The 130,340-nt window shown below is 43.4% G+C and overlaps 2 protein-coding genes and 1 non-coding gene across 5 annotated transcripts; 1 reads left to right on the forward strand and 2 right to left on the reverse strand.

The window, feature by feature from the left end:
• Window positions 1-15,114: 15,114 nt before the first annotated feature.
• Window positions 15,115-20,153, forward strand: PRND (prion like protein doppel). Its single transcript, NM_174158.2, is given in 2 exon segments — window positions 15,115-15,203; window positions 16,935-20,153. A coding segment is annotated over 1 exon segment (537 nt). The 5' UTR covers window positions 15,115-15,203; window positions 16,935-16,945; the 3' UTR covers window positions 17,483-20,153.
• Window positions 20,154-60,235: 40,082 nt separating this feature from the next.
• RASSF2 (Ras association domain family member 2) lies at window positions 60,236-119,225 on the reverse strand. Of its 3 annotated transcripts, none has more exons than NM_001435126.1 (11): window positions 118,916-119,225; window positions 86,398-86,488; window positions 84,887-84,962; window positions 82,723-82,874; window positions 79,116-79,204; window positions 73,484-73,644; window positions 69,857-69,958; window positions 68,012-68,063; window positions 67,399-67,520; window positions 65,892-65,989; window positions 60,236-64,730 (listed from the first exon to the last, which is right to left on the reverse strand). In NM_001435126.1, exons 2-11 carry the CDS (start codon window positions 86,454-86,456, stop codon window positions 64,661-64,663), a joined length of 981 nt encoding a protein of 326 aa, NP_001422055.1. In that variant the 5' UTR covers window positions 86,457-86,488; window positions 118,916-119,225; the 3' UTR covers window positions 60,236-64,660. The 3 variants fall into 3 exon arrangements, with proteins under 3 accessions (NP_001422055.1, XP_005214493.1, XP_015329565.1); XM_005214436.4 differs by lacking the exon at window positions 118,916-119,225 and adding an exon at window positions 110,612-110,816; XM_015474079.3 differs by lacking the exon at window positions 118,916-119,225 and adding an exon at window positions 110,761-110,780.
• A 5,519-nt stretch (window positions 119,226-124,744) lies between these two features.
• On the reverse strand, window positions 124,745-124,851 carry LOC112449419 (U6 spliceosomal RNA). The gene has a single exon (XR_003037988.1). It is a non-coding gene; the product is annotated as a U6 spliceosomal RNA (small nuclear RNA).
• Window positions 124,852-130,340: the final 5,489 nt, after the last annotated feature.

Below are 130,340 nucleotides of genomic sequence, written 5' to 3' on the forward strand. Positions count from 1 at the left end.
CTTTCTCCAGGGGATCTTCCTGATCTATGGATCAAAACTGTGTCTCCGGCATTGGCAGGCAGATTCTTTATTGCTGAGCCATCAGGAAAGTCCAAAGGAAAGGTTTCCCACCTCCAATTAAAACCATCAGGCAGGGCTAATGTTTCCTCAAGAAACATCTCTGGAGCTTTGATGAATGAGGATATACTCAGACAAGCCCAGATCCCTCCCGGGTTAATGTACCAGAATTCTCAGCTTTGAGAACTTTAGGAGAATGATTTTTCACTGCCACCAATGGAGGATGCCCACTCTGGCTCTGCTGCACATCTGACTCCCACAGCTAGGGCAGCCACATTCCTCAGAACCTGCCAGAAGATGAGCTTAATAAATAAACCAGGTTGGGTTGTTTGGCTCTGTCCCGCCAAGTTATGGAAAATGCCCTGTGAAAGCTACAACCTTGCTTTTGACAAAATCACCTGAAGGGTACTTGAACAACAGAGACATTATCTTATTCAGTGTCTCCTAGTTTGCAATTATCAAACCATAACATCGGATTGAGGAGCATTTATGCCCTCCACAGTGACAAGTGTAAACCACAAAAAACTGAATGAAGTTCTGATCTGTGCTATAATATAAACGGACTTTGAAAACGTGATGCTAAAGTGAAAAAAAGTCAGACACGAAAGGGTAAATATTGTATGATTCCATTCATATGAAATATCCAGAGTAGTCAAATCCATAGAGACAGAAAGTAGATTATTCATTGCCAGCAATTGGAAAGAAGGGGTAATGAGAAGTGATTTTGAATGAATGTGAGCTTTTCTTCTGGTATGACACAAATATTCTGGAATAAGAGATAGTGAACAACTTTGTGAGTAGACTACATGTCACTGAATTGTACAGTGTGAAACGGGGAATTTCATGGTATTTGAATTATATTTAAATGAAAAAAATTTTAAACATAGAATTACCTACCTAAGAATAGAAGTGATGAATGGGTAGAGGGAGATTTGAGCATTTGTTTGAAATTTAATCTGTTATAAGAATATTTCAGCCCACTTGTTTTTCTCCTAAAAGCCTTGAGTCCAAAGCCTTTTCTAGCCATAGAATCAAAGCCTATTCAATGAAAGTTGAAAAATGTTATACAAAATTCTCTCCCTCTAAAAAGGCGAGCACCACAATATTTAACCACAGAGTGGTTGAATTTAAAACCTGCTTGCCTCTCCTGCAATATGTTATATTAGAGGACATGCTGGTGTCAAGAGGTGACAGAATTGTTACCAGGTAAAATAAACCTGTTACCAGGTAAATAATGTGCCAAAAGCTCAACCCCCTTTACTCAACATTAAATACTAAAATTTCCTCAAGAAAAACTATGATCTTTGATAAACAATTGGAGGACCTGGAAGTTGTTTCATGCACCAGTTTTCTGATGACTGCCTTTTCTATTAGATTACAAGTCACTCCTCCAGCAAACTATTGCAACAACTTTCATCCACCTGGTGGAAACTTTACCCTTTTCCCCAAAGATGGCATTTCTCTGGACTTCTCAATCTGCCCAGCAGAGGTAGCCCTGTTGTTTCTTTTCCACCTAGTAGAGAAGTTACACAGATGATTAAGGACCCACCCTTCTGTACCTCCATGTTTTATTTACTTTGACCTGCTTTCCTTGTTCAGGGGCCTTGCTATACCATTTAAGAACCCATCTGAGTAAAGCATGTGATGTTTTGGCTTTTCCTCTATTGGTGCTCATTTCATTTGGTTTTCCCTCCCAAGTTTATATCTGATTCTCCTTCCCTGTGTGTCATTTCATATCTACATGTCACTTCCACTTGAGGTCAGTTCAGTTCAGTTAGTCGCTCAATCGTGTCCAACTCTCTGTGACCCCATGGACTACAGCTCGCCAGGCTTCCCTGTCCATCACCAACTCCTGGAGCTTATTCAAACTCACGTCCATCGAGTTGGTGATGCCATCCAACCATCTTATCCTCTGTTGTCCCCTTCTCCTTCTGCCTTCAATCTTTCCCAGCACCAGGGTCTTTTCCAAGGAGTCAGTTCTTTGCATCAGGTGGCCAAGGTATTGAAATTTCAGCTTCAGCATCAGTCCTTCCAATGAATATTCAGGACTGATTTCCTTTAGGATGGACTGGTTGGATCTCCTTGCAGTTCAGGGGACTCTCAAGAGTCTTCTCCAACACCACAGTTCAAAAGCGTCAGTTCTTTGGTTCTTCAATTCTCCTGACCACTTGAGGTCAGGAGATCAGAAAAGATGGAAGAGGGGCACTGGTTCATGTAGTTGAAAAGTTTTAAATGTTTCCATATGGCAGCTAAAGTGAATGGCTGAGAAGATCTTTTCCAACCCTTGAAATCAAGGACATCTATGGTAGAGGTGGATGTGGTCTGTGAACTGCTAGTAGAGACATATCTGCAGGATGAATCATTCCCCTTACAATGACCACCATTCAGGGCTAGAAAGGAGAATGCACTGTTCAGTGTTAGCCTTTCCTACAGACCACAAAACTCAGTCATATGGAAAAATTTGCAGCACAGAAACAATTGTGAAAGAAATCCAGCAGAACACTAAAGATGTCAATTATCCCTCTCTGTGCCTTCCTCCCTACAGCCCTCTCAGTGGCTATCTGGCCTGCCATTCAGTTCAGTTCAGTCGCTCAGTCGTGCCCGACTCTTTGTGACCCCATGAATCACAGCACGCCAGGCCTCCCTGTCCATCAGCAACTCCTGGAGTTCACTCAGACTCACGTCCACTGAGTCGGTGATGCCATCCAGCCATCTCATCCTCTGTCATCCCCTTTTCCTCCTGCCCCCAATCCCTCCCAGCATGAGTCTTTTCCAATGAGTCAACTCTTCGCATGAGGTGGCCAAAATACTGGAGTTTCAGCTTTAGCATCATTCCTTCCAAAGAACACCCAGGGCTGCTCTCCTTTAGAACGGACTGGTTGGATCTCCATGCAGTCCAAGGGACTCTCAAGAGTCTTCTCCAACACCACAGTTCAAAGGCATCAATTCTTTGGCGCTCAGCATTCTTCACAGTCCAACTCTCTCATCCATACATGGCCACTGGAAAAACCATAGCCTTGACTAGACGGACCTTAGTTGGCAAAGTAATGTCTCTGCTTTTGAATATGTTATCTAGGTTGGTCATAACTTTCCTTCCAAGGAGTAAGCGTCTTTTAATTTCATGGCTGCAGTCACCATCTGCAGTGATTTTGGAGCCCAGAAAAATAAAGTCTGACACTTTCCACTGTTTCCCCATCTATTTCCCATGAAGTGATGGGACCAGATGCCATGATCTTTGTTTTCTTTTTTTTTTTTTTTGGTGCCATGACTCGGATCTTTGTTTTCTGAATGTTGAGCTTTAAGCCAACTTTTTCACTCTCCTCTTTCACTTTCATCAAGAGGCTTTTTAGTTCCTCTTCACTTTCTGCCATAAGGGTGATGTCATAAGCACACCTAAAATAAGACACTGTCTTGCCCATCCTCACTTCCTTCCCAAAACTAGTCTCATTGTTTTCCTTCTAAGCCGTTATCTCTGCAGACCTCCACCAAAATGATCACCACTTCCTCTACACTCTGATAACCTTTGCCTGGTACCTAGCATCGTATAAACTGAGCCAAGGGACTGTTTTGTGTATTACAAATATTACCAATCACAACCAACTACCGTCACTTCCCCAAGCCTAATTTTAAAAACTGTATTCAAACACATCATGAATTCTTACCTTATTGTACCTTAGAGGCACTCCTAAGATGCTTCCCTTCCTTTTCCTTTAAAAATTTTTTATTTTAATTTATGTTGACTGTACAGGCTTTTCTCTACAATTGTGGAGAGCAGGAGGAGACTCTCTAGTTGTAGTGCATGGGCTTCTCCTTGCAGTGGCTTCTCCTGTTGCAGAGCACAAGTTCTAGGGCTCAGCAGGCTTCAGTAGTTGAGGCACATGGTCTCAGTAGTTGCAGCTCCGAGGCTTTAGAGCACAGGCCCAGTAGTTGTGGCACATGGGCTTAAGTGCTCCACAGCATGTAGGATCCTCCGGATCAGGGATTGACCACTGAGCCACCAGGGAAGCCTTCTGTTTCTTTTCTTATGTTGTTCCCTCCACCTGGCCCCCTCTCCATCTGACAAACTCCTGTTTATACATCAAGACCCAGCTGCCAGACCTCTTTGTGAGTCTGATGAAGCCTATGGACCTTACTCAGAATAATGTTTTTAAATTCATAAAATATAGAGGTTACACAGGAAACCAATTATGCTGAAATAGAGTTATCAAAACATTTTTACACTGATTAAACGTAAATATCTATAAAGTCACTAAATAAGATCTACTAGCAGGCCTAATGACCTCAAGTGATAAGTGTAAGTAGAGACGATATTTTGAGATTTGCTAAACCTGGAATCAGGGTCATCAACTTGTTCTGGTGTGCCTCATACTTCTCGTTTCAGCACTGAAAAATCCCATGTCCCAGGAGCCTCCTCACTCCCTAGCAAACTAGGACAGTTGGTCACCCTTCCTGTAATGTGACCTGAAAACATCTGTGATTCTAGCCAGTTATGGTCACAGGTATAGCTAATGATACTGTGTCTGCTACCTGCATTTTTCAGGGAGGAAAATCTGCATTTCAGGTAGCTGCTGCTGCTGTTGCTGCTAAGTCGCTTCAGTCATGTCCGACTCTGTGTGACCCCATAGACGGCAGCCCACCAGGCTCCCCCGTCCCTGGGATTCTCCAGGCAAGAACACTGGAGTGGGTTGCCTTTTCCTTCTCCAATGCATGGAAGTGAAAAGTCAAAGTGAAGTTGCTCAGTCGTGTCCGACTCTTAGTGACCCCATGGACTGCAGCCCACCAGGCTCCTCCGTCCATGGGATTTTCCAGGCAAGAGTACTAGAGTGGGGTGCCTTCACCTTCAGGTAGAAGTTAGTGGAAATAAAGATGTGATGGTTTTCCTAAGTTCATGTATCTTCCAAATTCTATCCATGGACTGCCCCTTGCCAGTTTAAGAACCCCTGCAACTAGCAGGACAAAGTTAGGCCTAATCTCCCCTAACCTTTATACTTTGTTAACTCTGCTACAACTTACCAAGCTGTTGTTACTGTTTATTTAAACAATGCAGCAAAACTTCTCCATTGAGCATCATTCCCACAATGGTGGGAAGAATTAAAAGAAGTCTTCTGTACAGTGGGGCCAGAATGCAGCAGACGCATGAGGAACCTTGGAGACCTCTCATGCAGATGTATCTAAATTTGTTGAACAACTTTGGAAAACTGCTTAGCTGCAGTTTTAGTAAAAACTAAAGCTGGAAAGACACGTATCTGATGACCAAGCCTCTCTGCCCCTGAGGGTTTTACCCAACAAGAATGAGAGCTATGTTCACCAAGAGATGTACATAAGAATTTTCAAAGCACCTGCATTTATAATAGGTCCAAGTGAGAATCAACCCAAATATCCATCAAGAGGTGAAGAGATAAACTGTGATTTACTCATATAATCATATATCATGCAGGAATGAGAACTGAAAAATAACACTTCTAGGCAACAACACTGATGAATCTCACAAACATAATGATGAGCAAAAAAGCCAGCAACAAAAGAGCACTTATTGCATGATTCCATTTGTGCAAAATACAAAAGCAGGTGAAACTAGCTTGAGCATCAGAAATCAGGACAGCATACCGTTGGATGGGTGGGTGGGTGTGGGTGTAAGGGTTTAGAATATTCTGCAGGCTACATAAGGTTCTTTACTTTGTGAAGATTTATTGAACCCTGCACTTATGGAATGTACATTTTGTCATATGCATGTTGTGCTTCAATAAAAGCGTTTGTTTACAATGTTGGAAAAGCATTCCCACCTACTGGTGAATCTCATCCCAATAAAGCCACTGACATCAAGTGACCTCTCCCTGCATGGTTAATTTGTTTGGCTCTGCAGCTTGACCACCAATTTTCCCACCGAATATTAATTGTCCTGATGGTGCTTCAATTTTCTCCTGGCTGAAGGCCATCACAGACCCAGCCTCTGGAACCCACCTCTTCAGCCTTTGTTCAGTTCAGTTCAGTCACTCAGTTATGTCTGGCTCTTTGCGACGCCATGAATTGCAGCAAGCCAGGGCTCTAACTCCCGGAGTTTACCCAAACTCACATCCATCAAGTCAGTGATGTCATCCAGCCATCTCATTCTCTGTCATCCCCTTCTTCCCCTTCCCCAATCCTTCCCAGCATCAGAGTCTTTTCCAATGAGTCAGCTCTTTGCAGGAGGTGGCCAAAGTACTGGAGTTTCAGCTTTAGCATCAGTCCTGCCAATGAACATCCAGGACTGATCTCCTTTAGGATGGACTGGTTGGATCTCCATGCAGTCCAAGGGACTCTCAAGAGTCTTCTCCAACACCACAGTTCAAAAGCATCAATTTTCAGTGCTCAGCTTTCTTCACAGTCCAACTCTCACATCCATACATGACCACTAGAAAAACCATAGCCTTGACCAGACGGACCTTGGTTGGCAAAGTAATGTCTCTGCTTTTCAATATGCTACCTAGGTTGGTCATAACTTTCCTTCCAAGGAGTAAGCGTCTTTTAATTTCATGGCTGCAGTCACCATCTGCAGTGATTTTGGAGCCCCCAAAAATAAAGTCTGACACTGTTTCCACTGTTTCCCCATCTATTTCCCATGAAGTGATGGGACCAGATGCCATGATCTTCGTTTTCTGAATGTTGAGCTTTAAGCCAACTTTTTCACTCTCCTCTTTCACTTTCATCAAGAGGCTTTTTAGTTCCTCTTCACTTTCTGTCATAAGGGTGATGTCATCTGCATATCTGAGGTTATTGATATTTCTCCTGGCAATCTTAATTCCTGCTTGTGCTTCTTCCAGCCCAGAGTTTCTCATGATGTATTCTGCATATCAGTTAAATAAGCAGGGTGACAATATACAGCCTTGACATACTCCTTTTCCTATTTGGAAATGTTCTGTCGTTCAGCCTTTGTTAGATATCTTCATATTAGTAAATTCTTCATTAGTATTTCTAACAGACCAGTAATTAACAGGCTAACACATGCCCATGCACTCAAAGCTGCATTTAGAGCTTAGCTTGTTTTGTTATTTAGTAGCTAAGTCATATCTGACCCTTTTGTGGCCTCATGGACATGTGGCCCCATGGACATTGCTTGACACTGTTGGAATCATAGAACTGAATACAAATCTTTTTGTATTTCAGATGAGAGATTTGTAAGATTTGTATTGAACTCTGTGATTCCAACAGCACCAAGCAATGTTTGATAAGCCCCAGCAAATATGGAAAACTCAGCAGTGGCCACAGGACTGGAAAGGTCAGTTTTCATTCCAATCCCAAAGAAAGGCAATGCCAAAGAATGCTCAAACTACCGCACAATTGCACTCATCTCACACGCTAGTAAAGTAATGCTCAAAATTCTCCAAGCCAGGCTTCAGCAATATGTGAACTGTGAACTTCCTGATGTTCAAGCTGGTTTTAGAAAAGGCAGAGGAACCAGAGATCAAATTACCAACATCCGCTGGATCATGGAAAAAGCAAGAGAGTTCCAGAAAAACATCTATTTCTGCCTTATTGACTATGCCAAAGCCTTTGACTGTGTGGATCACAATAAACTGTGGAAAATTCTGAAAGGATGGGAATACCAAGCACCTGATCTGCCTCTTGAGAAATCTGTATGCAGGTCAGGAAGCAACAGTTAGAACTGGACATGGAACAACAGACTGGTTCCAAATAGGAAAAGGAGTACGTCAAGGCTGTATATTGTCACCCTGCTTATTTAACTTATATGCAGAGTACATCATGAGAAACGCTGGGCTGAAAGAAACACAAGCTGGAATCAAGATTGCCGGGAGAAATATCAATAACCTCAGATATGCAGATGACACCACCCTTATGACAGAAAGTGAAGAGGAACTAAAAAGCCTCTTGATGAAAGTGAAAGAGGAGAGTGAAAAAGTTGGCTTAAAGCTCAACATTCAGAAAACGAAGATCATGGCATCTGGTCCCATCACTTCATGGGAAATAGATGGGGAAACAGTGGAAACAGTGTCAGACTTTATTTTTTGGGGCTCCAAAATCACTGCAGATGGTGACTGCAGCCATGAAATTAAAAGACGCTTACTCCTTGGAAGGAAAGTTATGACCAACCTAGGTAGCATATTGAAAAGCAGAGACATTACTTTGCCAACCAAGGTCCGTCTGGTCAAGGCTATGGTTTTTCTAGTGGTCATGTATGGATGTGAGAGTTGGACTGTGAAGAAAGCTGAGCACTGAAAAATTGATGTTTTTGAACTGTGGTGTTGGAGAAGACTCTTGAGAGTCCCTTGGACTGCAAGGAGATCCAGCCAGTCCATTTTAAAGGAGAGCAGCCCTAGGTATTCTTTGGAAGGAATGATGCTAAAGCTGAAACTCCAGTACTTTGGCCACCTCATGCGAAGAGCTGACTCATTGGAAAAGACTCTGATGCTGGGAGGGATTGGGGGCAGGAGGACAAGGGGATGACAGAGGATGAGATGGCTGGATGGCATCACCGACTCGATGGACGTGAGTTTGAGTGAACTCTGGGAGTTGGTGATGGACAGGGAGGCCTGGCATGCTGCGATTCATGGGGTCGCAAAGAGTCTGACACAACTGAGTGACTGAACTGACTGACTGACTGGTGGGGGGCAATAAGTGATACCTCTTACACAGTTGTGAAAGGTGACTCTCAGGGTGAACTTCCACCTGCCCCATGGATGCTCAGTAAATATATTGTCTGTTTTCTGAGACAAAAAAGCTACTTACATGACAAAGAAGGCTAAGCTCTCCTCTGATGATAACTGAAGTCACTAAAGGCAGAGAATGGCACAGTGGAATTAAAACCCAGGTCTTGAGTTCACACTAGCTGTCTTGGCAGCATTCCTAAGGCTTCCCCTGAAAATGAGGGGCACTGTGGATAAATGAAATTTTCATTACCCTGACACAGTGATGGTCCCTCTCACCTGTTCCAGGTAAAAGTATGAAAGAAATCCAGGGGAAGTGAAGGGCTGGATTTCTGGGGAAGACTTTCTCTTTTTGGACATTTCCCTGCATATTAGGGAGAGAAGAAAACCACAGATCAAATTATGCTTTAAATATTATGCTTTACAAAAACATAAGAGACATTAGAAAAGTGGTGGGAAACTAAATGAGGAACTTCAACATGGTATCCTCTTCCAGCATTCTCTGCCCTTCTTTGAATCTTCGGTTAGAAGTTTCAGCTGTTTCCCACTCCAGTATTTTCTGTTGCTGTTGTTTGTTAATCACAAAACCATATCCGATTCTTTGTGACCCCATAGACTGTAGCATGCCATGCTTCCCTGTCTTTCACTATCTCCCAGCGTTTGCTCAGGTTCACGTCCCTTGAGTCAATGATGCCATCCAACCATCTCCTCCTCTGTCACCCCCTTCTCCTTTTGCCTCCAATCTTTCCTAGCATCAGAGTATTTTCCAATGAATCAGTTCTTCACATAGGGTAATCAATGTATTGGAGCTTCAGCATCAGTCCTTCCAATGAATATTCAGGGTTGATTTCCTTTAGGATTGACAGGTTTGATCTCCTCGCTGTCCAAGGGACTCTCAAGAGTCTTCTCCAGCACCACAATTCAAAAGCATCAATTCTTCAGTACTCAACCTTCTTTATGGTCAAACTCTCACATCTATACATGACTACTGAAAAAACCATAGCTTTGACTATACAGACCTTTGTCGGTAAAGTGATGTCTCTGGTTTTTACTATGCTGTCTAGGTTTGTCACAGCTTTTCTTCCAAGGGGCAAGTGTTTTTTAATTTCATGTCTGCAGTCACTAAAAATCACTGCAGTGATTTTTGGAAGCCAAGAAAATAAAATATGTCATTTCTTCCACATTTTCCCCTTCTATTTGCCGTGAAGTGATGGGACCGGATGCCGTGATCTTAGTTTTTTGAATGTTGAGTTTCAAGCCAGCTTTTTCACTCTCTTCTTCCTCATCAAGAGGCTCTTCACTTTCTCCCATTAGAGTGGTATCATCAGCGTATCTGGGGTTGTTGATATTTCTCCTGGCAATCTTGATTCTAGCTTGTGCTTCATCCAGCCTGGCATTTCGCATGATGTACTCTGCATAGAAGTTAAATAAGCAGGGTGACAATATATAGCCTTGTCGTACTCCTTTCCCAGTTTGGAACCAGTCAGTTGTTCCATGTCCAGTTCTAACTGTTGCTTATACAGGTTTATCAGAAGACAGGTAAGGTAATCTAGTACTCCTATCTCTTTAAGAATTGTCCACAGTTTGTTGTGACCCACACAGTCAAAGGCTTTACTGTGGTCAATGAATCAGAAGTAGATGTTTTTCTGGAATTCTCTTGCTTTCTCTATGATCCAATGAATGTCCACAATTTGATCTCTGATTCCTCTGCCTTTTCTAAGCCCAGCTTGTACATCTTGAAGTTCTCGGTTCACGTACTACTGAAGCCTAGCTTGAAGGTTTTTGAGCATAACCTTCCTAGCATGTGAAATGAATGCAGCTGTAAGGTAGTTTGAACATTCTTTATCATATCCCTTCTTTGGCTTTGGGATGAAAACTGACCTTTTCCGGTCCTGTGGCCTGCTGAACTTGCCAAATTTGCTGACATGTTGAGTGCAGCACTTGGACAGCATCTTGAAATAGCTCAGCTGGAATTCCATCGCCTCCACTAGCTTTGTTTGTAGCAATGCTTCCTAAAGCCCATCTGCCTTCACACTCCAGTCCTTTCTGGATCAACTTAAAACACAGAGTTCATGCTGTTACCCCTGTTCTAAATCTTCAATAGTTCCCTATTTTCTTACTTATGAGCATGTTTTTCACACTCGTGTGTGCTCAGTCATGTCCAACTCTTTGCAATAATTCTACTTATATGAAGTACAAAAGCAGGCAAAAGCAATTTGTGGTATAAGGAGTCAGCACAGTGGTCAGTATAGGGACGGGGCAGTGACCGGATGGGAAGATAAAAGGCTTTGGACTTTGTCATATTCATCTCATTAATCTTGGTGCTCATTACATGGGTGTATTCAGTTTGTAAGATTACACAATGCTGTATACTTAGGATATGTTTAGCTTTCTATGTGTATTAAACTGAAAGTGAAAGTTGCTCAGATGTGTCTGACTCTTTGCTACCCCATGGACTGTATAATCCATGGAATTCTCCAGGCCAGAATACTGGAGTGGGTAGCCGTTCCCTTCTCCAGGAGATCATCCCAACCCAGGGAACAAACCCAGGTCTCCCGTATTGCAGGTGGATTCTTTACCAGCTGAGTCACCAGGGAAGCCCAAGAATACTGGAATGGGTAGCCTATCCCTTCTCCAGTGGATCTTCCCGACCCAGGAATCGAACCAGGGTCTCCTGCACTGCACGTGGATTCTTTACCAGCTGAGATACCAGGGAAGCCCCCTGTGTGTAGACTTCAATAAAAAGAAAAAATTGAGTATGGTTGTTTAGACAACTACACAGCTATCTAATAAGTATTTTTTTCCAAAACACATTTCAATTCTTTATCATTAGGTCATGAGCTACTTTAGCTGCCTTATTCATCTCTATGCTCTCCCACATAACAGACACTTGATAAATTTCAAGAAGCCAAGATATGGTCAGTAATCTTCCCACACACCAACCTTTCTGTATACAGTGATTTTGCCGTGGCATCTTCTATCTTAATGATCACTTTATTTATTTCTAAATGTTTTCAAAAAGGTCCAAGATCTAACAAACATAGAATTGATCTAATAATGATCCCTTCATGCATTCTAAAACTCAGTCTTTCCCTGTTTTGCTTTTTTTTTTAATCCACATAATTTTTAATTATTCATATTGTTTCAGTGAAAAGGAAAAAGAGGAAAGAGTTTTTTCTTTCCCTTTCCTGAGAACAACACAAACAGAACAGTGAGCAGGCCTGAACATTCCTAGTTTCTTTTTAATTTTAACTGCTCCTAACTCTGCATGTCTGCAACTAAGTTTGCTTTTCAGCCCCCTAATTCTGCAGGAATTACATTTCGCACCTATTATCCTTTGCTTACCCTTATAACACTCCTTTCCCCGTGTAGTTACATATGAGAAGGAAGGCCACAGAGCCACAGAGCTGCCGGACTCAATTACTGGGTTACTGCTGCCAGCCTATGACTATTTTTGGCAAGATCCTAACACCTTTGTTCCTCATCGTTGACTCCTAACTGCAATCCCTCATCTTATGTAAACCCCTAGACTCCTCATAGAGTGGGGAGCAAAGTCTTGAGGCATGAGCCTACTGCGTACCTCTCGCCACTGGCTGAGAATTAAAGTCAACTTTATATTACCTTCAAACTCTGTCTCCGCATTTTTTATTCAGCTTTGGTGGGCAGAGAAAGCCCAGATTTTGGCTGACAACAATGTTGCAGAGAAATACATCACAGTCTTTGTGTCGTGGAGCACCCAACTCGGTGGAATCAGTCTCATTCTCCAAGGTCTCTCAAAAATGATCAAAATTCTATTATTGTCTTAATATAATTTTCAAGGCTGGAAGACACAATTCACCCAGCCCTGGCCTTTCAGCTCATTTGAAGAAACTAATGTTCTCTCACTAATTCCTTGTCTGTTTGTTCATCTGCTGGGTGTGGGGCAGGATCAGAGCAGTTCTGCACTCTCTGCATCTGGTAAACAGTTTTCTTGCTTCATTTGCAGCTTCCAGGGCTCCTCCAATCTTCTCAAACGTTTCACAGCCCTCTACACTCCTCTGTGCCTCCAAGAACAGCCTTTTGTTCGCTGACAAGAGGAATCTGCAGCCTCATCATCTCTAAACCAACCTCCCACAACCCTCTGGGCAAAGTCCTCCCCAAGGGAAAAGAAAGAAGCGGAAGGCCTGGAGGGGAGGGGCCCTGGAGGTGGTTGCGCCAGATGGGGACAGGCAGGGTGGACAGAACACAGAGTTCAGAACAGGGCAATGGGCCCGGAGGGGCAACACAGCCTCCTGGGTGGGTGACCTTGGGACTTTCTGGGCCCCATGACATTATAGTGTGAAGGAGCTGGACTAGAGGAGTTTGAGTCCTTTCCAGCTGTAAACATCCCAAACCTAATTATTACCCTAAGCATCTATTATGTTGAACAAACGTGTACTGACATTTGTCTCTGGATAGTGAAATATTAAGTCTTTTTCTTCCTCTCTTCTGCATTTCACAAATAGTTTATGCTAATTTTCCACTACTGATAATGTGTGTGTGTGCATATGTCCACAAAACCAAAATATCTATGATTCTAGAAAGAAAATGAAAAAGATTCTTTTCTAAGAGAGGAAAAATGAATAAAATTTAAAGGCAGAAGCAGAGAAGAAAGAAAAGTCCATGTGGAAGCCAAAAATCCACCTAGCGTAGAAGCCCTGCAGGGACAGCATTTGATTTGGGGTTTTCCACCTCCAGGGTGAAATGTCTTTGTAAACTCTTCTGGCATCATCTGCTGGTCATTCCAGAAGAAACTACTTAACATGGTTCAAAAAAGGGCTTTGAAGTGAATTTGGGGGACCATTGATAGGGTCATATTCAGGGTGAAAATGGTATTCTATTCACAGGTAAATCTCATTCTGGTCTCACCTCCAGAAGTCACTTTTGATTTGGTGTTGCAGTAATGATTGTAACAGGAACACTTAAGTCCCTTCTGTGTGTTCACCTGATAACCATGCACAACCCCTTGTACCACATGAGGCAGATCTCCCAGGTCTCTCCCCGCTAGGCTTGGGCACAACTAGAGAGAGGCACTCTGAGGAAACCCACTCTCAACCCACACCATCTTTGAACCGTGTGGGTTTCATCTTCCTTTGTCTCTGTCCCTTGGGTTTCTATAAATATTCAACTCATTGGCCTTTGGAATAATTGATTGGTTTAACCATTCCTAGCAACCCAAAGTTCTGGCAAGTGCTCTCATTTGTCTTCCACCCAACATTAGCCCTGCTTTCCAAGGAAGCTACTCTGAAGAAGCTCCCCCATTCCCTGTAGGTCCAGGCTGTGGGTCACGAGGTTCAATGGGTATCTCACCCACTTCCCAACCTGATCCTTCCTACAGAGGCTGCCTAGCAAAGGCCCCTTGGCTTCTGAAACTGGTCTTTAGGTGAAGGACAGTATGCATAACCAACAAGGCTTGTTTAAAGCGCCCTCTTATAGACTCACAGACTTAGAAGCTTATGGTTGCTGGGGGGAAGGGATAGGTAGGGACTTTGGGAAGGTCATGTACACACTGCTATATTTAAAATAGATAAACAACCAAGGCCTATTGTATAGCACATGGAACTCTGCTCAAAGTTACAGAACATTGTTAATAACACAACTAATAATTATAGAACATATGGTAATAACATAATTAATACCCCAATACAAAATGTTTTTGGTGTTAAAAAAGAAAATAAATAACATTAAAAATTAAATAAATAAAACACCTTCTTATAAATGTTGAAGGAAAAGCATTTTCCTTCTAACATTTTTTCTTTTCAATCTAAAAGTCACCTCTCCAAATATCAGTCTTAAAATAGCCCTAACCAGACTCCTTGAACAGATACAGCCACTTATCTGTACAGCTGTGACATTCTGATATAGTAAGAAATATATGTTTGATCTTCATCCCCAGTTCCTGGCTCAGAGCTTCTAAAACCCTATAACTTCCTGAGTGATAGGGGTGAGAGGAACATCTTTCATTATAGTATTTGGTTTGTCACCTGATTCTGGCATGGGTTTCAGAGTTTCAACCTGGAAAGGTTGGTGAATTCATATTCAGGAAGAGTGATGTAACCCCACACTCACGGGAACTCTTGTGCTTGGAAACCTTCCAGACATGCCCTGTATACCTCTTCATCTAACTGTTCATTTATATCCTCCTTAATCAAACAGAAATAGTAAGTTTAAAATATTTTTAATAAATAAGATAAATAAAAGGCACCTCTCATGTCTTTCTGGACTTCACCAACTTCTTCACATGGTGTTTATTGGTGTTTATTAGTAAAGAGTAATGAAAGGGCCCATCCGTCTCAAGGCAAAGAAGTACTTGGGAACCCCTGATTGGTCCTGCCAGGAGAGAAAGGCTCCCATATTTGGAAAGCAGCAGGAATGCACCTCCCCCTGCAGCTCCTACATAGCTGGGCAGGTCCAGGAGTATGTGCAGAAGGTGCACAAGAGGACAGGGTGCCCGTGGCTCCAGAGGTGCATCAGAGAGACCCTAAGGTATGTGGGGAGCAGAGTTTATGTGTGATAACCATTTCTGTGGCCAGGGCTGTTTATTTTTAATACCACTACAAACCATGCAGTGATTTCTTGACTCTCACCTCCTGGGATGGGTCCCAAGTCTGGGGACACTTGAGAGAAGATTCAAACATCACTGGGGTTCCTGTCTATGTTTTGGTGCTATAATAAAATGCTAGCTTAAGGGTTGGCTGGTTAGGATTTTCTTTTGTTTTTAAGCCCTTGCCTCTGAAGACTCATTTATTTCTCAAGGTCTCTATGCTTTTATTTTTTAATTTGATGCATGCATAATTTATGCCATTATTCTTATTTAAGGCTTCTCCTACCAAGGGGTATGGGCTGATGAAATAGGTTTAGGAGATTAATGAATGTTTTCTTCACACTTGGATCCCTTTGGAGAAAGCTTGTCTGAGCTCACTGTGATTGGTGGGCAATGATGAGTGGGATGCTGGAAGGCTGGGTGCTCAGGCTGCTGCCTGGCACACTCATGCCCACCCTGGGACAGTGACTAGGTGATGTCTGCATGTAAAGAGAGGTCAGCAAAGGCCTCTTTGCAGGAGTCCAGAGAAGCGTGGATGTGCATGCAGTTAGGTTGCATCTTGCCTATTTTTCTGCATAAGAACCTGTGTCACACTAGAGTTGAACATTTCAAACAAAGAAGTACTAATCATTTTAAGGAATACTGCAGGGAGGGTATATTAGGGCCTAAGCAAGATAAACTTTTCAACCTCCTTCAGCTCTGGCACTGGTGAACTCAGGAAATCTTCTAGAAGACGGTCTAAGCAGGCTCTGCTATTGTAACTCTCTGTGTATTCCTGATCCACATGGACAAAGGTCCAGGTGCTGAATGCCCTGAATATTTGACCTTAAGAGATGGAGTTCCACAATAGCTATTGTAGTTTCAGGAACTAGTTGTGACTAACTACCAGACTGGGGGCCTTAAGGGGGAGGGATATTTCCTGAGGTCATCAGCAGTCTTTCAGATGTCCTGGGGCCAGCCTGACTCTTGGAGCTTCCCCAAGCCCTCTTGTCCTTCCTCTTATTTCATTTCCTCTGAAATTCTTCATAGGCCCTGCTGTTCACTTAACTGAGGGGCCATCGGAGCTGCTATTCACTTAACCTCATGCCCAGTAACTCAAAAGCACCATCCCCTTCAGCAGCTCAAAAGGGTAATGGGACATGGCCCTTGGGTACCTGGGAAAAGCATCACAGGGCTGGATTCAAATCCGCCCTCCATTCCCTGCTGTTGTGTGGCCTTGGGCAAATTACTTAACTTCTGAAACCCAATACAACTTTTATAAAGTGAGGATAATAACATACCTACCCCATGTGAGAATTAAGTTAGGCAATGTCAGCAGCTGGCATGGTACATGCAATAAGAAGCTGGTTGAGGGAAGAGGGTGGGACCCCACTCTCCCCAGGGTGTGATTAGAAAAGATATCCACGAATAATCAAATTGCCTGTTGCAACTTCTGATCTGTCTGAGAAAACCAAGATCACTATCCTGAATGGTGTAATTCCAGGCCAGAGCAAGAAACTTGGTTTTGACTTAACCCTATGCAGACCAAGACTGGGAAAACAGTTATGTTTCAGGAAAAATGTAAAGGGTGCAAGAATGACATTCCTCCCAAAGAATCTCCTACACACAGGAGGGGACATGGAGACTCAGAACTCCACTGAGGAAGTTAACTGCTCCAGCCTTTTCTGTTGCAGATCCCGACACAATGAGGAAACATCTGGGTGGATGCTGGTTGGCCATTGTATGTATCCTGCTCTTTAGCCAACTCTGCTCAGTCAAGGCGAGAGGCATAAAGCACAGAATCAAGTGGAACCGGAAGGTCTTGCCAAGTACCTCCCAGGTCACGGAGGCCCGCACTGCGGAAATCCGCCCAGGGGCCTTCATCAAGCAAGGCCGAAAGCTGGATATCGACTTTGGAGTGGAGGGCAATAGGTACTATGAGGCCAACTATTGGCAGTTTCCTGACGGCATCCATTACAACGGCTGCTCCAAGGCCAATGTCACCAAGGAAAAGTTTATCACCAGCTGCATTAATGCCACCCAGGCGGCGAATCAAGAGGAACTGTCCCGTGAGAAACAAGACAACAAGCTTTACCAGCAGGTCCTGTGGCAGCTGATCAGGGAGCTCTGCTCCACCAAGCACTGTGACTTTTGGTTGGAAAGGGGAGCAGGACTTAGGGTCACTCTGGACCAGCCCATGATGCTCTGCCTGCTGGTTTTCATTTGGTTTATTGTGAAATAAGCTTGCAGGCAGGTTGGCAGCCACAGAGATCAATAGGCAAGCAAACCATAAGCAAGTTATTTCAGTTCTTCTCCTCTAACCCCAAACCCCACGTGTTCTGAAGGTACCAAAGAGCAGTGATTGATTCTTCAGTGCTTTAAATAGCACTCCCAAGTATTCACTCAGGTGCTTGATTATATTTGATAAATGTGTGGGTATCAATCCTCTCCAGGCTCTACCTAAAGTTGGCTTGTTCATCATTGCATTCTCAACTCTGGTGTAGCATCTGGCCCACCATATTATGCAATAAATGTTTGGTAAGCAGATAAAAGAATGTGCCAGGGACCATACCAAGCACTTCATAATGCTTCCTGACAACTCTCTAAGGTAGGTGTAATAGGTGTTATTCTCTTGGTATAGATGAGAAAATTGAGGCTCCAAGAAGTAAAACAGAAAGTATCAGCCATAATTCAACCCTGGCTTATCTAACCCAGATTTCCTGCTCTGTACGGTTATACTTTTGGAAATACGAAATTACTGATGCTGATGGCCATGTTTTTGATAATTTATTACATGGAAGTTAATTAATTAGTTTAATTAAAGTAAGGTATAATAAAGGAAATTAAGCTAAAATATAAATAAAATCTAGACAAATGTCCATATTGCCTAGTAAGGAAGTATTACCATCTTGATTCCTGGAGTAGTCTAGATCTATGGCACAAAGATGTTTTTTCACAAGAAGTATAAGTATTTGCTACTTGCATCTCTGAAGCAGTTAATGTATTTAAGAAACTATTTCTAAATGATGAATTTCCTTTCTAATGTTCCTCCAACCCTGTGTGCATGTTTTTAGGTATACATGCATCTTTAAATATATCCCCTTTATACAGGTGCTCCATACAATCTCCGGTCATTCTCTTACTGCCACTTTGGTGAGGGGCCATCATTTCCACGAACCACTTACAGCTTCAAAAACACAATTCCTCAGTAGAAAGGTTAAAAATGAAGTATATCTTTAAGAAGATCAAGTAATGAATTCATACATGCCATAATTAGGAATTATCATTAGTTAAACTACATTTATATTACAAAATATCAATACAGTTTAAATAAAAATAATGAATCTAATACTCTAAAAGATGCCCCCAGAGGCTCTCTGAGGATATGCTCAGAGTACCCAGCCCCCACCCTCAGGAGTTGTTGAAACATATTTGGTGATAAAAGTTGCTGAATATTATCAATTGGTGAAAAAATGTGCATTGTCAGGCAATTTTATCCAAAGTATTCTAAAATGTGACTGTTGATAATGGTACCTTTTGTTCTGATCTCCACTGCTAATCAGTGTTCTTCTCAAGGATACAGTTGGAAGGTTTTTACATAGAAAGTCAGTGGAGGACTTGGAGGCCAGACAGCCCAGCACCTTCCCCTGGGTGTGAGGGATACCTGCCTCCCTGCCCTGACAGCTCAGGGAGCTCCTATGCAGGAGTTCCTGAGGAACTCCCACCTCTGTGGCTTTCACGCTGATGGCACTATGCTCATCTTCCACAGTCCTGGTGAGTTCTAGATCAGAAACTAAGACTAAAGTCCAGAACACATACAGGTTATTTCCTACATGTCACTATTTTAATAATAACAATAGCAATAACAACAAAGTACCTATAGGCTGATGTTAAAATTTCAAGTCCCGGCTCTCCTGAGTTTAATTATAAGGGCACACACAGCCTCGTAAGTAAAATGACTTCACTTCTTATGTGAAAACACTCAGCCGTGATGTAGTACGTTTTCTATAATTCCTGTCTTTCTTCATTTCATTAATAGTTCCAGAAACCAGATTTAAGTGGGTGTGTAGTAGATTGGTATATAGTGATTTAAATGTCAAATTTATTATTGGAACTTTAAATTGATTCCATATGTATTTGAACATCCTTGCTCATGTTTATGAATTATGAGATAAAGTCAAGGCTTTGTGAGTCTAGTTTTTCACTTTAGCAAAGGTCGGTCAAGTGCCTACTATGTATAAGACATTGTGAAGGATTTCTGAATTATTCTTGATGGAGTCATTTTAAAAGTGAATAATTTCACCAACCATTGATTTCTTGTCCCTTCTAAGCATTCATTTTAAAAATATGTTTATTGTAAAAATGACACTAAAATTACAACAGAAATCCAAAACCAAACATTGCCCACAGTTCCAGGATCTGATTGTCAGTGTTCTCATTTTGCCCTATAACCTCCTAGTCCTTACCATTTGCATATACAAATGTACATATTTGCAATGATAATTTAAGTGATCATTTATATTCTAAATTTTTGCTCAACTTTGTTCTATGCTTTTTTCATTTTTCTATGATTTAGGGGTTTTTGCCTCCTGCTGCCTTCCCCAACCCACTCTCCTTCCTGCCTGAGATGTAGCCTCCATGCTTTCATTGTACTCATATAGAGAGTTATTTGTTTGATCACTTTTTAAAAATACTGTAATCATAGAACTCGCATTTATTCTTCTGCAATTTGTCTCACTGTGTTATCACCTTCACCCTAGTGCAACAGCCACCTAGTTAGTTAACTTGTCCTTTAGGATGTGGCATGATATTCTATACCATGGACCAGACCCTGATTGATTTAATCGTTTCCTTGTTGATGGACCTTCATTCGGTTTTTTGCCACTGCAAACAATAAACATCAATGTACAGACAACTTTGCAATCTGTTACTTTTATTTCTGTGGAGTAGATTTATACATGCAACATTTCCAGAACAAAGCTACGTATAATTTAAGTTTTTCTAGACATGACTAGATTATGTTCCTAAATAGCTGGAGCAATTCTCATGCTACCCCCTGCAGTATACTGTGCTAACTTTAAAAGTCTCTATGTCATTTAAGTTACAGCAACTGCCTTTTCTCCAAATGGTGCTTGAGCATCTTTTCTACTTTGCACACAATGCACCTAAATCTTCCCAACTAATTTCTGAGCATAAAGACTATTTGAAAATTGTAAAACTGTTAGCAGTTTCCATCCTACACCTAGTCCGCGGCCCAAAACATCTGGAAAGCCAGAGTGTGTGGGGGCTTCTGCTCAGAGGGTGGTTTGTTTGCACAACTCCACACTCCCTAACTGGCAGAAGAAGCACAGTGTGATGTTTGGTCTTGGCCTTTTTATTGATCTTCAGTAAAATAGGAAATAAAAGTATCTGCATCCCAGCAAGAATGCTCTCCAGGTCGTAAAAATCAAAAGAAGCAGAAATCAAACATGCAGTGTAAACAGCCCATGCTTCTCCTTTCCTCTGAGCTGTCTGGGCAGACAATCAGCATCTTCCCAGAGCCCTCACACCCCACCTGGCTTAGGATATGACTGGCAATGTTGAGAAACCCCACCCTGTGGTCCTAACGAGGTGTGTCCCAGGTAGTGGCCATGAGTTTGTCTTGAGTTGCCCCTACTCTCTACCTCAAGCTTTCTGATAACAAGCGACTGACTTTGGGAAGTGGACCCCTGGCCTTAACTTTGCACTTCCAGTTTGGTCACATCTTTCATCTCTATCTTTTCTGCATGTGCTGTATATGGCTGGACAAGGATGCCCTAAGATATTAATACCCACATGTTGCTATGTGGCACACTCTGGAGTCTGCCAGGGTCTCCACTTGAAATGCTGACAGTGGGGCCCACGTGCCTATATGCGGGTAGTGATAACACATGGGCAGACTACATATGCCAGGCAAGTAATCAAGAAAACTTACACAGATGTGGCATGATGGCTTTTTTGTTTCCCCAACTGAAAGCTCAGGTGCTGCTCAATTGAAGAGCAGACCTCTGATAATCCTAGCTCAGGTCAGTGGCTGCATGTCCACTTTTTCTGCCAGAAGGCCATGCAGTCAGGCACAGCAGAGGGCTTGTCCTTATCTTATCCTCACTGTCCATAGAAGTCCCTGTTTCAGTTGGGCACCCAGCCTCACAGGTAGAAGAGAAGGGAGCCAGACTCCTATACTACTGGGAAAAACAGACACCTGCAACATGTAAATAAGATGATATATCTTTGACATCTCTTAGCCAATCCCATCAAAAACCTGCTCCAGAAAAACAGACTCAGCTGTTTCCCTTGGCCAATGGGAGCCTTCACCTGTACCCATGAGAGGCCTCAGACTGATCACCCTACTCCCAAAAGGATCTTCCTGGCAGCTGCATCCAGGCCAAAGCTGACCACCCAGAAAAAGGTTATCCTCCAATACCTGAATGTTCCTGAATCCCCAAGATGCTTCCATCTGAATTTCTTATCTTCATTCATCCACTCAACCCCCACCCACCCCTCCCTGATCTTCCCTTGGAATTTCCACATCTTTTTGTAGGAAAGCATTGCCTTCTTAAACAATACAAATTGTTTTAACTCCCATAGGCTTGGCCTTAAGTTGTACAGGGAAGTTGGCAGAAGGCCAGAAAGGAACTCGAGGAAGCTGGAAACAAATCAGGACCAGAGGACCTAACACAGCTGGTGTCCCTGAATAGATGGAGGTGTGAGGGTGAAAGATTTGGGGCGGGGGCAGGGGAACTGCTGTTAGCTAAAAATTGTGACTTGCCATCTGCCTCTACAAGGATTAACTCTCTAGCGGCTGCAGTCGTTGATCTTCAACACACACTGAAAGGAGTTCAGGAGGGAGACCAGGAATGAGGCACTCTACGCTCTGGGAGAAACTGGCAGAACAGGCCTTCAAATAGTTAGATATTTTTGGAAGATTTTATGAGCCCCAATTCTTCCATCTCCTCATATCTAGAAAAGCTCTAAAATCATTAATGGTGACATCTGTTCCTCATGACTAGCAGCAAACTTCTGCCAAGACATGTGCTTGACGGCATACATTCACCAGTTCACCTATATACCGGCCTCCCCCACTGTGTCTTTGGAGCAGTTCCTCAGAGCTCTCTGCGATGCTGTCTCCTGGGCTGTAGTCCTCATTTTGCCCTAAATAAAACTTAACTCACAACTTTCATGTTAAACATTTTTTTTTCAGTCGATACTATCCACAGGAAGAATTACTCGCTTAAGGCTCATCAGAGGTGACATCAGCATCCAACAAGGCTCTAGGCTCAATCAACAAGGTTCAACATCAAGGAAAGAGATGTTCAAGGACTAAGCAGAGGGAAGGGATCCAGGGAAGGGTCCTGGTTAGGCAGGACCTGTAGTTGTGTTCTCCTTGAACATTTGAATTTCTCCTTGAATTTCTAAATCCATAATTCGGGTTTCTAATTTTTTTAACTGGCTGTTTTGACTCAAGTTTACTTGCCACTCAAGAACAAAATGATAGAGCTTTATAACATCTGCAGTGCTGTGATTTATAAGAAATATGTTATTAAAAGATAAACTGAAGTATGTTTAAAATTTTGAGTTTATTTGAGCAAAAATCAATTTGAATCAGGCAGTATCCAAGCTAGCAGATAGAAAGGAGCTCCAAAGACCGGTACAAAATGGAAGACTTTTATATTTTTTTATTTTTTAATATACAAAATTTTTATACAGTGACTTGTTTAGTCGCTAGGTTGTGTCCAACTGTTTGCGACCGTATGGACTGTAGCCTATCAGGCTCCTCGGTCCATAGGATTTCCCAAGCAAGAATACTGGAGTCGGTTGCCATTTCCTTCTCCATGGAAGGCTTCTATAGACAGAAGTGGGGTGGAAAAAGGAAGTAACCAGCAAAGAATGGATTGTTTGTGGCAAGGCTGCCTTTCTTTAAGGGACAGCAGGGGCCTAACAGGCAGATTATATTACTAGTGATTACTAGGTAATTCGTGGTGCTTCCCTGATAGCTCAGTTGGTGAAGAAACCACCTGCAATGCTGGAGACCCTGGTTCAATTCCTGGGCCAGGAAGATCTTCTGGAGAAGGGATAGGCTACCCACTCCAGTATTCTTGGGCTTCCCTGGTTACTCAGCTGGTGAAGAATCCACCTGCAATGTGGGAGACCTAGGTTCGATCTCTGGGGTGGGAAGATACCCTGGAGAAGGGAAAAGCTATCCACTCCAGAATTCCGGCCTGGAGAATTCCATGGACTGTATAGTCCATGGGGTCGCAAAAAGTCAGACGTGACTGAGCGACTTTCACTTCATTTCACCAAGTAATTCCAGATTGACTGGCTTAAGATTCCACTCTGGGGAGAGGTTGAAATTGTAATCAATTTAGGTATTAAATCTCAATTTAGTGACACATGCTTAGTACATTTGGGGCCTGTTGCCTCTTTTGTATCAATATATTTAGTCATTTTCTGGTCATTCAGATGACCAAATACATTTCTCATATATATTTGGTCTTCATCCATGGTTACTCGTTCACAGATCCCTAAAACATTGGAACTTCCTAAGTGACTAGAAAAATTTCCAATGGGATTAAAACAATTTTGTCATAATACTTGGTCCTTTCCCCTAGTTCCTAAAATCACTTGAGAGCCACAAAGGTGTCTTGATATTAATGACAAGTGCCTTTCTACAACTACTGGATTTATATTAATGTAGTGACTTTTGGAGAGCACCCAAGGATGGGGACTGGTTGCCAGGGGGAACAACCATGAATTAAGGTTTGGAGGTTTCAGTCCCAACCCCTAATTTCTGGGGAGAGGAGGGCGCTGGAGGTTGAATTAATGACCAAATGCCAGTGATTTAATCAACATACCCTATGTAATGAATCCTCCATAAAAACCCCCAAGGATGGGTTTGGAGCTTCCCAGTAGTGAGCATGTGGAGATGTAAAGACTGTGATGCACTTAGAGGGGCACGAACACTCCATACCCTTCCCCATCCCTTGTCCTACACATCTCTTCCATCTGGCTGTTTTTGAGTCATATTGTTTTGTAATAAACTGTTAATCTAGCAAGTAAAATGTTTTTCTGAGTTCTGTGAGCCATTTTGTTGTTTTTCAGTTGCTAAGACATGTCTAACTCTGCAACCCCATGGACTGCAGCACACCAGTTTTCCCTGTACTTCACTATCTCCTGGAGTTTGTTCGAATTCATGTCCATTGAGTCGGTGATGCTAACTATCTCATCCTCTGCTGCCCATCCTCCTCTGCCCTCAGTCTTTCCCAGCATCAGGGTCTTTTCCAATGGGCTGGCTCTTCGCATCAGGTGGCCAAAGTATTGGAGCTTTAGCTTCAGCGTTAGTCCTTCCAATGAATATTCAGGGTTGATTTCTTTTAAGATTGACTTATTTGATCTCCTTGCTGTCCAAGAGACTCTCAGAGTCTTCTCCAGCACCACAATTCAAAAGCATCAGTTCTTCAGCGCTCAGCCTTTATGGTCCAACGCTCACATCCATACATGACTACTGGAAAAGCCATAGCTTTGACTATACAGACCTTTGTTGGCAAAGTGATGTATTTGCTTTTTAATATCATGAGCCACTTAGGTAAATAAGTTGAGTTCAAGGAGTAGGTCTTTGGAAACTCAGATCTATTGTTGGTCAGTCAGAAGCACAGATGACATCCTGGACTTGGGACTTGTATCTGAAATGGGGGTGGAGAGCAGACAGTCTTATAGGATGAACCCTTAATCTGTGGGATCTGACATGATATCCAGGCAGATACTGTCAAAATTCAGCTGAATTATGTCCAAAACACCCAGTTGGTGTTGGAGAATTGCTCAGATGTGTGGGGATATCCAACCCATGCCCCAGCACACACACATTGGAACTGGTTCCAGAACTCTTTTAGCATCTTGTAAAACTCATTTTATCTATCCTTCTTTGTGCCTAAACCAAACATCATCATCACTTCTGCTCCCCTGAAGAAAAATAAAATAGAGATGAGCAAGAGGCAAAGAGTTGGTGGGTTTCCCTCAGATTTTGGCCTACATAGCACAGCCAAAGTGGAGAGAGCACCCCCCACCCCACTCACACTTAATGGGCTTTTCTGGGCTTATTGTCATCAGAGCAGGTTCTAAAATGTCCCATCCGGAATTTCAATCTTAGTGTGGTCAGTGAACTGCTTGCTCTCAGCTAAGAGACTGACCTGTGCAGATGGAGTCTCCATAAGCCCAGCGGCCAGACTCTCTCTCAGGACAGGACCTGACCCTGTCTGTGGAGTTTCCCACATCTATATTTCAAGGCCGTTGGCCCTCTGCCTTAGCAGATGGCTTTTACTTAGAATTACAGGTAATTTTCCTCTGGGCACTAGCTCAGCTCCTAAATTATATTAGCCATTTTAGCTAATGTCCTTTCATGCCTTATCTTGGGCATGCCTTCCTTCAACAAACATTTGTTGAGTTACTACTATGTGTCGGTCCACTCTGTGCTGGAGCTATAATGGTGGGCAAGTAAGGCAATATCCCTGCTATTGCGTCTTTACTTTCTGGTGGCACAAGCACATACATGTACAACCACAGATAAACTGCTAGGCCAGCTCTCTGGGAGTTGGGTAAATGGGTTGTACCATTTACCAATAGTGACCTGGTGTTCTGTGCCCTGGTCTTAATTTATGAAGATGACTGAGTGACAACAGCAAGAAGTCAATGTCATGGATCACAATTCCCCTAGAAATGAGAGACACACCTTGCCAGCACCAAAGGGTCACAGAACGAACACCAGACTGGTTAGGAAACAGAAGCAAGAGCAAAGGGAGAGCCCAAGTCAGAAACTTTGATTGGGGTTTCCTCAGGAAGGGCAAAACAGGATACAGTAAACATCTTAGGATTGGCTAGCCTGAATAATTTCAGGGGACTTTGAGCTTATATTGCTGCTCTCTAGTTTTCTGGTTCCCAACTCTTTAAAGTAGGAATGCGCAGGTCTGAGAGAGAGAAGGCTCCACTTCTCTCAGCTAAGTCTTTGCTATCTTTAAAAATTGGCTGGTCCTGAGAGGGCAGTCTTTCCCCAGCCAGAAAAGTATTTTTAGGATATCAAAACATCAAAATATGCAGAATTTTTCAAAAACATGATTAGTATACCTGGCTAGTCTCAAACTAGCAGTTGACTGTGGAGGGAGAAGAGATGTCATAGTCATTTGTGACTGGTTCCAGGACAACTAATTTAAATTTATAAACTTTACATTATAAATTAATGAAATATTAATTCATTCCATAGGCAATTTTGTAACCCTCTCAAGTCAGAGATGAAGTCATTTCAAGTTGAGGGCTGTAGATGATTGAGGATTGCCTTCTAGATCTCTCTCCTCACATGCAGATGGACCCCCAGTGGCACGTGGGCTTGGGAAGAGCTGGTCCAGAGCAGAAGAGAGATGGCACCTGGGCCTCCACTGGAGTTTAGGATCAGTTAGCAATAGATCTTTACTGACTCTCTATCACATGCCTGACCATCCCCAGGGCTCTGCAGATACCACAGTGAAATAATTGCCACTGCTGCCTTCCAGGTCTCAGTCTGTTGAGGAAGTGGGTAATGACTGAGCAGTATGGGAAAGTTCTGTCTACCCATGGGCACTAGCAAGAAAGGTTTCCAGAGAGGGCAAGTCTGAAAAGATGAATGGGTATACCTAGGTGAAGAAGATAGGGAAGTGCAGTGTTATCACAAAAAACAAATCAAAACCACCAAGGTACATTCAAGGAGTTGCAAAGTTGTTCAGTTCAATAGAGATGTGGAGGCATGTGGTGAACAGTGATGCCATAAGGCTAGAAAACGAGAAGGGCAAGACCGACAATGTTCCTTCATTCTGTTGGTCCTACAGGGCAGCACTTTCTTAAGCTTTACTGGGAATTTTGGTAAAATGCAGGCTCTGCTTCAGCAGGTTTGGGTGGGTGGGCTCAAAATTCTGCAGCTCTAGCAGATCCCAGTGAGGCAACACCACTGGTCCATGGACTATGCTTTGAGAAGAGTGTAGGTAAGGGCAAACAGTGAAGAGTATTAGGAATACTGTATCAAGCTTGAATACTGCCTCAGGCTTCCATTTAGAAATATGACTCTAGTTGCTGAGCAGGGAATGGGCTGCAGGCAACCAGAACTGCAAAGGGAAAAGATTAAGTCTGGCACATGGTGAGTCTGGGGTGTTCCATCTTGAACCTGCCTGTCCTCCCCTGTCTCATTCCCTTGTCCTCACCACCTGCCTTGCATGTCTCTCCTCCCAGGGTAAATGCTGGAACCCCCAGAAATGTTCTCACTCTAGTACATCTTCTCATGTATCTGGATGCCAGTCTAAACAAGATTCAGGCAACTTTATGCCTTCTGTCACAGTCTTATTATACTACAGAGTCATTTCATTTAGGGGTAGAGTTTATTTCACTAGTTTTAAAAATAGCTGTCCCCAGAGGGTGGTCATTTATTCTTTCTAATTAATCTTTACTGAATTCTATGGGGGAAACCTGTGCTATAATGAGATTCCCAAAATCTTAGGATATATTGCTTTGAAATGTTCACAGTCACAGTGATGGGGAAACTTCATAGGCTCAAAGGGGCTAGGGAGGCTGCTATGGAGGCTTAAAGTAGAGCAGATTAGCTGCTCCTGGGGAGATTAGAGATGAGATTTAGGTAGAGGTCATGAGAAAGTAAGACAATGGAGCACGGAAGGGTGCTCCTACTAAGAAGAAAGAGCATGCCCAATGACTTAAAGGGCTAGAAAGCGGTGACAAGGGCACCACAGACAGCTTGGTATAACTCTAAGAGGGGAGTGGCTAGAAATGAAAGAGGATGATCACTAGAAAACAGGACATAACCTATGTGCAGACCAAAAGAAGAGCAGCTAAGCTGCCAGACAACTGGACTCCACCCACTGGCCAATCTGTTAGGAAACAAACATTTACTGAGCTACTCCTGTGTGCTTGGCCTTGGGGCTACAGTGATAGAGACCACAGTTAGCTTAGCATAGGTCAATATTGGAGACAGATTTAAACAATGAATATGGCTAATCAATTTCACATGAGTAAAGGGGAACTGGGTATTAAAATTGAGGGTTAATATTTTTGCTGAGATCTGAAGGATTTTTTTAAAAATATATTTTTATTCATTTATTTGGCTATGTCAGGTCTTCATTGTGACACATGGGATTTTTTTTAGTTGCGGCACTCAAACCCTTAGCTGTAGCATGAGGAATCTAGTTCCCTGACCAGGGATCAAACTTGTGCCCCGCTGGCATTAGGAGTGCAGGGTCCTAGCCACTGGACCACCAGGGAAGTTCTGAGACCCAAGATTAAGTGGGAGTATGTGTGTGCTAAGTTGCTTCAGTTGTGTCTGATTCTTTGTGACCCTATGAACTGCAGCCTGCCAGGTTTCTCTGCCCATGGAGTTCACCAGGTAAGAATACTAGAGTAGGTTAACATGCCCTCCTCCAGGGGATCTTCCTAACCCAGAGATTGAACCTGATCTGATCTCTTACATCTCCTGCATTGGCATGTGGGTTCTTTACCACTAGCACCACCTGGGAAGCACATGAAAACCCACTCCCAGCTTTCTTACCCTGCTGCTGAGAGTGAAAAATTGTTCAACCACTTTGATAAACTGCTGGGAAGTTTCTAATAGTTCAACATATTGACCCAGCAATTCCACTCCTAGGTATATATATACAAGAGAAATGAAAACATATGTCCTCAAAAAACACTTGCATATTTCAAATGTCAATAGCAGCTCTCTTCAGAATAGCCCATAGCCCAAACCTGGAGGAAACTTAAATGTCCATCAACAAGTGAGTGGACAATCACATAAAAACTAGGGCAGATGTCTGAGGGGGAAGATACTTTTGTTTAGCAAAAGAATATACATCTATCTAAGCACTTTTATGCACCGGAGAAGGAAATGGCAACCCACTCCAGTGTTCTTGCCTGGAGAATCCCAGGGACGGGGGAGCCTGGTGGGCTGCCGTCTATGGGGTCGCACAGAGTCGGACACGACTGAACTGACTTAGCAGCAAGCACTGAAAAATATAAGAGTAGCTTCAACTTCTAATTATGGAGATCCTTCAGGAAAGAGGTGATTTATCACCTCATCTTGAGTGGGTGTTAAAGGTAATGAAGATACAGCTATTAGTTCCAGAGTCTACTGTCTCATTTGGCCCAAATTTGCAAGGCCCAAGTGCTTGGAGGTGGGGAATGAGATGTGCAATAGACTGAATGCGTGTGTCTCCCCAAACTTCATATGTCAAAATCCTACCCTCCCTAATGTGATAATATTAGGAAGTGGAGACTTCGAGAGATGAATGGGTTATAAAGGCTTCACCCTAACAAAGGAATGAGTGAGTGAGTGAGGGAGTAAGTGAAAGTCGCTCAGTCATGTCCAACTCTTGCAACCCCATGGACTTATACAGTCCATGGAATTCTCCAGGCCAGAATACTGGAGTGGGTAGCCTTTCCCTTCTCCAGGGGATCTTCCCAACCCAGGGATCAAATCCAGGTCTCTTGCATTGCAGGTGGATTCTTTACCAACTGAGCTGTCAGGAAAGGGAGTGAATGGAGGGGAAGGGAGAGGGCTTCCCTTACAAAGGAGGCCTCTGAGAACTCCTTCCTTCCTCCTCTGTGTGAGATACAGAGGGAAGACAGCTGTCTAAAAACCAGGAATTGCCTCTGACACCAGCAGACACCAAATCTCCCAATGCCTTTATCCTGGATTTCTCAGACTCAGAACTCTGAGAAGTAAAGTTGTGTTGTTTATAAACCGCCTAGTCTATGACACTTTGCTTTAGCTGCACAAACCAAGACAAGAAGCAGTAGGATCTCTGGGCGTGTGTGGGAGTGTTGGTCTGCTGGGCAATTCCTATGTATGCCAGCAAAGATTCTGTTTATGGCCTCAGGTTCCTGGATTGGGGTGCTTATCCTGAGGGCTTCCAACATGAGATCATCCATGTGTACATGGCCCTACCTCAAGCATGGAATTCTCCCTGGTTGCACTCCCCCCATTTGTGTCTATCACTTCAAAACTAGCAACACTGTGAATCCACAAAGATTTCCTGTATCTCACTGAAATGTCTTTGACACATCTCTACAGATCAGACCTCACTGTCTTATTTTACTGACAATTCCTTCTTCTTCCATGTATTCCCAAGTCAAATATGGATTCCTCAGGGATAAGAGTTGACGTTTCTGCTCCTTTTGTATCCCACACAGCACCTAGCACAGAACTGAGTGCATCAGTTGAATGAGTGAATGAGTGAATTATTCTGTCTTGCCCCTGGAAACCCAGTTTCCTACTTCCTACTACTCCCACACCCACTTAGGAGAGTCTGTCATGTCTTAAAAGAACTTTGTATATCTCTGTCAGCGTCATAGCAACAGTATATGTAAGTGGCTCAAAGATATACAGGATGAATTTCTTTGCTTTCCCACTCACACAAAAGTTCAGGTACTCAAGAGTTTACCTGCACCACACACACACAAAAGACAAAGTACAAAATTGTTGAAAAAGGATATGGCAGGTTTTTAAGAACATTCTTCAGGTGTATCAGAAACAATCCATGTTGTAAACACTTCAGATTCTTTAAGGAAAGCAGGATGAAGTGATATCTACAATCTATTTTGGATCTAACAAAGAATGGTAGATTCTTTGTTTTTAAAGGTCCTTCAAATCTATTCAAATCCCTTTAAGAGCATTCTGCCTTGCACAGAAGAAGGTCATGGTACCTCAACAAAGTGCACAAGGTCCTTCACGACATGGTCCTTTTTTGTTCTCTAAGCTCACCTTCTGTAACCCATGCTTTACAACACAACCATATTGCCCAGCCCTCTTAAGCCCTCTACTACCCTCTGCAGAATTCCTACTCACATCTCAGAACCACCTCAGATAAGACCTGTCTTAAGATTCTGGGTAAGATAACCAAACTCCTTGTGGTTTTGTCAATTATTTATTGACATGTGTATCTCTAATAGCAGAGTGTGAGTGTCTCCAAATCCAATGATAAGTTTTGATAACCTTGCGTTCCTCTACACAACTGCTGACCCAGTCTTGTCAGATATCTGCAGGGACTAGAACCCTCACAGTGGGGTCCTAAATGCCTCTCTACATGTCTGTCTCAGGAATTTCACCTCCCCTGAATCTCTTTCCTTCCACCATCCCTCTGTCTTGAAAGCACCAGAATTTTTGTTGTTGTTCAGTCACTCAGTTGTGTCTGACTCTTTGTGACCCCGTGAACTGCAGAATGCCATGCTTCCTATCCTTCACTATCTCCTGGAATTTGCTCAAATTCATGTCCATTGAGTCACTGATGCCATCCAACCATTTAATTCTCTATCATCCTCTTCTCCTGCCTTCAATCTTTCCCAGCTTCAGGGTCTTTTCCAGTAAGTCGGCTCTTTGCATCAGGTGGCCAAAGTATTGGAGATTCACCTTCAGTATCAGTCCTTCCAATGAACATTCAGGACTGATTTCCTTTAGTATTGACTGATTTGATCTCTTTGTTGTCCAAAGGACTCTCAAGAGTCTTCTCCAGCACCAGAATTTGAAAGCGTCAATTCTTCAGTGCTTAGCCTTCTTTATGGTCCAACTCTCACATGCATACATGATTACTGGAAAAACCATAGCTTTGACTATACAAACCTTTGATGGCAATTGATGTCTCTGCTTTTTAATAGTCTGTCTAGGCCTGTCATAGCTTTCCTTCCAAGGAGCAAGTGCCTTTTAATTTCATGGCTGCAGTCACCATCTGCAGTGATTTTGGAGCCCAAGAAAATAAAGTCTGTCAGTGTTGCACTGTTCTCCCCACCTATTTGCCATGAAGTGATTGGATCAGATTCCATGATCTTTGTTTTTTGAATATTGAGTTTTAAGCCAGCTTTTTCACTCTCCTCTTTCACCTTCATCAAGAGATTCTTTAGTTTCTCTTTACTTTATGCCTTTAAGGTGGTATTATCTGCATAACTGAGGTTATTGATATTTCTCCCAGAAATCTTGGTTCCATCTTGTGATTCATCCAGCCCAGCATTTTGCATGATCTACTCTGCATAGAAGTTGAATAAGCAGGTTGATGATATACAGCCTTGACATACTCCTTTCCCAAATGTGATCCAGCCCACTGTTCCATGTCTGGTTCTAACTGTTGCTTCTTTACCTACATACAGGATTCTCAGGAGGCAGGTAAGGTAGTCTGATATTCCCACCTCTTTAAGAATTTTCCATAGTTTCTTGTGATCCACACAGTCAAAGGCTTTAGTGTAGTCAGTGAAGCAGAAGCAGATGTTTCTATGGGATTCCCTTGCTTTCTCAACAATCCAACAGATGTTGGCAGTTTGACCTCTGGTTCCTCTGCCTTTTCTAAATCCAGCATGTACATCTGGAAGTTCTTGGTTCATGTACTGTTGATATCTAGCTTGAAGGATTTTGAGAATTACCTTGCTAGTGAGTGAAATGAGAGCAATTGTGTCACAGTTGGAACCTTTGTTGGCATCGTCCTTCTTTGGGAGTGAAATGAAAACTGACCTTTTCAAGTCCTATGGCCACTGCCGAGTTTTCCAAGTTTGCTGGCATATTGAATGCAGCACTTTCACAGCATCATCTTTTAGGATTTGAAAAAACTCAGCTGGAATTCCATCACTTCCACCTCCTTAGTAATGCTTCCTAAGGCCCACTTTACTTCACATTCCAGGATGTCTGGCTCTAGGTGACTGACAACACTATAGTGGCTATCCAGGTCATTAAAACTTTTTTTGTATAGTTCTTCTGTGTATTCTTCCCACCTCTTTTTAATATCTTCTGCTTCTGTTAGGTCCTTACCATTTCTGTCCTTTATTGTGCCCATCTTTGCATGATATGCTCCCTTGTATCTCTAATTTTCTTGAAGAGATCTCTAGTCTTTCCCATTCTATTGTTTTCCTCTATTTCTTTGCAGTGTTCACTAAAGAAGGCTTTCTTATCTCTCCTTTCTATTCTTTGGAACTCTGCATTCAGTTGGCTATATTTTTTCCTTCCTCCTATGACTTTCACTTCTCTTCTTTTCTCAGCTATTTGTAAGGCCTCCTCCAACAACTATTTTGCCTTGTTTCATTTCTTTTTCTTGGGGATGGTTTTGGTCACCACCTCCTGTACAATGTTACAAGCCTCCATCCATAGTTCTTTAGGCACTCTGACTATCATATCTAATCCATTGACTCTATTTGTCACTTCTACTGTAGAATCATAAGGGATTTAATTTAGATCATATCTCAATGGCCTAATGGTTTTCCCTACTTTCTTCAATTTAAGTCTGAATTTTGCAATAAGGAGCTGATGATCTGAACCACAGTCAGCTCCCGGTCTTGTTTATGCTGACTATATAGAGCTTCTCCATCTTTGGCTGCAAAGAATATCATCAATCTGATTTCGGTGTTGACCATCTGGTGATGTCCATGTGTAGAGCTGTCTCTTGCGTTGTTGGAAAAGGGTGTTTGCTAAGACCAGTGCATTCTCTTGGCAAAACTCTGTTAGCCTTTGCCCTGCTTCATTTTGTACTCCAAGGCCAAACTTGCCTGTTATTCCAGGTATTTCTTGACTTCCTACTTTTGGATTTCAGTCCCCCATGATGAAAAAGACATCTTTTTTGAGTGTTAGTTCTAGAAGGTTTTGTAGGTCTTCATAGAACTGGTCAACTTCAGCTTACTTGGCATTAGTGGTTGGGGCATAGACTGGGATTACTGTGATGCTGAATGGTTTGCCTTGGAAACAAACCGAGATCATTCTGTTGTTTTTGATATTGCACCCAAGTACTGCATTTCGGATTCTGTTTGACTATGAGGGCTACTCCATTTCTTCTAAGGGATTCTTGCCCACACTAGTAGATAGAGTGGTCATCTGAATTAAATTTTGCCCATTTCCATCCATTTTAGTTCCCTGATTCCTAAAATGTTGATGTTCACTCTTGCCATCTCCTGTCTGACCACTTCCAATTTACCTTGATTCATGAACCTAGAATTCCAGGTTCCTATGCAATATTGCTCTTTACAGAATTGGACTTTACTTTCACCATCAGACACATCCATGACTGGGCATCATTTCCACTTTGGCTCAGCCTCTTCATTCAATCTGGAGGTATTTCTCTGACTTTCCGCAGCAGCATATTGGGCGCCTACCATCCTGGGGAGTCGGGGGGGGGTGGGGTGTCATCCTTCGGTGTCATATCTTTTTGCCTTTTCATACTGCTCATGGGATTCTCAAGGCAAGAATGCTGAAGCAGTCTGCCATACCCTTCTTCAGTGGACCACATCCTCTGTCTTCTACTATCTCCCGAAGTTTGCTCAGATTCATATCCATTGAGTCAGTGATGCTATCTAACCATCTCATTCTCTGAGGCCCCCTTCTCCTTTTGCCTTCAGTCTTTCCCAGCATCAAGGTCTTTTCCAGTGAATCGGCTCTTCACATCAGATGGCCAAAGTATTGGAGCTTCAGCTTTAACATCGGTCCTTCCAATGAATATTCAGAGTTGATTTCATTTAGAATTGACAAGTTTGATTTCCTTGCAGTCCAAGGATCTCTCAAGAGTCTTCTCCAACACCACAATTTGAAAGCATCAATTCTTTGGCACTCAGCCTTCTTTACGGTCCAACTCTCACATCTGTACACGACTACTGGACAAACCGTAGCTTTGACTATATGGACCTTTGTTGGCAAAGTGATGTCTCTGCTTTTAATACACGGTCTAGGTTTGTTGCAGCTTTCCTTCCAAGGAGCAAATTTCTTTTAATTTCATGTTTGCAGTTACCATCCACAGTGATTTTTGGAGCCCAAGAAAATAAAGTCTGTCACTGCTTCCACCCTTTCCCCCTTCTATCTGCCATGAAGTTAGGGCTTCCCTGGTGACTCAGATAGTAAAGAATCTGCTGGTAATGCAGGGGACCTGGGTTGGATCCTTGGGTCGGAAAGATTCCCTGGAGAAGAAAATGGCTACCCACTCCAGGATTCTTGACTGGAGAATTCCATAGATAGAGGAGCCTGGTGGGCAACAGTCCATGGGGTCACAAAGAGTTGAACACAAATGAGCAACTAACACTTTCAACACTACGGGACAAGATGCCATGATCTTAGTTTTTTTTTGTTTTTTTTTTTTAATATTGAGTTTCAAGCCAGCTTTTTCACTCTCTTCTTTAACCTTAACCAAGAGGTTCTTTAGTACCTCATCACTTTCTGCCATTAGAATGGTATCATCATCATATCTGAGGTTGTTGATATTTCTCCCAGCAATCTTGATTCCAGCTTGTTATTCATCCAATCTGGCATTTCACCTGATGTACTCTGCATAGAAGTTAAATAAGCACAGTGATAATATACAGATTTGTCTGATACAGGAGCACTGAAAGAGCTCCCAGGGGCCAAGGTTAAGACAACTTGAGCAACAACAAAAAAATAATATTGGATTATAATGTGAACAAAATAAATGCCCATGAATCTATACTAATATAAATGATTGAATACATAATATATAGTGGGGAAGAGACAGATCTCCTAGGTAGAAGAATTTCAAATAATTTATGCAGATACTCTGCCCTCAAGAGACTGGAGCATAACCTTCACTCCTTAAGTGTGAGTTGCATTAGTGATATCTTTCCAAAGATGACAGTATGGAAAGATGGGAAATGTAACTTCATAGGGAGAAACCTGATAAATGTCACCTCAGCCAGGTGATTACAGTCAACATCAACAATGATAAATCATGTTGATAGTATGTACTACTGACATGATGTGAAGGAAACGGCATTTTGCCTCTGTGGTCTTCCTCTCCAAAATTCATAACTCAAGTCTAATTATGAGAGAAACATAAAGACAAACTCAATAGAGGTACATTCTACAAAATATCTGACCAGTACTCTTCAAAGCCATCAAGATGGTTAAAAACAAGAAAATTCTGAGAAACTGTCACAGCCAAGAGAAGCCTAAAAAAACAGACAACTAAATAATGCTTCAATATTGGCTCATTAGTTGTAATAAAAGTACCACATTAATGTAAGATGTTAATAATAGAGGACATTGGGTATGCGTTAGATGGCAACTGTCTTCTCAACTTTTCTGTAAATGTAAAACTTTTCTAAACAATCAAGTCTTGAAAAAATACAAGCAGCAAAAAAAGTATTTGCAATATATGACAGATAACAGATTTTACAGATTATTATGGATTATATGGATTATAGAAACAACTTCCATAATCAATGAGGAAAAGATAGACAGGATGATAGGAAAATTGATGAAGGATATGAAAAGGCAAACAAAAGAAATACAAGTGGCCAATAAACACAAGAAAAAATGCTTAATTCATAACAATCACAGAAATGCGCATTACATTAAACTATTGATAAGATAGTTTTTCCCTCATCAATTTAGAGGACTGATGATCGACACTCTTAGCAAGGCTGTGAGGAAACAATGAAAATGCATTCATATAAACTTGTGTAATTAAATTTGAATTAACATGAGTGAATTTTTAAGAAAACTCAGAGGAAATAAAGGCACTATCCCTGACTTCCCTGGTGGCACAGCAGATAAAAATCCACCTGCCAATGCAAGGGATATTCTGTCTCTGGTCTGGGAAGATTCCACACGCCATGGAGCAACTAAGCCCATGCACCACATGCTGGGCCCACATGCTGCAAATACTGAAACCCATGCGCCTAGAGACTGTGCACAACAGGAAAAGCCACCGCAATGAGAAGCCCGCTCACTACTGCGAAGCGTAGCCCCTGCTTGCCGCAGCTGGAGAAAACCTGTGAAAAGCAGCAAAGACCCAGTGCAGCCAAAAGTAAATAAATAAGCACACACAGAGGAAAAAAAAGGCATTATCTCTTTGCCATCCTTTTGTCAGACTCTAAGGAAAAATATGATTCAAAAGTGTTAAATGAAAAAAAAGTGATGGGTGGCTATCCCATGGCCAACAAGGACATAAGAAGGCATTCGATCTCATTCGTCATCAGGAAAATGCAAATTAAAACTACGATGAGATACTATCACGTACTAGAATGACTGACATTATTGAATGTCAATGACGAGAAAGAGCAACTAGACTGTCAGTGGAACTGGCACGATCCACGCTGGAAAACTCTTGGACAGAATCTATTCAAGCTGAACATGCACCTGTTTTAAGGCCTAACAGTTTCACTTCTTGGAAAATACACAACAGAAGTGAGGCTTTCTGGTCACCAAATGACAAAAGTGGTCATGGCAGTTTTATCAGAGTAGTTACAAATTGGAAACAACCCGAATGTCCATGGATAGTATTGCTAAATGGAATAGTTAAATGGTACAGCAACCAAGAAGAACTATTGCCACATATAATGTGAACGAATCTCACTGACTTCTTGCTGAGCAAAAGAAGTCAGATGCAAAAAAATACTTAACGTACGGTTCCATGTCTATGAAGTTCAAGGATAGGCAAAATTAAGATGGTAGAAATTGGCATGGCCGCTTTGTAGGTGGGGGAGGTCCCTTGGAGGAGGCTTGAAACAGCCTAATGGGAGGAAGAGATGCCCTATATCTGTATCTGGATGGTGGTTACTCAGGTATAGACACAGGTAAAAACTAATCAAGTGCACACTTAAGATGCTTGAATTTTAATTTTAAGTTCATGGTTTTTCCAATGGTCATGTATAGATGTGAGAGTTGGACTATAAAGAAAGCTGAGCACTGAAGAATTGATGCTTTTCAACTGTGGTGTTGGAGAAGACTCTTGAGAGTCCCTTGGACTGCAAGGAGATCCAACCAGTCCATTCTAAAGGAGATCAGTCCTGGGTGTACATTGGAAGGACTGATGTTGAAGCTGAAACTCCAATACTTTGGCCACCTGATGCAAAGAGCTGACTCCTTTGAAAAGACCCTGATGCTGGGAAAGATTGAGGGCAGGAGGAGAAGGAAACGACAGAGGATGAAATGGTTGGATGGCATCACCGACTCAATGGACATGGATTTGGGTGGACTCCAAGAGTCAGTGATGGACAGGAAGGCCTGGCATGCTGTGGTTCATGGGGTCAAAGAGTAGGACATGACTGAGCAACTGAACTGAACTGAAAAAGGAGGAAGTATGTGAATCTTTGACTATGGGATAATTATTTGTACTCACTGCATCATGCAGAGATCAATTTTCAAAAAGAAATATTAAAACAAATGAATGATACATAAGTCCTTATAATGGAATATTATTCAGCCATTAAAGGGAATAAAAATGAATGAATCTTTAAAATATTATGCTAAATGAAAGAAATCAGACACAAAAGTCCAGCTAACTATATGATTCCATTTATATGAAATGTCCAGACTATGGGAATCCATAAAGGCAGAAAGTGTATTGATGATATCCAGGTGCTGTGGGAAGGAAGAATGGGGAGTGACTGTTAGTAGGCATGGGGTTTCCTTTCAAGGTGATGAAAATGTTCTGGAATTAGATAGTGGTGATGGTTGCATAGCTTCACAAATACACTGTAAATCACTGAACTATGTGTACACTTTGAAGGAATGAATTTTAGACTATGTGGATTATATCTCCAAGGAAAAGCAAAACAGAGATAAATAGCTTCAGAAATCCCAGGAAAATGCAATAAGCAGAGCACACCTCTGTCACCAGGGTCAGCTTCATGGGCATGTGGACTGTGCAGCCGTCAGAAGGGCCCTATGCTTGATTCAACGCTCTGCTATCACTGCTTTGAAATTCTTTTTTTTTAACGTGAGATATAAAAGTCAATTATATTGTTTTCAGGAGTATAATACAATGATTTGATATTTGTATATATTGTAAAATGATCCCCACAATAAGTCTAGTTAACGTCCATCACCCCACATAGCTACACTTTTTTGGGGGGATGAGAATGTCTAAGATCTTCACTCTTAGTGTTCATTCATAAAAATGAATTAAATCTTGCTATTTGAGATAACATGGACGGACCTTGAGGACATTATGCTAAGTGAAACAGGCAGAGAAAGACAAATACCTTATGATCGCACTTACATGTGGAATTAAAAAATAAAAAACAAGGGACTCCCTGATGGCCCATTGGTTAAGAATCCACCTGCCAATGCAGGAGACACAGGTTCAATCCCTGGTCCAGGAAGATCCCACATGTCAAGAGACAACTAAGCTCATGCACCACAACCACTGAGCCCGCACGCTGCAACAAGACAAGTCACCACAACGAGACCCTGTGCACAGAAACGAAGAGCAGCCCCACTTGCTGCAACCAGAGAAAGCCGTGTGCAGCAATGAAGACTCAGCACAGCCAAAGGTAAATAAGTAAAATTTAAAAATTTTAAACTTAAAAAAAAAGGACAAGCTCACCGATCAGAGAACAGATTGGTCGTTATCAGAGGAAGGGGGAATGGATGTAAAATGTGTGAAGGGGATCAAAAGGTACAAACCTCCAATTATAAAATAAATAAACCATGAGGGGAATTTCATTCTTAGCAACTTTCAAATGTACAGTACAGTATTATTAGCTAGTCACATCACATTGCTAGGACTAATTTTATAATTGGAAGTTTATACATTAGAAAATTTCAATAATTTTTAACAAGGGCCCATATCATCATTTTACACTGGGCCCTGGCAAAGTAAGTGGCTGGTCCTCTGTGTTAAGGGGCTGAGGCTGGTGCCTGCCTTTGGAGGTGGGGGCTGGGGAGGGGGAAACACACACAGGAAGTGTAGGACCACTTTTCCTTCCTCAGTTTGGGCCTGAGAACTTGGATGCCTGGACCCTGGCTCCAAGGGCTACCTTTCCATCCCCAGGGAAGCCTGAGAATAAGACTAAGGATCCGGAGGAACTATCTGGGCCCTCAGCAGCCCAGAGGGCACAGCTGGGATCTGATGGGTACAGGAAAGAGGTTGCATGGGAGGCAGAGAAGGGGCTCTAGTGAAGGGGGAGGGCCAGGACAGTGGTGGGGAGTCATCCCCAAACCTGGGGCTCCCATTGCAGCTCTCCTGCCTCCCTGAGGGACACACCAGATGAGCCCCTGATGCTGCTGCTGCTGCTAAGTCGCTTCAGTCGTGTCCAACTCTGTGCGACCCCATAGATGGCAGCCCATCAGGCTCCACCGTCCCTGGGATTCTCCAGGCAAGAACACTGGAGTGGGTTGCCATTTCCTTCTCCAGTGCATGAAAGTGAAAAGTGAAAGTGAAGTCGCTCAGTCATGTCCGGACTCTTAGCGACCCCATGGACTGCAGCCCACTAGGCTCCTCCATCCATGGGATTTTCCAGGCAGGAGTACTGGAGTGGGGTGCCATTGCCCCCTCCAATTCCAGATTCTATAAGGATGAAAATACTGAAGGACCAAGATTGAGGCATTGATTGATTTCTTCTAGAGAGTTTAAAGCTAGCAACCCAACACTGAGGAGGCTACCCAAGGAGAGGGCCTGAAAGGCTTCAAGCAGTTCCTCTGCAATTAGTGTCTCCTTGTAGGGTGGTGCTATTGATGCTGATGAGGGTAAAGCCCTGGAATGGAGAAGAAGGGAAAACCCCAAAAGAACCCTTGACTGGAAATTCCCTGGCAGTCCAGTGGTTAGGACTCTGTCTTTCACTGCCGAGGGCCAGGGTTCAATCCCTGTTTGGTGTACTAAGATCTCAAGAGGTGAGGCAAAAAAACAAAACAAAACAAAACAAAAACCCTGGACGTCTGCTGTTTCTCCAGGGAAAGCACAGGGCCTGGGGCAAGTGGCTACTGCCTTCTCCACTTGGGAGCTTAAGGAGTAGATATATGGAAAACTGATTTTGGTTGTTTATTTTAGGTCTTAATTAAATTACACAGTTTCTCTTGTATCCACCCATCCTCTTATGCATTTTACTTGCTTCTACTGCTGCTGCTGCTGCTGCTGAGTCGCTTCAGTCATGTCCGACTCTGTGCGACCCCATAGACGGCAGCGCACCAGGCTCCCCCATCCCTGGGATTCTCCAGGCAAGAACACTGGAGTGGGTTGCCATTTCCTTCTCCAATGCATGAAAGGGAAAAGTCAAAGTGAAGTCACTCAGTCGTGTCCAACTCTTAGTGACCCCATGGACTGCAGCCTACCAGGCTCCTCCATCCATGGGATTTTCCAGGCAAGAGTACTGGAGTAGAGTGCCATTGCCTTCTCCATTGCTTCTACTAATCCATGACAATTTGAATATTTCCTTCTCCAATGCATGAAAGGGAAAAGTCAAAGTGAAGTCACTCAGTTGTGTCTGACTCTTAGTGACCCTATGGACTACAGCCTACCAGGCTCCTCCATCCATGGGATTTTCCAGGTGAGAGTACTGGAGTGGAGTGCCATTGCCTCCTCCGTTGCTTCTACTAATCCATGACAATTTGAATAAAAAGCTTTAACATGTAAAATGAAGACATACAAATCAAATTATGGTTAGTATGCACCAAGCTCTATTCCTATGGCTTGTTTAACCGTCACAGCCATATTAGACAGGCTCTATAATTACCGCCATTTTACAGAAGGGGAGACTGAAGCTTAGCGATTAGGCATGACTGATAGTGAGCCAGGGACCTACTTCATCAGTCTAGGTTCAAAGGTCATACTTTAACCTCCATGTCTCTTTGCTTCCTTTATTTATTTGGCTGCTCTGGGTCTTAGCTGCAGCACACGGGACCTTTAGTTTGAGTATGCTCTTCGTTGCGGCATGCGGGATCCCTGAACAGGCATCAGACCTGGGCCCCTGCATTGGGAGCATGGAGTCTTTGTCACCGGACCACCAGGGAAGTCCCCCTGTTGCCTCCTTTTAATACATTTTAGGGGCTTCCCTGGTTGCCCAGTGGTTAAGCATCTACCTTGCAATGCGAGTGACAGCAGCTCCATCCCTGGTCCAGGAAGACCCCACATGCCATCAGGCAACTAAGTCTGTTGGCCACAACCACTGAAGCCTGTGCACCTAGAGCTCATGCTCCGGAACAAGAGAAGCCCCTGCAACGAGAAGCCCGAGCACCACACCTGGAGAGCAGCCCCCGCCTCTGAAACTAGAGAAAAGCCATATACAGCAACGAAGACACAGCACAGCCAGAAAGAAATAAAGTAAATATTCACATTTAAAAATTTTCATCAACAAGGTTGGAGAATCATCTCTTGCTGCTGGAGTCTTCAAGTGAAGGTCATGGCCCTGGTGTGCGGGCAGGAGACTCCACCTGGCTCCACACTGACAGTCTCCACCCAAAGCAGAACCAGGTGCAGACGGCCTTTCTGGTCCCAGGTGCCCTGCCAAGAGGTTTGGAGAGCCTGGTGTCAACAATCTTTTGTTCAGCTTATAGGTCATAGAACCAATCCCTGTAACCACTCCCTGCTTGGTCCCCTGGCTTCCTCTCTATTTCCATTTATCAAATCCTCTCAGAGAAGAGAACAATGTTCAAGGCACATTCTTCCCCTAAGTTAGGCATTTCCAGTTCACATGGGTCCTCGATCAGGCTTGGCTGAGAGGTAGATTGGGCTCTTTTACTGAGAACGGCTTGCAGTTACTTTGAAGGAGTTTCCTGCCTCATCGGGGCATCTTCTTAAGATACTGAATGAACTGGTGGGGCTGGAGCTGCTGGGAGTCCAGGAGGATCAGCTCAACCAGATTTGCATCCAACATGTCTCCCTCTGCCCACTACAGAATGGCTAATCAATCCTGAAAACCCTGCAGACTTTACCAGTCTTCAAAGACCAGGTGTCAGCTCTAGTCTTAGGTATAGACCTAAGAAGACAAAAGAGCTTTTCACCACATGGGGGACATTGCTTAGATCTGAATGAGGGATCTCTGAAAGACTTGCAAAGGCAAAGTCCAACACCTTTTTCCTGGGATCCTCCCCTGGAGTGTAGCCAAAAGAGAGGTTGTGCCAAACCCCAGATCGCTGTGCTCCTCTTACCAGCTATGTGTGCCCTTGAACAAGTCACTGACCCTCATGGTATCTCTGTTTCATTTGTAAAGTGGAGATAAAGACCTACCTCATAGGTTGGTGTAAGATGTCAAAAGCTTAGGGAAGTATATAGAAAATAGTAAATGCCCAACAGATATTAGTTACTACACTGCTTCTATTACTTCTACACTCTTACTCAAATGCCATGGACATACCCATCATCTATCTTCTTTTTTTTCCCTCTGGATTTCCAGGAATAGTTTTTTAGGGGTGGGGAATTAGTCACTGATGATAGTTCTCCATCATACCCCAAACCAGAAGGCTTGGTCCTATGAAATCTATTCTAAAACGCAGTATTAACCCACTCATTTCTCAGTACTGCCAATGTCACCACCTGGCCCAGGCTCTGCCATTATTTCACCTGGATATCTTCAACAGTCCCCCAACTGGCATTCTTGCTTCTGTTTGCACAAGGACAAAGATGGACAATTAAAACCATAAAAAGCAACTCTCTCTCCTCTCTTCTCATCTCCTCCCCTCCTTCCTCTTCTCCCTTCCTCTTTTCTTCTTCTTCTTCTCTCTCCCTCTCCTCCTTAAAACCTTTTCAAATCTTCCCACTGTACTGAGAATAAAATTTAAACACTTTATACTGGCCTGCAAAGCTCTGTACCTCCCTCTAGCTTCATTTGCCCCTTTTCCTGGAATAACTCTGCTTCAGCCACCCAGGTCTTCTGCTAAAACACAAGTTATTTCCAGCCTCAGGAACTTTGTTTCCTCATACTCCTCTCTCGTTATCATGTGGGGAGCTTCTTCTCAACCTTCAGGTCTCAGCCTAAGTATTAGCTCCATTCCAGAATTTTCCATACCATCCTGCCTAAGTATGTTCCTTCGGGTGCTTCTTCATCTCAGCTTCTTTTTCCCTTCAGAGCACCTGTATCAGTCAGCTATTGCGGTGTAACAAACCATCTCAAAACTCCATGGCTTAAAATCACAATCCTATATTATCACTCACATCTGCAGGTTGGCTGGGCTCAGCTGGGCACAGCTCTGTTTCTCAGGGCAGGGCTATAGGTTGCTTGGGGGAGCATCTCAGCTCCACATGTCTCTCATCATCCTGCTAGAACCAGACACGTATGTTTTTTTCACAGCAATGGTAGAGGAGCAGTAGAGTAAGCAGAAATGTGTAAGATCTCCTAAGACCTATGCTCAGAATTGACACACCATCTCTATCATCAGAAACAGAGATTTAGAATAATATCCTATGAATTGAGAAGGAACTTTGAGACAGCAAAACAAAGCAGGCAAATTCATAAAGTGAAATTATGAAGTTTATTTTTGGTAACTTATCTACAGGCAGGATTGGGCAGATGATCCAGAGACATTTGCTGCTGCACTCCAATATGCCAAAAAGGCTGTGTTGCTGTTCAGTTGCTAAGTTGTCTGACTCTTTGTGACCCCATGGACTGCAACACACAGGGCTTCCCTGTCCTTCACTGTCTCCTGGAGTTTACTCAAATTCATGTCCACTGTATCAATAATGCTATATAACCATCTCATCTTCTGCTGCCCTTTTCTCCTTTTGCCTTCAATCTTTCCCAGCATCATGGTCTTTTCCAATGAGTTGACTCTTTGCATCAGGTGGCCAAAGTATTGGACCTTCAGCTTCAGAATCAGTCCTTCCAATGAATATTCAGAGTTGATTTCCTTTGGATTGACTGGTTTGATCGCCTTGCTGTCCAGGGGACTCTCAAAAGTCTTCTCCAGCCCCACAATTCAAAAGCATCAATTCTTCAGCACTCAATCTTCTTTATGGTTAAACTCTCACATCCATACATGATTACTGGAAAAACTATAGCTTTGACTATCAGACTTTTGATGTCAATTGATGTCTCTGCTTTTTAATATGCTGTCTAGGTTTGTCATAGCTTTCCTTCAGCAAGCGTCTTTTAATTTCATGGCTGCAGTTACCATCTGCAGTGATTTTGGAAATCAAGAAAGCAAAGTCTGTCACTATTTCCACCTTTTCACCTACTATTTGCCATGAAGTGATGGGACCAGATGCCATGGCCTTAGTTTTTTGAAACCTGAGTTTCAAGCCAGCTTTTTCACGCTCGTCTTTCACCCTCATCACTTTCTGCCGTTAGAGCGATATCATCTGCATATCTGAGGTTATTGATATTTCTCTCAGTAACCTTGATTCCAGCTTGTAATTCATCCAGTCCAGCATTTAGCATGATGTACTTTGTTGCTGCTGCTAAGTCGCTTCAGTCGTGTCCGACTCTGTGTGACCCCATAGATGGCAGCCCACCCGGCTCCGCCATCCCTGGGCTTCTCTAGGCAAGAACACTGGAGTGGGTTGCCATTTCCTCCTCCAATGCATGAAAGTGAAAAGTGAAAGTGAAGTTGCTCAGTTGTGTCCAAATCTTTGCAACCCCATGGACTGCAGCCTACCAGGCTCCTCCATCCATGGGATTTTCCAGGCAAGAGTACTGGAGTGGGTTGCCATTGCCTTCTCTGATGTACTCTGCATAGAAGTTAAATAAACAGGGTGACAATATACAACCTTGTGGTACTCTTTTCCCAATTTTGAACTACTCCATTGTTCTGTGTCTGGTTCTAATGGCTGCTTCTTGACCTGCATACAGGTTTCTCAGGAGACAGGTAAGTGGTCTGGTACTTCCATCTTTTTAAGAATTTTCCAGTTTGTTGTGATCCACAGAGTCAAAGGTTTTAGTGTAGTCAGTGAAGCAGAAACAGATGTCTTTCTGGAACTCCCTTGCTTTCTCTAATATCCAACTAATATTGGCAATTTGATCTCTGGTTCCTCTGCCTTTTCTAAATCCTGCTTGTATATCTGAAAGTTCTTGGTTCAGGGACTGCTAGTTTAAAGGATTTTGAGCATAATCTTGCTAGCATGTGAAATGAGCGCAATTGTACGGTGGTGTGAACCTGACAAAATGGCACTGCCCTTCTTTGGAACTGGAATGAAAACTGACTGTCCTCTGGCAACTGCTGAGCTTTCCAAATTTCCTGGCATTTGAGTGCAGCATTTTAACAGCATCATATTTTAGGATGAAATAGCTCAGCTGGAATCCCATCATCTCCACTAGCTTTGTTCATAGTAATGCTTCCTAAGGCCCACTTTACTTCACATTCCAGGATGTCTGGCTCTCAGTAAATGACCACACCAATATGGTTTCCAGACTTTTTCTGTATAGCTCTGTATATTCTTGCCACCTCTTCTTAATCTCTTCTGCTTCTGTTAAGTTCTTATCCCTTCCGTCCTTTACTGTGCCCATCCTTACATGAAATGTTCCCTTTTTATCTCCAATTTTCCTGAAGAGATCTCTAGTCTTTCCCATTCTATTGTTTTCCTCTATTTCTTTGCACTGTTCATTGAAGAAGGCTTATCTCTCCTTGCTATTCTCTGGAACTCTGCATTCAGTTGGGTATACCTTTCCCTGTCTCCCTTGCTTTTTGCATATCTTCTTTCCTCAGCTATTTGTAAGGCCTCCTCAGACAACCACTTTATCTTGAATTTCTTTTTCTTTGGGATGGTTTTGGTCACTGACTCCTGTACAGTGTTACAAACTGCTTCTTGAATCACAGCCTTGTCATAGTGAAGGGGCTTGCATAACTCAATTAAGTAATGAATGCCGTGTAGGGCTACCCAAGACAGATGGCTCATAGTGGACAGTTCTAACATAACATGGTCCATGGGAGGAGGGAATGGCAAACTGCTCCAGTATTCTTGGGAGAACCCCATGAAAAGTATGAAAGGCAAAAAGATATGACACAGGAAGATGAGTCCCCCAAGTCAGAAAGTGTCCAGTATGCTTACTGGGGAAGACCAGAGGGCAAATACTAATAACTTCAGAAAGAATGACATAGCTGGGCTGAAGTGGGAATGATGCTCAGTTGTGGACATGTCTGGTGGTGAAAGTAAAGTCTGATGCTGTAAAGAACAATATTGCATAGGAAGCTGGGATGTTAGGTCCGTGAATCAAGGTAATTTGGACATGGTCAAGCAGGAGATGGCAAGAGTGAAAATAGGTATCTTAGGAATCAGTGAAGTAAAATGGACTGGAATGGGCGAATATAATTCAGATGACCATTATATCTACTACTGTGGGTAAGAATCCTTTAGAATAAATGGAGTAGCCTTCATAGTCAACAAAAGAGTCCAAAATTCAATACCTAGGTGCAATCTCAAAAACAACAAAAAGATCTCTGTTATTTCCAAGGCAAACCATTCAACATCCAAGTCTATGCCCCAAACACTAATGCTGAAGAAGCTGAAGTTACCAGTTCTATGAAGACTTACAAGACCTTCTAGAACTAACACCCAAAAAAGATGTCCTTTTCATCATAGGGGATTGGAATGCAAAAGTAGGAAGTCAAGAGATACCTGGAATAACAGGCAAGTTTCGCCTTGGAGTACAAAATGAAGCAGGACAAAGGCTAATAAAGTTTTGTTAAGAGAACACACTGGTCATAGCAAACACCCTTTGCCAACAACACAAGAGAAACTCTACACGTGGACATCACTAATGGTCAATACCGAAATCAGACTGATGATATTTTTTGCAGCTGAAGATGGAGAAGCTCTATATAGTCAGCATAAACAAGAGAGGGAGCTGACCATAGCTCAAATCATGAGCTCCTTATTGCAAAGTGTAAGTCACTCAGTAGTGTCCGACTCTTTGCGACCCCATGGTCTGTCCATGGAATCCTTTGGGCAAGAATACTGGAGTGGGTTGCCATTTCCTCCTCCAGGGGATCTTCCCCACCCAGGGTTGGAACTCTCATCTCCTGAGGCTCCTGCATTTGCAGGCAGATTCTTTTTTTTTAACTACTGAGCCACCCGGGAAGCCCTTACCTCAAAATACAGCTTAAATTAAAGAAAGCAGGGAAAACCACTTGGCCATTGAGGTACAATCTAAATCAAATCCCTTATGATTATACAGTGGAGGTGATGAAAAGATTCAAGGAATTAGGTCTGGTAGACAGAGTGCCTAAAGAACTATGTGAACTATGGAGGTTTGTAACATTACAGGAATCATTGACCAAAACCAAAATGGGTATATAGGGATGTAAAGAGCCTGAATCTATACCTGTATACCTGTGGTGGATTCATTTTGATATTTGGCAAAACTAATACAATTATGTAAAGTTTAAAAATAAAATAAAATTAAAAAATAAAAATAAAAAAAAGAGCCTGAATCTAAAAACAGAATCTGACTACCAAGCAAGAAGCAAGTCAGCAATGACAGGAATTGGGACTTTTTCTTCTCCCTGGGGGTCTTATGACCATTTACCATCTGCATCAGCAAAACGCATTCTTCCAGTTTTCATACCAGATGAACGCAAGGTTGAAAGATGATAGGCAACTTATTTGGCTTGGGCACATTCCTTGAGAGTAGGGCTGAAGCTCAGTCACACAGAAAGGGGTGGGGGTTATGATGTGGGCCTAAGATGGGACTGACAAAATAGAGTCAGCGTGGTTCAACCACACATACATTCCATTGGCCAAAGCAAGTCTCATGTTTAAGCCCAAAGTCATGTTTTTGTTTCTCCCTTCTCTGCTAGAACATAAGCTCTGAGGAAGCAAGGCCTTTATCTGTCTTATGTATCTTCACCCAGAACAGTGTCACGCATGTGACAGATGTTCAACCAGTCCTTTATACATGTGAATGAACTCCTGAACCAGAAATGTATGCTGAAATCCAAACAATATCCTATAAAATCATCATGATTTTCGGCTTTTCAGAAATACCTCTGGCTGGAGATGGCCTTGGACACAAGCTTTTCTTATGATGGAGTTCTTTATTACTCATGTACAACTACACACTACTTGTCAGCAGCTCTGGACATGGCCTGAAAACCACAAGAGCCACCTCGTGGTCCAAATGGCAGAGAAAGCCCGTGAAAGTGGCCCTGACCAGGACAAAGACCATGCAAGGTATTTTCCACCCCGGACATGGCAGAACCAATAAAGTTCAGAGCAGAGCCCAGCCCCAGACTCTTCTGGTCTCAAACTTAATTATTCTTCAGAGAAGTAAGTGGGAGCGGGCAGAGGTAGAGAGTGAGTTGCAGAGGTTGATGGGCTTCCCTTTGCACCTCTTGTGAAGAATGAGGTCCACAAGAGGTTAAAAGTCATGAAGAGCATCTAGGCATGTGTGAACACCAGCTCCTTGGAGTGAAGAGGCTTAGCTCAGCTGGTGATCACACCAAGCAACTCGGGATAAGGTCGCTGACCTCTCTGTGCTTCAGTATCTTCATATGAAACATGACACTAAAGCCTTTGCCACCCCAAAGGGCAAAATTGAGGAAGATACATTGGGTGAAGCCAACATTTCCACTGGAATCATGTGTTTCCACCCAGGCTCAGAACCAGTGGATTCTAAAATTTTTCTGATTAGATATACACTCAGTGAGCGTTCTTAATATATGCTAACTCTTATTTGTAAATTACATAAATGTACTTTTGAATATTGTTAGTGGCCTCTCGCACTTTCATTATTCATATTATCTTAGATCTATGCTTTTTGGCAGTAATTTTAAGCCTTTTAGGGTTTTTGTGCTCTTAAATACTTTAAAAATACCTTTAAATACTAATGTTAGTGACCTCTTGCACTTGCATTATTCATACTATCTGATTTATTTATTTATTTATTGCAGTGATTTTTTTTTTTAAGCTTTTTAGATTTTTTTGGTGAGGGCTTCAGTAAAACTAGAGGAGGGCATCAGCAACCCACTCCAGTATTCTTACCTGAAGAATCCCATGGAAAGAGGAGCATGGCAGGCTACAGTCCATAGCGTCACAGAGTCAGACATGACTAAAGTGACTTAGCAAGCACATGTGCTCAGTAAAACAAATAGTAATATATCATCCTTACCAAGGCACTTTTCTAAATGTTCTAAAGATGTTGAATTCCCGTAGTATCACCATGAGATGGGCCTTAATATTATTCCCATTCAAATGATGAAGAAAGTAGAAGTGAGTAAGCCAGGGCTCAAAATAGCAGAGTGAGGATTCGAACCAGAGCAGTCTGGCTCAGAAAGCATCAAAACACACCAGGATGTGTCAAAAGCTTTGATGTCCCAAACACTGAGCCCAGGGAGGGTGTCACCAGCAGCCTCTTCAAGGCATGAAGCTCTCACGTACTCTCAGGGTGTCCCTTCTGCTTTACTTGTGCAGCAAGCTACGGAGCTGACATACAAACCAAGAAACGGCACAAAGTGTCACTATTTTAAGAATTTTAAAAATTCAATTATTTCAATTAAAATGGAGGTTATAGGCTTGTCCTACCTCACTTTGGAAGCCTCTACTCAGGTGTGGAAGTAGATGTAACACGGCGTCTGGACCACCAAGGGGCGCCATAAACCATAAACATAAAACATAAACCGGCCCTGATCAGCAAGCGCCAGACCTGTTGACGGCACTCACGACCTGAACGCCTTTCTGCCGAGTTTGCTTTGCTCCTTAGCCATCAGACTCATCCAGTTTGAAAGATGGGCCTGTCTTAATTCCAAATCCTTCTCAGCGCTAGGCCTGGGAGGACGAAAAGCCTGGGTGTTAATCTCTGTTAATACCCGGATGGGGCAATGACCATGCAATTCTCAGGGAGTTCCAAAGCTAGAAGGTAAAACAAGGGGGCATTGCCCTCACCTGCTGCCTCCACATCTACCACCTCCTGGAGATAGATTTTTAAAAGATCTTTTTTAATGATTTCAGGGGCTTCCCTGGTGGCTTAGACAGTAAAGAATCTACCGGCAATGGGGGAAACCTGAGTTTGACGCCAAGGGTGGGGAAGATCCCCAGAGAAGGAAATAGTTACCCACTCCAGAAAATGTTCAAACTACCATACAACTGCACTCATTTCACATGTTAGCAAGGTAATGCCCAAAATCCTTCAAGCTAGGCTTCAGTAGTACATGAACCAAGAACTTCCACATGTACAAGCTGGGTTTAGAAAAGGCAGAGAACCAGATATCAAATTGCCAACATCCACTGGATAGTAGAAAAAGCAAGAGAATTCCAGAAAAGCATCTGCTTCATTAATTACACTGAAGTCTTTGACTGTGTTCAGTTCAAACTCAGTTGTGTCCAACTCTTTGTGATCCTATGGACTGCAGTATGTCAGGCTTCAAGAGATGGGAGTACCAGACCACCCTACTTGGCTCCTGAGAAACCTGTATGCAGGAGAAGAAGCAACAGTCAGAACCGGATATGAAACAGTGGACAGGCTTAAAATTGGGAAAAGACTCTGACAAGGCTGTATATTGTCACCCTGCTTATTTAACTTCTGGGCAGGGTACATCATGCTAAATACAGGGCTGGGTGACTCACAAGCTGAAATCAAGATTCCCGGAAGATATAACAACTTCAGATATGCAGATGATATCACCCTAAGGGCCGAAAGCAAAGAAGAACTAAAGAGCTTCTTGATGAAGGTGAAAGACAAGAGTGAAATAGCTGGCTTAAAACTCAACATTCAAAAAATGAACATGATGGCATCCAGTCCCATCCCTTCATGGCAAATAGATGGGGAAAAAATGGAAACTGTGACAAACTTTATTTTCTTGGGCTCCAAAATCACTACACATGGTGACTACAGCCATAAAATTAAAAGACACTTGCTCCTTGGAAGAAAAGCTATGACAAACCTAGGCAGCATATTAAAAAGCAGAAATGTCATTTTGCCAGCGAAGGTCTGTATAGTCAAAGCCTATGGTTTTTTCAGTAGTCATGTATGGATGTAACAGTTGAACCATAAAGAAGGCTGAGTGCTGAAGAATTGATGCTTTTGAACTGTGGTGTGGGAGAAGACTCTTGAGAGTCCCTTAGACAGCAAGGAGATCAAACCAGTCAATGCTAAAGGCAATGAACCCTGAGGTTCATTGGAAGGACTGATGCTAAAGCTCCAATACTTTGGCCACCTGATGCAAAGAGCCAACTCATTGGGAAGGACCCTGATTCTGGGAAAGATTGAGAGCAGGAGGAGAAGGGAACAACAGAGGAGGAGATGGTCGAATGGCATCATCAACTCAATGGACATGAGTTTGAGCAAACTCCAGGAGACAGTGAAGGGGAAGCCTGGTGTTCTGCAGTCCATGGGGTTGCAAAGAGTAGGACATGACTGAGTGACTGAACAAACAACTCACTTCAGTATTCTTGCCTGGAGAATTCCACAGACAGAGGAACCTGGCCTGGGAAACACCTGTTAGGATATTCTGCTTAAAAAAAAAAAAGAAAAGAAATCCTCTAACCCACACACTCAGGCATCATCCAAACTTCTGAGGTTAACACGAATGACTTTTGGCTTTGGGACTGCATGTGGGACCCTAACCTTGACTCTCCAAGGTGGCCTCTGAGGCTGGGCAGATGCAGAATGTGACAGCGCTGAAGCAGAGTGCGAGTTAGAGGAAAGAGCTCTGAGGGTCACTCTGGCAAAGACAGAGACTAAGAGTGTTAGTCACTCCAGCAGTGCCTGCACCTTTTTTTTTTTTTTGGTACCAGCATCTTATATTCCTTTCCACCAAAGAAAGGGCAATGCCAAATCCCACAGAATACCGTGGGTGAGTTTGCAGCATTAGAAGGCGGGACTCCATGCTCATATCAATTGAAAACATCATTGATTAATTCCATTCTGTGCCACAGAGAAGAATGTTTTGATCATTAGGAATACAGCAGCGAAGGCAACAGAGGAGATCTCTGGTTTCCAGGAGCTTCCATTTTAGAGGCGGAGGCAGACAACAAACAAGTAAGAAATGTCCTACAGAGTGAAGCTGACGAAACAGTATGATAACAAAGCACGGGGGAAAGGTTGTGTCCTGATTGGAGTTGTTGTTCAGTTGCCAATTCGTGGCCGACTCTTTGCAACCCCATGGACTGCAGCACCCATCTTCACCATCTTTCCCTATCTCCCAGAGTTTGCTCAAACTCATTTCCATTGACTTGGATCTTGATTGGGGTATTGCTACCCTCAAATGGATGTATACCTTTGTCAAAATTCTTTATGCTGTACTTTTAAGATAGGAACATTTTATCTTTAATAAGTAGAATTTATCTTAATAAAAAACCTTCTTAAATAATGAAAAGAGTGACTGGAGAAGGAAGACATTACTAGGGTGATCAGGATGGCCTCTTTGCAGAGGGGACATCTGAGTTGAGACTTGAAAAATGAGAATGAGCTAGAATAAGAATGAACTAGTTAGCCATGGTAACCATGCCGCTGAGATACTTCAGGAGGAGAAACCTGTGTGTTAAACAGCCCAAGTTGAGAATGTGTTTGGTGGCACGAGGAGGAAAGCATGAGCAAAGGGAGCAGAAGAGCAGGTGTGTGAGATGAGGTTGAGGACATAGCCAGGGGCTGCTGAGGAGGCCTTGAAGGTCTGTGTAGGAGTTCATTCTAAGTGCAGTTGGAAGTCTCTGGGAGGAATGAGAGGAAATGGAGGAAAGAGAGCTCCTGAGCCTGGTAAGCCCCAGGCCGTCTCCAGGCAGAGTCTACAGAAGAGGGAGGAGGAAGCAGTGAAGTCAAGAAACACCTGAGAACTAACATTAGTGGCCTGGACAGCAGACAAGCAACAGGGGTCCAAGCTGTCCAGGGTAGGCATTATGCCCACAGATGGAAAGTACAGCAGGGGATGGGCAGGACGTAGAGGAGTCAGAAAGATCCAGGTTCACCTGGAGGGCTCCAAGGCCTGGAGTATTCCACAAGTGGGCACCAATATATGCCTCCTGAAATGAGCCCCAGGAACACAGTTGAAAAGTGAGTCAGAAGAATAGGGACAAGGTCGAATGCCATCAGCAGGAAGGGCACTGCCTAACCACTGACCTGAGCTCCCTGTATGCCCACTCCTAGGAGTCCGGCAGCCATCTTGTAGACACAGCCTGGGAAGTCCAGTGTTCCAGGATACAGGTGCCTGGTTGGTCCATATGGTGCATAAATTAATCCACAAGTCTGTAAGGCAAAGGGTTTCTCTCATATGGTCACGTGACTGAAATATCAGCAGTGTGTCCCCAAAATGCCTGCACTCCTCATTGTTTCTGTCTGGTAGATACCTTTGGGTTGTCAGCTGTGCACTCTCAGAATGAAGAAAACCAACTGAAAGCTGCCACCCCAAACATCTAAATGACTTGGAGAAAGAAAAGCTAAGCTGGATATCTGAGATGGGGCCATCTGTTGTCATCTGAGAATGGAAGCGATCTCACCAAAGTGAAATAAGTTGGAACTAACTTCTGGGCAGGAGCAAGAAAATAGAGGGGCAATTTCAGCATGTCATTCAGGCTTACACAGAGAAGGGCTCCTCCCCTGAGACACACCGTCTTTCCAAAAAACACCCTCTTTCTCATCTTTCTCTGTCTGGGATCTTAATTGATTCCAGTGTTAAATGAATGACAAAGCAAAAGAACCAAAGCTTCCTTAGGTCACTAATTGCTTTTACTGACAATTATATGGTAGCTTTGGGATGGCCTAGAAGAAGGGAACGAGCTTCAAGAAGTATGGATCCTAGGAGTTGGAGGTCTGGGGTCAGCCCTGCTTTGGCCTTGTTTCTCTTTGACTTTGTTTCTCGTGACTGGGCGTTATTCCAGGCTTCAATGTTATACATTTTCTAATCTGCTAAACAGGATCATGCAACCAACTACGGGCAACATTTGTGTCTAACTTCACTGTTTCCAAAGTAGCTCAGGCTTTCCATAGTTCTGTAGATTGAAAAATGATGCCCAAAATATAAGGTCCTGATCCCTGGAACCTATAAATGTTATCTTATATGGAAAAAAGATCCTTGCAAATGTGCTTAAAGATTTTGAAAGGAAGAAATTATGGTGGAATATGGACCCTAGATAAATTCCTGGAGTGAAGGAGAAAAGCCTTTCTTTTTAGGACATCCAGGAAATTGTAAGATGGAGAATGAAGAAACAAGTTTACAAACCTGTGCTGTGGAATAGCTTTAATATTTACATCGAACAAATTGTTGCTTTTAACATATACAGATACAATGACTTCATGTAGGAGATAGTGTTCATGTCACTTGTTTCTGTGTACACACACCTGATCATTAACAGCCAGCACCTGCGTTCTTTGGCCACCACAGTCTGTGCTCCCTGTGTACACTGCAAGCTGATGTGCTTAGGGAATGAATGGTTCCCTCCTCCCCCAAGAGCAATGAATGGTTCCCTCCTCCCCCAAGAGCAGCCCTCTACCATTGCCTGATGAAGGTTGGTATTTAAATACCCCGGCTGTCTCGCCCTGCAGTGGAGGAACTCTGAGGTGCACTCTACAGTGTTGCCAAAGGTCTTCAGTAGGATTGAGCTGCAGTTGCCCAAGTGGTAACTTAATAACAAACCGTATATTGGCTTCCTTCCTTTCCTTCCCTTTCCTATCACACTTTCCTATTCCACCTCGTCTGCGGAATCAACTCCCAAACTAAGTTTGAATCCAAACTAAAACACAATTGTGTGTCATCTAGTGATAATGTCAAAAGCAGACATTTAAGGCACTTCATTAATTTGAACCTGAGCAAAATGACCTTGCTGGTCCTAACAGAAGCTCCAAATGGGCAAGAGATAGAGCATTAGCTCTTGACAGGACCTGTCAAAGCTGACCAAGTCATTGGTTTGAAGATGCCAGAATGTGTAGCCAGTATGGAGTCACTGATGTGAAAAGGACCACTTGGGCCTTTGGTCGGCCATGCAACCAGACGCCTACAAGACTTTCCTTGTAGAGAAGAGGCACTCCCCTGCTCAGGAGAGAGGGATGTTCTGCAGCCTCCCCACCTTTTAGGGCCCTGGGGCATCCAGGTTCCTAGATGAGGAGGATGGGTTGTATCCTATCAGCAAGCACTTACAAAGGGGCTTCCCTGGTAGCTCAGTGGTAAAGAATCCACCTGCAATGCAGGAGACACAGGAGACACAGGTTTGATCCCTGGGTCGGGAAGATACCCTGGAGGAGGGCATGGCAACCCACCTCGGTATTACCTGGAAAATCCCATGGACAGAGGAGCCTGCCAGGCTATAGTACTATGGACTCACTAAGAGTCAGACATGACTGAAGTGACTTAGCAAGCACAGGATAATTTTGGATCAATTAGAATTGTTTAGGGAATCTAGAATATAAGCATATTTAGGATTTCTTGGGGTTTTTTTAATGGCCTTTTGGACTGAAAGGGTTTGGATCTATTAAAATAGATTTAAATTCATTAAAATAGATTTAAAGCAAATGTGAATTTTTTAAGGAGCTTTAGGGAGGTATGAAGCTTAAGATTTTTTAGAGTCTATTATGATCCTTAGGTCATGTAGAGTTGTTTGAGTTAGTTTAGGTAATTTGGGGCTTAAGATTTTAAGCATCATTTAAGAAACTTGAGGATGTTTTGTGTTGTTTAGGATTTAGGGTTTAGTTTTGTTTAGGATCTTTGAGGGTATTTTAGAATGTAGGGTAGTTTTAGTTTTCTTAGGATCCTTTGGGTTTATGTGGCTTCTCACCTTGTTCAGAGTGTGATTTGTGAACCAAGCACAGGGGCTCAGTTGCCTTGTGTAATCTTTGTAGACTGAGGATAGAAGCCATGTCCCCTGCATTGGGCCACCAGAGAAGTCCTATTATGATCATTTTAAATTCAGCTTCTACTTGTTTTCTTTCAGTGGGTCATGGATGTTGTAGTTTGTTCTTTCTGCTGAGTTAACTAAGGGGCTTCCCTGGTGGCTCAGATGGTAAAGAATCTGCCTGCAATTTAGGAGACCCAGGTTGGATCCCTGGATTGGGAAGATCCCCTGGAGAAAGGAAAGGCTACACACTCTAGTATTCTTGCCTGGAGAATTCCATGAAAAGAGGAGCCTGGCAGGCTGCAGTCCATGGGATCACAAAGTGTTGGATGTGACTGAGGTGAGTTAACTAAAAGATTCTGGTGAGACTACTAATATTAATTTTTTGTGATGACTCTTGCTATTGCCAAAATTTGGAAAAGGAACTTTAACAATTTAACTCATTACATTTCTGTAAATATGTCCCTTGCCTTTAAAAATCTTTCCTTGGGGTCATTTTGGATTCCAGGCTTTTTACAGTCCAGACATTCAATATGTGTGGGAGTTCTCATCAGCAGTTTGTTCCTGAAATTACACTTCAGACATCTCTAAGACATAATTATTTACATTAATAAGACAACCCATGCTTGTCCTGTTCCTTTGATCCAAACTTTGGTACCAACTACACTCTGGGGGGGGCTTCCCAGGTGGCCTTAGTGGTAAAGAATCCACCTGCCAGTGCAGGAGACATAAGAAACACAGGCTCAATCCCTGGGTCAGGAAGATCCCCTTCAGGAGGGCATGGCAACCCTCTCCAGTATTCTTGCCTGGAGAATCCCATGGACAGAGAAACCTGGAGGGCTACAGTCCATAAGGTCACACGCCTGAAGTGACTTGGCATGCACACTCTGGGAGCCCAGGTTTCTCTCAGTAGCGTTCCTGATCCCTTAAATGGTTCTGCAGACACAGTTAGGGTGACATTGAAAGTCACGAGTTTGAATTTGAATTGTGTTCAATTTTACAACTTAACATTTAAATCAGCATTATCAAAATAGTGATAAATAAAATATCCATGTTATAGTCTGCCTTCCACCAAAACATGGGTTTAGATTTCAGCACTACTCTAAAGTTTAAATTTAACATTTAGACTCTAATTTATGACTTTTCTTAAACATCTTACGTATTAAAATTGTGATAAGCTGCTTTTTGGCCAATGCACACAGTGACCATATTTATCACCCACACTGGGACATTTTGAGAAAAAAAGGGGGTGCTATTGATGATTACACTAGAGTAACAGACGTAAGCTGGAGTTGTCCTGAGCAACCAGGACTTACAGCCCCTACCAATGAACCCATAGTTTTAAAACTGCTAAACTTATGTATTTATAAAATATACATTTATAAGTTACTATTATGATAAAGTTAACTTACATAGTTGTACAACTACTGCTGCTGCTGCTGCTGCTAAGTCGCTTCAGTCGTGTCCGACTCTGTGTGACCCTGTAGATGGCAGCCCACCAGGCTCCCCTGTCCCTGGGATTCTCCAGGCAAGAACACTGGAGTGGGTTGCCATTTCCTTCTCCAATGCATGAAAGTGAAAGGTGAAAGTGAAGTCGCTCGGTCGTGCCGGACTCTTAGCGACCCCATGGACTGCAGCCTACCAGGCTCCTCCATCCATGGGATTTTCCAGGCAAGAGTACTAGAGTGGGGTGCCATTGCCTTCTCCAATACAACTACATACTTAAATAATAAGTAAAAAATTTTACTTTGTTTGGTTGCCTTTTTTCCCGCTGCATTCCCTCCACCTCCTATTTTGTTTGGTTTTAAAACAAAAAGAGCACTGCCAGTTTTTACCCATGTTCAATTTTCAGTAGGGTTGCTTGCATCTAAGTGTTCCAGGAAAACCTACTTAAATTTATTCAGAACTTTACAGTAAAGTCTTGCTCTCATAGCAAACTCCAGTTAGTAATAGCTTCATTACATAAAATAGATACCAACAAATTATTTCATAAAATCTGTTTTCATAAAGCAAGACAGAAACTACCAACTCCTTTGGCAGCAGCTATTAGTATTTGTTGGGTGACTTCGGGCACTCTAACTTCTATAAATTTTACTGCCTGACTTGAGGTCTTAGTAGGACCCCCAAAAAGACCATTTATCTTTTGTTTATGTTGCCTACATCCACATACTGTACAGTACAAAAACCTCACTGCTTTATATGTGTTAGCTGTCTGCTCATCTATTTCACTCAGTTTAATTAATTCAGCACCTAAAAAGCTGCTGCTTGGAGTGAAAACTAAATATACAAGCATTGATCGGTGGCACTGATAAAAATATAGTCTTGGTTGTTATCTTTTTCTAGAGGCCAAATTATGCTGTTCATTCTTTATGCTCCATGACCAGATATTCTAGGACAACTGTCAGTCTTATATTTAAATGTTGTAAACCAACTACACAACCTCTCTCTGTGTTAGAGTTCTGCAGAGAAACAGAACCAGCAGGATGAAGATATATATATAGATAGATACATATATAGATATATGCATATACATATATATATAGAGAGAGAGAGAGAGAGTGTTACTTTAAAGAATTGACTCATGCAATTGTGGGAGACGAGGAATCCAAAATCTCAAGGGTAGGCTGGCAGTCTGGAGGTCAGGGAAGAGCCAGTGTCGCAGCTGTAGTCCAAAGGCAGACTGGAGGCAGAATTCCCTCTCCCTCTCCCTCTCCCTCAGTGTTTTTCTGTTAAGGCCTTCAGTTGATTGGATGAGGCCTACTCACATTATAGACAGTGATCTGCTTTACTCAAAGTCTATTGATTTCAATGTTGTGTGCATGCCAAGTCACTTCTGTCATGTCTGACTCTTTGTGACCGTATGGACTGTAGCCCGCCAGGCTCCTCTGTCCACGGGATTTTCCAGACAAGAATACTGGGGTGGGTTGCTGTGCCCTCCTCCAGGGGATCTTGCCAACCCAGGATCAAAGCTGCTTCTCTTATGGCTCCTGCATTGGCAGTTGGGTTCTTTACCATTTGTGCCACCTGGTTGATCCCATCTAAAAATATCACAGCAGTACCCAGACTAGTGTTTGACCAATATCTGGGTGCCATGATCTAGCCAAGTTGTGCATAAAATTAACCATATCCCTTCCCCCATATCACCTGACGGAACTTGGGCCCTAATTGGTAGGTCTTAGGTTTGGCAACCTCTGGGGGGCTGCCACCAACAGAGATAAACCCAGGTCCCCAACCCGAGACAGTGGTTTGACCATTTACAGATGAGGAAACAAGTCCTAGAAGAAGGTTCAATGAATTGGCCCCCCAAAACCCAGGGTAGAGTTAGGACAAAAATCCAGCCTCATTGAACAGCTGTCCCCAGCTATTCCTATCATTCTTGGTTCCACCAGGGGCCTGAACTCAAGATTCCTAAGGAATATTCTAATTTTACTTTCTATTTGGAAAACTGGAACCAAGTCTGAACACATTCAAACCATAAACTCTGAAGGAAGAAAATCAAAGCCTCTCCCAGATGCACCTTCACATTCCCATCCCCAACCCTCCTATAATGCAGCAGACACACATACTCGTCCACCAGAAAATTCTTTTTGAGAGTGCTTTATTCAACAAGATCTAGGTCAGGTGCTTTAAAACATATCAAAATGTTACAGAAATTCACAGCTCCCTACTGAGGACTTGTCAAGTTACATTAAGATATCTAAACACATCAGTTTATAAATTCAGAACCAAACATTGAACCAGGTCATGTACCATTGTTTGAAAAGCAAGTTATGATTAAGATAAAAGATACTTCACAAAGCTAAATCAAATGGGGAAACCCTTAAGAAACACTAGCAGTTATACACCAGAAACCAGCAGCTTGGAAAACAGGTCTGCAATCTGCTGGGGAGGCTCCACAGGTAAACTGAGCTTCTCCCTTTACAGCTTGTCCATGTCTAGTGCTTGGCTACAACACCGGGGGAGCCGTAACCTCCCGTGACAGGGTAAATGCTGTCAATTCCCTCAGAAAGAAAGGGTGCCACATTTGTCTATTTTTACCTCTCTAGATCATTTCTCATCTCATCTGCCTCCAACAAGAAGACTTTGTGTAAAACAATTTAAGTAGAGACTTGACTAGAGAATCTGTACTGCTGCATCGGTGCTCAAGGAGATCTCTGCCTCCTACCTAGACCTTCACATCTTGGTTTGGGTGCTATGCTGGTGTGTTAAGTTGCTTCAGTCCTATCCGACTCTGTGCGACCCTTATGAACCATAGCCTGCCAGGCTGCTCTGTCCATGATTCTCCAGGCAACAATATTGGAGTGGGTTGCCATGCCTTTCTCCAGGGGATCTTCCTGACCTAGGGATTGAATCCGTGTCTCTGAGATCTCCTGCACCGGCAGGCAGGTTCATTACTAGTAGGGCCACCTGTGGAATTCCTTTGTTCATACAGAAATTTCTCTTGGAGATGTACCTATGGCACCGTGTTCTCTGTCCTACAGAGCTTTGAAACAGTTTTGTTTTTTAAAGAGAGCATCTCTTTTCTTTGAGAGCTTCTTCCCCTTCTGTATCCATCTCTCCTTCCAATCTCCTAACCCTGAAATAACTGCCCAAACTCCAAAGAATTCTGGCCAAGACATTTTTGCATCAGAGAACAAGGTTTGTGTTTTGAGTGACTTTTTTATTTTTTGGTCTTTATGTCCTAAAGTCTTATCTACATAGATGACAAAATATCATTATCTGGAGGTCTCTAGGACAGTGTCTTGTTTTGTTTCTGGTAGAAAGGAGAGAAAGGTGAATTATATTATTCCTTGAAGTCTCAGGCCAAAACCTCAACCTCAGGGCTCAGCATTTGTCACAGGGATGGTTAATCTCAGATTCTCCCACCTCAGCCTCAACTCAGAGTTAAAATCCAAAAGCCCGGAGGTCAGTATGCATTCCTCACCAGTTTGCACAGTCAAGCCTATTTTGTGCTTTTCAGTTCTTCCTGAAGGTAACCCCTCCCCCTCCCCCTCCAATTTAACTCCTCACATTCTCACTAATGTGATTACTAAGAATGTTACCTTGTGCTTAATTCCAACATCACCTGGGGGACTGGATCCCCTTATTACCAATCAGATAAACTCAAGTTTTTCCTTCATTTGATCACCTTATAACATAAGCTCCAGGAAACAGATTAAGTCGGATGAGGCTATGTCGCTTTTCACAAGTGAGGGAAAAAACCTATAAATTGGCCTTTTGTTCATCACACGGTTTCAGGTTCATTGCACACACTTACATAAATGCACACAAATCTGCCCAGGAGTTCAAAGCTGCAAGGCCATGTGATACCAGTGAGAAAATACAGCTCTGCATCACAGCAGTGCCTCTGTTTCAAAGAATCTTTCCAAAATTCCTGACTGGGTTATTAGTACATGAGAAATGATTTCTAAACAGGGCGAGCCAAAATGGAAAAGTGGGGTCTGCATTAAGTGGAATGTTATCATGTAAGAGATTTCCCTTAATTCCACCCAATCCCCAATCTTTAAAAAAAATCAAGCCTACCCCAGAATCACTTTCTCAGAAAGTGACCTGGCAAACTGACATTTGGCAACATTTCCATGTTTAACACTATCATAATGTTAGTGCAAATTAAAGAGAACTTTGATAAACCAAAACAGCTGTCCAATAAAAGTTAGTCATTAGTAATTTACGTTGTGGAAAAATTTTTCCCAAGCCATTCAAAGAAGATTATTGGGGCCAACAAAGGCTTTGAACGTTCAAAATAAAAATAACCAGAAAAAAAGTTTTCCAAGTCATTTCTCAAATGCAAAATTCAGGAAGTATGTTTACATTCACAAAACTGTTCTTTCCCATCTATAACAGAGGAAGCCTCTCCCTGGGCCCCTATTATTTTCTGTGCATTTTGCAGAAGCCCACTGAGGAGGCTAAGGCCCTCCTGAATTCCAGTCCACCCTGCACAAGGCTGGTGGATATCCCCACAGAGGCAGTAAGCTTGCTAAGAGACCCCTAGCAAAATGACAGGTGGCAGCATACCATCTTCTTGAAAGTCAACAATGAAACCACAGCTGTAAGCCATCTAAAGAGGTCTTTCTTGGAAGCCACAGTGGCAGATGGGGGCAAGGGTGCCCAGGGCAGGAAGAACTCTGCTGCAAAGGTCCACTTTCCTTGCAGGCACAGATCAGTGGCTCTTCTTTCCTCAACTGCCCAGCTCTCCAAATCTTCAGAGAGGAGGTAGAGGAGAGATGGAGAGTTCTACCCCAACAAGGCTCAGACTCCTGCTGTTAGGAGCTTCTGGCCCTGCTTGGTTGACCTCCACAGCCAGCACCCTGTTCCAACCATCCATCTAACCCTCTTCAAACAGTATCAGCTGTACTGGGGCTGAGCTACTTGTCAATCTTCCCAATGGGGGCTCCAAGGGACAGACTCTTCTTGCCCTTTCCCCTCCACTGGAGTCTCTAAAGATCACCCAGGTAGCTGCTCAGAGAAGCTGAGAGAGAAGCTCCATCCTAACTATGCACCATCACAGGGCAGTCCAAAAGGCATCTCTGAACCCCATACTTGGTAAATAGCAGAAGTCTTCATTCCTAAGAGTCCATTTCCACATACAAGGTGAGAGCAACTTGCAAGAATATAGTGGCTGGAAAGTTTAAAGGCTTGACTTCAAACATAGGACTTCAGCTCCAAGTGCAGGAAGACTCCTCGATTATGTGCAAATGGACTGAACTTACAGGCACCTGTCATTCTACAAGAAGTCTTCACATTTCCCTAAGGAGGGGAAATTTCCCAGCCACCCAAGACTAGGCGCTAGCCTCGCCAGCCAGTCAGCACCTTATACAAATGAGTGAGACCTGTTTCATAAGACATTTCTTTCAACTCAGGAGGCACCAAAGAATTGGGGTCAACAGCTTGGCATGCTGAGAGAAACATCAGGCTCCCCCTATCTCTGAGAGGTAGCCAGGGTGGCAAGGGCCAAGGCAGAGTCCATTCTTTACTGGTATCCAGACAGACACGTCCTTGTTACTTAGAACAATCAAAGTTTCCAGTGTAAAAACCTGTGGGCTTATTGCATCTACCCCACTGATAGTTTTTCTTTTCATCAGACCTGCCTTGAGGGCATGGTTTGTTAATTAATTTATTTCCAAGGATCTCAGACTCACAGATCCTTCTAGGTATACAGAGGGACTATCTATTAACACAGTGAAAGTGAAAGTCGCTCAGTCTTGTCCGACTCTTTGCAACTCCATGGACTGTAGCCCACCAGGCTCCTCTGTCCATGGAATTCTCCAGGCAGGAATAATGGAGTGGGTAGCCATTCCCTTCTCCAAGAATCTTCCCAACCCAGGGAACAAACCCCAGTCTCCTGTATTGCAGGTGGATTCTTTATCATCTGAGCCACCAGGGAAGCCCAAGAATACTGAAGTGGGTAGCCTGTCCCTTTGCCAGGAGATCTTCCCAACCCAGAAATCGATTCAGGGTCTCCGGCATTGCAGGTGGATTCTTTACCAGCTGAGCTACCAGGGAAGCTCCTATTAACACATAAATGCCCCAGACGGTGAGTTTGCTAGGCCTTCTTTTCCTTCTAAAGTTGAGCAGACATGTATAGTTGCTCCTTGGCACTTGAGAGGAGAAATCTTTTCTTCAGTCTAAAACCCCTCAGATTGGCGGTGACTCCTCTGGTTTTCCTGCCTACAAGCAGCATATCTGCCAGCCTCAAGCCCTAGTGCTGGTTGCTTGGAACTGAACTGCATGTGAATTTATCATGTAGGCATGTGGATGTGTACCATCTGAGCACACACATGTGCACGCACATTTTGGGTCCTCCTTATAATAAAAATTGAAAGTCCTCGTGAGTGAAGGAAAGGAGCAGGAAAAGAAAGGACAGGGAGTTGCTGGCTTCTCCATTGTGGTTTGAAAGCTGGCAAGATTTGCTTTTAAATGTTTCCGTGGAAGGCATCCAGCTTCCTGTGAGTCTTCTCTGGGCCACAATGGCCTCTGCAGCATCTGGATCCCCTTCTTCTAGTGGCTCAGATTGTTGCTGGGGTCTCAGCTATCTCCTCCAGCCTCTGCCGAATCATCAAGCGGAGCACAGTGTACCTGGGGAAAGAAGAGCTGTGGTGGAGAGCGGAAAGCAACACGCTCCCTCTCGGGACCCTCCCCCACCACCTGGGTCACAGTGGGGCCAAATGTGTCAACCCTTTGCTTCTCTTACTGGCCCACTCTTGAACCACTTCATTACTTGTGTTCATTACAACAGGATGAAAGAGCTGAAGAGGCTCACTCCAAACTATTATAATTATTAGAAAATCTGACAAAGAATGAGAAGGTGAAATAACATGAACAGTAATAAGGTTCCCTTCACTGAGTGCTTAATATGCTTAAGGCACTATACACAGAGGATCATCTAATCCTCAACTAGGCTGGACCACAGGAAATTGCCATTATTTTTACCATTTGGAGGAGCCTACAAAAATGGCAACTTCATATGGTTCAACCTAATATCAGTATCTGCATTTTGCCAAAGAGGATATAGTAACTACCAGGCATGGAGGTCCATGGCTTATTGATAAGTACTGTTTTTTATACCTTTCCTGAATTATGGCAATTCAGATACTGGAGTGGACACTGTTATACAGAGTGAACATGGCTTTGCACTACACAGCAAAAACTATATTTAAAGTTTGGCATAGTAAGTGCTCAATAAATGTTAATTGCTATCATACGACTTATCACCAACACAATAAATGAAGCATTGACTTTATTCTCTAGTGGCAAGAAAACCTCAATTGTTCTTCCATCTCTGTGAAATGTAATCTACTTTGTGACTAAATATGACAAAAAAATAACAAAATCCTTCCTAGAACAAAGTTTTAGTACTGGACTTTTCAACTCAAATGCAATTTCCAGAAGAGATGTTTAAAAAAAAAAAAGGAGGAAAGATACAAGGAAGGGATTTTAGAGGTACTCTGCTCAGATGAATTTCCATTACTGAGACAACCTTCCTAAAATCCTTGGAATATTTTTATGTCCCATATCAAAATGAGAAGTTGAACAAGAAGCAGAAAGACGAACACATCAATACAAGTTTCACGTCCCCACCTGACATATGGCATTGTCAACACAAAGTCCCCTGAACAAAGTCCATAAGACCCAGATCCCGGCAGCAGCTCACATAGCCCCTGCAGGGCTCCAGAGCAGAGCCTTCTCTCATTGAGGCCTCAGGAGAATCCAACCAGCCACCCCAGGGGCCATGCTTACTTGCGCATCAGCTTCTTGACTTCCCTATCTTCTTCCTCTTGGAGCTTCTGAATGAAGCTTTTAAGGACAGGCATCTCGAACTTTATATACTGAGCCACCTGAGGAGGAAAAAGTAAGTCTGGGGTGTAAGACCCCTATCAGCACTATTCCAACTTTTTGGGGCATCTCTCTCATGGCACAAAGGCTTGGGAAATCTGTTTCTGTGCTAATTCAGGATTTCCTCAAAGACAGGAACCAAGTGTTATTCTTCTCAAGGTGGGCAGAGTCCATGATAAAGATCGCTTTATCTACATGATATTTAATACATTATCTCATGACTTCTCATTTTTATCTCATGTATTCAATACCACGAGAGGTAATGTCAAACACAGAAAAGCACTTTCTCTTGACTCAGTCATGCAGAGAAGACTGGAACTCATAATATTCAATAAACCCCTCTGATCTCCCCTAAAAGAATTTAAGGAACCATGTTCAGAATGATGATTTGTGCCTCAAGTCTCAAACAGGTATCCAAATGTGAACTTCCTCCTGAGAAGCTGTAAGTGAGAGAGTGGCCCCCACCAGCCACTCTTCGGTCCTCACCCGAGTCCTTACCCTGCTCTATCAGCTCTTCTCTATGCAAGAAGTATATGTCTTCACCCTGTTAATGTTGGGCTCAGCTATGCAACTTGCTTTGGCCAATGGAACATGTATGTGGATGTGACATATGTCAAATCCAAGTGGGGGCTTTAAATGAGCTTACATGGTTTTTTGCACTCCAGCCATCTGCCATAGGAAGCATACCTAAGTAGCCACTGCCTCTGAACCCTTGGCCTCTGAATAAGACATACAATGTAGTGAAAGTGAAAGTCACTCAGTCATGTCCTATTCTTTGTGACCCTGTGAACTATAGCCTACCAGGCTCTTCTGTCCATGGAATTCTCCAGGCAAGAGTACTGGAATGGGTTGCCATGTCCTTCTCCAGGGGATTTCCCCAACCCAGGTATTGAGCCTGGGTCTCCTGCATTGCAGGCAACTTCTTTACCATTGAGCCACCTGAAGTCAACCCACATCTAGAGCAGAATGACTGCTACCAGCCTGCAGAATCCTGATCAACAAAGTAAATGTTTGCTGTTTTAAGTGACTAAGATTTGGGAATGTTTGTTACTATAGCAAAAGCAGACTAATGCTCAAGGTAAAATCTCAGCTAACTTCTTGAAATTGCTTAGAAAAGGTTTGCAGAAACTTTTCAGCCCTTAAGTATACCAAAAAGCCTGAATAAATTTATTCCTTCTATGGAAATCATTTTGTGCCTGAGCATTCTTTCAATTAATTATCACAGGACACACCCTCAGCCTAGCCTCTACATTAATTTTCCTTGGCCCCAAGATCACTACCATTCAAGAAAACCTAGTATTGAGAAATAGCAACAAAGTTGGGCAAAAAAACCAAGCTATAACCCAGTTATCATTTATCCAACCCACCCCCTACCCTCCTGGGACAGATATTGGACTGAAAAGGGACTCACATCATAGGTAACTTCCTCCACCTGGTCCTTCTCCATCAGGAACACTTTGGAGACCTGCTCACATGGGCCTTGGAGGATCCGGGCAATTAGAGGATAATCCGTGTTCTTCAGCTTCTGTTTCTCTGGAACCACACACAGCCAAGAGCAGCTCTGAGTTGCCTGAGGTCTTTCTTACTATAAGTAGCTGTCAACTCAGGGGTTCAAATGGACCCGACACCTTAGGAGATGCGGCCATACAAGTCAGGAAACTGATTTGTAAATGAGAGATTCAACAGGTATTGTTCAAAGCAACTGCTGCCGCTCTCCTACCCCTCGGCAATATTTCCATGCCTCAAGCCTTTTGGAAGATGCTGCATTGGAGAAAATAGTTTTCTCTGTGCTTTGAGAAAATCCAGTTCTTTTTTTTATAGGCAGTTAGGTTTTAGGGTTTGTTTACTGACCATATATGGCATTCCCCAGTGAACTTACCCAGGGAGCCCACCCGCCTTGAAGACAAACAACATTTGGAGGTTTCCAAAACCAAGAACTAAGCAAATGAGGGAGAGATTCTGTTTTTAACTTGCTATTTTGAGTTAATTAAAAGTTTTAAGCGCTTTGTATTCTTTATACTTACCACCGCTGGTATGGACCACATACAGTGCAAACTCCTCTGCCGAGTTCTCAATCTGAATCGGGAAGGAGCAAAAGATACTCACTAAAAGCATATATTTACACATCTAAACTGTGGCCATTTCTTCTTCTTGAACGCTGCAAAGCTAAATAAATAATAGGCTCTTTTGAGGGGAGGACTGTTTATCTACAGTATTAAAAGTGATGAGGATATGGGGCAGGTAAGTAAGTTTATTAATAATAATAGGTAATAAGAGCTAATATTTATTGCACCATGCTAGACACAGTTCTAGCAAACTCTACATGTTTTAATTCATCTAATACTCATGAAAATCCAGTGAGAAGTAAAATACTGCCTGGCATATCAGTAAACAAAAGATGTTACAGTCATCAGCGATTGCAGGCACCTCCAATGGTGAGCCAGTGAGTCCTGACAAGGACTCAGGAAGGGATCAAAAAGTACTTGCCAACTAGCAGCCATTGGACTATAGCGACTCCACACGTGACCCCAGAGGAAACTTAGGATGGGAAAAGACTGAACACTGGCCCAATAGCTGAGGTGCATATCCAAAGAACGACTTCAGTGAGCCCAGACACTTGCATCTTCCCATACCTAGAAAAACTCTAAATTCCTTAACTGGAGATATCTGGTTTTCCTTTAATTCACAATAATCTTTTGACATTCAGACTACTTGCCCTTTGTTGGAAAACTATGTATTCTAGCTCCCTCCTTGTCTCCTCGGAGCAATTTTCTCAGGATTACTTGAGATGCTGCCTCCAGGGCTTGAAGTCCTAAGAATATCCGCCAACTAAAACACAGCTCTCACTCACAGACTTAAGAGAATGAACTTACAGTTGCCTGCGAGGAGGAATAGTTAGGGAGTTTGGAATGGACACATACACACGGCTGTATGTAAAATGGATAATCACCAAGGACCTACTGTATAGCACAGGGTACTCTGCTCAATGTTATGTAGCAGCCTCGAGGGGAGGAGGGTTTGAGGGAAATGGATACATGCGCATGCGTGACTCAGTCCCTTCGTTGTTCACCTGAAGCTGTTAACAACGTTGTTAATCGGCTATACTCCAAGACAAACGTCAAGATTTTGTTTAAATAGGAAAAATACATAGCTCTCAACTTTCAGGTTGAGCAATTTTTTTTCTGTTGACACCAGCAATGGGTGCTCCCAACCTCATTTTACAGATGGGGAGGCAGAAGCACAGGGATTTTAAGTCACTTGTCCAACTCATCCAACCAGCAGATGATGGGTGGAGATTCAAACCCAGAGCCCATGCCTTAAATCACTAAGAGACACTGGCTTCTATAAAAATCAGAATACCTGGTTTCCAAAAGACTTAGAAGGTGATGGTGGAAAACACAGAGTAATAAGACTTTAAAAACACCATGCACTGTAATTTTCACATCTATTAAAGACTGATATTTTAAAGTAGCTTCCCTAAATGCACAGAAGTCAATATGAACATGGAGCCCTGATCCAGTCATCAGGTCTGGGGTCCTTCTCTGGTGGAGAAGGACCTGAGGGCTGGTGCTTCCCAGGCTTCAGTGGTATCAGAATCCCTGTAAGCCTTGTTGAACAGGTTCCCTGGCCTCCTCTCTGAGTTCCCATTCCAGTGGGCCTGATTCAGGGGAGAGAGGGACCTGAAAACCTGCTTTTCCAACAAGCTCCCAGGTGATGCTGATTTTATGGGATCTAAAGAACCTAAACCTTCTCTGCCCAGTGCCCTCCTACCCTGGCAACACACACTCTCCATAGCTTCCGCCCCTATACCTTTGGGGGTCCCAAGGCACACACATCACTGTCTGAGACAGCCAGTGGAGAGAACTTGCCTTAAATTTGTTGAGCAGCAACTTCAGGACCTGTGGAGTCGTCATGGTGCTGTTGATGCGGACATTGGTGATGGAGCCATAGGCTGGCGTGAACACTGATGTCTGTCAACAGAAGAGTCTGACTCAGAGCAGGTGTACAAGAATGGGGCACTACAACCCAAGGGACAAGGACAATGGCACTCAATCTGTGCTTCCTGAGAGTCCCCTGCCCCTGACAACCTAGAAGTATCAGGCTTTAGGTCAACAAAGAGCCCTGTGTTTTGTCTAGCTCAGGAACTTGCACCCACCCCACCACAGCAGGCTGGAGGGATCTGAGCTGCCAATTTGCAGGCCTGGGGAGGGAAAGAGGAACAGATAAGGAAGGCCCTCCATCCAAACAAAACACACATAAAGCACCTTCCTCTACAACTTCAACAGGAGGAAGTCTGTGATCATTCTTCCATGATGCAATTGTTTCTAGGGCCAGATTAAAGCCAAACAGCAAGACTGAAGCTAGCTTGGGGTCTTGAGGTGGGAGACAGATGGGCCCCAGGCTGAACAGTTTCTCCCCGTGAGTAGAAATGCCTTAATAGTAGAAACTCCATAAAAGCAAGATGATGGAGAAGGCTGGGCTCTGCCCAGATAAGAGATAAAAGACCACATATTTCTCAATCTTGAAGTTAAGGAAAGAAAAAAGAAAGTGAAGTCACTCAGTCGTGTCTGACTCCTTGCGACCCCACGGACTGTAGCCCACCAGGCTCCTCTGTCCATGAGATTCTCCAGGCAAGAATACTGGAGTGGGTTGCCATTTCCTTCTCCAGGTGATCTTCCCAACCCAGAGATTGAACCCGTGCCTCCCGCATTGCAGGCAGATGCTTTACCATCTGAGTTACCAGGGAAGTTAAGGAGACCTTCCCAATTGCACATGCACAAAAAGGCTCCTTGGAGGTCAAAGAGGGAGGGGGTATGATGTCAACTACCCACAAGGCCTTTTCACTAGAATCTGAGGCAGGAGCTAGATGGACCACAGGCTAGGCATTTACAACTGGTCTCAGGTTTGCATTTCATGGGCAGGAAAAAGTGGGCTTCAGGCTGGACACTTACAATTAGCCTCCTGTTCATATTTCCCGAGACAGGAGATAGGTGGGCTCCAGGTTAGATATGTTTGCTCTCCAAAGGGAATAACAGAAACAGGGTAAATGGATAGGCTTTGTCTCCTATCTATTTACCTTAAGATAATAGTCATGACAGGAACAGAGATGGGCTAAATCTTATTTGAATAAAGGATAAGGAGGCCATATATTTCCCATCTTTGAGGCAAAGGAGACACTGCACATGTGCATAAAGGCTCCTTGGGGGTCAAAAGTCAGGGGACAATGCCAGGCCATGATGAGTCTTGCTTCTCCCAGGATGCTTTCCTTCAAAATCTATCTCGTCTGAAATGTACATATGCACGTAGGAGGAAGGTCTTGAGACAAATTAGCCAGGGTGGCAAAACAAGATGGTTGGCCAGGTGGAAGACAAAGACCCAAAAGGACTGCCCTATATTAAACACCTCTTAAGTATGCTCCTCCTCATTAGGGAGGACACCCATACCCTTTCTCTCCAGGTGTGTGTCTCTGCCTTGCTTCTTTCTCATCTAAACAAACTGTTTCTCTGTGCGCTCTCCCACATGTTTGTTGTGCTATGTCTCTAATAATAAACTCTGTACTTGCATTTAGTTTTTGCCTCCATGATACATGCATTTTTTCACTAGGAGCAAGAGCCAGGGAAAAATAGCTTCCAGCCTCAAGCCCTCGCTGGTCTGGTGGCTAGGATTCCTGGTTTTCATCCAGGCTATCCAGGTTCAGTTCCTGGGCAGGGAATTAAGATTTCACTTCATGCTACTGTTCACTGGGTGCCTCTCCTAGATCAAATCCATCTTGGCTAAGAGATGTGCATGCACACAGGGGAGGACCCTGAGATATATCAAATACTGACTCAGAACCAGGCAAACCAAGATGATTGATCGAAGGAAATCTAGAAGAAATGCGCCATAAAAGTGATTCAAACTACTGTGAGGGTGTGAACTTCTCTCTCTGAGCCCTCCAGGGTGTCTATCCACACATACTGTACTCTTTCTTCCTAATAAACACTTTACTTGCTTCACTCCTTTCTGCCTGTAGGTGGAAATTCATTTCTACACAGTTGATGGGCCAACTTTGTCACTGGCCACTGGTCCCTGGTGGTCCAGTGGCTAGGATTCAGCAATTTTCCTGCTGCTGTCTGATCTCAATCTCTAACCAGAAACCAAAACCCTGCTTCAAGATGCCATAGGCTCAGGCCACGTGAGATCAACCTGAATCCTGCAGCTCTATTTCAGGGCAGCCCTTTAACTCACAGAGAAGTCAGGCCACATAGTAGCTGGAGGCACATGGTGCAGAAAGAGAGTAACATGTGGATTGGGGGTAAAGGGGGTGATTCTGATGAGGGTTGTCTATGGGTCATCTCACATCTCACTCACTGAGATAGGAACGAAGGGGGCAGGGCACAACCATTAAAAGAACAGCACAGCCATTGTGAACAGGATCCCACAAAAACTGGTTGGCCCAAGACGTCAGCAGATTTGACTTCCAGTAGACCTTCACCTGGAGAAGGCAATGGCAACCCACTCCAGTACTCTTGCCTGGAAAATCCCATGGACGGAGAAGCCTGGTAGGCTGCAGTCCATGGGGTCTCCAAGAGTCAGATATGACTCAGAGACTTCACTTTCACCTTTCACTTTTATGCACTGGAGAAGGAAATGGCAACCCACTCCAATGTTCTTGCCTGGAGAATCCCAGGGACGGGGGAGCCTGGTGGGCTGCCGTCTATGGGGTCGCACAGAGTCAGATACGACTGAAGCGACTTAGCAGCAGCAGCAGCAGACCTTCACCTCCATATGCATCATTGTAATGCATTAGCATCTAAATGACCCACTCACAGGTGCCATGACAGTTCTGAGGTCAACCATAAGAGGCCAAAAAGTGGGTGGTACCCCAATTCATGGAAATCCCCACCCCTTCTTCAAGATAGTCAGAATATTCCTCCCACTAGGAAATTATCCACCCCATAAAAACTAACCAACCCCATAGCCCAGGGCTGCTCTCACATTCCCAGATGAACCATTGCCCTGGGGCCACCACTCTCCTTTTGAGATGGCCTACATTCTGTCTGTGGAACGTGTATCTCCCAGGGCTACACTCTCTGTGGAGTGTGTTTCTCCCAGCACTGCTCTCACTTTCTCAGGTGACCCCATGCCCTAGGTCCACCTCCCCCTTCTGAGACAGCCCACACTCTGTCTATGGAAGAATGTGTAGCTCTCTGAGTAAACCTGCCTTCACTCTACTGTGGCTCACTCTTGAATTGTGTGAAGCCAAGGACCCTCATTTGGTGGCCCATCCCAAAGGACTCACCCAAGACCTAGGACACAACCATCTTCTCACAGTTTTTCCCACACCACCACCATCTGGGGGGGCTCCTGATCTCTAACAGAGCCAGCAGCCCACCCACAAGCCAAAGACTGAGTGGTTTCCCAGGTGTCTGTAGACCTGATGTGGCAGTTGCCCAGGAAGGGCTCTTGCTCCCACTAGGGCTACCCCTTGCCCCGTGCTACCCTGCCTCCCCTACCTTGTGGTTGTAGAAATGGCCGTTGATAGAGAAGCGGTGGCGTCTGATTCGCCGCTGGTCACTGGGTGTCCTCACATTGCCACGACGACGTACCCCAACATCACTGCGTGTGCGCATCAACTGTGGGGTGTCTTCCTGTAGGGACTTCAGGCCCCTGGAGTCTGAGATGGAAAGAGGAAATGAGCTCTGTCTGCCTGGACCTGGGATGTGGCAGTTACAGTAACTTCTTGACCAATGCTACAGTACCTACAACTTCCCCAAAAATATATTTTATAAAAACAGTATTTCTTGCTGGGGAAAAAACATGATACATAATTTACCAAAAAGCAATACAGTGACAAAGTTTAGAGCACAGACTTCAGAGCCAGACTCCCAGGTTCAAACCCCAGCTCTACCACTGCCATTGTAGCAAAGTTTGCCGCCCCCAAATGTCACTGGTATGCTGAAAATAATCAAGACCCAAAAGACTGATAAATGGAACAATACCTGCCATATCAGTAAACAAAGGCTATCACCGTCATCAGCAACTGCAGTCATAGCTGATGGTGAGCTGGTAAGTCCTGAGAGAACTCAGGAAGGAAAGAATACCTGCCAGTTAGCAGCCACCAGACTGCAGCCACTCCCTACGGTGACCCCTGAAGAAATTCAGGAAGTGAAAACACAGGATATTTGCCTCAGATAGCTGAGGTGCATATTAAAAGAATGATTTCACTGAGCCCAGACTCTTGCATTTTCCCCTACATAGAAAAGCACTAAATTCCTTAACTTGAACTATCTGGGTTTTTAAAATTAACAATTATCTTCTGATCACCTGTCCTTTGTTGCAAAACTCCTATATATCTTAGCTGCCCACCACTGGATTCTTTGCAGCAGCTCTCTCAGACTGGGTTCCTTGAGATGCAGCCTCCCAGGCTTGAAGTCCTAAAAATTCCCTAAAATTCTTAATTTTTAGGTTGTAATAAGTTTTTAGCCAAAAAGACTCAGGAAGAAACTGATTTTTCCCCTAACTGTCTGAAGGATTTAAGATAGCAGGCCTATTATAGGACTAGAGCTACAATCAGAGATATCTACAAAGAATATGGACTAAATGTGGTAAAGGAAACAGAGATCAAAGTTCACCCCATGTCATACTGTCTTTTCAGGGCCAAGCAAACATCTGTTTACCAACCATTGCTTTTCCATTTCCGTGTGAATCGCCTTCCTCCCCTCTGAAGTCCCCAAATACCACCCCGTAAAAGGCTGGCAAGTATTAAACAAAGGGGAAACAAAGTCATCTTAGGAGAAATTTCCCTGTATCTTTGAGATGCAAATGTCCTATCTGGTCTCCTCATCTCTGCCATCTCTTTAAAACGCAAATTTTGAAAAAAGGGTAAAGTAATTTAGAACTTGACTTGTTTTCCATAAATATTAGTAAAAAAGGAAGAAGCCTTTTAAATTTTTTCTTATTCTGTTATTTACAAACTAGTGAGTTCTGTATTGTGATATCCGATACGACTAAGTTTGGAAAATAAAGTATAATATTTCTTATTGTGTCTGTGTGGATATGTGTATATCTCAGTAAGTGTCTTTGGATATCATTGTTAAGGTTAATTCATAAAAGAGCTCTGTTTAAGTTGCCTTCAAGAAAAGTAAGTGCTTACAAACCAAACAATTCTAAATACAAAGGAAATTAAGCTAAATTAGTTTTAGGTTCAGTGAACAGGAAAGTATTTAGTATTAAATTAATATCTTATGTTAATGTTTGTTGATCTAATTAATATAGATATGTCTTTGAGCCATCAACATTAAGCAGCAGTCTTTTACTGTACCTAGTTTTAATAGAGGTTAAAGGAAATTTTGTTATACCTGTTGCAAATTTGTCAGCAAGAAAAAATAACTTGCTAACTTTAGCTAAAAATCATCTGAAATAGTTTCTCCATATTTTGGTAACTATTATTTGTCTCTTGGTTTTCACTAGAAATTAAGATTGTTAGGAATTCTAATTTGAATATATAATTAAAGCTACTGAAGAAATAAAACATTTCAGTATGGTAGAATGTGTGAGGAGGTTAGGAAGGCATGAGGAGGGACTTCCTTGGTGGTCCATGTCCCTGCCAATGCAAGGGACAGGGGTTTGATCCTTGGTCCCAGAAGATCCCATGTTCTGCAGAGCAATTAAGCCTGTGTTCCACAACTACTGGGCCTGCACACCTAAAGCCTGGCTCTGCAACAAGAGAAGTTAGCACATTGAGAAGCCACCACCACCCCCTACCATCCCACACTGCAACTAGAGAAAGCCTGCATGCAGCAGTGAAGATCCAGTTATAATGTTAAAAAAGACCCAGTTAATAAGAAAACAGGAGAAGAAGGTATGAGGCATGAAATTACATTTTACTGAGAAAGTTTTATACAAGGTCAGGATTAACTAAATTTAGACTGAAGTTGACTAGGTAAATGGATTTTGTTACGTAAACTAATATAGGGCTGGAATTTGATATATCTCTTTCTGTTAGAAGTGCTCATTTTTGATTACAGGTTGTATGAGTTTCTGGGCCCTTAGGTGATCCATATTTGCTTTCTTTTAATCATTTTGAGACTTTGGTTAAATGAATAAATATTGTTTCACAGTGACCTATGATCCTCCTGTGTTTTAAAACCTTTTTGATATTTTTAACAAACTTTCCCAAATATCAAAATCTGACTAAAGCTTTTTTAGGCTCCAGCTGACTCTGAGATACTTCAAAAGAACATCTTTGAGACATTTCAAAGAGGAAGGTCAAACTAAGTTTATTTGATATGTTAAATTACTTCAAAATTCTTGTCAAATGGTTGGAGAAGAACCTTAGGTTATAGTGTATGGATAAATGCCACTAATGTAGATATTCCAAAATTTATGTGGAATCCCTAACAGCTGATATGTCCTGATACATTATCTAAAATGTTATATGTCACAGAAATAACCAAGTTTCCTGCTAACTGCATTTTACTCAAATCTTTAACTAGGCAATTTTAAGTTTTGTACATGGACTGATGAATATGGTTTATAATTTTATGACTTTGAGAAATATACTAGATTTAATTTAAAAAAAAAAAGCTTTCATGGTATGACCTACAATAAGCTAACAAAGTATACCTTTGCAAACAAAGCTGAAATATTTATCATTTTGTATCTGATCCTGCCAAAATTTGGAGGCCCCAGCTGGCTCTCCTGTGGACTTGATATTTTATTGCAATTGGACTCCCTGGTGCCTCAGATGGTAAAGAATCTGCCTGGAGTACAGGAGACCCAGGTTAGATCCCTGGGTTGGGAAGATTCCCTAGAGGAGGGAATCGCTACTCACTCCAGAATTCTTGCCTGGAGAATTCCCTGGACAGGAGATTAGCAAGCTACAGTCCGTGGGGTCACAAAAAGTCGGACATGACTGAGCGACTAACACTACAACTAGCTATGCTAATCATCACTTTAGTTTGTTCTTTGTTTCCAAGTTGTTTGTGCTCTGTGTCTCCCTGCGGCACTAAGCCTTTGTCAATGTTACTAGCTGCATCACTTATATCCTGTCTTTTTTACAAGATTATCGTCTCTTACGGTACCGTGTGTAACCAGGCCTCCAACAAAACTTCTATGGCTAAACATCTTGAGAAACAGACCACATTTATTTCATAAAGTAATTGTAATAGTGTGATTCTAGGTATGGGAAGAAGTAACAAGGGAGAATGTCTCTTGGATCATAATTAGACAGAAGATCTGGATAATCTTTAATTATTGACAGGGCCTAACCAAAAATTTAGCACCTGGAGTGGCATATCAAGAATGCTCGCCTGATCTTGGATGAGCCTCCTAGCCAGCACCAGGGGACAAAGTTTGATTATGAAATGTTTCCCAAATGTTGGCCAAATTCCTAACCAAGAGGAGATCAGACATCAGCACTTGCAGCTCTCCAGTGTGAGCTGATGAGCCCTGAGGGAACTCAAGAAGGAAGGACTATTTGCCATTTGCAGCCATCAGATTGTGGCTACTCCCTATGGTGAGCCCTGAGGAAACTCACAACGTGAGAATAGAGGATACAGGTCCTTAGTTAACTGAGAAGTGTATCAAAAGAATGATTTCAGTGAGCCCAGACGCTTGTATCTTCCCATATGTAGCACGGAATTCCTTAACTTGAGATGCTGCCTCCTGAGTTTGAAGTCCTAAAAAATTCTTGCTGAATAAAACCTAACTCTCAACTTTTAGATTGTGAATATTTTTAAGTACAAAGTACAAAGAAGACACTTTTCAAAGGGGAACAAAAGAAGACAAATCTCAACATTTGGAACACTGGCACCAATGGTGAACACTCCCAGATAGGTCCATCTGATAAAGCAGTTAGAATGGTCATCACCCCCTTCCACAAGATTGTGGAACAGACATTGACAGTGGGGGATTATAATAGGGAAAAGCCAATTTTGATTCCATATTGGACTTTACCTTTTTTTTTTTATTATTATTATAATAATACATAATGGCCTGCCTCAAGGAACTCTGCCCCTCTGTCTAACTGTTAAGCTAAAGTGGCTTTGTTCAGTTCACAGGGAGACAATCTGACCCTACCCACCAATGAATGGTTGCAGAAAAGATGAATTTAACAGATCTCCTATATTACAAGATAAATGGCCTTTTTACTTTATGTCCTCACCTTCTCTCCTTCTCTGTTCTACAAAAGAAACTGGAATCCAGACCCTGATAATATGGGTTTTTTGGAGACACTACTTTGCCATCTTCTCAGTCTATGGCTTTCCAATTCATATTCTTTGCCTCAGCACCTCAGCTTTCAGGTTATTGGCCTGTTGTGTGGTGGAGCAGAATGAGCTTGGACTCGGTAACAGGTAGAGAAAAATGTCTTCCTTCCCGACACCATATATCACTAACCTCTCTGTGCCTCAGCTACATCACCTATAGAAGGGGTTAATAATAGCATCTACCTCACAAGACTGTTGTATGGGTTTAAATAAGTTGATTAATTGAAAGCACTTAGAACAGTGTCAGGCACAGGATAAGCATGATATAAGGACTTGCAAGATATTATGAACTGATAATATCTATCAAAATTACAAATGCACACAGCCTCAGACCTAGAAACTTAATTTGAAAGAATTCTACAGACACAAATGTGTGAAATGAGACATGTACAAGGATATTGTCTACACTTTTGTCTAAGGACTAGAAATGACTTAAATGTTTATCAATAGGAAGTGATTAAATTATTTATTCATACAATTAAATACTGCAGAGCTGTAAAGAATGCAGAGGTTCTTTCTGGGTTTGTATGGAACAATCCTCAAGACAAACTAACAGAAATGGGATGTGCAAAATGCTGCCACTTATAGAAGAAAAGGAAAGAAAAAAATGACATCCAAACATTAAGCTTTGTTGGTGTGTGTTTCCTTGTGTTTGCAAAGAATATCTTGGGAAGAAAGCCTTCAGATTGCTTCTAGGGAGGGAAAATCAGGGGGTGGATGAGATGTGAAACTTTCAGTTCTTTTTTCTTAATAAGTTTTGAATCTCAAACTATGTGAATTTTATATTTCCAAAAAATAAGTAACAGTATACAACATTCATCACATCAGTCTTCATACAGTTGGCTCCAACTGGAGGATCCTCCCACCATGCACATACCTGTGGGGCTCAGTGTCTGATCACTCTCAGGCAGGGCATCCACCTCTGAGATCGGAATGTTGGGCATGGTGAGGGGCTTCAGGATGGTACTGGGAAGCAAAAACAAACAAAAGGTTCAGCCCCTGCAGAGGAACTCCCTCAGTCCCACCCCATCCCACTCATGCAAAGCGAATAGTTCTGGGGATCACCATGCAGTAGGTGATGAAGGACATGGTAGGCTGTGCTGAAGGCCTCATGAGGCTGGCCCAGCTCCTGAGCCAAGCACTGAGCAAGGAAGGTGAATTCTGGAGGGAGAAAGTGCTTGCTCCCAGCATTTGTAGCAACATCAAGCCCAGGACAGAGAACAATAATAATACCTGTGTGGTACCTGTGCTGGGTTTCTAAGCACCTACAAAGTCTATGCCTTATTTATAAAACCCTAATAATGGTCATTTTTTTAAGGACAAGATTCTAGTACAGACCCATTTATGTTGGAGGAATTACTCAGAAATTTCTTCTGGAATCTAACAGGAATGGAAAGTAATAGGTTGGTTGCTCTGAGAGTCAGAATAACTATAGAAGTGGCACTGATGGCCGTGTGCTCAGGGTGCTGGAGACAGGGTCACATGCAGGCAATCTGAGTTGAGACCTGGAATTGCCCTGATAACTGGGAAATAACTTCCCAAAGCTCAGAAGGACAATGGAAGCAGCTCAGAGAAGCACACCCAAAATCAACAGAGGATTTGGCTAGAAAGGAGAATCATATTTGACCAATTAAGACCTTCCCATGGTGAGAAGAATGTAGGTGCCCTGGTGAAACCAATCAAGACCCTATGGGGGCTTTTAAGGAACAGACCCCTGCATCCTCTTCTTCTTGTTAAAAAGCTTTAGCCTTCTAGGCCTTCCCTGAGTTTCAAAAAAAAACAAAAACAAAACAAAACATAATCAGAGAAGTGAGAAAATGCAGAAACAAAGGAAAACAGCCAAGCAAGACAAAAAAATAATAGTTTAGCCATAAAACAATTCAAGAACCTTTAGTTCCTCCTCAGGGGCTATAGATAATATCCTGAGCCATATCCAGGAGTTGTTTTGCAGATACTGACTCCTCCACCAGGTATATGAAGTTAACTGCCTTCTGACCACAAGCAGGTAAACCCCAAACCAGCTGGAACCAGATGATGTTGACTCCTGAAGTACCACCTAATTACCTCACCACCAAATTAATGAGAAGAGCATCTACCACCCTGCAACAGTCTCCCTCACCTTGCCTTTAAAAACTCTTCCCTGAAAGCCATCAAAGAGTTCAGGTCTTTTGAGCATGAGCTGCCTATACTCCTTGCTTGGACTTGCAATAAATGCAGCACCTTCCTTCACCATAACCTCATGTCAGTAAATTGGCTTTACTGCATGTAGGTGAGCAGACGCAAATTTGGTTTGGTAATACTATGACTCAGCAGACATAGGACTTACAGTCCAGGGGTGACATTTTTTTGTTTTTTGCCACATCATGTGGCTTGTGGGATCTTAGTTCCCTGGCCAGGGACTGAACCTGAGCCCTCTGCAGTGAGAATATGGGGTCCTAATCACTGGACCGCCAGGGATGATAATTTTAAGGAAAGACAATTGAATATTGAAAATCTGAAGAACTACCTGTTGTATAGTTATAATCTGAGCCCCAGAATGAAATCAGAGCCTCTCAGGAATGGTGTATACTTGGCACCCACAGCAGCCACTGCCCACTCCCTAGTCTGAAACCCTCTTTATTGCCCAAGCAGAAACTGGTCTCAGCATGTTTAAAAAAAAAACAAACAAAAAAAAACCCACAACTTTTTATTTTGTATTGGGGTATAGCCAATTAATAATGTTGTGATAGTTTCAGGTAAACAGCGAAGGGACTCAATCATATATATACATGTATCCATTCTCCTCCAAAGTCAGCATCCTTCTTAAAACAGTGGTCCAGGCATTCACTTTACTATAGCAGGCACTGGAATAACATTATTTATCATTCCTGAAAACTCTGTTAAAGTATTTGCAGGTTTCAAGAAGCAACCAAGACCAGCTTGATGCCATTAGGAAGGGAAAAGAAACAAGTGTACAGCCTGAAAGACGCTGGAGTAGGCCAGCCAAAGGCCACATGGTCAAATGGAATTTTAAAAACCATCTCACTTAGGGAACGAAATGTAATACTCTACGGGCTAGGCTGGTGCTATGGAATGGGTTTGGCCCGCTTGAAACCAAATACAGTGAGAATGCCGAAAGCAAAGCAGAGTATGAAACTGCAAAGTTCGATGAAACCAAAGAACCTTGACTGGACCTCTCCGCGGCTCCCCCTATAGCCCACACCCCCAGCACTGATGGTACAAGCAAAGATTTTCCTCCTTAAATTCCCTTGGAAATAAACCAGATCAGCTACAGGCTTTGGGCAACATTGTAGCTTTCTCTTAAATTCAGCCAAGAATAGATTTGGCTGTGGAGTTGAACAAAATGTTCAATGGGGCCAACAGAGAGGGCTTGGTTCTCATTTAAAACAGAAAAAAAACATCACTGTGGTTTTGGCTGGGATCTTGGTGCATTCCATCATGCTCTGGCCCCAAGGCAGTCAGCATTAGCAAATTTTAGGATGGAGCAAAGGGTTGTCACTTTATCCTAAAAACTGAAATCCCAGATAGTAGGGATTTCCCTGGTGGTCCAATGGTTAAGAATCTGCCCGCCAACGGAGAGGACATGGGTTCAATCCCTGGTTTGGGAACTAAGATTCCTCATGCTGCAGGACAACTAAGCCTGTGCATCACAACTACTGAAGCCCACACACCCTAGAGCCTGTGCTCTGCCAGGAGAAGCCACGTCAATGAGAAGCCTGTGCATTTTAGCTAGAGAAAGCCTGCATGCAGCAATGAAGAGCTCATGCACCACAAGAAGACCCAACACAGCCACACACACACACACACACACAAAACAGTAAAGAGGGTGTGCCTTGCTAGATGTACAGAGCTCCTCATTTGGCTAAGGAAGGAACAGGCTTAGTCTTCACAGACCTTCTAGTGGGAACACAGGAGAGGGGACCTCCAAGACCATCACACCACCACCCAACTCCAGGTATAGCCAAGGAAGCAGAGCTTGCTTGGCTGGCTTGGTCAGGGCCTGACATTCTTTCCCCACTTCCAGGTTCCTCTAAGACACAGAGAGCTTTGGACAGAAGTTTTGAGCCCTAAATGACTCTGGGGTGGGGTCATTCTGTGAGGAGTGGTCCCAGTGGGGAGGATGCTGGGGTATTGGGTGTCCTGTCAGAAATCTTCAGACTGAGCCTGGCTAGCCACTACAATGCCCCTTAGAGAGGTAGGGTCTCCATGAGCGATGGCACGCTGCTCACTCAAGCCTTAGTGCTTCTCCTCTTGGACTCAGCATCTCCCTTCCTCACTCATTCATTGATTGTGATGACAGTTCTGGAAGCCCAGTAACACCAACATATGACCCTTTCTCCTCATTCCAAGTCTAGAGCAGGGGGGAGTGGGAATGGGAGCTTGGATCAAGGCTTGCTGGAAGTAGGTAGCATTTACCAGCTTGAGAACACATGCAATCTCCAGATACCTCTGGTCAACCCCCAGTCCTATCTCTCTTTACTCACCCCTGAGCCCCCAAGTTACAGCCAGAGTGCCAAGAGGAAGAGGATGGAGGAGGTCGAATGCGTTCATTGTCATCCTGCATCTGTAGACGAATGGGCCGGCGCAGTCCCCAGGAGATGTTCAGCAGCCCCTCCACAATAAACTCATCTTCCTCCTGCCACAAAGCAATTGGATAAGTCCAGAAAAGTCCCAAAGAAGCCAGCACCATGTTGTTTGTGGTAAATGACAGTTTTCTTGATGTGCCCAGGTAGGTGCACCCAAGTTATAGTCACACCTCAGCTCCAAGACACTCTCCAGGCTCTCAAGCTGAGCTCGGAGGTCAGCACACATTGCCTCAAAATTCATAGACATGTGCAAATTCTAACAATGGTTTCTTTGTTGTTTTTTATACTAATGACTTTAAAGAACAATAAATATATTTCTTAAAGTATGTGAGAAAATAGCCTGCTATTCTTAAATTACGCTAACAGAAGCAAGAGCTAAAACCTTGAATTAGCTATTTTTCCCCTCCCCTACTATAGAAAGTGATGTGTCTTTCATTATAACATGTTTAGCAATCTGACCCACTGGTTGATGATTTAGAGTAACATTTCCTCAAGTTTGTTCAACAGAATACTAGCTCATCTGGCAGATGAACTGTTACCTTAAAAAGAGTATCAAGTGATCTTGTGAGTTGGGAGATGCTGTGTTATCAGATTTCTTAACAGCAGAACTTCCGAGAGCCAATAATTAACTAATGTGCTACATAATAACTCTCCAAGAGGTGAATAAATTCTGCAAGAATTCCAAATTTATACTCAAGGGTTGTTAATTGATAAGAATTTAAATGTGAAGGCCTTCTAAAAATACCTGATGTTTTATCCCAAAGAGATGGATCTCAGGAATCACCATACCCCTTGAGTCATCTACAGGACATACCTCAGAAAAGCTGTTTAAGGACCAAAATCTTGCTACGGATCCAGCCACTAATTAGTAGAAGGTTTGAGGACAGTGCCTAAAGAGTCAGGTCTTCTTTCTAGAATCTCAGCAAAACCTTTTGAACCCATGTTTTATAAGCAGGGTCAAGACTAAGGTCTGGGCTATGGCCACATCTTCAGGACAAGCCCCGTGAAAGATGACACATGTTCAGTGAACAACCAATCCGGGTCCCAGGATCATCCTTAGAGAGGGAGGGGGTAATAAAAGAAGGCAGGAGAGGTGTGGAACAACTTTAGGGTGTTTGGGGATCTTAAGGAGAAAAGCGTTGTTTAAGCACAGGTTACATGTATGGTCTTCTAAGCGGTCAAGGCTGGCATCGATACTTTATACCACATGATTAGAGGGCAGAATTTAACCCAAAGTAGGACTTTGCCTAAGTGGTGTAGTGTGAGGAACATACAAAAAGCCACTACATACTATCCCCAACCAGCCTGCCTTAGTAGCTGAAATTCTACCATCTGATATCTGTTTCTACAGATTAAAGCAATATGGCTTGATAAGCTGAAAATGTGTTTAGAAGGGTATTACATGTACCTTCTTATCAGCCAAGAACACTTGAGTATAAATTACTCTGCCAGGCTCCCATATAATTCACCATCTACCCGAAACAGGCTCTACAGAAATGGATACAGGGTGAGTAAACTTAGACTCAGGAAGGGGGCTGAGGAAAGACATATGGATAACAAAAGACATGCTAAGAAGGCATTCTAGGAAGGCTGCTGCAGTTGTGGGGAAAAGCCAAGAGTTACCACCCAAAGCTTATGTAACTTGTCCAGATTGCTGCAACAGCACATGGGCCAGATGTGGCAACACAGAGGACAGGGTGAGGCTCCTGAATTGCCCAAGAGGAAAAAGGTTGCTTGAGTACCATTTGAAATAGCCATTTCATGAAAGCATCCTTTTGGAGGGTCCTCCTTCTGAGGCTAGTATTAGTCCAGCCACAGGAATATCTCCAAAACAGAAAACTCATTCTTTTTAGAAAAAATCTGGGCCCGGGGTGTACTTCCAAAGAACTCTAGGGACTCCCAATAACATCACTAACATTGAGAGGCTACTCACTGTGGCAAAAGAGGCAGAGACCCTCTTGGTGAGGGTGACATGGAGACATGGAGACCCAGAAGACATGGAGACGAAGACTGGGCTGGCCACTAGGGGAGGAGCCCCAAGACCTTCCCTGTGACTCCTTACCTCACGATGTCGGAGCTGCAAATTTTGGCCTTCGTAGTACAAGTTGTAGGTCTTCAAATGCAGAAGAAGTTCATTCCTTAAGAGAAAAATACAAGAGGTGTCACAATCTCAGCTAAAATCACTTATAATGCAATTACTCCCTCTTTTTCTCACCTCTAATCTGGCCTTCAGTCACTCCAGTCAGGGTGTTTGTCTACATGTGTACATACACACAAATACACACACCCATGGTGTGTAGAACCACCAATCTTCCATCACAAACTTTCCCAGGATCAAGATCAAGAGTAAATACTACCTAGAACAGACTTAATGTAAGGAGCAACTCCAGAAAACCAAGGAGGTCTGGTCTGCTGACAATGGTTAGCAGCTCTCACTACATTTCTCAAACCCAAGCTAAATACACAGGCCTTGTTAAACCACAGATTCATAGAAGCGAATGCACTTTAAAGCCCACACACAAGGTTTCTTCAGCCTCTCCACAGACTTTCCTCTCTCACAAATGCTGTGAGAAGAAGAAATTCACTACAGACCTTCATGAGACTCAGAAACTCCAAGGATTTCAGGAAGTTAAAAGGGAGAGCTCTGGGCCCCATTGACTTAGGCTTCACTGACATACCTTTGTTGTTTAGTCGCTAAGTTGTATCCAAGTCTTAACAACCCCATGGACTATAGTCACCAGGCTCCTCTGTTCGTGGGATTCCCCAGGCAAGAATACTGAAATGGGGTGCTATTCCTTTCTCCAGGGGATTCTCCCAATCCAGGTATTGAACCCATGTCTCCTGCATTGCAGGCAGATTATTTACCGTTGAACCACATGGGAACCCCTAATGTAATATTCTGCATTACTCTTCTAATGTACTTTTCTACTCTCCTTCAAGAGGTGCTTTTGTCTCTTTATCCTACGTGCTTTTAGTTTATAAAAACATTTTTTAAAAACCTTACAAGGCCTCTAAATACTGGTTTCCAAGTTGTTCCCCTGGGACCATAGCTGTCAATACTAAACATGGAAGAGAGAGCAGATGACACCCTTTGTGATCAGAGTGACAGCTGTCAAACCTGAAAATGCTCTGATCAAGTTTTATCCGAAAGTGAATGCAGGGAGGCCTGGGAGGAGGGAGGAGCTTGCGGAGACTGAAGTATGCTTCTGCCTCTTCTCAGGCAAGAGGCAAGGGCGTTCTGTCACTTTAAGTCCAGTCATTCAGTGTAAAGATTTGGGGCTGTCACAACCAACTCCTCCTCCTAGAAACTCTCCAGGACATCAACTCTTCCGAGCCTCTAAAGGTACCATGTCTTGACCCCCTTAACTTCACTCCCTATGGCCAGGCTCTGGGGGCATGTTCTTTATCTATAGCAGCAAACTTGCTTGATGCTCTCACTAGTCCACACGCAGTTGCTTTCTCCTTCTCACACACATGAGCTCCTCTCGTGTACAGAGGAGGCTCCTCTGCCAGTGGCTTCCCTCCACATGGGACCGGCCACTGCAAGGACAATACCATAACAAAAAATCTTACTTGGAAATGTATTTATCTTGTCCACACGGGACTAGGGAAGTTTGGTGATGGTAGTCCATTCTTCCTTTCTCTTTTCATCAGAAGAAGAGGCCTATATTTGAAAGAAGATAGCAGTTAATGTCCAGTTGGGTCTTTAAGAAGTCAGCAGAACATGGTCCAGGGGGTGGGAGCACATGGTTCTTTGTCCCTGCCCCAGATACATAGCTTGAGTAGCCCAGCACTGACAAAGGGCCAGGGAGATGCCACACTGTTGGCTGCTGCCTCTGCTTGCCAGAGCTTCTGAGAAAAAAACCCAAACAAAAGATGACAATCCGGGCACAGCCCCAAAACAAATGCCCAAGCCACAGCCACAGACGATGCTGGCACCCAAGCTGATTTGAAGGAATGAATCTTCCTGAAGAGAACTTCACTACACAGAATAGAGATTTGTCTGAAAAGGAAGGTTGATAGTACTGAGATATACTAAAGATTGGTAAACAACCTAAAAGAATGCCCAAAGAAAAATGGGCACAATAAATCACAGCATATACATCATCATTAAAACATGACAATATGAAAGGCAATTTAATTACCTGAGAAAATGACAATACATTATGAAAACAAAGTTATAAAACTATGAGTCCAATTTTGTTTAATATACATGTAAGGCTCCCCTTGTGGCTCAGATGGTAAAGAATCTGCCTGCAATGTTGGAGACCCAGGTTCGATCCCTGGGTTGGGAAGATTCCTTGGAGAAGGAAATGGCAATCCACTCCAGTATTCTTGCCTAGAGAATTCCATAGACACTGGAGCCTGGCAGGCTACAATCCAAGGAGTCTCAAAGAGTTGGACAAAACTGAGCAATTATACTTTCAAGGGTAGTTACCTTAGTGATAAAGAATTCACCTGCCAATGCAGGAGACACAGGAGGAGATGTGAGTTGGATCCCAGGGTCAAGAAGATCCCCTGAAGGAGGAAATGGCAACCCAATCCAGTATTCTTGCCTGGGAAATCCCATAGACAGAGGAGCCAGGCAGGCTACAGTCCATGGGGCCGCAAAGCTCCATGATGTGACTGAGCAGGCATGCATGCAAGCATACAATATGCATATATATACACATTACTTTGTTGCATGCCAGCAAAGTAACGCTCAAAATTCTCCATGCCAGACTTTAACAGTACGTGAACCAAGAACTTCCAGATGTACAAGTTGGATTTAGAAAAGGAAGAGGAATCAGAGACCAAATTGCCAACATCTGCTGCATCATAGTAAAAGCAAGAGAACTTTAGAAAAACATCTATTTGTGCTTCAAAGACTATGCTAAAGCCTATGACTGTGTGGCTCACAACCACTGTAGAAAATTCTTAAAGAGATGGGAATACCAGATCACCTTACCAACCTCCTGAGAAACCTGCAGGCAGGTCAAGAAGGAACAGGTAGAACCAGACATGGAACAATGGACTGGCTCAAAATTGAGAAAGGAGTACATCAAGGCTGTATATTGTTACCCTGCTTATTTAACTTCTATGCAGAGTACATCATGCAAAATGCTGGGCTGGATGAAGCACAAGCTGGAATGAAGATTGCCGGGAGAAATATCAATAAGCTCAGATATGCAGATGACATCACCCTAATGGCAGAAAGAGAAAAGGAATTAAAGAGCTTCTTGATGAAGGTGAAAGAGGAGAGTGAAAAAGTTGACTTAAAACTCAATATTCAATAAATGAAGATCATGGCATCTGGTTCCATCACCTCATGGCAAATAGATGGGGACAAAGTGGAAACAGTGACAGACTTTATTTTCTTGGGCTCCAAAATCACTGCAGGTGGTGACTGCAGCCACGAAATTAAAAGATGCTTGCTCCTTGGAAGAAAACCTATGACAAACCTAGAGAGCATATTAAAAAGCAGAAACATTATTTTGCCAGCAAAGGTCCATCTAGTCAAAGATATGGTTTTTCCAGTAGTCATGTGTGGATGTGAGAGGCGGACCATAAAGAAGGCTGAATGCTGAAGAACAGATGTTTCTGAGCTGTGATGTTGAAGAAGATTCTTGAGAGTCCCTTGGATTGCAAGATCAAACCAGTCAATAATAAAGGAAGGACTGATGTGAAGCTCCAATACTTTGGCTACATGATGCAAACAGCCAATTCATTAGAAAAGACCCTGAGGCTGGGAAAGATTGAAGGCAGGAGGAGAAGGGGACGACAGAGGATGAGATGGTTGGATGGCACACTGACTCAATGGACATGAGTATGAGCAAGCTCCAGGGGTTGGTGAAGGACAGGGAAGCCTGGCATGCTATGATCCATGGGGTTGCAAAAAGTCAGACACGACTGAACGACTGAACAAGAACAACATACATTCATCTGAATGGATATATGTATAAATATTAGGGTTTTTCAACCTCAGCACTATTGACTTTGGGGGCTAGGTCAGTCTTTGTTGTGAGGGCTGTGCTGTGCATTGAAACATGTTTAGCAGTATCCTTCGCCCTTACCCACCAGATGCCAGCAGCATGGCCCCCAGTCATGACGATCAAAAACGTCTCAGGACATTACCACTGTCCCCTGGGAACTAATCTGCCCCCAGTTGAGAACTTTTGGCATATGTATATGTAAGTGAATGAAAGGCCAGCTCTCTCAGGTAACAGTATTATTAGAATTTTTCTCAAGTATTTTATTCTGAAATTTTTCAGAAACGAAATTTAAGAAGACAAGGAATACCAATATACTTTTGGCTAGTCTATCCTTAACATTTACTATCCTTACATTATAACACATCTGTCCATCTCTTTATCCATTCAATAATTCATCTTATTTTTCACAAAAAGAAGATGTCCTTTTCATCATAGGGGACTGGAATGCAAAAGTACAAAGTTAAGAGATACCTGGAGTAACAGGCAAGTTTGGCCTTGAAATACAAAATGAAGCAGGGCAAAGGATAACAGTTTTGCCAAGAGAACACAACTCATCATAGCAAACACCCTCTTCCAACAACACAAGAGAGGACTCTACACATGGATATCACCAGATGGTCAATACCGAAATCAAATTGATTATATTCTTTGCAACTGAAGATGAAGAAGCTGTTTACAGTCAGCATAAACAAGACCGGGAGCTGACTGTGGGTCAGATTATGAACTCCTTATTGCTAAATTCACATTTAAATTGAAGAAATTAGGGAAAACCACTAGACCATTCAGGTGTGACCTAAATCAAATCACTTATGATTATACAGTGGAAGTGACAAATAGATTGAAGGGATTAGATCTGATAGAGTGCCTGAAGAACTATGAACGGAGGTTCATTACATTGTACATTGTACAGGAGGCAGTGATCAAAACCATCCCCAAGAAAAAGAAATTCAAAATGGTTGTCTGAGGAGTCCTTACAAATAGCTGAGAAAAGAAGAGAAGTGCAAGGCACAGAGTAAAGGAAAGATATAAGCATCTGAATGCAGAGTTCCAAAGAATAGCAAGGAGAGATAAGAAAGCCTTCCTCAGCGATCAATGCAAAGAAATAGAGGAAAACAATAGAATGCAAAAGACCAGAGATCTCTTCAAGAAAATTAGAGATACCAAGGGAACATTTCATGCAAAGATGGGCTCGATAAAGGACAGAAATGGTATGGACCTAACAGAAGAGAAGATATTAAGAAGAGGTGGCAAGAATACACAAAAGAACTATACAAAAAAGATCTTCATGACACAGATAACCATGGTGGTGTGATCACTCACCAAGAGCCAGACATTCTGGAATGCAAACTCAAGTAGGCCTTAGGAAGCATCACTACGAACAAAGCTAGTGGAGGTGATGGAATTCCAGTTGAGCTATTTCAAATCTTAAAAGACGATGCTGTTGAAGTTCTGCACTCAATATGCCAGCAAATTTGGAAGACTCAGCAGTGGCCACAGGACTGGAAGGTCAGTTTTCATTCCAATCCCAAAGAATGTTGCATCTACTACACAACTGCACTCATTTCACATGCCTGCAAAGCAATGCTCAAAATTCTCCAAGCCAGGCTTCAACAGTACATGAACTGTGAACTTCCAGATGTTCAAGCTGGATTTAGAAAAGGCAGAGGAACCAGAGATCAAATTGCCAACATCCATTGGATTATAGAAAAAGCAAGAGAGTTCCAGAAAAACATCTACTTCTGCTTTATTGATTACGCCAAAGCCTTTGACTGTGTAGATCACAACAAATTGTGGAAAATTCTTCAAGAGATGCGAATACCGGACCACTTTACCTGTTTCCTGAGAAATCTGTATGCAGGTCAAAAAGCAACAGTTAGAATTGGACATGGAACAACAGACTGGTCCCAAATTGGGAAAGGAGTACATCAAGGCCATATATTGTCACCCTGCTTATTTAACTTATATGCAGAGTACATCACATGAAATGCTGGGATGGATGAAGCACAAGCTGGAATGAAGATTGCTGGGAGAAATATCAATAACCTCAGATATGCAAATGACACCATCCTTATGGCAGAAAGTGAAGAAGAACTAAAGAGCCTCTTGATGAACGTGAAAGAGGAGAGTGAAAAAGTTGGCTTAAAACACAAGATTCAGAAAACTAAGATCATGGCATCTGGTCCCATCACTTCATGGCAAATAGATGGGGAAACAATGGAAACAGTGAGAGACTTTATTTCTTGGGGCTCCAAAATCACTGCAGATGGTGACTGCCACCATGAAATTAAAAGATGCTTCCTCCTTGGAAGAAAAGCTATGACCAACCTAGACAGCATATTAAAAAGCAGAGACATTACTTTGCCAACAAAGGTCCAAATAGTCAAAGCTATGGTTTTTCTAGTATTCATGTATGGATGTAAGGGCTAGACTATAAAGATAGCTGAGCACTGAAGAATTGATGCTTTTGAACTGTGGTGTTGGAGAAGACTCTTGAGAGTTCCTTGGACTGCAAGATCCAATCAGTCCATCCTAAAGGAAATCAGTCCTGAATATTCATTGGAAGGACGGATGCTAAAGTTGAAACTCTAATACTTTGGCCACCTGATGTGAAGAACTGATTCATTGGAAAAGACCCTGAGCCTGGGAAAGATTGAAAGCAGGAGGAGAAGGGGACGACAGAGGATGAGATGGTTGGATGGCATCACCAACTCGACGGACACGAGTTTGAGCAAGCTCCAGGAGTTGGTGATGGACAGGGAAGCCTGGCAGGCTGCAGTCCACGGGGGCACAAAGAGTCGGACACAACTGAGTGATTAAACTGAACTGAACCCTTAGCATTTACTATTCTTACACTATCACACATCTGTCCATCCCTTTATCCATTCAATAATTCATCTTATTTTTCATACATTTCAAAGTAAATTACACACAAAACATCTTAGCAATTTAAGAAGCTGAAATCATACTATCTTTTCCAACCACAGTGTATTAAATTAAAAATCAATAGTAGAAAAAAACTGAAAAATTCACAAATACGTGGAAATTACACAACACACTCCTGAAAAACCAAAGAGACAAAGAAGAAACAAAAAAGAAATTTAAAAACATCTTAAATAGAAACAGAAGCAAACACACTGTTGTGAGATACACCAAAAGCACCTCTAAGAGGGAAGTTTATAGCAATACATACCTCCATTAAAAAAAAAAAAAAAAGATCTCTAATGAACAATCTAATTTTACACCTTAAAGAACTAAAAAAGAAAAAACTAAGTCTACAACTAGCAAAAAGAAGGAAACAGCAAATATCAGAGCAGAAATAAATGAAATGGAAACCGGGAAAATGATAGAAAAGGTCAATGAAACTAAGAGCTGGGTTTTTTTTAAACAAGATAAACAAGTAGAAATGTATAAGTTGAATCAATAATTACATTTATTGATTTGTATATATTGAACCATACTTGTATTCCAAGGGAAAATCTCACTTGACCATTCGTGCATGATCCTTTTAATGCACTGTCGAAATTCAGTTTGCCAGTATTTTGTTGAGAATTTTTCTATTCATATTCATCTAGTATTTTGACCTTGGTTGTTGTTGTTCAGTCGCTCAGTTGTGTTGGACTTTTTGCGACGCTATGGACTGCAGCATGCCAGGCTTCCCTGTCCTTCACTATCTCCTAAAGTTTGCTCAAACTCATGTCCATTGAGTCAGTGATCCCATCCAACCATCTCATTCTCTGTCACCTTCTTCTCCTCCTGCCCTCAATCTTTCCCAGCATCAGGGTCTTTTCCAATTAGTTGGCTTGTAGCTGTTTTTTTTTTTTTTTGTAATGTCTTTATCTGGCTTTGGTATCTGGCCTTGTAAAATGAGTTTGACAGTGTTCCATCCTCTTCAATTTTTTGTAAGAATTTGAGAAGGATCAATATTAACACTTCTTTAGACATTTGGTAGAATTCACCAGTGAAACCATTTGATCTTGGGCTTTCCTTTGTTGAGAGGTTTCTAACTGTGGATGCTCAATATCACTAATAATCAGGGAAACACAGATTATGCAACCTATTAAATATAGGATGGATAAACAATAAAGTCCTACTGTACAGCACAGGGAAATACATTCATCATTCTGTGATAAACTATGATGGAAAAAATATGAAAAAGAATATGTATGTGTACAACTGAGTCACTTTACTATACAGCAATAATTAAATATGACATTATAAATCAACTATACCTCGATAAATTATTAAAAAAAAAAACACAATGAGATATCATTTCACACCTGTTAGAATGGCTATCATTACAAAGACATGAGACAACAAGCGCTGGTGAGGATGCAGGAAAATTGAAACCTTTATGAACCACAAGTGAGACTGTGAAATGGTGCAGCCACTATAGGAAACAGTATGGCAATTTCTGAAAACACAATGACCTAAAAGCTATGGGAAGAGGTGAAAGCAGTTCCAAGAGGGAAGCTGATAGCAATACAAGTTTACCTCAAGAAATGAGAAAAACATCCAATAAACAACCTTACCTTACACCTAAGCAAATGAAAAAGCACAAAATCCACCAAAGTTGGTAGAAGGAAGAAACTATAAAGATAAGAGTAGAAATAAATGAAAAAGAAACAAAGGAAACAATAGCAGAGATCAATAAAACTAAAAGCTGGTTCTTTGAGAAGATTAACAACATTGGTAAACCATTAGCCAGACTTATCAAGAGAAAAAGGAAGAAGACTCAAATCAATAAAATTGAAAATGAAAAAGAAGTTACAACAGACAATGCAGAAATAGAAAGGGTCATAAGAGACTACTACGAGCAACTCTATGCCAATAAAACGGATAACCTGGAAGAAACAGGCAAATTCTTAGAAAAGTACAACCTTCCAAAACTGAACCAGGAAGAAAGATAAATCACGAACAGACCAATCACAAGCACTGAAATCGAAACTGTGATCAAAAATATTTCAACAAACAAAAGCCCAGGGTCAATGGCTTCACAGTTTAATTCTGTCAAACATTTAGAGAAGAGCTAACACCTATCCTTCTCAAATTATTCCAAAAAACTTGCAGAGGGAGGAAAACTCAAAACTCATTCTATGAGGCCACAATCACCCTGATACCAAAACCAGGTAAAGATGTCACATAAAAAGAAAATTACAGGCTAATATCACTGATGAACATAGATGCAAAAATCCTGAACAGAATACTAGCAAACAAATCTGACAACACATTAAAAGGATCATACACCATGATCAAGTGGGATTTATCCCAGGGGTACAAGAATTCTTCAGTATATGCAAATCAATCAAAGTGATATACCATATTAACAAATTGAAAGATATAAACCATATGATCATCTCAATAGCTGCAGAAAAAGCTCCTGAAAAAATTCAATGCTGATTTATGATAAAAGAAACTCTCCAGAAAATGGGCATAGAAGGAACATACCTCAATATAATAAAGGCCATATATGACAAACCCAGAGCAAACATTATTCTCAATGGTGAAAAACTGAAAGCACTTTCTCTAAGATCATGAATAGGACAAGGGTGCCCACTCTCACCATTATTATTCAGTATAGTTTCAGAAGTCCTAGCCATGTAAATCAGAGAAGACAAAGAAATAAAAGCAATCCAGATTGAAAAAGAAGTAAAACTCTTACTATTTGTAGATGACACAATACTATACATAGAAAACCCTGAAGATGCCACCAGAAAATTACTAGAGCTAATCAATGAATTTACTTAAAGTTGCAGGATACAAAATTAATACACTGAAATCTCTTGCATTCCTATACACTAAGAATGAAAAATCAGAAAGAGAAATTTAGGAAACAATCCCATTTACCACTGGAACAACAACAAAAAATAAAATGTCTAGGAATAAACCTACCTAAACAGACAAAAGACCTACGGGTATGTGGGCTCAGTTTCTCAGTGGTATCTGACTCTCTGCAGCCCCACAGACTGTAGCCCACCAGGCTCCTCTGTCCATGGAATATTGCAAGCAAGAACACTGGAGCCAATTGCATTTCCTGTTCCAGAGGATCTTCCCAATCCAGGGACTGAACCCATGTCTCCTGTGCCTCCTGCACTGGCAAGTGGATTCTGTACCACTGAGCCACCTGGAAAGCCCAAAGCCCTGTACACAGAAAACTATAAGACACTAATGAAAGAAATCAAAAATGACACAAACAAATAAAGACATATATCATGTTCCTGGATTGGAAGAATCAATATTGTGAAAATGACTATACTACCCTAAGCAATCTGCATATTCAATGCAATCCCTAGCAAATTACCAGTTGCATTTTTTGCAGAACTAGAACAAAAAAACTTCACAATTGCTATGGAAATACAAAGGATCCCAAATAGCCAAAACAATCTTGAAAAAGCAGAATAGAGCTGCAGGAATCAACCTTCCTAACTTCAGACTACACTACGAACCTACAGTCATCAAGATAGTATGGTACTGGTACAAAAACAGAAATATAGATCAGTGGAACAAGATAGAAAGCCCAGAGATAAACCCATGCACCTATAGGCAACTTATCTTTGACAAAGGAGGCAAGAATATATAACAGAGAAAAGAGTCTTTCAATAAGTGGTGCTGGGAAAACTGAACAGCTATGTGTAAAAGAATGAAATTAGAACACTTCCTAATAACATACACAAAAATAAACTCAAAATAGATTAAAGATCTAAACGTAAAGCTAGAAACTATGAAACTCTTAAGAGGAAAATATAGGCAGAACATTCAGACATAAATCACAGCAATATTCTCTTTGACCTGCCTCCTAGAGTAATGGAAATAAAAACAAAAATAAACAAGTGGGACCTAATTAAACTTTAAAGTTTTTACACAGCAAAGGAAATTATGAACAATTTTGAAAAGACAACCCTCAGAATGGGAGAAAATAATTGCAAATGAAACAACTGACAAAAGGTTATAATCTCCAAAATATACAAGCAGTTCATACAGCTCAATACCAGAAAAACAAACAACCCAATCAAAAAATGGTCAGAAGACCTAAACAGACATTTCTCCAAAGAAGACACACAGATGGTCAACAAACACAAGATGCTCAACACTGCTCATTATTCAGTTCAGTTCAGTTCAATTCAGTCTCTCAGTCATGTCCGACTCTTTGCAACCTAATTGCCTGGAGAATCCCAGAGACGGGGAAGCCTGGTGGGCTTCCATCTATGGGGTTGCACAGAGTCGGACATGACTGAAGTGACTTAGCAGCAGCAGCAGCAGACTGCAGAATGCCAGGCCTCCCTGTCCATCACCAACTCCCGGAGTTGACTCAAACTCATGCCCATTGAGTAGGTGATGCCACTCAACCATCTCATCGTCTATTTCCCTGATGCTGGGAAAGATTCTTCAGTCTTTCCCAGCATTAGGCTCTTTTCTAATGAGTCAGTTCTTCATATCAGGCGGCCAAATTATTGGAGTTTCAGCTTCAGCATCAGTCCTTCCAATGAATATTCAGGACTGATTTCCTTTAGGATGGACTGGTTGGATCTCCTTGCAGACCAAGGGACTTTCAAGAGTCTTCTCCAACACCACAGTTCAAAAGTATCAATTCTATAGCACTCAGCTTTCTTTATATTCCAACTCTCACATCCATACATGACTACTGGAAAAACCACAGCTTTGACTAGACAGACCTTTGTTGGCAAAGTAATGTCTCTGCTTTTTAATATGCTGTCTAGGTTGGTCATAATTTTTCTTCCAAGTAGCAAATGTCTTTTAATTTCATGACTGCAGTCACTATCTGCAGTGATTTTGGAGCCGAAAAAAATGAAGTCTGTCACCGTTTCCACTGTTTCCCCATCTATTTGCCATGAAGTGATGGGTCCAGATGCCATGATCTTAGTTTTCTGAATTTTGAGTTTTATGCCAACTTTTTCACTCTCCTCTTTCACTTTCATCAAGAGGCTCTTTAGTTCTTCTTTGCTTTCTGCCATAAGGGTGGTGTCATCTGCATATCACCCATTATTAGAGAAATGCAAATCAAAACTACAATGAGGTATCACCTCACATCAGTCAGAATGGCCATCATCCAAAAAAAAAACAAAAAAAACCAAAAAAAAATCTACAAACAATAAATCCTGGAGAATATGTGGAGAAAAGGGAATCCTCTTGCATAGTTGGTGGGAATGTTGACATAGCCACTGTGGAGAATGGTATGCAGATGCCTTAAAAAAAAAAAAAAAAAAAACTAGGACTAAAACTACCATATGACCCAGCAATGCCACTATGGGGCATATACCCTGAGAAAACCTTAACTGAAAAAGACACACGCACCCCAATGTTTCTTACAGCACTATTTACACTAGATAGGACATGGAAGCAACTTAGATGTCCATCAATAGATAAATGGATAAAGAAGCTGGTAGATACATACAAGGAATTATTACTCAGTCATAAAAAGGAACACATTTAAGTTAGTTCTACTGAGGTAGATGAACCTAGAGCCTGTTATACTGAGTGAAGTAAGTCAGAAAGAGAAAAACAAATATTGTATATTAATGCACATACATGGAATCTAGAAAAATGGTACTGATGAACCTATATTTTCAGGGTAGAAACAGAGATGTAGACATAGAAAACAGACTGGACGCAGTGGGGAAAAGAAAGGGTGGGACGGGTTTGAGAGAATAGCCATGAAACATGTACATTACCGTATGTAAAATGGATAGCTATTGGAAAGTTGCTGCATAGCACAGGGAGCTCAACCTAGTACTCTGAGACAACCTAGAGGAGTGGAATGAGATGGAGGGTGGGAGAGAGGGAGGTTCAAGAAGGAGGCGACATATGTATATTTATGGCTGATTCATTCCCACTCCAGTACTCTTGCCTGGAAAATCCCATGGATGGAGGAGCCTGATGGGCTGCAGTCCATGGGGCCGCTAAGAGTTGGACACGGCTGAGCGGCTTGACTTTCACTTTTCACTTTCATGCATTGGAGAAGGAATGGCAACCTACTCCAGTGTTCTTGCCTGGAGAATCCCAGGGACGGGGGAGCCTGGTGGGCTGCCGTCTATGGGGTCGCACAGGGTCGGACACGACTGAAGTGACTTAGCAGCATGTTGTTGAATGGGAGAAACCAACACAACGTTGTAAAGCAATTATCCTGCTTGGGACTGGCGCCCTGGGATGACCCAGAGGGATGGTACAGGGATGGAGGTGGGAGGGGGGTTCAGGATGGGGAACACGTGTATACCCGTGGCGGATTCATGTTGATGTATGGCAAAACCAATACAATATCGTAAAGTAATTAACCTCCAATTAAAATAAATAAATTTATATAAAAAACAAAAAACAAAACAAAAACACAGTATGGCAGTTTCTCAAAAACTTAAAAATAGAACTGCCATACAATCCAGCAATTCTACTTCTGGGTACATACCCCAGAGAACTGAAAGTAGGACCTGAAATGATATTTGTACACCCATGTTCTTCATAGCATTTATAACAAAAGCCACTCAGGTACCTATTAGCAGATGACTAGATTAATAATACATCTATACAATTCAGACTTAAAAATGAACGATACCCTGTCATATGTTACAACATGGATGAACCATGGGGACATTACACCAAGTGAAATAATCTAGTCACAAAATGACAAATACTGTATAATTTTGCTTAAATGAGGTACCTAGGTCAAATCCAAAGAGACAAGAAAGTAGAATGGTGGTTGCCAGGGGTTGGGGAAAGGGAAATAGCAAGTTACTACTGATATTTAATGGGTATAGTTTTAATTTTGCAGGATGAAGAGTTCCGTGGATGGATAATGTGATGGCTGCACAACCATGTGAATGTACTTAATGCTACTGAACTGTACACTTACAAATGGTTATAGTGGTACATTTTATGTATGTTTTGCCACAAAACTTTAAATGGAAAAACCAGGCAGAAAATCAGTGTTATAGTGACATAATGTGAAAAAGATTCAACGCACTCCTGCTGGCTTTGAAGCTGGAGGAAGAAGGGTGTGAGCAGAAGAAATGTGGGAAAGGCTTTTAGAAGCTGGAAAGGACAAGGAAACACCCTTAATCTGGACTTGCGTGGTGTCCCAGGTGCTTTCTGGAGGAAGTGAACTCTAAACTGAGACCTCAGTGACGAGACGGAGCTGGCAAAGGTGAAGGGCAGAGTGGTCCAGGCAGAAGGAGCATGCACCAAGACGCGGTAGTACATATGCTGGAGCTTGACCATGTCAGGGAGTTTGGACTCTGAAGTGCAATGGGATGGGGTGTGTGGTAGGCTGAACAATGTCCACCAAAGATATCTAGGTCCTAATCCCTGGAACCTGTCCATGTCACTTTATATGAAGATAGGGACTTTGCAGATGTGATTAAATTAAGTATCTGGAAACAGGAAGACTACCCTAGATTACCTGCACACGTGCACTCAGTCATGTCCCTCTCTTTATGACTCCATGAACTGTAGCCCACTATAGTCCTCTGTCCATGGAATTTTCCAGGCAAGAATACTGGAGTGGGTGGCCACCTAGCTCAGTTCAGTTCAGTTGTTCAGTCGTGTCCGACTCTTTGCAACCCCATGGACTCAGCAGGCCAGGCCTCCCTGTCCATCACCAACTCCCAGAGTTGACTCAAACTCAGGTCCATTGAGTTGGTGATTCTATCCAACCATCTCATCCTCTGTCATCCCTTCTCCTCCCGCCTTCAATCTTTCCCAGCATCAGGCTCTTTTCCAATGAGTTAGTTCTTCGCATCAGGTGGCCAAAGTATTGGAGTTTCAGCTTCAGCATCAGTCCTTTCAATGAATACTCAGGACTGATTTCCTTTAGGATGGACTAGTTGGATCTCCTTGTAGTCCAAGGGACTCTCAAGAGTCTTCTCCAACACCACAGTTCAAAAGCATCAATTCTTCAGTGCTCAGCTTTCTTTATATAAGCCTAATTAGATTACCTGAGTGGACCTTAAATATAATCACATGTATCCTTAAAAGAAAGTCAGAGGGAGATTCTGCTACAGACAGCCTCAACAGAGAAAGATATTTGAAGATGCTACTCTGGATGAAAGATGGAGAAAGGGACCATTAGCCAAGGAACACAGCGAGAAAAGGCAAGGAAATTAACCCTCCCCCTCACCCCTCCCCAAAGGCTCTAGAGGGAGGGCAACCCTACTAACTCCTTGGTTTCAGCCCACTGAAACCAATGTCAGGCTTCTGGCCTCCAGAAGGTAAAAGAGTACATTTTTGTTGTTTTAAGCCATCAAGTCTGTGATCATTTTTTACAGTGGCAACAGGAAAATAAGGGGAGTTATAAGGGAAGGGTGTAATCTGATTTGAATTTTGGAATGATTACCTCATTCTACTCTTTACTTTGAGATAGGATAAGGGAAGAAAACAGAGGCAAAGGGACCAATTGAGAGGCCTGTCCCAGGGAAGCAGGCAGTGGGGATGGAGTAACAGTGTCCAGTGAGTTTAAAGAGGTAGAGAAAAAAGTCACACTCCATCAGTAAAAAGATTTGGAAAGGGCCAGATTCCCACATTACACTGGGCTGCTAGGTAGCCATGCAGTCACAAACACTGCTGTGAGGAATATGGGCCGAGTCTGAGGCAGGTCACGGAACCCTATGATGCTGAAGACAGGAAACCCTGCCAGGTCTGTGCCCCAGGAAAGAGCCAGTGTGGAGCTCCCAGGGAGGGAATCCTGGCCCTGCTGAGGGGAGGGAGGTCAGGAGAGTGGCAAGGTCACCAAGGAGAGAGTAGGGAGGACTAAAGGGCAGGGCCAAGGGCAGGGATCCAATGAACCCACTAGGTTAGGCATAGGCAGGAAAAAAAGAGTCCCTGGAAGAGGAGGAAAAAGAGGAGACACAGTATCTTGGAAACCAAGAGAAGGAGTCCGTGATCAGCAGAGCCAGGAGCTGGTGGTGGGAACCCAAGGAATAGAAACAAAGAGCAGTCTCTGATTTACCACATAAGGTCATGAGGGACCTCAGCCAGAGCCAGTTCCTAAGTTTAGATAGAGTGGAAATCAGATTAGTGGTGCCTGTCCATTGACAGACCTCATCCTGAACATTCAAGTCTTTCTCCAGCCAGGGAAATGTTATCCTATACTAGCTTTGATTGCTGCTTCTCTTCCTTCCATTCTTGGTTTATCTTCTGCAATGTCTGTCCTCTCTCTCCAGCACTATTCAGTTCAGTTCAGCTGCTCAGTTGTGTCTGACTCCTTGCAACCCCATGGACTGCAGCACACCAGGCTTCCCTGTCCATCACCAACTCCCAGAGCTTGCTCAAACTCATGTTGCTGATGCGATCCAACCATCTCATCCTCCGCTGTCCCCTTCTCCTCCTGCCTTCAATCTTTCCAAGCATCAGGGTCTTTTCCAGTGAGTCAGTTCTTTTCATCAGGTAGCCAAAGTATTGGAGCTTCAGCATCAGCCTTTCCAATGAACACTCAGGGTTGATTTCCTTTAGGGTTGACTGGTTTGATATCCTTGCAGTCCAAAGGACTCTCAAGAGTCTTCTCCAACACCACAGCTCAAAAGCATTAATTCTTTGGTGTTCAGCCTTCTTTCCATCTCTCACATCCATACATACTTTTTTACTTACCAGGTTGATAAAAACCATCAAGTAGTCTGATGGCCCAAATGTGGGAATTCTCGAAAGTTAAGTCGCTCTCTCCCTAGTGAGTGATTTCACAAGGCCATCACTATAAATCTGACCTAGGCTTCCGAGGTGGCACAGTGGCAAAGAATTCGCCTGGTATACCAATGCAGGAGATGCAAGAGATGTGGGTTAGATCCCTGAGTAGGAAAGATCCTCTGGAGTAGGAGATGTCGACCTGCTGCAATATTCTTGCCTGGAAAATTCCATGGAAAGAGGAGCGTGGTGGGCTACAGTCCACGGGGTCACAAAGAGTTGCACACAATGGAGCACACACACAGATTCATTTGGCCCAATCTTTGTCTCCAGCCTGACTTCTCCCCACCAGCTTTTTCGTTTTTGTTTTGACTTTTACATTTCTTGGATTAGGAATGTTAGGAAAATACTTACACAGTCTACCATATTGTTGAACTGAAATTGCAGATAACTGATTTTAGGGCCCAAGCCTTTCTTTGTCTGTCTCAAGGATAACATCTGCATCTGTCTTCATAAACTTTCCAACCATCACCACAAATCACTGGCTACCCCCAGCCAGCAGAAGAGGGGAAAAAAAGGTAGCTAAATTTACCTACACTGTAAGGCAAACACAGAGCAAACAAAAGGCCAGAATTTAGAGTTCAGTCCAATCTTCCTTAAACAGAATATTGCTTCTCATACAAGGAAGAGTCAGAGGATGATGATTGATGGGGCTGGGATATGGATTCAATTGGACACTTTTGCCAAGGATGCCCACCAGTATCTACAGTCTTGAAGAGAGAGATCTGCTCAGCTAGCTAGTTGCAATTCTTCTGTCTTCTCTGTTAACAAGAATTTATGAAGCCCTTTTGGACTCCAAAATGCCTTGTAAGGATCATTTCCAAGCATCGCTTCCACATTGCCTTGAGAATACAGAACAACTCTTCACCATCTCTTGGAAGAGGGGAAAGTAAGAGAGAGGGGAAGGAGGGGGCTTCCCACATCAGCCAGCATCTCAGGCACAGAACTGAAACAGCTTACTGAGTCCCATACAGAGAAAGGAGAAGAGAGAAAGCATGGGACAGGAATGAAAGGGCAGATTTGACACAAATAATCTTTGACATTTAAAACATATTTAAACCTACTGAACCCCCACGCTGTGAACATGACCACTTAGCCCTCAAGAATTCTAAATCAGTACAACTTCTCTTTAGAAAAACGTTAAAAGATGGAATGCATGCATGTGTGTGTGCTAAGTGGCTTCAGTTGTATCCGACTCTTTGCAACTCTATGAACTGCCAGGCTCCTCTGTCCATAAGATTCTACAGGGAATAACACTGAAGTGGGTTGCAGTGCCCTTCTTCAGAAGATCTTTCCAACCCAGGGATCAAACCCACATCTCTTATGTCTCCTGCATTGGCAGGCAGGTTCTTTACCACTAGCATCACCTGGGAAGCCCCATTAACTATAAAGCGCATCTGCTAAAATGTCTAGAGACATGAATACTATTGGGCTTGCAGAGTCAGGACATGAGCCTCCTAGTCACCTAGACACTGGACACTTGCTGAGGCCACTAACCAATCAGTCCTCTCTTCTGGCACCACCTCATGCCCTAGCAGAATGTACTGGGTTCTACTTAGCTCCATTAAATACCTGTGTGATGCCATGCAGCTTGTCAGCAGAATCTAGTACTTCTCACATGAAGACCCTTCCTGCCTGCTCCCAGGACAACTTGAGGACACAATCTTCCCTAAGATCCAAGACAATGTCTTGACAAACCAAAGGTTCCTAAGCTACTGAAGATGATGACATCCCAGCTACAGAGAACTTTTGGGGCCTGCTTTTCATGCTCTGTGAGGGTACTCCTTCTTCTCAGACCCAAGGAAACTCACACATTCCCTAAACCCTGCCAAAACCACCTCCCCCTACAAACTGTTCCCACTATCCCTGGGTAGTGTTGAGGGGACGGCACCCACACCTCAGCCCGTCCTTCATCACAGCACTTACCACCACACAGAAACCACTCATTTAGTGTTTCTTTCTTCTCCTGAGCTTAGAGGTTTCTCTCTTTGGGGCCCAGATCCCACACTGTGTCTCTCTCCTGAAAATATTCCCATTCTCATTATTAGTTATTCGGTAACAATGGATTCAACAGTCAGCCCTAGGAAAGCTAGCCTGCTGTTTTATGTCAGGGAATTCCTAGAGGCAGAGGATTCTTGTGCACATGAGTTATTGAGGAAGTGACTTCAGGAGAAACCTGTAAGGAAGTGAGGGAAGCAAGACTGGGCTGGGGAAGGAACTGGAGCCTAGCCACAGCCTGATCCCATGGGAGCTCTAGGGTGTGAACAACTTCATGGAACTGTCCCACCCTAAGAGAGGCAGACCAGGCCTTTGTATCTGGCACTAGTCAGTCATTGGCTGAGAGTCACCCCTGGGAGGAGGGGGTGAGAGCCGAGGCATTCCCTGAAGAGCAGTTCTCAAGACTAGGGAGCAACTGAGACCTGTCAATAGTCCACACTTATAACATGCGGTAGATAAAGGAGATTGGGTGGATACCAGCAGCGACCACCACACATGCCCCACGTTAGGGCTTGAAACAGCTCCTGGCTCTGTCACCTTCTTCCACCCACTCTCAAGCTGGGAGGAAACAGCTGCCCACCCAGCATCAATGGGTGCAATGCAAGGCTGAGCTGCAGAAACGGGGACAGATGCCCGAGCCCTGGACCAGTAAAAACCCTGCAGCTACCCTGTAGCTGTTGCACAAGGGAGTTTTTCCTTTCTCTTTTCACAGACTCTCCACTCACAGGTGTTTCCAGACTCCCCAAGAATAAACAAGGGGCTCTCCAGGCCCTTGAAATTAACCAGCTCAACTTCCTATGAGAAGAGAAAGCATTAAATCCTTAGGAAGCTTAAGAAGGTAGAAAAGGCATTCGACGTTGTCTTAAAAGAACAGCTTTGTCTGTTCTTGGTTCTTGGTTCCTCCAAATTCCTGTGCCCTCACTCCCTTTCTGTCAGGGAGCCCAGAGAACACACTGAAGCTAATCTGGTTTCAGAGCATCGCCAGGAGGCGGCTAATCCCTACAAAGCTTCTGATTCAGCCTAGAGACCAAGTGTCTCTCATTTTATTGATCAACTGGAAAGTCCCAGAAGGCAAATAAAGAACAGAAACAGGGAAACCCCCGGCAGGAAAGCCCAGAGTGAGACGAAGAACCTCCTCAGTGGTTTCTTTGCTTCTTTGTTTCTGTCTTCCTGTTTCCAGAACCAGAGTCAGGCCCCACATCCTGACTCCCACCTCAGCTCCCCGGGTAGGATGGGAGTGAGGGAACAACAGCCAATTTATAGGACCCAGGCAGTCCCAGTCTCTAAGATATAACTGGAAGAGGGAGACAGGCTGGGAAAGGGGAGGGCTTATTCCACAAAGCATTCCCAGTGGGGTAAACCCCACGGAGCTATGCCCTGACCAGTGAGAAGGATATGCACTTGGCCAGGCCTCAACTGAAATCTAGGTGGAAAGGAGTAACAGTTGACCTCAAGACACACAGCATCTGAGGTTCTAATTCTGGGTGCTCATCTGAGTCTCTTGGAGTAGGAATGGGGTATGTTGGTGTGTGCTGTTGTGTCCGACTCTCTGAGACCGCCTTGACTATAGCCCACCAGACTCCTCTGCCGGTGGAATTTTCCAGGCAAGAATACGAGAGTGGGTTGCCATTTTCTATTCCAAGGGATCTTCCTGATCTAGGGATCAACCCACATCTTCTGTGTCTCCTGCACTGGCAGGCAGATTCCTTACTACCTCACCACGTGGGAAGCCAAGGGAGTGGGGTAGGAGGGTTGATTTGAAATTCCTGATGTTGAGGCTGCAACTCCGACCAATTTCTTCAGACCCTCCAGGAAGAGGTCCAGGCATGAGCATTTTTAAAACCTCCCCACGTGATGACAATGTACAACCACGGCTGAGAGCCACCATGAAATATGATGGAGATAGAGCTGTATAAACTGAGGACACCCCCAAACGCATCTCAAAGTAGTCTTTCAAGAATGGAAGGAAAAGAATTTTCTAAAAACAAATGAGTTGTCTTTTGCACCCCCCTCCCATTACCAAACTTCAAAGGGGAGAGGGGACCGCATAGAACATCCCCAAGGATGAGAAGAGATGCACAGAGCAGATGCAAGGGGCCCCATCCAGCAAACCAGGGCACCACACCACAGAAACCAGGAAGTCAGCTACAGGCCCCAGATGCAAATGAAACACCAACTGGAGGCCTGCAGCTTCCCCTTTTGAGGCCTCTCTCTACCCCTTTTCTGAACCCTGCTCTGCCCTGCCCTCTGGGGACAATCTGGAGCTCCAAGGTTGGAGAAAAAAGCTCTCTGACATGGTGCTTTATACTAGAGCATTGATCACTGCTTCATCAGGTCTCCAGAGGGACTCCACTTTATAACCAGGCAGTGAAAGAGGAGATAGTGCTGCCCCTCTGCACTTCAGCTCGCTAGGATGGCAGCAGGAAGAAGTATCAATGGCAAACAGGAAACCCCAGTCCTATTGCACCACATATGGAAGGAGACTTGAGCTATGGCCTGGGGCCCTGCCAAGATCTAGAGATTACAAGAGATGCCACCTGAGCCCGTCCTAGACAATGGCAAAATCTGGACTGCCTAGGAAGGAACAGCATACTTTCCCTTCCATTGCTTTCTTCAGTAAAAGGTCCACTTTCTGGCCAAACCCACATGCCTCCTCCATTCCTTTCCCACCCCTGGTGTCCAGGCCTCCAGGGAACCACCTACAGGGTTCTCAGTCACTCTGCTCTAGAAAAGAGCACTAAACAGCACAAAAAGGAGAGATAAGGTCAAGTGTACTGGGTATATGTACTCCATTTCCTCAGCTTTATTATGACTGCGAATACAAAGCTTTGCCCCTCTGCACCCAAAAAGATGTTAGAGGTTAGAGAAAAGGGAGAGGGGAAGGTAGTAAGTTGGTGCAAAAGTAACTGCAATTTTTGTATTGTTGAAATTTGCTGTTTGATCCTGGAATGCATTCTTAAATAAATGTGGTTATATGGCATCATTTTAATGCATATTTCTTGCTTTATTTATTTATTTTTGGCTAATGACTTACTACTTGTTGTTTATATTCATTTTAGATCATGGAAATGACATTAGACAAAAAGCAAATTCGAGCAATTTTCTTATTAACTTGCAACATCAACAACACATTTGGCCTGGGAACTCCTAATGAACAGTGTGGTGGTGGTTCAATAAGTTTTGTAAAGGAGATGAGAGCCTTGAAGATGAGGAATGTAATGGCCGGCCATCAGAAGTTGACAATGACCAACTGAGAGCCATCAATGAAACTTAGAACCACATGGGAAGTTGCTGAAGAACTCAGCATTGACAGTTCTATGGTCATTTGACATTTGAAGCAAACTGGAAAGGTGAAAAAGCTTAATAAGTGGGTGCCTCATAAGCTGACTGCAAATCAAAAAAATTGTCGCTTTAAAGTGTCATCTCTTATTCTACACAACAACAAACCATTTCTTGATCGGACTGTGGCGTGCAACAAAAACGTGATGACCAGCTCAGCAGCTGGACTGAGAAGATGCTTCAAACCACTTCCCAAAGCCAACCTTACACCAAAAAAAGGTCATGATCATTGTTTGGTGGTCTGTTGACAGTCTGATCCACTATAGCTTTCTGAATCCTGGTAAAACCATAACATCTGAGAAGTACGCTCAGCAAATCAATGATATACACCAAAAACTGCCATGCCTGCCGCTGGCATTGGTCAACAGAAAGGGCCCAGTTCTTTTCCACCACAATATCCGAATTCATGTCGCACAACCAATGCTTCAAAAGTTTAACGAATTGGGCTGTGAAGTTTTGCCTCATCCGCCACATTCACTTGCCCTCTCACCAGCTCACGGACAGAGGAGCCTGGCAGGCTGCAGTCCATGGGGTCACAAAGAGTCGGACACGACTGAGGAACTTTCACTTCACTTCACTCAGCAACAAACTACCACTTCTTCAAGCATCTCGACCACTTTTTTGCAGAGAAAATACTTCCACAACCAACAGCATACAGAAAATGCTTTCCAAGAGTTTGTGGAATCCCAAAGCAGGGATTTTTAAGCTACAGGAATAAACAAACTTATTTCTCATTGGCAAAAATGTGATTGCAATGGTACCTATTTTGATTAATAAAGATGTGTTTGAACCTAGTTACAATGATTTAAATTTAAAAATTTATAGTCCAAAACCACAAAAATGTTTGCACCAACCTAAATAACTAAGAGGTTGGTGCATCCTGCCTGAGGAGGGATGGCACTTTCATGCAGAGGCAGGCAGCAAAAACAACTAACAGAAGACTAGTCAAAGGAAGCCCTGATCACCCGTTTTCCTCACAAATAGTGAACAGAACAATCACAACAATATTACTACGCTAATAATAAAACAACAAATGTGAATAATAGATGACTAACAGAAACGCAAGCTTACTACAGGCTAGCTATTACCTGTTTTGACTCATTTAATGTCCATAACAACCCCATGTAGAAAGAAATCTTAATAGTCTCACTTTGCACATGAAGCAAACGAAGCACAAAGAAGTTAAGTATTAATAACTTGTCCAAAGACACACAGTGAGGAAGAGAGAGCTGGAGTTCAAACTCAGGACTGTCTGATGCAAAACAGAACTTATATTTACTACAGCTGCCTTGCAGTGAAGAAGTTTTCAGCTAAAAATCACCTGACCTGGCCATATTCTAGAGAAATATATATCAGAATCCCCCAGTTCAGTTCAGTCGCTCAGTCGTGTCCGACTCTTTGCGACCCCATGAATCGCAGCACGCCAGGCCTCCCTGTCCATCACCTACTCCCTGAGTTCACTCAAACTCACGTCCATCGAGTCAGTGATGCCATCCAGCCATCTCATCCTCTGTCGTCCCCTTCTCCTCCTGCCCCCAATCCCTCCCAGCATTAGAGTCTTTTCCAATGAATCAACTCCTCACATGAGGTGGCCAAAGTACTGGAGTTTCAGCTTTAGCATCATTCCTTCCAAAGAATCCCCCAGAGGGCTCATTAAATACAGATTCCTTTTCTCCCACCCCCCAATTTCTGATTCAACACTTCTGGAATGGAGTCTGAGAAGGTATATCCCTAACAAGCTTCCAAATGCTGCTGGTGCTCCTGGTAACAAGACTCTAAAAGCTTTCGCCTATTCCTTAAAAGAACTCTTTATTTTTATCACTTTCAGTTCAGTTCAGTTCAGTTCAGTCGCTCAGTCGTGTCCGACTCTTTGCAACCCCATGAATCACAGCACGCCAGGCCTCCCTGTCCATCACCAACTCCCAGAGTTCACTCAAACTCACGTCCATCGAGTCAGTGATGCCATCCAGCCATCTCATCCTCTGTCGTCCCCTTCTCCTCTTGCCCCCAACCCCTCCCAGCATCAGGGTCTTTTCCAATGAGTCAACTCTTCGCGTGAGGTGGCCAAGGTACTGGAGTTTTAGCTTTAGCATCATTTCTTCAAAAGAACAGCCAGGACTTTCCCACTTTAAAGATGAGGAAACAGAAGGTTGTGTGACTTGTCCCAGGTCACAGAGCTGACATGAACAGTGTTCCTTTTCTGGTGCCTTGGCTAAGCACTGGGCATGAGAGGCTCCAAGTAGGACAGGCAGCTGGAGGCTGGCTTCAGCTGCTGGCCACAGAATGCCCCAGAGTCCTGGGGAAGACAGGTGAGTCAGTGACTGGCCTGGCAGACAACCTGCAGGAAAAGCAGACCCTGCAGGAGATCGAGATCCCACCCAGAGACCTGGGTACTTGCAACGTCACAGGGCCATGAATGCCCAGACATATCTCACCCTCTGTCTACAGAACAAGCTATTCCTCACATTCATGGGCCCCACAAACTGTCTGTTCCTCGTTCTGGACAATGCCTGGGGCTCTAACCATAGCTCCAAGGCCCCTGCTGACAGGGAACCTCACTCCTACCCCCGGAGAAGCCTCTGTCTGGTACACCTGCCAGACGAGTACATGAGATTCGGCAGGTGGTCAAGTGGGCTCCCTCGTGCCAGGAGCATGGTCTGCAAAAGCCCCAGCTTCTTCCACTGACAGCTTGGGCATTGATCCTTCTTGCTCAGGCCTTTTGCACACTGGTCTGAATTCTTCAGTGTGCCTGTGGAAGCTCTGAGGAAATGGTCTGTTTCCTGCTAAGAAGACCTGTCTCCTACTCCCATGCTAGTAGGCAGGTGGCCAGGTGAGTGACCTGGAGAGTCACAACAAACCCCCCCTCCGCCCTACAATCACACCCCCCGCCCCCCACAATCCCGCTCTCCTAAACAATCACCTCACAGGCCCAGGTGAGTGACCTGGAGAGTCACAACAAACCGCCCCCCCTACAATCACACCCCCGCCCCCCACAATCCCGCTCTCCTAAACAATCACCTCACAGGCCCAGGTGAGTGATCTGGAGAGTCACAACAAACCGCCCCCCCTACAATCACACCCCCGCCCCCCACAATCCCGCTCTCCTAAACAATCACCTCACAGGCCCAGGTGAGCAACTACTTGTTTATAGGGAAGTCTCATCTACATCCCCAAGTTTTTGACTTTCTGGATGCATATTTAGAAGGAAACCCAAAGACCCTTAGCTTCATGTCAAATAAGCAGGGTGTTGGAATGGGACCAAAAAGACATAAAGAAAGCAAAAACTCCATACAGAAAAAGCTCTGTGTGTGTGAATGTGTAGGTGTAGATGTGTGAGGAAATGTATAGGTGTAAATGTGTAAGAGAGTATGCATGTGTAAATGTGTAAGTATCGGTGTGAGGGAGAGTGTAAGTAAGTGTGCAAATGAATGTGTAGGTAGGGGTGTATGACAGAGTGTATGGAGAGAGAGGGAGTGTGTGTGTGTGTGTATAAAGAACTTTGACTATAGCTCAGAGAACCTACAAGACTTAGAAAGATAACTTCCAATATCTACAGGCCCCCAGGGAAGGGCCTAGTCACCTCTTCCTCCCTAAAGCAGCACCTCCATCACCTTCACCCAAAGGGGTTCTGCCAAGATGTGTCCCCTCACAGGATAAAACTCAACGAAGTGCAAAATTCCATATAACTGACTTGGCATGAGCAAAGAATGGGAAGTTGGTGGAGGCAAATAAGACTAAACATCCCTTGACCTGCATTTCTCAAAACCGAGGGTTATTTTATGGGATATTTAAAGTCCTACCTTCCGAAGGGCAAATTAAGCTCTCCTCCAGCCCAATAATTACAAGATTCAAGTGGAGCCCTGTCTCACAGGGAGGGCCCAAGATCTGTGTCACCCCTCGTGTTCTGAGCCTCCACTTGCCATCAGCTCGGCAGGGAGTGCTGGCTTACCCAGGCCAAGCTGGGAGGCGGCCGCCAATGCCCCACTTCCTACAAGCACAGGTTTCTCTCTGGCCACACTTCCTGTTTACTGAGTGCTTCTCTGAGACTCATCTCTGACCTCACATCCCCTTCCTAAGGATACCCCAGCGGTCCTTCCCTTTTTTGGTGCTACTGACTGAGACTCAGCTTTGTGTGCAGAGATCTTAGGGTTTCCCCTCCTTGCTTCCCCGGAGCCAGGATAGGAAACGCAAAAGCCTAAAGTGCTGGCTTCCTTCACCCCCAGGTATGGGCAGGTTCCTTGCCCTTGGAAGCAGTAAGGAAGGGCAAGCAGAGGAGGGTCCAGCAAGTACTGAGCCTCCCCCTGGGGGCAGCCATGGCGCGGCATCTGATATCCACCCTTTCTTAACCTCGTTAACACCCTACAGTATATACAGGCAGGGAAATTCAGCCTCACACAGCAGATCTTGGACCCAGGAGAGACAGCTCATCCAGGGGTTTCCAGAACATTTCCAGGAGGCTCAGGGGAAGTTTTACACAAAACCACACTCACACTCTCCTCCTCCTGTCCTGCAACCAGCTGACTAACCTAAAGAAAAATCAGCACCATGAAAAACTGAACTTCTCAAAATGGTCTTCAAAGGCCATTTCTGTAAAGTCTTTTCACTTCCCCCTCACTGTCTGGGATTCAAAGAGCAGCTGGGCAGAGAGAAAACAGACAGAGCCAGGTAATTTCCAGAGAGCACAGTACTTACATCTGTCCCTCCCAGACCTACGTTTTCTCAGCAACTTGCTGGAGGGCGGGCAGTTTCCTCTGGGAGCTTGATTAATGAGGAACTTAAAGCATTTTCCATAGAACAAGGCGTCCCACAGCAAAGCCACTTGACCTACTCCCTTGATCCCTGAATACAGTCACGCAACCTAGTACCCAGGTTCTGGGGACTGACGCTTCCTGATGTCCTCTCACCTCAGACCAGACTGAAACACACATACATACCACCTCCCCTGCCTCCACTCCTCTGCTCCACGTCCCTGATTATCCTGTCAAATACATAACCCACCATACACACAAGAGAGCAATCCTTGGCCCAGATGTCTATAAAAGCTTGCATGGAGCTTTAGGAAGAGGGCACTGATTATCTGAGGCCACTACCCTTTTCCCAGAGTACTTAGGATCTCATGGACTCCACCAGTTAAAGTCTTCTCTGCATCCCAGGCAGCCTGACCCTGCCTGTGGACAAAGCATTCAGCAGCCGCCACAGGTGCCATGGTGGGTATTTAGTAAGTTGAGTTGAGCCACAGGATCTGGAATACACAAAGGATGTTTCAAATAGAAAGGCTGAGGCTCTCATTCTCATTCTTTAAGTAAGATAGTATCAACAATCCAACTTCCATCTGGTTTGGACCTTACTCACTACAGGATAGCTGTTAGGTTTAAGGCACAGTAAACCCCAAGCACACTCTCTCTCCCACCACCACACACAAAAAACCCTGGGATATGATGATTTAGTAGTAGAGGCCTGGGGCCCAAGGCCCAGCTGCTAGCAACCAGCAAGTCCCAAATGTGATTAGTTGTGATGCCCACTGGCTGTCCACCTTTGTTCTGCTTGGCTGAGATGGAGGTCAGACCTTGACCCCCATCCCAGGTGATGGCAGCAGAAGCAACAAGGATGGCCAGGTCCTTGTGGCCCAGTCTGAAATGAAAATGCAAGAGACCAAATACCACAATTCTCTTCAGGGCTTCCTTGTTCCTTTTCTTCTTTTATACGAGTAAAACGGATTTTTTTTTTTTTTAATTTTAAAGATATAGAAAAGCAAAAAGATTAAGATCAACAAAAGGACAATTACAGTACAATTCCACTCTTAAAAGAAACCTAGAGTAGGCAAACTCAAGAAGATGTTAACAGAAGTTACCAGCAGCTGGGGTGAGGGGAATGAATGGAGAGTTAGTGTTCAATGGTACAGAGTCTCTGGAAAAGTTCTGGAAATGAACAGTGGCTATGGTCATACAACACAGTGAATGCACTCAATGCCATTGCTATGGTCTGAATGTTTGTGTCCTCTCCCAACTCATATGCTGAAATCCTATGATGGCATTAGGGGCAGGGGTGGGGGGGGTGGGCTTTGGGAGGTAAATTAGGTCACAAAGGTAGAGCCATGAATGGGATTAAAAGAGACCCCCAGCTGCTTCTGCCACAGGAGTGTATAATAATAAGTCTGTGATCTTGAAGAGGACCCTCACCTGACCATGTTCACAGCCTGATCTGACTCCCAGCCTCCAGAACTGTGAGCAGTAAGTTTCTGTTTTTTATAAGTCACTCATTCTGTGGCATTTGTTATACAACATAGCTCAAACGGACTAAGACAGCCACTGACCCGTACACTTAAAAATGGTTAAAAAGGTGAATTTTATATTGTGCATATTTTAAATACAATAAAAAACTGAAAATACTTAATATAAGAAAATGTAAGATTAAAATCTTCCAAAATTCCACCAGTCAACGACAATCACTGTTAATATTTTTCCATATACCCTTACAGAGGCAAATATAAATGGACCTTACAAAACCAGCACATTGTTTGGAAATGGCAATTGAGGAAAATGGCAACCCATTTCAGAATTCTTGCCTGAGGAATCCCATGGACAGAGCCTGGTGGGCTACAGTCCATGGGGTCGTTAAGGAGTTGGACACAACTGGATGACTGAACAGTAACAACAACAGCACAATGTTTGGTAACCTACTCTTTACAAATGTATATTTTCCCATGTTAACAGATACATATCTATATCCTAAATATTTTATAATCACACGGTATTTTAATGTAGAGATACACCATGATTAACAAATTTACTATTTGGGGGCATTTAGTCTCCATTTTTGGTTTTATTATTATTATAAACAATATTTCACAGGACATTGCTCATGCACTTATTTTTCTGCACGTGTCCAATTCCTCTGGGTGGAATTGCTGAATCAGGGACTCCCTCAGAAGGGTTATCAATAGAGCCTTATGAGTAAAACCCAACCAGGAAGGCTGAATTCTGTCATATAGAAGTCTCTTCTTCCACATGAACTTTTCCTGGATTCCATGTGGGTGTCTACAACTTTGCACAGTGGTTCAGGAAAGGGCGTATCATTTCCATATCCTCTTTACCCACTCCCCAGTCCTCCTGGGGACATATCATGCCTAGGTCATTAAGTGAAACTGGCACACAAGGAAAGCAAAATTTACTGAGATGGTTCCACTGAAATCTCCTGTGCCAGCAGGAAAGACTATAGTAAAACTTAAACTCTAGGATGGCCCAGTGCTGGGTGCCCCATGGTGAGTAACCTCTGTGTAGACACATGAAAGGTTTTCTTTTGTTAAAGGTTTTTTTTGTATGGACAGAAGGAGATTGCAATGGACTCTTCTTGAGGAGACCAGGGATTAGAAGGGACCTGTGGAATGATCTAATCTCTACCCTTGGAGGAGAGGAAATCAAGGCTCCACCCCAAAACTCATAGCATAGACACTTCAATAATTTTTAACTGAACCCCATAAGTGTCTCATACACAATGATTCAGTCAGTTTAGGGCACAGTTGAACATACCCAAATTTTGACACCTAGTACAGTTCTTTTTTTAAAAATATTTTGGGCCATGCTGCATGGCTTCTGGGATCTTAGTTCCCCAAACAAGGATCCAACCCACGCCCCCTGCAGTGGAAGCACTAGAAGTGTGGAGTCTTAACCACTGGACTCTGCCAGGGGAGTTCCGACACCTAGTATTTCTTTTTACCTAGTAATTACCTGCTGCTGCTGCTAAGTTGCTTCAGTCGTGTCTGACTATGTGTGACCCCATAGACGGCAGCCCACCAGGCTCCCCCGTCCCTGGGATTCTCCAGGCAAGAACACTGGAGTGGGTTGCCATTTCCTTCTCCAATGCATGAAAGTGAAAAGTGAAAGTGAAGTCGCTCAGTTGTGTCTGGCTCTTTGCGACCCCATCGACAGCAGCCTACCAGGCTCCTCCGTCCATGGGATTTTCCAGGCAAGAGTACTGGAGTGGGCTGCCATCGCCTTCTCCTAGTAATTACCTAGGTAATTCTTATCCTCCTCACCTGTCTACAAAATGGGAAATTAAGGCACTGATCACATCCCAGTCCAGTCAAGGCCAGGTGTGTGCTGGAGCTGGCTCCTACTGGCTCTCGAGCCTCTCTCTCCAAAGCATAATTCTTCATGGTCCACCACAATACCCATTCCCAAATCCATCACAGCCTCACCTGTACTATTCAAAGAGCCAGCAAACCGTTTGCCGGATGCTCGCTGTGTCTGAGCACGTATCACAGTGAGACAGTTATCATTTCCATCATTCAGTTGGGGAAACTGAGACTCAGAGCCTTTTTTTTTTCTTCTCACTTTTTATTAACTCAACCATATTTAAAAGGAATCCAAGATGTCAAAAGCATTTTGCAGGATGCTACTGAAGTATCAGTCAAGGACTCAGCTCTCAAATTGCACAAGGTGAGAGAGAGACAACAATGGAACAAGGAAGAAAGGGATGGGCAAAATGTGAATGAGAATGCAAAAGAGGGGGCTATACTCCCATGGGGCACAGTCAGGGAACAATTCCTGGATGCAGTGACATTGGAAGTAACTGGAAACGTGGCCCCAAGCTTTTCAGGTCCTGCTGGGTGGGAGGAATCGTCCACTTTTTATCAGAACCAAGGTTTATTTTTATTTTTTCCGTTATGGTTTATTACAGGATATTGAATATATTTCCCTGTGGTACACAATATGACCTTGTTGTTTATCCATTCTACATATAATAGTTTTCATCTGCTGGTCCCAAACTCCTAATCCAACCCTCTCCTGCACTCCTCCCCTTTGGCAAGATCTATTCTCTATGGAGAGGCAAAGACTTAAAATGACTTTTAACTACAAACTAAAGACTTAGGTTGGTTCCCCCAGAGGTTGACCATAGGACAAGGATTCAAGTCCAAGTCGAAAGGGAGTGGGAAAGTGAAAGAGGGAAGGGAAGGCAGCCAGTGACAGGAGTCAGTTATTATTATAAGCAACTGTGAAATGGTCTTACTAAGCAACTCTGAAAGACAGCATAGAATATGCCCCAAAGCTGCCCCAGCAGAGAAGTGAGGGAGCTGGAGCATTTATACACTTGCTCCCAACAGCACTGGTTGAGGTCAAGGGAACACAGAATGGATGCTGACAGCATCTATTCCATTGCCCAAGATTATGCAGCTAGAAAATTTGAAAGTCATTCAAACTCCAAATCCCAATACCTTTTTCATTATAGAAAGGAGCAGTTAATCAAACTAAGACTATGGGCAAAGTGCCATGCTGGTAAAAGTAAATGTATTTGCCAAATGATCTCGGTGTAATATGTCCAAGGAAATAAAATGTATCTTTTTGCTAATTTTTATCAACATAAGGATTAGGAAAAGCCATTCTAAGTCACTTTGCTCATCCCACAAGAATTAACCAAATGCCCGTTCCCTGCCCTTTCTTCAGTGAGAGGTTGCCTTCTCTAGTTCAGTCACAGCTGCCTTGGACAGGAATTCTACAGCCTCAAGCAGTCGTCCTTGAGCAGCTGCATCAACCTCTGATTACAGGCTCCAGAGTCTACCATCCAAGGGATGATTAAAAATGACCTCCTGGCCACCTAGCCAATGGAATCTGGAGGATGTTCCTGTTTACTGCGCTCTGCTTCCCCTCTGCCTCCCGCTCCATCCCCTCCCCCACCACGTCCTCCATAGGAACCCACAAATAATCAAACAATTGAAGTCAGTAATCATGGGCCTGTGGTAGCTAACCCAGCCTTAAGGATTTATTTAAAATTCTTCTGGAGAGGCAGGGAGTGTTTAAATAGCACGGTATGTCACTGGGATAAATAACTGGACCATATTGTGATGAGTAGTGGGATGAGCGAGGAGGTGCAGAAAAGGACAACTGCCCTAGTTTTACAAACTCTATAAATTGCAACTATGGCTTGAAGACAGACTGGATGTCTTGTTCCATCCCCCAAAACACTGCTGAGACCTTCCCAGTTTCTCACTCTGGGCAGAGGAAAAGGAACGTGGACAAATCCTGAGACTGCTCTCGGGATTGTCCAGTTTCCCCAAGCTCTCCAAGGGATTCTCTGATAATCTCGTCCCACCTCTGCATGAACCCCAGAGAAGTGGACTCTGGAGCAGGGTGAAACCACTCTCAGGAGGGTGGGGATGCTGCCAGCTAGAAATACAGCAGGGGCAGATACTGCGCAGGCCCTGGCCTGCTTGGCCAGGTGCAGAGGGCATATTACCTTCCCCTGGACAAGGATGTGACTAGGGGCTCCAGGTCCCCTGGCCTTCTCTCAACCAGGTCCGCCAAAGGTGTCCTCATCATTCTAACCGGATTTCACCAGCATAAAAACAAGGACAGAGGAACATGGGGTGTGTTTAGGTTGCATGTCAAAGATCTACTCAGTACTCCACTTCTGCTCTCCCTTTTTCTGAAGGAGGAGCAGGATTCACCTTCCAGCTTTCTTAGCCCAGGGAATCCTGAATTGAACCAGCCCAGACTCCCAGACATCTCTACATCCTTACCCCAGGGCAAGAACTACCCTCTTTCTAAAGCTACCCTGCCTCTCTGAGCTCAGCCTCTTTGAGGCCCTCTTCCATCCCCTTGAGACCCACTGGATTGCTGCAGCTCCCAGGCATCAGGCTGACCTGTTCAGAGGAGAAAGCACAGTTGCTGCCCATACTCATGGCCTTACTCGAGTCTCTCATCCCAAATGGGCACCTCGCAGGCTGACTTCAATTTTAGTCCCTAAAACACTGAGTTTGGACACAAGTTTAAAACAAAACAACAAAAACAAGCAAACAAACAAACAAAACCTCTTCTCAAACAATGTAATATAGCTTAGCCACAAGAGGTTTAATTCTTCAGACCACCTGAAGAAAAAGTTTCCAGTAAGTAAATGTAGATTGATGAATAAAATAAATCCATCCCCAGATTCTTCAACCAGATGCTCTGGAAAGAAGGCCCCTGGTTCTGTCTCACAGCTGTTTAAAAGAATCATTGTTTCTAATTCTTTCTTCCCATTGTACCAAGATCAACTGTGACAGGAATTGTTATTTGTCAGCTCATTGGTGCCTACATTCACTCATCACATGTAAAGTACATACTATGAACTTGGCCAGCTCTAGACAACTCTGTTCTCTGGGAGAACAAGCTCTAGGGATCCAGATTCCACACACCTGGGAATAAAGTGCATCGCAGGGTTCAGAAGCCTGGCCCTCAGCTCCTTCTGTCACTGAGGGGCAGAGGTGTAGTGAGCAACTCAGGACCCAAAGAGCGCCCCAGGATAAAATGGAGCCGCATGTCTCCCTGTCAGGCCACTGTGCCTCTCTCTGTCCCTAGGGCTCTCCCAGCTTAGGAACTGAGTGCAATGCAGGCGCTCAAAATGCAGTGGTGGCCAGAGTCGGCCCAAGGCACTTGCCTCTTCAGTGAGGGAGGACGCAAAGCTGAGGTTCTCAACGACCTCAGGCTCTGGAGGCAGGCCAAGAGCCGGCAAAGGGGAAGTACAAGGAGGACCCAGGGCCCTAGGCGTCCAACGCCCTTCTGAAGGCCAAGGGAGGCTCAGGCGCTGTTGGTTGGGACTCGCCTCCAGGGAACCCTCGGTTCAGTCGGGAAGAAGAGAACCGGATTAGGATCGGACACCACCACCCACCCAAGCCCCTGGGCTGTCGGGGCCTGACGTCCCTGCACCTGCCCGCCCGGCAACTTCTCGCCAGGGAGTCCCGGGGGACCCCGGGAATAAGGTGGCGGGGGGGGGGGGGGGCGAGGGAGGGCTTCCTGACGCCGCCCTTGGCGCGGAGAGATGGAAGAACCCCCCAGGGAATCGAGGGGGAAGGACGAGCCTGGACCACTCTGTCCCTCAGAAGGCGGGCTGGCCGGGGTTCCGCGCCTACGCGGCCCCAGCGGAGTCCGCACGCCCTGGAACCCCCAGCGTCTGGGAAAGGAGAGAGGAGAACAGGCGCTGAGGGACTGAGGGGCTGACACGGAGGAAGCGGGGGACACTGCGAGAAAACTTTCCGCCGGGGGAGAGAGGACCGCCCAGTGCGCCACACCTCGCGCCCCGCAACTTGCTCCGGGAGCCTCGCTCCCAGCCGCCCGCGCCCCGCGCCTTGCCTGCGTCCGGAACCGGCTGCATCTCGCGCGCGCTGCGGGGACCGTGGAATTGGAAAGTAGGGGGGCGGGGGTGGCCGCGGAGCTCGTTCAGCAGTCGGCGGGCCAGGCTCCCTAGCAGCTCGGCAGAGCTTGCTGCAGCCGCGCAGTTGGGGGTCGGGCGCCCCGCCCCCCTCCGCCCTTTTTCGTCCTCTCTCCTGCCCCTCTGTCTTTATCTGCCTCTATCGGATCTGACCGCCCTCCCTTATTCTTTTCTCTAGCTCTCCACCTCTCCCTCCACCCTGCTTCCCTGGCCTTTCTTCTTCCCCCTCCTCTCGCGGCCCCCCGCCCCCTGGGGGCGGGGCTTCTCCCCTCCCTCCAAGACAAAGCTGTGGCTGCGCGTCGCCTCCTTCCCTCCTGCGAGTCAGGGCTCAGGCTGCAGGCGCCTCTTCCGGCCTGGGGTGGAGGGGTAGAAGTAAGAGGGTGGGGAGGATGAGCTGGCTCACTCACTGCATTCTCCAAAACCTCCGAAAGGGATGTAGTCTTGGCCCTTGGCTCGCTCTGGACCGTGATAGCCACTCCCCGCGAAGCCCTCGTCGAGCGCCCTGGATTCCCCAAGCAGAGAATATGGGATATTTTTTCTAACACCTGCTTATTCCAGAAAGGGTTTGAGCTGAGCAAGGCCCTTTGGACTTCGCGGGCTTTCGCGGGCTGGCACACATGACAGCAATATGCAGGCCAAGTTTCTTTGTCCTCCTCTCACCTCCCCCTCTTAGTCATCCCTGAGCCTCCATGGCCTCTCAGTGTACAGGGATCCCTAGAGTACCCCAGATGAGGGGCGCTTTATCTGTTCCCTCCTTATCGCAATTCTCCCCCAGCCCCACAAACATACTATGGGCTTCCTGCAATGCAGGAGACCTGGGTTCTATCCCTGGGTCAAGAAGATCCCCTGGAGAAGGGAATGGCAACCCACTCCAGTATTCTTGCCTGGAGAATTCCATGGACAAAGGAGCCTGACGGGCTATAGTCCATGGAGTCGCAGAGTCAGAGACGATTGAGCGACTAACATACATACTCCAGCCCTGTAAAGTTGATCTCCAGGCCTTTTGGTGTCAGAGACTAAGGGTTAAACTATACCTCAGGGTACAGCTGGGTCAGCTCATCCCTCCTGGAAGCCAGACACACTTTATAAATTCATTGTTTGGTGCATGCAATGTGTTTCCCTTAGAAACAATGTTATAAATGGTGATCTGCTTCCCAGGCTGGCCACAAAAGTCTTTTGAATCCAAAATGCAGCTGAAGGTTAGTGGTGAAAACTGTGTCAGCTACCCCAGAACAAGGAGACCACTGATGAACTTTTTCTATAGGAAAAAACTCTTCTGGTTCCTTCCCAGTGAGCTGTAAAACACAAAAGCTCAATCATTAATCCCCCTTCCCCCACCCCCCAAACTTTGGAGTTAATTCTCAGTAAGCTTCTTTGCTTTGCAAGTAATAGGAGCACCTTCAGGGAAATGTATTTTGAGGACATGAGGATTTCCCTCCAACATTAAGGTCAAAATTACAGGCAGAGCTCCATAAGAAGCAAATACAGAACTTGAAGGGCTTCCAGTAACCCAGAAGGTCTTCTCTGAGAAGCCAACTCTTCTCTTTCATCATAGACTGGCCTTCCCTGCACCCCAGACATATGCCAAAGAGTGGCCATCACTTCCATCACTGGGGCTTAACGCTCCTGTTGAAGAAAGCAGCCAGATAATTTTTCATGTTTTCTTGCAAACTTCTACCCCCAGGAGGCACATGACCTCAAAGAAGCAGCAGAAAAGTATTTCTAGAGCCATCCTCCAGTAGAAATACAACGCATGCCCACAGATGCAATTTAAAACCTTGTAGTCACATTAAAAATAGTAAAAAACAAAAAAAGTGAGATTAATTTTAATAATATATTTTATATAAACCAACATAACCAAAATATTACTATTTCAATGTGTAGACAATATAAAGAAAGTTATTCATAAAATATTTTACATTCCATTTTTGTACTAAGGTTGAAATCAGGTATGTATTTACACTTCAGTTCAGTTCACTCACTCAGTCGTATCCAACTCTTTGCGACCCCATGAACCGCAGCATGCCAGGCCTCCCTGTCCATCACCAACTCCTGGAGTCCACCCAAACCCATGTCCATTGAGTTGGTGATGCCATCCAACCATCTCATCCTCTGTTGTCTCCTTCTCCTCCTACCCTCAATCTTTCCAGGCATCAGGGTCTTTTCAGAAACTCTCAACTTGAGGATTAAATTTTGAAATAAAAATTTAAAAATACTTGATCTGTATTAAGGTTTTATGAAACTTTCACTTGAAAAAAGTATATTCACATGTACCCAAGTTGTTCCAACATGCTTAAAATTTCCCAATAATTGAATTATCAGTTTTTAAATTTGTTTTAACAATTAAGCTTACATAAACTTAATATTCAGTTCCACTAGTCACATTTCAAGTGCATAATAGTGACATGTGGTTAGTAGCTACCATATTGGGACCGCACAAATTTAAAGAGCAAGGAGGTCACTGAGGAGCTTGGCGTCTCAAAGCTGATTTCCCTTTTCTCTTTAGCAAAACAGTGACAGAAGTATCAAGCATGGTCGGAGAAAATGATTTTCAATATTGTTCTATCTTCCCCTGTAATATCTCAAGAGGCAGACTTTGCCTACCAAGATCAGAGTTCTACTTTGTGCCTGGGAAGAAAAGCAGGAGATGCAGAGAAGTCAGGAAGTCCAGAGCCTACTCTTCAATTGCACTGTTTTCTGGGGGAAGGGAAGGAGAAGTAGGGGATATAGACAGTAGGAAATGCTACAACTTCTTTGTTTGTGATTTCAACCAGAGTGCGAAGATATGTTGATGGACCAAAGGGAGTTCTGGGGATAAAATAGAGGAGATCACCTCACTGGCTGCCTCCTTCTTTCTCCAAGGTTCTCAGACACTGACCCGAGGGTGGAGGGGAGCCTCTTTAAAGTCAACTTAGTGGATTGTTTATGTTACCCAAAGGGAGGGCCTGGGTTTAGCTTTCTGGGGTCACCCACAGTTCCTGCATGGCATGGAACTGATGTAGAGTTCTCACCTGCTCCCAAGGACCAGGGACCTCAGAAAAAAGCTAAATGGTGAACCATGCCCTTCTGTTGCACCTATCTTAGTTTGAGCTTCCTCAAGCAGAATGTGAGGAAAGAACTTGGGTGTAAGTCATGTACTTAGGAGTAGATCTCAGAAAGCAGTGGCATGAGACAAACAAGGAGAAAAAGTTAATACAGTATATACAACTGGTCCTGCATTCCTTTGGGGCCTCTAAGCAACTCTAAAATGCACCTCAGAATTGTTCTCTCTGAAGGTCAGGCAGCTGGAAATTTATCCACTGACTCTCATTCCACAACAGTTGAGGATTATTCCCAAGAAAGTTTACCTCTTCTTACTTCCTGGTTGTGTGAATATCTTTGATCTCAAGGAAACATCTGAGGTAGAAAAGCCAGAACCACTGCCGTTGACACTTGAGGTAGGAGGAACTACTGTGCGTGGAGCTGCCCAGCCTAGCTATGCTGGGAGTGAACAGTGGGCTGCGGGAAGGTGACACAAAACATCTGCTCTAAGACCCAACTCGGAGAGGGCAAGTTGACCCTGGAAGCTGATGGGGACTCAGAGGGACCATTGGTGAGGGCTGAGTTAAGGTTAGAGAAGACAGGGAGCACTGCAGAGCTCTGAAGGAGAATGGAGCACCCAAACCATGAGGTATACAAGCTGCAGATATTAGCGGTATCTGCCAACCAAACATTGATGAATGGGGACACCACCCCTCAGCATTCTGCTTTCAAGGGATGGTGCAAAGCAGTCCCTCTGCAGGGCAGTCAAGGGAGCTGAGGCACTAGCCTTGAGAAGGGAAGAGAATATCCCCTAAAGATCCATCTTGGAGAGAGCTGGAAAGAGAGGAATAACTCAGAATTTTTAAACTAAGGAGACCAGCAGGACTGTTTATCACATCAGACTCCATTTTTTCCATCTGCTATGTAGGAGGTGAGAATCTGCAAAGGAGGATCCAGTGAGTTAATAGAGAAATTGGGAAGCCTAAGTGAGGTCTGCCCCTGGCACCTAATACATCTGGACATGTCTGGCACACTAGCATAGTGGGCTATCTAGAAATCTGTTTGAGAGGTGGAAAAAAGGCCCTCTTGGGAGATAATTTTCATTCTAGAGAAAGAAGAAACCAAGTTTGACCCAGTAACAAAGCTTTAGTTGAAAGAAAGGAGGTGAGGTTGTCATTGAGCTTTGCCTCCAACCTGATTCCCTTGACAAATAGTGAGGGGAGGGGTTGAGAAGATAAAAGAGGCTCTAAGTCATAACTTAAAGGAACAGATTGGGTCATAAACTTCAGGGATACTCTGGGGCTCAACCAGACATGCTTGGGGATCCTGCTGCTAAGTAATATTTAAGGTAACAACACTCTAACACTCAGCTTCTCAAATTCAAGATCTTGGTATGTTGACAACATTACCCAGAAAGTGGTAGATGGATTGCCAGAATGATTACAAGTATCCTCTTTCTGCATACACTTGGCAGTTCCTCTCACAGAGGTAGAGTCTCCTTATCTACCTTGAATCTGGGTTGACATTGCAGCTTGCTTTGGCCAATACATTAGAATGTGGCAGAAGTCATACTGTACCTTTTCAGAACCTGGGCCTCAAGAAACCTTGCAGTGTTCTGCTCTATTGGAACATTGCTCTGCCATGTGAATAAACGTGCATTAGCTGGCTGGAGAATGTCCCAGAGAAAAGGCAGCCCAGCTAGTCATCCAAGGCCCCAGATGTATGGGAGACTACAAACAAGATCACTAAAGCCCCTTACCCAACCCAGAATTGACCACCGATGCATGGGGGAGCCCAGCTGAGTCTAGCCCAAATAGCCAACCAATAAAAGCATAAGGTAAATAGATGGTTGTTATTCTAAGTCACTAAATTTGAGGCAGTTTTGATCTTGGATGGCCTCAGCCTACAGCAACTCGAAGCAGAACTTTAGTTCCTGGCCAGGGATTGAGGTCAGGTCACAGTGCCGAGAGTGTCAAATCCTAGCCATTGGACTAGTGATCAGCTGAAAAAAAATTCCTACAAAAATGGAAAATAGTGAAACAAGGAGGAAAAAGAGTACAGTATGTGTGAATAGACACATGGGCAGACTCGTGTCATTGAGTCACACCCTAGTGGCAATTTGAATAACTTTTATGGGGAATTTCTTCCAGTTTTCCTTTGGCCAATCATTTTGATTTGCCTGGTTCTGAGGCCACAGTTGGTATGTTTCAAGAACCTCTCATATGTGCATGTTTATCTCTTAGTCAAGATGGATTCTAGTGAAGAGGCTTATGGGTGGTTGTCATCACTTACAATGATGTGCTGCCCCTTCCCTTTCTGACCTCCAAGGAGTCTTCTGGCACATGTGTAGTCAGGAGGTCTCCTTAACTTGGAGAATGAAGAATATGTTGTCTTTTACTCTTATCTGAGCAGGGCCCAGCCTCCTCCATCATCCTTTTTTTTTTTTTTTAATTTTATTTTTAAACTTTACAATATTGTATTAGTTTTGCCAAACATCGAAATGAATCCGCCACAGGTATACCTGTGTTCCCCATCCTGAACCCTCCTCCCTCCTCCCTCCCCATACCCTCCCTCTGGGTCGTCCCAGTGCACCAGCCCCAAGCATCCAGTATCTTGCATCGAACCTGGACTGGCGACTCGTTTCATATATGATATTGTACATGTTTCAATGCCATTCTCCCAAATCTCCCCACCCTCTCCCTCTCCCACAGAGTCCATAAGACTGATCTAAAAATATGGAACGCTTCACGAATTTGCGTGTCATCCTTGCGCAGGGGCCATGCTAATCTTCTCTGTATCGTTCCAATTTTAGTATATGTGCTGCCGAAGCGAGCACTATCTTATAGAGTTTCTATACACAGGGGAGAAACTGTTCAGCCTGGGGCCCATCTATCTCCTGCCTCAGTTTGTTACATGGCAGTAGCTAACTGTTAAAGAATGTAGCGGAATTTTTTTAAAAAGGTAACTGTGTGAGGTGATGGATTAGTTAACTAACTTTATGGGTGTAATTATTTTACAATATATATATATACATCAAATCATCACACTGTACCCCTTAAATCCATATGTCAATTATACCTCAATAAACCTGGGGAAAAAGGAAACACAAAAAATGAAAGTCTTTAATACAAAGAAAAAAAAAGAATAGGATAAAGTATCCATGGCTGACATGACTGGGTTATTAGTGGACACAAGTCTGGAGTCCTCTGGATTATGTATGAGCCTGTGAGAGAGATGCACCTGGGGAACTCTCCTCCTACACACACCCCCTTCCAAAGCAATACAGAGGTATTGTCAGATGGCCAAAGCCTGAGTGAGCTGATAATATTTATATTTATGACTGTTAGTGTGATCCCATTTGTTCTCATAAATGGAGGAACTAAAGGACATTTTAGTAACAAAGATTTTGTCATTGAACGCCACAAGTTTATCTTTCATGAGGAAGGACTATCTTAATTAAGAGTTTACTTTATCCACTGATAAGAAGTTTTCTTTTTTTTTTTTTTAAATTTTATTTTTAAACTTTACATAATTGTATTAGTTTTGCCAAATATCAAAATGAATCCGCCATAGCATCTAAAATACCTATATGCAGAGTACCTCATGAGAAATGCTGGGCTGGAAGAAGCACAAACTGGAATCAAGATTTCCAGGAGAAATATCAATAACCTCAAATATGCAGATGACACCACCTTTATGGCAGAAAGCGAAGAAGAACAAAAGACCCTCTTGATGAAAGTGAGAGAGTGAAGTTGGCTTAAAGCTCAACATTCAAAAACAAAGATCATGGCATCTGGTCTTATCACTTCATGGCAAATAGATGGGGAAACAGTGGAAACAGTGGCTGACTTTATTTCTGGGGGCTCCAAAATCACTGCAGATGGTGATCGCAGCCATGAAATTAAAAGATGCTTACTCCTTGGAAGGAAAGTTATGACCAACCTAGATAGCATATTCAAAGGCAGAGACATTACTTTGCCAACAAAGGTCCGTCTAGTCAGTTCAGTTCAGTTCAGTCGCTCAGTCGTGTCCAACTCTTTGCGACCCCATGAATCGCAGCACGCCAGGCCTCCCTGTCCATCACCAACTCCTGGAGTTCACTCAAACTCATGTGCATTCAGTCGGTGATGCCATCCAGCCATCTCATCCTCTTGTTGTCTCCTTTCCCTCCTGCCCTCAATCCCTCCCAGCATCAGAGTCTTTTCCAATGAGTCAACTCTTCGCATGAGGTGGCCAAAGTACTGGAGTTTCAGCCTTAGCATCATTCCTTCCAAATAACACCCAGGGCTGATCTCCTTTAGAATGGGCTGGTTGGATCTCCTTGCAGTCCAAGGAACTCTCAAGAGTCTTCTCCAACACCACAGTTCAAAAGCATCAATTCTTCAGTGCTCAGCCTTCTTCACAGTCCAACTCTCACATCCATACATGACCACTGGAAAAACCATAGCCTTGACTAGATGGACCTTTGTTGGCAAAGTAATGTCTCTGCTTTTCAATATGCTATCTAGGCTGGTCATAACTTTCCTTCCAAGGAGTAAGCATCTTTTAATTTCATGGCTGCAGTCACCATCTGCAGTGATTTTGGAGCCCCCCAAAATAAAGTCTGACACTGTTTTCACTGTTTCCCCATCTATTTGCCATGAAGTGATGGGACTGGATGCCATGATCTTTGTTTTCTGAATGTTGACCTTTAAGCCAACCTTTTCACTCTCCTCTTTCACTTTCATCAAGAGGCTTTTTAGTTCCTCTTCACTTTCTGCCATAAGGGTGGTGTCATCTGCATATCTGAGGTGATTGATATTTCTCCTGACAATCTTGATTCCAGCTTGTGCTTCTTCCAGCCCAGCGTTTCTCATGATGTACTCTGCATAGAAGTTAAATAAGCAGGGTGACAGTATACAGCCTTGACATACTCCTTTTCCTATTTGGAACCAGTCTGTTGTTCCATGTCCAGTTTTAACTGTTGCTTCCTGACCTGCATATAGGTTTCTCAAGAGGCAGGTCAGGTGGTCTGATATTCCCATCTCTTGAAGAATTTTCCACAGTTTATTAAAGAAAATAAATAAAATAAATCCACCTTTCTTTTATTAGGAAGGGTATATTGTCACCCTACTTATTTAACTCATATGTAGAGTACATCATACAAAATGCCAGGCTGGATGAAGCACAAGCTGGAATCAAGATTGCTGGGAGAAATATGTAAGCTCAGATATGCAGATGATACCACCTTTGTGGTAGAAAACGAAGAAGAACTAAAGAGCCTCTTGATGAAAGTGAAAGAGGAAAGTGAAAAAGTTGGCTTAAAACTCAACATTCAAAAAACTAAGATCATGGCATCTGGTCCCATCACTTCATGGCAAATAGATGGGGAAACAATGGAAACCGAAATTTTATATTTTGGGGCTCCAAAATCACTGCAGATGGTGACTGCAGCCATAAAATTAAAAGCTGCTTGCTCCTTGGAAGAAAAGATATGACCAACCTAGTCAGCATATTAAAAAGCAGAGACATTACTCTGCCAACAAATGTCTGTCTAGTCAAAGATATGGTTTTTCCAGTAATCATGTATGGATGTGAGAGTTGGACTATAAAGAAAGCTGACTGCTGAAAAATTGATGCTTTTGAACTGTGGTGTTGGAGAAGACTCTTGAGAGTCCCTTGGACTGCAAGGAGATCCAAACAGTCCATTCTAAAGGAAATCACTCCTGAATATTCATTGGAAGGACTGATGCTGAAGCTGAAACTCTAATACTTTGGCCACTGATGTGAAGAGCTGACTCACTGGAAAAGACCCTAAGGCTGGGCAAGATTGAAGGTGGGAGGAGAAGGGGATGACAGAGGATGAGATGGTTGGACAGTATCTGGAATCAAGATTGCCTGGAGAAATATGAAGGACATCAATGACAGAGGATGAGATGATTGGATGGCATCACTGACATGATTTTGAGCAAGCTCTGGGAGTTAGTGATGGACAGGGAAGCCTGGTGTGCTGTAGTCCGTGGAGTCGCAAAGAGTCGGACATGACTGAGTGACTGAACTGAATTTCTTTTATGAAGCCACAATAACCTGAACATTTAATTCTGATTTGGAAATACAAAAACTAAAAACTATAATCAATTGCCCTTCTGAATATGGTTGTAAAAATCCTTGAAGATTGCTAGCAAATAGAACTCATCCATGTACCCAGAGTGTGACACTGTGACAATGTGTGATATATTTCAAGAATGCAAGGCGAGTTCAAAATCAGCAAATCTGGCAATTTAATTCATTATAATAAATTAAAGGACCAAGAACATATAATAAATAATTAAATGGTTAAAAGCCATTTGATAAAAGTGAGCAGCCACCCAATTAAAATGCTAAATAAAATTAAAAACTTTAAATATATAATAAAGACAATTTACCAAGATTCAGTGACAAATATTCTAAGAACAAACACTTAACCTAAATAAGCAACTTCAGAGGATGCCCAACTTCATTATTATTATGCAGTATCACCTTGGAACTCTAGTAATTGCAATATGGACAGAAAAAAAAAGAAAATCTAACTGACTAAAAAACACTAAAGTGATTAAGAAAATAATTTAATCGTATCTGACTAGATATAAGACAAATATATAAAAATAAATATCTAGTCTGTACAATACATGCAGAGAAATAGATATTGGATATATAGCCCATGTAAAATACCAAAAAAGACTATTGGAATGTTCTGGAAGACTTCATCCAACAAGCCATGTCATTTATTAGGTGAAACCTTCCTATGCAGGACAAAAGGTGGTAAATATACATGCATTAGCTTTAGCACTTTCATTATTTTACTGAGATATATTTGATTACGATTATTTTAATGTCAACTACAGTCAGAGGAATACATATTTTATATGCCAAAGCCTTTGACTGTGTGGATCACAACAAACTGCGGAAAATTCTTAAAGAGATGGGAATACTGGATTACCTGACCTGCCTCTTGAGAAATCTGTTTGCAGGTCAGGAAGCAACAGTTAGAACTGGACATGGAACAACAGACTGGTTCCAAATAGGAAAAGGAGTATGTCAAGGCTATATATGGTCACCTGTATTTGTGCTGTATATTGTGCTTATTTAACTTATATGTAGAGTAAATCATGAGAAACTCTGGGCCGGATGAAGCACAAGCTGGAATCAAGACTGGCTGGAGAAGTATCAATAACCTCAGATATGCAGATGACACCACCCTTATGGCAGAAAGCGAAGAAGAACTAAAGAGCCTCTTGATGAAAGTGAAAGAGGAGAGTGAAAAAGTTGGCTTAAAATTCAACATTCAGGAAACTAAGATAATGAGATTTGGTCCCATCACTTCATGGCAAATAGATGGGGAAACAATGGAAACTGTGAGAGACTTTATTTTGGGGGGCTCACAAAATCATCTAATCACACTAGGACCACAGCCTTGTCTAACTCAATGAAACTAAGCCATGCCCTGTGGGGGTCACCCAAGACGGGCGGCTCATGGTGGAGAGGTCTGACAGAATGTGGTCCACTGGAGAAGGGAATGGCAAACCACTTCAGTATTCTTGCCTTGAGAACCCCATGAACAGTATGAAAAGGCAAAATGATAGGATACTGAAAGAGGAACTCCCCAGGTCGGTAGGTGCCCAATATGCTACTGGAGATCAGTGGAGAAATAACTCCAGAAAGAATGAAGGGATGGAGCCAAAGCAAAAACAATACCCAGCTGTGGATATGACTGGTGATAGAAGCAAGATCCGATGCTATAAAGAGCAATATTGCATAGGAACCTGGAATGTTAGGTCCATGAATCAAGGCAAATTGGAAGTAGTCAAACAGGAGATGGCAAGAGTGAATGTTGACATTCTAGGAATCGGTGAACTAAAATGGACTGGAATGGGTGAATTTAACTCAGATGACCATTATATCTACTATTGCAGGCAGGAATCCCTTAGAAGAAATGGAGTAGCCATCATGGTCACCAAAAGATTCCGAAATGCAGTACTTGGATGCAATCTCAAAAACGAAAGAATGATCTCTGTTTGTTTCCAAGGCAAACCATTCAATATCACAGTAATCCAAGTCTATGCCCAAACCAGTAATGCTGAAGAAGCTGAAGTTGAATGGTTCTATGAAGACCTACAAGACCTTCTAGAACTAACACCAAAAAGATGTCCTTTTCATTATAGGGGACTGGAATGCAAAACTAGGAAGTCAAGAAACACCTGGGGTAACAGGCAAATTGGCCTTGGAGTACGGAATGAAGCAGGGCAAAGGCTAACAGAGTTTTGCCAAGAGAACGCACTGGTCATAGCAAACATCCTCTTCCAACAA

This window comes from Bos taurus, chromosome 13 (assembly GCF_002263795.3).
Source record: "Bos taurus isolate L1 Dominette 01449 registration number 42190680 breed Hereford chromosome 13, ARS-UCD2.0, whole genome shotgun sequence".
Classification (NCBI taxonomy): Eukaryota; Metazoa; Chordata; class Mammalia; order Artiodactyla; family Bovidae; genus Bos; species Bos taurus.

Excerpts from the sequence above, each read along its gene's own strand:
- RASSF2 (NM_001435126.1), bottom strand. The coding sequence starts at position 86,456 with ATGGACTACCATCACCAAACTTCCCTAGTCCCGTGTGGACAAGATAAA. Across the intron at positions 84,963-86,397 it reads CAAGATAAATACATTTCCAA|GAATGAACTTCTTCTGCATT; the intron begins GTAAGATTTTTT and ends TTTTCTCTTAAG. Across the intron at positions 64,731-65,891 it reads GTCAAGAAGCTGATGCGCAA|GTACACTGTGCTCCGCTTGA; the intron begins GTAAGCATGGCC and ends TTCTTTCCCCAG.